Source organism: Daldinia childiae, assembly GCF_008694065.1.
Source record: "Daldinia childiae strain JS-1345 chromosome Unknown Scaffold9, whole genome shotgun sequence".
Lineage (NCBI taxonomy): Eukaryota > Fungi > Ascomycota > Sordariomycetes > Xylariales > Hypoxylaceae > Daldinia > Daldinia childiae.
In genome coordinates, this window is record NW_022984650.1 from 85526 (window position 1) to 195681 (window position 110156).

General features: G+C 43.6%; 21 protein-coding genes across 21 annotated transcripts; 10 read left to right on the plus strand and 11 right to left on the minus strand.

The window, feature by feature from the left end:
• Positions 1 to 8471: 8471 nt before the first annotated feature.
• On the minus strand, positions 8472 to 9161 carry GL218_07273 (uncharacterized protein; the record flags this gene model as incomplete). Its single annotated transcript, XM_033584022.1, has 1 exon — positions 8472 to 9161. One exon carries the CDS (start codon positions 9159 to 9161, stop codon positions 8472 to 8474), a length of 690 nt encoding a protein of 229 aa, XP_033432521.1.
• A 515-nt stretch (positions 9162 to 9676) lies between these two features.
• On the minus strand, positions 9677 to 10761 carry GL218_07274 (S-methyl-5'-thioadenosine phosphorylase; the record flags this gene model as incomplete). The annotated part of the gene is made up of 3 exons (XM_033584023.1): positions 9677 to 10080; positions 10139 to 10630; positions 10719 to 10761. 3 exons carry the CDS (start codon positions 10759 to 10761, stop codon positions 9677 to 9679), a joined length of 939 nt encoding a protein of 312 aa, XP_033432524.1.
• A 1921-nt stretch (positions 10762 to 12682) lies between these two features.
• Positions 12683 to 17664, plus strand: GL218_07275 (putative essential cytoplasmic protein; the record flags this gene model as incomplete). Its single annotated transcript, XM_033584024.1, has 7 exons — positions 12683 to 12763; positions 12816 to 12896; positions 12948 to 13594; positions 13697 to 13979; positions 14677 to 14939; positions 15007 to 15410; positions 15464 to 17664. The coding sequence occupies 7 exons, from the start codon at positions 12683 to 12685 to the stop codon at positions 17662 to 17664; spliced, it is 3960 nt and encodes a 1319-aa protein (XP_033432525.1).
• A 2723-nt stretch (positions 17665 to 20387) lies between these two features.
• Positions 20388 to 23393, plus strand: GL218_07276 (Chromatin structure-remodeling complex subunit rsc9; the record flags this gene model as incomplete). Its single annotated transcript, XM_033584025.1, has 2 exons — positions 20388 to 23222; positions 23349 to 23393. 2 exons carry the CDS (start codon positions 20388 to 20390, stop codon positions 23391 to 23393), a joined length of 2880 nt encoding a protein of 959 aa, XP_033432522.1.
• A 481-nt stretch (positions 23394 to 23874) lies between these two features.
• Positions 23875 to 27906, minus strand: GL218_07277 (Vigilin 1; the record flags this gene model as incomplete). The annotated part of the gene is made up of 4 exons (XM_033584026.1): positions 23875 to 24839; positions 24891 to 25858; positions 25913 to 27210; positions 27271 to 27906. The coding sequence occupies 4 exons, from the start codon at positions 27904 to 27906 to the stop codon at positions 23875 to 23877; spliced, it is 3867 nt and encodes a 1288-aa protein (XP_033432523.1).
• A 4778-nt stretch (positions 27907 to 32684) lies between these two features.
• On the plus strand, positions 32685 to 34948 carry GL218_07278 (Serine/threonine-protein kinase MST20; the record flags this gene model as incomplete). The annotated part of the gene is made up of 5 exons (XM_033584027.1): positions 32685 to 32969; positions 33040 to 33271; positions 33332 to 34396; positions 34461 to 34795; positions 34847 to 34948. 5 exons carry the CDS (start codon positions 32685 to 32687, stop codon positions 34946 to 34948), a joined length of 2019 nt encoding a protein of 672 aa, XP_033432519.1.
• Positions 34949 to 36999: 2051 nt separating this feature from the next.
• GL218_07279 (L-xylulose reductase) lies at positions 37000 to 38168 on the minus strand (the record flags this gene model as incomplete). Its single annotated transcript, XM_033584028.1, has 2 exons — positions 37000 to 37729; positions 37795 to 38168. 2 exons carry the CDS (start codon positions 38166 to 38168, stop codon positions 37000 to 37002), a joined length of 1104 nt encoding a protein of 367 aa, XP_033432520.1.
• A 7571-nt stretch (positions 38169 to 45739) lies between these two features.
• On the plus strand, positions 45740 to 47065 carry GL218_07280 (Lipase 2; the record flags this gene model as incomplete). The annotated part of the gene is made up of 2 exons (XM_033584029.1): positions 45740 to 45841; positions 45902 to 47065. 2 exons carry the CDS (start codon positions 45740 to 45742, stop codon positions 47063 to 47065), a joined length of 1266 nt encoding a protein of 421 aa, XP_033432413.1.
• A 1381-nt stretch (positions 47066 to 48446) lies between these two features.
• On the plus strand, positions 48447 to 55244 carry GL218_07281 (uncharacterized protein; the record flags this gene model as incomplete). Its single annotated transcript, XM_033584030.1, has 3 exons — positions 48447 to 49049; positions 49099 to 49186; positions 49243 to 55244. The coding sequence occupies 3 exons, from the start codon at positions 48447 to 48449 to the stop codon at positions 55242 to 55244; spliced, it is 6693 nt and encodes a 2230-aa protein (XP_033432412.1).
• An 893-nt stretch (positions 55245 to 56137) lies between these two features.
• GL218_07282 (Periplasmic beta-glucosidase) lies at positions 56138 to 58836 on the plus strand (the record flags this gene model as incomplete). Its single annotated transcript, XM_033584031.1, has 7 exons — positions 56138 to 56727; positions 56782 to 56854; positions 56905 to 57126; positions 57176 to 57268; positions 57328 to 57669; positions 57729 to 58358; positions 58459 to 58836. 7 exons carry the CDS (start codon positions 56138 to 56140, stop codon positions 58834 to 58836), a joined length of 2328 nt encoding a protein of 775 aa, XP_033432411.1.
• A 275-nt stretch (positions 58837 to 59111) lies between these two features.
• Positions 59112 to 61605, minus strand: GL218_07283 (Neutral ceramidase; the record flags this gene model as incomplete). The annotated part of the gene is made up of 5 exons (XM_033584032.1): positions 59112 to 60218; positions 60272 to 60440; positions 60497 to 60842; positions 60889 to 60904; positions 60958 to 61605. The coding sequence occupies 5 exons, from the start codon at positions 61603 to 61605 to the stop codon at positions 59112 to 59114; spliced, it is 2286 nt and encodes a 761-aa protein (XP_033432410.1).
• Positions 61606 to 63429: 1824 nt separating this feature from the next.
• Positions 63430 to 64667, minus strand: GL218_07284 (Glucosamine-6-phosphate isomerase 1; the record flags this gene model as incomplete). Its single annotated transcript, XM_033584033.1, has 4 exons — positions 63430 to 63741; positions 63796 to 64341; positions 64401 to 64433; positions 64488 to 64667. The coding sequence occupies 4 exons, from the start codon at positions 64665 to 64667 to the stop codon at positions 63430 to 63432; spliced, it is 1071 nt and encodes a 356-aa protein (XP_033432416.1).
• A 2491-nt stretch (positions 64668 to 67158) lies between these two features.
• Positions 67159 to 68925, plus strand: GL218_07285 (Hexokinase-1; the record flags this gene model as incomplete). Its single annotated transcript, XM_033584034.1, has 3 exons — positions 67159 to 67754; positions 67811 to 68383; positions 68448 to 68925. The coding sequence occupies 3 exons, from the start codon at positions 67159 to 67161 to the stop codon at positions 68923 to 68925; spliced, it is 1647 nt and encodes a 548-aa protein (XP_033432581.1).
• A 913-nt stretch (positions 68926 to 69838) lies between these two features.
• Positions 69839 to 71630, minus strand: GL218_07286 (Protein pacG; the record flags this gene model as incomplete). The annotated part of the gene is made up of 3 exons (XM_033584035.1): positions 69839 to 69956; positions 70023 to 71363; positions 71491 to 71630. The coding sequence occupies 3 exons, from the start codon at positions 71628 to 71630 to the stop codon at positions 69839 to 69841; spliced, it is 1599 nt and encodes a 532-aa protein (XP_033432415.1).
• A 1303-nt stretch (positions 71631 to 72933) lies between these two features.
• Positions 72934 to 76035, minus strand: GL218_07287 (Beta-hexosaminidase; the record flags this gene model as incomplete). The annotated part of the gene is made up of 6 exons (XM_033584036.1): positions 72934 to 72957; positions 73013 to 73099; positions 73154 to 74379; positions 74430 to 75695; positions 75773 to 75891; positions 75986 to 76035. The coding sequence occupies 6 exons, from the start codon at positions 76033 to 76035 to the stop codon at positions 72934 to 72936; spliced, it is 2772 nt and encodes a 923-aa protein (XP_033432414.1).
• A 1446-nt stretch (positions 76036 to 77481) lies between these two features.
• GL218_07288 (putative N-acetylglucosamine-6-phosphate deacetylase) lies at positions 77482 to 78859 on the plus strand (the record flags this gene model as incomplete). Its single annotated transcript, XM_033584037.1, has 2 exons — positions 77482 to 78548; positions 78610 to 78859. 2 exons carry the CDS (start codon positions 77482 to 77484, stop codon positions 78857 to 78859), a joined length of 1317 nt encoding a protein of 438 aa, XP_033432418.1.
• A 274-nt stretch (positions 78860 to 79133) lies between these two features.
• Positions 79134 to 82234, minus strand: GL218_07289 (ATP-dependent DNA helicase srs2; the record flags this gene model as incomplete). Its single annotated transcript, XM_033584038.1, has 2 exons — positions 79134 to 81028; positions 81094 to 82234. The coding sequence occupies 2 exons, from the start codon at positions 82232 to 82234 to the stop codon at positions 79134 to 79136; spliced, it is 3036 nt and encodes a 1011-aa protein (XP_033432417.1).
• Positions 82235 to 84503: 2269 nt separating this feature from the next.
• Positions 84504 to 86048, plus strand: GL218_07290 (uncharacterized protein; the record flags this gene model as incomplete). Its single annotated transcript, XM_033584039.1, has 1 exon — positions 84504 to 86048. The coding sequence occupies one exon, from the start codon at positions 84504 to 84506 to the stop codon at positions 86046 to 86048; it is 1545 nt and encodes a 514-aa protein (XP_033432672.1).
• A 1924-nt stretch (positions 86049 to 87972) lies between these two features.
• GL218_07291 (Sterol regulatory element-binding protein 1) lies at positions 87973 to 91234 on the plus strand (the record flags this gene model as incomplete). Its single annotated transcript, XM_033584040.1, has 3 exons — positions 87973 to 88788; positions 88845 to 90966; positions 91119 to 91234. The coding sequence occupies 3 exons, from the start codon at positions 87973 to 87975 to the stop codon at positions 91232 to 91234; spliced, it is 3054 nt and encodes a 1017-aa protein (XP_033432673.1).
• A 3752-nt stretch (positions 91235 to 94986) lies between these two features.
• GL218_07292 (uncharacterized protein) lies at positions 94987 to 95691 on the minus strand (the record flags this gene model as incomplete). The annotated part of the gene is made up of 3 exons (XM_033584041.1): positions 94987 to 95074; positions 95139 to 95588; positions 95666 to 95691. The coding sequence occupies 3 exons, from the start codon at positions 95689 to 95691 to the stop codon at positions 94987 to 94989; spliced, it is 564 nt and encodes a 187-aa protein (XP_033432674.1).
• A 1629-nt stretch (positions 95692 to 97320) lies between these two features.
• Positions 97321 to 98288, minus strand: GL218_07293 (uncharacterized protein; the record flags this gene model as incomplete). The annotated part of the gene is made up of 3 exons (XM_033584042.1): positions 97321 to 97440; positions 97499 to 98040; positions 98102 to 98288. The coding sequence occupies 3 exons, from the start codon at positions 98286 to 98288 to the stop codon at positions 97321 to 97323; spliced, it is 849 nt and encodes a 282-aa protein (XP_033432675.1).
• Between the last annotated feature and the right edge of the window lie 11868 nt (positions 98289 to 110156).

Genomic DNA, 110156 nt, shown 5'->3' on the forward strand with positions numbered 1-110156 from the left:
AACAAATTATATAAATTAATAAAAAATATTTTTGGTTAAAATATAATCTTTAAATTATTATTTAATTATATAATAATAAAATGGTAAATTATTAATATTTAAATAATTATTTATAAATAAAAAGTAATTTAAGTATTATTTATATTTGTAAATATTAAAAATATTAATATAAACATAATAAATATTTATATATTTAAAAAAATATTAAATAAATATAAAAAACAATTTAAAAGATTTATAATAAATAATTTTATTATTTTATTAAAATAATTATAATTAATATTATAATATATATTAATAAAAAAAATTTATTATGGTAAATATAATATTAATTATATAAAATATTTTATTAACTTTATATTAATAAATAAATTATTAATATAAAATTTTAATAAATTAAAAAAAATAAAATAAAAATAATTAATTATATTAGTATAAAAAGTTTTGGTATATAATATTAAAAAAGATGTAATTTCTTTAAATATATGCATATTTATATATATTATAATATAAATATAATAATTAATAATAATTTATAATTTTAAAATATTATTACGTTTAATTTTATATATTAAATAAATTTATAATTAAAATATTATTTTAATTAGATTATTATTTATATATTAATAATATGCGTTATTTTTTTTATAAAAAATATAATTTTTTTTTCCTTTTTTTTTTATTAATCTTTTATTAATTTTTAATATTTTATTAAGGTTTTAATAAATAAAATCTTTATTATATTAACTATTATTTTTATTATATTATATTTCTTTTTAATCTTAAACTTAAATCTCCTAAAAAATATTAAATTATTTATAATAAATAATTTATTTTTAATAAAAGAATTAAAATAATTTTTAAATAATAAGTATTTATATCTTTCTTTTTTTTCCCCTTTAATTTTATAAAAACCTCTTTTACTTCTTTTAAAGCTTTTTTTATTAAATAATAACTTTAATATTTAATAATATATAAAATAATAAAAGTATAATTTAAATTATAATTTAAAATATAAAATAAATTTAATATAAAAATAACCTGGTTTATTAATTTTGAAAAATAAATTTAAATTTTTTAAATTATTATTAAATAATTTATATATAATATTAGCAATTTTTTTACATAACGTATAAAATAAAATAAAAATTAATAAAAAATTATAATTTTTTTTTTAAATAGTTTTATTATTTATATTAATAAATAATTTATTAAAATAAGCCTTTATATTTATTATTAATTAATAAGGCCAAATTTATTATAATATTTTTTTAATATAAATCTTTAATAAAATATATTTTTTAATTATTATAAATTATTTTAAAAAGGTTTGAAATAAAAAAAATAATTATATAAGTAAAATATATAATATTTTCGAAAATAAATTTTTTTTTTAAATATATATTATATAATTAAAATTTATTAAATTTAATTTTATACCATATTTTTAACTGTTTTAAAAAAAAATAATAATCTTTTTTATAATATATTTTAACATTAATATTTTATAAATATATATTTAATTATAAAATAATATTTTAATATAAAATAAAATAAAATATAATATTATTAAAATTGGATAGTTATAATTTTCTATAATATTAAGGTTAAAAAATAAAATAAAAATAAATTAAATATAAAAATATTAAAAATTATGTTTAATAAATTATTATTATATTAACGTATTTTTGGGTTAAATTTTTTTTAAAAAAATAATAATTTATTATAATTGTTTATAAAATATTTTATAATATTTTATAATTACAATATATTTTATTTATTTTATTATAATAGTTTAAAAAATTAATAAATAAATTTTATATGTTAATTAATATTTATAAAAATCTTAAAAAAGTATAATAATATAATATTATTATTAATAGTAAAAATAGTAATAATAATAAATATAATATTAAATAATATTATATTAATTATAAATATTATTATAATAATAAAAAGAAAAAATATTATTTTTATTATAAATTGTTTAAATATTAAAAACGTTATTAATAAATATATAAAAAAAAATTATTAATTTATTAAATATTTAAAAAAAATATAAAGATATTAAGGTATAATAAAAGGTAAATAAAAGTTAAGTAAAAGAAAATTATTTAACCTTTTTAATTAAATATAAAAGTGTTAATAAATTTAATTTTAAAGGTTTTAATAAATTTATTAAAAAAAAAAATTTTGGTAAATAATATATAATTATAGCTTATTTTTATAATTAATTATTTTAATATTAATTTAATTTATAATTATTTATTTATAAAAAATAAAATAATAAAATTAACGTTAATATTATATTTATTTTTAATTAATATATAAAAAATATATTTTAAGGTATTATATTAAATATAAAAATAATATATATATTAATAATAAAATAAAGATAATATAAAATTTTTATAATTAAAAATCTAAAAAATTAATATAAAATAAAAATAATATAAAATTTTTATAATTAAAAATCTAAAAAATTAATATAAAATAAATATTAATTACGCTAATAAAATATAAATATATTTTGAAAATAATTTACTTTTAAAATTATTGGAAGTTATAATAATTAATATTTTATTTGGTAAGGTAGATTTTTATATAATAAAAACCGATATTTTATTCCTTTTTTTTATTAAAAATATAAATTGTTTTAAAATTTACTTTAATAATATTATTAATTAGTTAATTGGTAAAAATAATATAATAGTTAAAATTATATAAAAATGGAAATATTTTTAGTTTTACTTAAATAATAATATTTTTTTTTACCAAAACAAAATTATATTATTTATATATATATATTAATTATTTATTAATTAATAAATTTTTTAATTTTTTAATAAAATAAAATATAAAATAAATATTAAAATATTATTAAATTAATATTTATTTTAATCTTTTCGATATTATTAATTATAATATAGGTATTAATTTTAATAATAATAAATTTTATAATAAAATTTATTTTATAAATATTATTTATAACCAAATATTTATTAAAATATATTAATTTATTAGTAAGGTTAAAAAATATTATAACTTAATTTAAAAAATGTATAAAATTATTTTTAAAAAAATAAAAAGGTTAAAAGGAAGTTGTTTATAAATAATAATAAAAACGGTTAATAATATAATAAACTTTAATAAATTTATCCGTCGAAAACATTTTTTACGTTTAAATTTTTAAAATTATTATGGGAAATTGATAAAAAAATGATAAATAATTGATAAATAATTGATAAATAATTGATAAAAAATTAATAAATAATTTTTTAATAAATAATAAGAAATTGATAAACTAATAAAGAAAATAATTGGCTAAGATTTATTAAGATATTTAATCATTAATAGATTTTACCGTGTAAGCTTGCAAGCACGTAAAAACACTTGCGTAAGCTTGCGAATACATACGTTTTTTTAAATTTTATCTATATTATTTATATTTAACATTTATTTTAAAATTAATATAAATTTATTTTTTATATTATTATAGTTATAAAAAACTTAAATAATATAAAAAATTATAATTAAAATAAAGAAAATTAAAATATAAAAAACTATTTATAATATTTTAAATATATAAAATAAATTTAATATAATAAAAATATTGTTTATATTATTATTTATTAATAATAATATATTAATTTACCGCAAAAAAAATAAATAAAAAAAATTATATAAAATTATTATAATTATAAATAAAAATATAATAATTATATTAAATATTTTAAAAAAAACTTTTACGTTTTATAATATATATGTTAAATTATATATATAATTAAAAAAAACTTTAAAATTAAATTATTATTATTACTATCAAGATTTAATTTAACTAATTATAAAATTATTTTTAATAAAAATTTAAATATATTTTTTATAAATATAATATATTTAAATATAAAAAAGAAAATTAATTAAACTTTTATTTTAAAATTAAAATTAAATAAAAAAATAATTATTTTAAAAAAATTATATAAAGTTTTTAATATAAAAAAATTAAACGTTTTATTTTTTAATAATATTTTATAACTTAAAATATATAATAAAATAATTTATCAAAATATAATTATCTTTAAATTTTATATAATTTAAAAAATAAAAAATAAGAATATATTAATATTATATAAAAAATTTTAATTTATAATTTAAAAATATAAAAATTTTAATAAAAACTTTATTATAATATATATTTTTACAATTTAATATATTAATTAATATTTAATATTTACATTAATATTTATATTATAATAGTAAAATATAAAAATAATAATTTAAAATATTATAATAATATATATATAATCTAAAATTTTTATATAAAAAATAATATATATATATTTATTTTTAAAATTAAAAAAAAAGTATTTTAAAAAGATATTATTATAAATAATTAAATTTCTTTATAAATTAGCAGAATTAAATATATTATTATTAATTTTTAACCTATATTTATTAATTATAAATTTTAATTAATTATTTAAAATTATAAATTTTTAAATAAATAATATATTAAATATTAATATTATAAAATTTATAATCGAAAAAAATAAAATTTTTATAAAAATAAACATTAAAATAAAACCTTAAAAAATATTAAAGGTAAAAATAATTAAAAATTTTAATAAATTATAAATTATAATTAATAAAAAGATAATTATTATTATTTAAAAAAAATAAATTAAAAAATTAAAAATATTAAACCCAAAAATATTTAATATAATTAAACGTTTTATAAAATAATAAATAAAAAACGTATATATTATATTTATTTATTTTATAACGATATAATATATAAAATTTAGTTTAAAAAAAATAAAGGCGTTAAACATAAAAATTAAATAATAAATAAAATATAAAAATTAAAATTTTAATTTTATTAAGTTAAATTTATAAAATTTATAATTATATATTTTTATAAATAAATTATTTATTAATAATTAAAATTTAAATTTATAAATTAATTATATTATTATATTTAATAATAAAAAACTTATAAATTATAATAATAAAATATATATTATAAATAATATTATTTATTAATTATTTATTAAATATAAATAAATTATTTATAATATATTTATAAATAAAATTTATAATATAATATAAAGATTTAATATAAGTTATATTATTAATAATATAATTAATATTATTAATAATATAATTAATATAATTTTAAATTAAACAAGTTTTTTTAAATTCTTTTTTATTTTATATACCGATTTTTTCTTATTATATTAATATTTTATTTAAATAAATAATATTAACAAAAAAAAATTAATAATTAATTTTATAGTTTTATAATAATTATATAAAAATTAAAAGATTAATAATATTTATTAAATTTATAGTTAATATAATTTTATTAATATAATAATAAAAGTATTATTAAACAAAATTATATAAATATTTATAAAAAATAATCAAATTAATTTAAAATTGGAAAAATAAGTAAAAAAAAAAATTATTAAATAAATAAATTATTTAATTAATAAAGAATTTTGCAATTAATTAATTATAAAAAAAATAAATAATAATTATATAATAATTAAAGAAAAATTACGTTTTTTACATATTAGAAAAAGGGTATATATATATATAAATAAGGTATACTTTTGGTATATTTTTTTAAATGGTTTTTTTTTCTTAAATATTATAAATATATTTATTTCAATTAATTGTTATTTTATTAGTTATTACTTTATTTATTTGTTTTATTCTATGTACATATTTACTAATAATAATAATAATAAAGATATAATATTAATAGTTTATAAATTTTTTAATAAAAATAAAATTATTAAATATAAAAATTATTAAATATAAAAATTATTAAATATAAAAATTATTAAATATAAAAATTATTAATTTATAAAAATTTAATTTATTAAAAAAAAATCTTTTTTAATTAAAATAAATTATTTAATTAATAGATAATTAATTAAAGATTAATTATTTATTTTATTGTTTATAAATTAATTAATTTAATAAAATATATAATATAAATTTTTTAAATTATTAATAATAATTATTATTATATTTTTAAAAAATTAATTAATAATTAAATTGCGTTATATTTAAAAGATATTATTATAAAAAATATTTAATTATTAAAAATTATATAATAAAATATTTATATAATATTTAATTAAAAAAGTTTATAAATATTAATAATAAAAGTTTATATATTTTATATTTAAATATATGGAAATAATATTAATTATTATAAAAAATATTATTATTTAAATATATAATGTATATTAAATTATAACTTTTTTTTAAATAAAAAATAAAATTATTAAATTATAATTAATATTTTTTATAAAAAATAAATAATTATTATAAAAATAAATATATAATATTATATTTAAAATATTAAATTAAAACTTTACTATTTATTATTATTATAATTATTATAAATAAAAAAATTAATGAAAATATAATTTAAAATATAATTTAATAAATAAAATAAAAATAAAAATAAAATAAAATAATAATAAATAATAAAAATTTTATAAAATTTTAATAATAATTTTATTTTTAAATATAAATATTTTAAATATTTAAATGATATTTAATTATAATTTAAAAATATATACATGGTAAACGCAGCTTGTTATAACCAATTATTAACTTATATAATTAACTTTAAGCTTAGTTATAAATTTATTAACAAACCGGAGGTTTGTTAATATATTTATCTTAAAAAAATTAACTCATTATAATTTCATTAAAAAATGGCTTATTAATACAAGTTGTTTTTAATTGTTATTATTATTTTTATTTATTTATAATAAATATAATAAAATTTTATAATATATACATTTATAATTAAATAATTAATTAAATAGTAAATTAAATAAATTAAAAACAAATAATATCATAATATATAATAAATTTAAATTAAATTTAAATTAAAAAATATAATAAATAATTTTTTTAACATAAAATTTTATAATTTATAAATAATAATTATTGTGGAATGAAATAAAATGAATTAAATATAACAAGTAACAAATAGTTATATCCAATTAAAGGCCTTTTATCCCTACGGGATAAAAGGCCTGACTGGTATATATAAAAATAGTTAAAACTTTAATTTAAAATAATCAATCAAGGATTTTATTTTGCTTTTAATTATATAAAAAATTATTAAAGAAAATTAAATTTTAAAATAATTTATTTTATAAATAATAAATTTTTAACGTATATATTTAATAAATATAATTAAGTTGTTATAGTTTTTATAAAATTTGTTATTATTTAAAAAATAAAAAATAAAAATATATATTTATTGAAAATTATTATTATAATTTTTAAAAGGTTTTAATTTATATTTATTCTTTTAATTTATAATATATAATAAATATAATTTTATATTTAATATAAATAATAAAAAACTTTAATAAATTTTTAATAATATAAAAATTTATTTATATAATTTTAAAATAAATTATATATTTTTAATTATAAATATTAATTTATTTCTTATATTTTTAACTTTTTAATAAATTGTGTAATTTTTTTAAAAAAAAGTTTTATTATATATTAATTATATATAATTTTTAAATTATTTATTTAAAAATAGTTTATTTTTTATTTATTAATATAATATAATATTTAAACAAATAAAAAATAAAATTTAAAAAAACGCATACATTTATAAGTTCGCGTAAACGTTTTTACATATTTATAAACTTATATAATAAAATTTATTAAAAACTTTTATTAATTTTTTATTATTTATTAATCAATTATTTATTAATTATTTATTAACTTTTTATAATAATTTTTAAAAGTTTAAACGTAAAAAATATTTTTAATAAATAATAAATTATAAAATTAAATATATATATATATATATATATATATATATATTTAATTTTATAATTTATTATTTATTAAAAATATTTTTTACATTTAAATTTTTAAAAGTTATTATAAAAATTTAATAAATAATAAATTATAAAATTAAATATATATATATATATATATATATATATATAAATTTAAAATGTTTAATTTAAAATTAAATTACGTAAATTGTTTAATAAAACTAAATAATTACGTAACTTTTAACCGTAATATATTAAATTTTATTTTAAATCTTACTTATTTGTTAGCATAACCCAATAGGTACATCCGCCGGCGGTTCGGAAAATTCACCTAGCAAACAGCACCGTTTAAACAGTGTAATGTTGCAGTTAGTCATTTTCCTGAGGAACCCGTAATTGGGGCCTCATATGTGCTTTGGCATATTCTCTACCTTCTCCGGAATCAACCTCACGCAAGACTTTCTAATAGCGGTTAGGTTGATTGGTTAATTAATAATATTGTAAGAGCTAATACAAAAGCCATGTATGTATTTCTCACTATTTTACTCCGCATAGATTGAACTGCTAGAACTCTCCGTAATACTCCCCTTCCCCCCATTCCCCTTTTACCTGGCCGTTTTCTGGCCGTTTAGTAGCCTAATCAACTGTCAAGAGTTGTTCGTAGAAAGCCCCGACCTTGTTTTTGTTGTCGCGAAGATGGATCTCAAGAATCCAGTGCCGCTTATTTCCATCTTTGCCAGGATTGCTCATTCTTTGGTCGTTCCCCTTGGTAATATAAAGAGATATTCTGTCCCGGGGAATACGTTCATGTGGGAAAAGCCCGACTAGATGTCCAGCAAGTTTGGCGCCGAATTCCCAACCAGCGTTTCGAGCTTCTTCGCAGGCAATGCCATACAATTGATCGCCCGTCATATCTGGATTCTCCTGGTACCGAGATTTCACTATTTTCCAGACTGGGGCAAGAGAGTCGCGTAGACGTTTCTTATTGGGGTCATCGCCAAGCACGAAGGTACGTCCAAAGTCGGCCTCCCAGGCCTCAAATACTGGTCCTAGGTCGACATATAGGATGTCATCTTCTCCAATGATACGATCAGGTGGATTATCCTCAAATGGTAGAAGGGTGTTTGGTCCGCTTCTGACAACTCTTTTGTGCCAATGTGTTTTAACACCATGGCGTTCTGTCCCAAGTTTATGGATCTCATCGCTCAACGTCTTCTCGCTGATACCGGGTCGAATAAGCTTCTCCTCTATTTCCTCAAAAAGTTGGACTGCTTTGTTCTGGGCATCTAAAAGGTAAGCTGCTCGCTCACCTTCTATCACACTCATGATGTCGATTGTTATACAAAGCCGTGTTCTAAGGTTGCGGTACAAAAATAGGTAACTGAGGGGTAAGTTACGCCTGAAGTTTTCCAATATCTTTAATTGGCATTATGCATACCTGCATATAATACAAGTATGACCTACATTCTTCTATATCGATGCTCACATAATTTTATCTATTAGTACATGTATGTATGTTGATATAGTTATAACGTAATGTTAGGTACTTCATGTAACATAGCTCACATAACGTAATACCTTAGGTAAACCCTAACCTTGCATGCCTCTGCTGAGGAGCTGTGGTGGATACTTTTTACGATACTTCCATTTGCACCGATCTAGCTCTACATGGTGTTGAGGCATTGGCCTCGACGAAACTAGGCAACTAGGCAACTTACAATACAACCACAATGATAGCAGCGACGCCGCTATATCCGTCTCTATCGAGTAGTCTATGACAATAATCTATGTCTATGTGTTTTATCGCCCCTCTGCGCTTTCCATCACGTTTTGAGAAGCTATCACTCTTCTAAGAAGCCCGGGAATAGGTATTGGACTTTCTTCAATGCCTCGGGGTTCCGGCCCTCAGGCTTGGTGCAAAACATCACAGCACCCTTGCTGGCACCCTCCCAATGCTTGGCGGTAACCAAGTCGCTATTCTCGTGTTTGCACAGCTCGTCTAGCACGGCACCAACTAGCCGCCGCGCATTTTTGCTGTTAGTTTCCATATAGTGCATAACCATGGATACGTCGACATCTTCGGTAGTATGCCAGCAATCATAGTCTGTAGCCATGCAAATGACCTGGAGCGCCATCTCTGCCTCTCTCGCTAGCTTAGCTTCCGGCAGCAGCGACATGCTAATCACCGAACCCCCCCAAGAGCGGTACAGGTTCGATTCGGCTCGTGTCGAGAACTGAGGGCCCTCTGGTGATGGAGCACTATTAGTAAAGCATACTAGTTAATAGTTAATTTCAGTACCTACCCATACAGACGGCAGTTCCACTGCCGTGCAATACCACACCGTCACCCTGCATAGACTTTGCGCACTGGCGTACAATCTGAGCAATCTTGTCGTCGTAGGGATCGCCGAAGGGGACGTGGCCGACAAGCCCACCTTCGAAGAAGGTAGATGGACGAACGCCCTTAGTGCGGTCGATAACCTGGTCCGGCACAACGAAGTCCATAGGCTTGATCTCTTCGCGTAGGGAACCTACGGCAGAGAAGGCAACAACGCTGCGCACGCCAATTCGTCGCAGAGCTGCAATGTTGGCCCGGGCAGGAATCTCATGAGGCGCGTATTGGTGGTGAGCACCATGACGGGCTAGGAATGCGACAAGGACGCCGCTATGTTCGAGAATCAGGATGGGCGCGGATGGATACCCCCAAGGCGTTAATGGGTTAACACGGGCGATGGGCGTGTAACCGTCAATCTTGTAGAGTCCTGTTCCACCTATGACGGCGATATGGACAGGCCCTATAAGTATGAAGCCATCGTATTAGCTACCAACTCAAACGATAACTATCTGCAAAAAAGATAATAACAGAGATGAGGGCGGGGCAACTCGGGATATTCTCACGGTCGAAAGATTCAGGGAGATCAGACATTGTTTCGGTATGGTTTTTAGCGGTGAAGTATTTATTATTATTATTTTTTTCTTTCCTTTCGAGCCGCTTCAAAATGCCCTCAAATCAATATAGGGTTTTTTTATTTATTTATATATATCTTGTTTTTACCTCTATCGTAGTTGAATTGCGATATAAAATTTACGATAAGAGGATGCCCCCCTCCCCCTCTTTGTGGAGAAGGAGAATGTTAATACATGCACATGTACCTTAAACACGTACCTAGCTACCACGTGAGATCCACAGGCAGATGTTACAATTGAACCAAACTACTTCGTACAGTACAGTATGGATCTCATGTGTACATAGGAGGTACATAGTTTACCTACACCATCTGCATTCTAGCTATTTCATTATAATCTTATCAATTCCAATAGATTATAAACCTAATAAATCTCACATGCTTTTGATTTTTCATAATTTTTTAATTTTATGTCAATGATTCTTGAGAAGTTTGGATATGATTTATTATGAGGAAAAATACCCACCTTATACATATATGTTGACGCATCTTGTAATGTTTGCGTCAAATCACGACGCTCAAGTCGTAAGGCGTATCAACCCTCAAGGCATTTCAGGGTCCATGCGAGATGATCATTGGAGATGAATTGCCGGTATAAAATAATTATCACTATGCCGGCTAATGAGACCGACTAATAAAATTGCACGTGTGCCCGCTCCCATCCTGTATCAGTTCCATTTGGGGAAAATGTCGGTTAAGTGATGATATCTTAGTCTTAGGTATATAATATACCTGCTAGTGGCCATGGTGCTATGCTTTATGGCCGGAAGAAATGATGAGAGGGGTGTTTGGATGGGCACGAGCTATCAGTAGCAATGTCTTCCCATGGTGACCGTTAACTTTTCACTTCTTCAGCTACTCAGACATTGCTGCTCTCCTTTTTAGGCGGATGTGAGCTTTGCTAAGCTTACATTTCTCATAATGTATTTCAACACGTTACTAAGAGTGTGCTTTGTATTAGTGTTCTCGCAGCTCGGATCTGCTCAAACAATTGTTGTGGGTGGTCAAGTCATCAGTCAGTCAGATTACGATTCTATCACATCTGAATATGTATGATGAATATTTTCTAGGAGACTAACCTGATATAATTAACGCTTAAAGACGCCGACGAGTCGACCGTTTCTCCTGCTTTCGTGCCCGTTGATCCTTCATCCTCTAATGCGACAGCCGACCTCTTCCTCGGCGAAACCCATCAGCTTACTGACGCTGTCCTTGCAAACCTCACTGACCTAGGATTAACTAACATAGTCTTGTTTGGGTTTGCTGATCCTGCGACCGCCCCTAATCAGTCTATTATCGGACCTTGTAAAACCTTCCCCGGTGAATTTGTCGTTTTCCCTGGTCGTATTACGAACCGAGTATTCGACCTTCTCCTGGGCGGCAGCCTTATTCAGACCAAACCATTTGCTTCGCCGTGCTATAGCGACTATGGGAATCAAGATGCGGCAAAGTGTGCTGAGATTACGTCTCACTGGTCAGACAACTCTTACATTCAGTAAGTTAATTTACACATCCCCTTCCCGGTGCTGTACTCTAGGGTCAGAGCTAAAAGGACCAAGCACGAACGATCCAACTTCTATCAACGCAATCCTATTCGAAGGGACGTCATGTGTACCGCACACAGTAAACCCATTTGCGTTGAATTGTACCATTGGCGCATACCCGACGATGTCGGTTAATGTCACTACTGTCGCCCAAATCCAACTAGCTATCAACTTGGCGCGGAGCCTCAACTTGCGACTGGTTATTAAAAATACAGGGCATGACTATAGCGCAAAGAGTACGGGAGCTGGTGCTCTTTCTCTCTGGACTCATAACATGAAAGACATCCAATACTACGAGAGCTATGAAGAAGGGTTGTATAGAGGACCAGCTTTTAAGATGGCAGCTGGTGTCCAAGTATTTGAGGCATACGAGGCTGCGCATAAATACAACCTTACGATTGTTGGTGCAGAGGGGAAGGTAAGACGTCTACTAAATCCGCCATGGAGAGAGCTAACGATATCATACATAGACGGTCGGGCTTACAGGAGGGTATATTCTAGGTGGCGGCCACTCCCCTTTATCAAGTTTATATGGAATGGCAGCAGATCAGGTTGGTTTATTTTCAAGGGCATTGTAACCCTATTGGCTAAAATCATGACAGGTCCTCTCCATGGAAATAGTCACAGCCGACGGTCGTTTCGTCACAGCCAGTGAAACCTCAAATCCCGATCTCTTTTGGGCTCTTCGAGGTGGCGGTGGATCGACTTATGGGGTTGTTACATCCATGGTGATCAAGACGTTTCCTGAGATTCCAGTCTCAACAATGACATTCAGTCTATCTACAGGGGAAAATATATCTATGGATCAGTTCTGGCAGGCCTTTCGCGCTTACTTCGAAGGTTTTGCCAACTACACCGATGCCGGGAACTATGCTCATTTTGATCTGAACGCTACGAGCGGAAACTACGTCTGGAATATGGCACCTTGGTTCGCTCCAAACATGTCTAAATCAGAATTGGAGGTCCTTGCCGACCCCTTCTTCAAGGCTATTGGTAGAATCGGGATCGATCTAAAACCAGTTTATCAAGAATACACAAACTTCTATGACGCATGGAATATTAGCTTCCCTCTCGAACTTTGGGGTTCAAATCTTGCTAGATACGGTAGCCGGCTTTTCCCACGGGAAAATTGGGAGGATTCGACGAAACTGACATCTACTTTTGAGGCTATTCGTCACGTTGTAGACAATGGTGGTGTGGTATCAGCATACAACGTTGCTGCTGCCCCGAGGTCTGGGTATCCTGATAAGTATGTGAATCGAGATTATTCCTCCTGTTCCCCTTTGTACTTGTCCTGAGAATTACTATCTCCTTATTGGGCTGAAAAGTACAATTATTAACTTTGTTATAGTGCTGTTAATCCAGCCTGGCGCAAGACTGTGCTACATGCTATCGATATCGTAGCATGGACTCAAGATATGTATACAGAACTCATCACAATATGGAGTAACGTTTTGACATCTGACTGGGGATCGCTGTGGCGCTCGGTATCACCCGGTTCAGGAGCTTACCTTTCCGAATCAGACTATATCGAACCCGACTTCCAGCAGTCATTCTGGGGTAATAAATATGATCGGCTATACGAGCTCAAGAAGAAGCTGGATCCTTGGGATGTGTTTTATGCGCAGAACGCGGTAGGTTCAGAAGACTGGGAGATGTCGGATTGGATTTTTGGGAATTTGCCGTCCCAGAACAGTCGGCTGTGCCGAAAGGGGACGAATCCCTCGCAGCAAGGGGCGATGAGGATAGTTCATGGATAGTTCATGTAAAGGGGGGGAGGGTGTGAGCTAAAGACTTAGCCTAGTAGTTTGCCTTGAAGCTAATATATGACGTATGTATTGATATTTATAAAATACCTAAATGCAACATTAATCTGGTAATATTATGTTTATTTAGTGTTTCTCTTTGTGGTAGTTATATTATGTATAACTTAGGCTAGGTACCTTAAGACGTATTAGCCGTCTGGTTTCAAGTGAAGCTTTTAAGAAACATATCGGCGTATCGAATAAGTAGGAAAGAAACAATGATCCCTGCTGATTAATGTAGAATTCACTTAGACAAATACATGTATTTATAGAATATCGGCCCCACTTGATGCCACCCGCAAACCCGTTCCAAGCTCAGCATGCCGAACTTTTCATCCCAAATCACTAGGTTAGGTTATTGAACTTTTACACTTTAACGTCTTAATCACATACCTATGTAATTGTTACTCTTTTTAGTTTTTTTCAGCTGTCACAATCTGTTTTCTCTTAGGTATCTATCTATGGCGGGTCACCATATACGTTGTATTTTTTGACCTGCACCTTCAGGTTGCGCGTCATCGTCTAGGTTCTGAGAGCGCGGTCGTTTCGCCGGGGTTATAGAAATACTGTCATGGAATCATCTCCTTCTAGAATCATTAACCGGTTAGACCTCGACACCGCTAAGATGTGGAAAGACGACTCCATCGAGGAGCGCATCTTCTCGGCAGCTTTAATATGTTTAGAGGGCCATTACAACCAGTCCCCTGCAATGGGACCCCAATCTATCGCCAAAGTGACCAGTATTATCTCCAAAACATTGGAGAAGACGCATACCTTCAAGGACGTTAGGTAAGTGTCTCGACGAGGCAGCGAAAAAAAAAAAGCTATAAATATGTTACTAAGACTCTAGTCATAGGGAGGTCCTATCGAGAAACGTGCGGGTATGGATATGGCTACGTCGAGCTGTATCCGCTGCAATATGTGATCTCAATGAGAAGTCTCTTGGTGTACGATCGGAACCTTTTGTTCAAACGAAGTTCCTCGACATCACTACCCCAGAGGTTACCGCTTTGATTATCAAGAACTACGCGCCTCTAAAGGAGGCGTTGCAGATGCTCAATAAGCTCATGCATATTGCCCGAAATCTACTTGTCACTACTGATCCAGAGGTCCCTCAAGATTTGTCTGCAGCTATTCAGTTTGATCATGAAGTATATGAATCCATATGTCTTTGTGTCAACGTGACCAGCAAGGGAATTGATGGGGAAATGCCGGAAGATGAAGCCTCCAGGGCTAAGCTGAATGAGATCACCGAACTCTGTACGTGGAGCCCCTTGCCAGTAGGTATAATCTGTATGGTTAACCATTAGTAGGCAAAAAGGTCCTTGTGACATCCCTACAGCAAGCTCACAATTGGATTGCCAAGAATGACCGCAATAAGATGTTATTTTGGTACAAGGTATTAATTGAATCTCCAGACGCTGAGAGCAACCCAGGTCCAGAGGATCGACATGAGTCAGTGCTGGACTACCCAGCTCCTAGGAGTATTCATCTGCGAGACGAAATTTCGAACTGGCTAAAGAGATCGTCGCGAATGTGCGATGCTGCTATTGGTATTTGCAAGGAGTATTTCGATGTCCAGAGCGTCGAAAAGAAGGATCAATGGTTATCCCATGACGAGAATCTTTTAGCCTGGAATTACACCCCGCCTGAAACTTGGGCTTGGCAGCCGGATATATATGACGAGGCTGCTGAATTGGTTTCAACATGGAACCCCGAAGAAACAGACAAGTTTGAGCAGGATAAAGCATATGGCCGTGTATCGCACGAACTCGACAAGTGGTGGTACGGTGCACGTGTCCCCAACTCAAACGACTGGAGTCTGACAATGTACTCAACCGTTGACTCTGTTCCTCAGCGCATTAAGGAATGCGAGTCTAATCTCATGCAACGCTACGCAGCTGCTGAGCCTCAGGAGGACCCGAATGATACGACTGAGCATCATGTGGAAGAGGAACACAGTGCTGAGTGGCAAGGCCAGACGTCTCAGTCGGGCCAAGCCTTCGCCCCCGAGTACGACGAATATGAGGAAGAAGCTGATGACGACGATTCATATGGTGAAGGACCAATGACTGGGCTTCTGACTGAGGTGCCAAATATCCTTGACCCCAAACAGATAGAAGCGCTTCACATGATCGTCAAGTCTTGCATATTAGATTCAGCGGGTTCTGGGTTGACTATATTCCGCGAGAACTTGCAACAAACCCGTTGTCGCATATTTCTTGCCACTGATTGCGGTAGAAACCTCCTGAGGGAAATGCTTGTCTTTATAGCCGTATGGGAAAAGGATGAACAGTCTTTAATATTTCAGATTAGCAGCCAGATCGTGCAGGCGATCCACGAGAACTCCCTCATCCCCTACGCATGGATGGCGCTTCGAAGCCCCAAGGATATCATTTCGCCAGCACAAACAGTCCTACTTAGGCTTATTACCTATCTATTCCGCACAGCTTTGTTCCCCCCTAAGGATTATGATCCCTTCCCGGATACAAAAGCGGAAGATGTCGAAAAGATTCTCGCAAACGAGGATGTTCGTCTCGGAAAGATGCTTAACTATCTATATGGTCTCTTCCGCAGCCGTATCGTCCCAGAATGCGTCGCCTTGATGCAAATTCAGGGTGAAGTCCGCAAGAGCCGACTAGATCCTGCCGACTTCCCAGTTGATAACTGGGATCTGGAACGGGCCAAAGACGGCCTGGTACAATACCTTGATTTTCTTTACACGGTTGCAGATATTCATCCTCTTCGTCAACATCTCATCGACTACGAGGCTGTCTATGAGCTCCTTAAGTTGCTTGAGGGCCTTGATATCGGGGTGGAGAAAGCACCATTCCCAGGCACTCGACGAAACGAGCCTCCCACCACACCTTCTACTACCACATCAACACCCCAGGCGTCATCATCCAATAATCTGCCACCTCCTCCGCCTCCACCACCACCGATATCCGACCCGCCCCACGAGTTCCCCTGGTCTGGCATCAAAGGCCAAGTTCTGTCTATACTTGCCGCTCTCTTACAGCCACCACCTGGTCAATCATCGCCTGGCAATCCGACAGTGCAGCTCCAAATTTTACGTCATAACGGAATAGTAGCTTTGCTTAACTGCTGTTTGTACGACGACAACAACCGCTTCTGCCGTGAGCGCACACAGCTCTGTCTCAAGTGGCTTATGGACGGCTGCCCAGATGCGTCGGCATTCCTCCAGAGCCTCGTCAGCGCCAACCAAGGACAGCCAGTGGCGCGTCCACCCGCCGGCAGCAACTTAACACAGAGCGTTAGGATAGATGGCGTCCCCGGCGAGGTTAGGGTACAGGTGCGCAGCTCGAGCGCGCCCGCTGGAGAAGTCGGCGAGGTAATAGGGGATGGTGCGAATTTAAGGAGTAGGCTGGAGGAAAATAAGAGTCGCAGCGAGGAGCTTGTTAATGACCTCTTAGCGTTGACTGTTGTTGACGAGACTGGCAAGATGACTATTGCCCCCGATGGAGATGAGACGGAGGATGATGACTTCATGTGATCGGACTGAAAAGGGATAAAGGGTTTCAAGCATGAGGGTCATAATAGTGGCATGTGCGGATGGAATTATCATGAAAACCGTGGTTATTCTACGAGTTGCATCGGACGGGGAGTAAAAAATTTGATCGGTATTTGTAGTCGAAGAACGGATACTAGGAAAGCTAATTGTTGCGGTTATATGGCCTAGTCAAGCAGTTGAGCCACTTGAGTAGTGAGAAACTTTGTGTATGTGGGATATTCACTCAGCTCGCTAGCCCAAGAGGAGGAGTTTTGTAAGAGTTATATTATATGGTTCGCTTACTACACATTGTAATTAACATGTAATGAAAGAAGCTTAAGTGCCCTTCTGTGCGCATTGCCGCCTTTCAAAGCTATAGTTTGCAAAATCGATAGGCTGACAAGTATCTTTCTCCCCGGTTTCCACTCGGCCGAGCCATCTATTCATCCTGGTAGCTCATTTGGCAAGCAAACGTAGCTTTACTCCCTTACTATCCTCTCTCCCGTAGACGGCTATCTTAACCCTATTATATGCCATTTGGTAATATCCTAACCCTGTGACCCAGAGCACTTACATTATCTTGGCTATCTGCTCTAGTAACTCGACATCCCGTATGGCTAGGCCTAAGAGTAGTTCGTTCGTCAGGGTCTGTAAGATGTTGGTACCTTCTGAGTTGAGCTTTACGTCAATGAATTTGTCTATGCCAACTTTATTTTGAGTACGTAACAATTCCTCGATTCTTGAAAACTGAGTATCTATATTCTCATTGCAGCACACCCCCTCCTTCTCGTCGTTAGCAGTAGCGATGGCCTCACTGTGCGAGTGGACATCGTTAGCAGGTTTTCCTGATTCTGTCTGGATTCCACTTGAAACAACGACGTTGGAGGATATGCTACATTGAGTAGCTACACTAGTATATTGATTATATGCCGTATTCGAATTCCGATTGTTAACATCTAATCCTCGGGACGATACGTTAAAAATTCCAAGGGTATCGACATTAGTAGAAATATCGTACGGATTAGGCTTCGAAGCACCTGCTGCCGCCTTGGGTTTCGACAGTTCATTTGACACTAGCCTGGGGCTAGTATTATCTACTGCAGTGGTTAGATATTGTGCCGTAGTAATTTTAGCGTTAGATTCTTCGAGGGGGTGGTTGACTTCTTCCGTGGTGGTATAGCTGTTCTTGGAATTAGTTTCAAGAGTCTGAGCTGGTTGTGTGTCAAAGGTGTTCGCTAAGGGCAATTTCTTGGACGTCCTAGGAGCGCCAATTGTCTGAGATTGGGTTCGAATTACATTGAATCTGATCCTCTTTGAAGGATTGGATTTTTCGGCAATATGACTAGTCGTTCTCTTCTGGCCTCCTATAAACCCCGTTGTTCGTTGCTCAGATAGGACAACAGCTGGGATTAATTCTCGCCGGCTTCCTTCCGCCGTGCTATCGCTTAGTGGTAATATTTTTCGGGAACCACGGTTGGCGACGGGACGGGTGGTTTTAAGTGTTCCCTTTAAGAGCTCTGTATCCGCTAGGGTAGTGGCGTGTAAGGAGAGATCATTTTCAAGATTCTGAGCTACGCCATGTTGTGAGAATAGGATGGCATGAGGGGAGACAGATTTTTCAAGGCTATCCAAGTCCAAAGATGTGGCTGGTCTAGGTGGATGAGTGAAGCTACTATCGCTGTCACTACGGGTATGATGATTTAGGTAGACAGGGACTGAATAAGGCCGGTTTGACGATAGCTGCAATGATGGGATGGGCGTTTGATGTGATTCAACCCTATTCATAGTGGCCCTCTGCATTCGCAAGGGTATGGCTCGAGGACATCCTGGCGGAGGGTGGTATTCCTGAGACCATATTGGTTGAGGAAGGTAACCATAGGCTGCTGGAAGAGGAAAGGAATTTCGAGGATATCCGAGATGGGGCCTATATGAATTAGAAGATGGGATAGGTAGATCTTGATTAGGTATCGAGTGCCTTTGGTGACCTGGTTGCTGCATTGCGACTAAGGTAGAGAATTGATGTAGCTTCAATGTTCAATGGTTAGGTATTAATTAATAACCGCCTACATTAGATAAAATGCTTGTATGATATTGACGAGCACCTATGTGGGAAGGGGCATTAGTATGCAATGTGCATATCTCTTACTTAGGTACCTAATGTAATCTACCTATCTAGTACCTTACCTTACTCAGCTGGCCTTACTTACGTACAAGGTAGGTACACACTACACCTTCCCTGAGGCTATTCACGAAGGAACGATAAGAGGTATGTACATGTATTATGTACATATGTACATATGTACCTACATGTCCCCGGGCATTAGTGTAGTGCACTGACCAACGCGCATTTTTTTGGAGCAACACGACTCGGCCCCATCCAAACTATCAATCTTTCATTTTCGCGGTCGCGATTCCTACGTACTGTAATTCCTTGGCTTTGCGACTTGACTTCCTGCGCATCGCCAACCAAAATCCCTATAATCTCAACTTCTTAGTTTGCCGAACCGCAAACCGCAAACCGCAAGCCTACGTCCGGATATTCCTTGCTTTTACCGTTACCTACTTAACGCGCAATCGCAACACCTCAGCTTAAAATAAGCAAAGAGATAAAGTGTGTGATCGAGATCGATGCTCTAACTACTCTACGTCTATTGCGACTCCTTGAAATCCTACTCATGAGAATTACTACTACCGATTGCGACGGCCACGACCTGTGTTAGATCAAGATGGCCCCGAATCGTGGCCTTGGGAGCAAGGATATCTACATCCACGAAATCGATCGCACTCCAGAATATGTAGAGTTCATCCAGAAGCTCACGGCTTTCCATGAGAAACGTGGCACATCGTTCGAACCTGAACCCCGACTTCCTACCATGCACGGTCATGTAAATGTCGACCTATTGAAGCTATATAAGGCCGTCATCTCTAAGGGAGGCTATGACGAACTCAACAAAGTTCAGAAGTCTTGGGGTGGCCTTGCTGCTGAATTGGGCATGCATCATACAGATAGCAAAGGCACCGGTCAGCTCTCTTTTCAACTAAAACAAGATTTCTATCGTTACCTCGCTGCATATTGGATTTATGACCAGCACGGTAGGGAACCCCCGCCCAAGGAGATTTTAGAACAACAGTCGTGTGCTAGCAAGTTTGGTCCTGTCCTAACTCGTACTATCGAGAATTTCAAGCATTCTTCGAGCCGTTCCGGGATGGAAACTCCCAGTCGCGAAGAGCGCCAGAGCGAAAGCACTCCAGTTTCGGGAAATAGGGCTTCTGGTCGCCTACGTGAAGCTCCTCCCCAGCGAGTTCCTTTTCAACCTGAGACAGGACCGACCCGCCAGTCTAGACAAACATCCTCGCACCACGGCACCCCAACAGCCACCAATGCTGGTGCCATTAACACTGGCCATGCTCATGTCCAGCATCCTAATCACCATCTCCCCCAGCATCACAATCCCAACAACCCTCTTCACGTAATACAGGCTCAGCAGGCCGCCGTTCGTGGTGCCTCGAGTACATTTACCCCTACAAATCCCGAGATTGCCTCCCGCCTGGTAGATTTGTTCGAGCCGCGTCCTCCGATATCTGTTCCTCTTCGTCCCGTGAGCACCCCAGGAAACAATCCAGAGTTTGCCAAGCGACAGCGTCAGCTGCGGGCAGCTGTTGGTGCCCCTGATACTCAACTACCTGTTCGCCCAGCTATTCCAGGTATCGGTTTCGAGGGCCCCAACATCTACATGCGCTGCCTTCAAGCCCTTCGTTCAGGTATCCCTACTGAGCAATCATTTGCACTTAACCACCTCGTCAAGATCTCATTTGAACGCGGTGATAAGTACAAATTCGAGTCATTTCTTGGCTTGGCCGAGGGTCTTATCGAGAAGGCCCTCGAAGTCGGTAGTTTATTTTACCATATTGAATGGCAGGTTGCCTACTTCAACGACTCGGAGAATTCGGATGTAACGATTCTTGATGGGCTTAACGGTACAAGTGATATTCTTGAGCGGATTGCGAGACTCTCACCGAAACCGATTCTCGATTATATGCAGTCCGCCGAGTTTAGCGACAGCCTTCTTCGGATTACCGAAGCCGTTCTTACTATTCGTAATATGGTCATGCTGGTAGAAAATGCTATTTACATGGCGGATGTGTATCCCCTAAAAGATTTGCTCTGTATTCTTCTACATCTTCCAAATCTAGAGATGCTCGTTGAGATTAAGCATTTCGCACTGGACATCGCTGAACAGCTTACACCCTGGCTCATACTTGATTCCGAAGATCCGTTGTACCGAACGCTGTTGGCACAATTAGACTCGACGGACCGAGGCACGATTTTGACATCTCTCCGCGCCATCAGCCGGATATCGATGAACTTAGAAGCTACGAATAAGATGCAGAATGTCCCCTCCGTGGTCCTACAGAACATTATGAACTGGCTGCTGCTCAACGATGAGGAACTTATGGATGCATGCCTGGACTTCCTTTATCAGTATACAGCAGTGGTAGTTAATGTTGAGTCCCTACTCAAGGCTGTGAACATGGAGCACGTTGTACCTCATCTGGTCAGGCTCCTAGCTCATGGAGCGAAACGAGTTAAAGAGGACAGAGTTCTTGAACCAGAACGAAAAGCGCCGGCTTCCGAAGAAGTAGCTACGCTACCTCCGGATCTCCAGGAACGGCTAACGAACACAGACGAGCCTCAGAGATGCTATAATTGGCTTCAAAGTCTATTTGAGGAGGACAGCGAATCTCATATCACGCAGATCGCTATATGGCAAGCCTACCAGAACTCGTTTAGGGCGCTTGCGAGCAGCTCGAGGAATATGCTTAGTGCGGCTGATTTTATTAGGAATGTTAGCCATGTGTTTGTTAATGCTCGAGCACAGATTATTAGGCGGCAGCGAGCCGATCAATCGGATCTTTTTATAATCGAAGGTATCCGAGCACGAACGTTACCTATTAATCCCGAGACAAAGGAGGAATACTGTCCATGTCGGTGGATGATAGCCAAGGGCCCGTACCTCAAGAAGTGCAACCAGTTCTTCCTTGGTGGGGAGACGATGTGGCATCACGTCTTGACTACCCATCTAGGCGTTGTTATCAGTGAAGGGAGTAAGATTGAGGATAAAGAGATCAATGCATCTTGCGACTGGGAGGACTGCAAGAAGTATCAGAAACCTACTCAAATTAAACTATCAGGACTTGCACGTCATCTCAAGACTCATTTCCCTTCGGTGCAGAAGCGTTCATTCGCTGAAGGTCCAGAGTCAGTTGCAAAACGGCAACGCAAGGCATATATCACCCCGGCGAAGACCATGAGCCTTGCCTGGGAACAGACTATTGTCACTAGGGATGAGCGGAACCCTAAGGTGGAGCAGGCCGCTGGTATCCCGCTTAGTGCTGTGTTAGTACTGCGCAACATTGCCCGCAACGTAGTCAAGACAGAGTCGGAGGAGCAGCTGCTCAAAAAGCACGAGATGGGCGGTGAAGGCGGTGGTTGGAATGAGAAGCTCTTCCGCCCTGTCATGGCTCGCTTGTTCGAGGTTATGACGGAAAATAAGGCTTTGGTAAGTTCTTTACTCATTATTTTGTGCATATCTTAGGCTCGTCCCCATTACTTTGCTGTTGCCCCTTTCCTTCCTTCCCCACTCAACCTATCTACTTTTATTATGACTTTACTAACTCTTCATGAGGCCGATTATATTACATCGCTTTTACAGTTAGTACAGGACGACTAGGCGAACCAATAAAAAAAAGAAAATGGCTTAGGATTGCGGTTTAATTTGACAGGCAAGTCAGCCTCCTTACGTGTAGGAATAATACCCAGGCGTTTCAGAGTCGGTTGGTTGAAAGGGAAGGCGTTGTAGAATTCGTTTGCGAGTTCTTGGCGCTTCTGGAAGCACAAAGTAAAGATGTATCAACAATTAGCATACTGAGATATTCCTACGTGGTCGTCAAATCATGTCTGGAACATAATGAACATTGTCTTGTCAATTTTACGTCGCTTATAACCGCTAGAAATTTTCAAAATATCGCAGTCTAATGATCCTCATCTGTCATGCGAAATAACTTGTACTATTTTTATTTATACCTGCCTGTCCGATTTTGATTACAGTTTTATAGATAATTCAATCAGTCCCACTGAGCCCCTTCGACAGCACAGCTAGCCTGGCCATAGCCAATTCGGAAACCACTGGGTATACCACTTCGGGGAGACTTCTAATCTCGCCTTCCAGCCTGCCCCTCACGCACAGCCTGGAGGATAAGTTCCTTGGCCTTCTCACAACCATCTTTGGAACCCATGATCTCAATGGGCTCATCCCTGGCTTGGTCACGTGGAACATTGATCTTACATCCACTTTGTTTGCGAATTGAGTTGACCTTGGAACCGCCCTGACCAATGACATGGCGATATGTGGACGGGTCTGGTAGAACAAGGAAGCCGATAGTGTTATTCTTCTGGGCTTGTTCAAGTGCTGCCGTGATTACTTTCTTCGCTTTTTCAATATTATCCGGGCTGCCTCTTAATACCCACGGAATATCGCCATCTTCCGAGGAAGCAGTATCTATAACCGTCCAATGGTGTGCATCCGCGGCTGATTCTATATCGTCTGTGATCAGGGGGAGAGAACCAACATTTGCTCGTGTAGATGAGGGCTTAGGCTTCGCTGGTACAGCGTGACCGGCGTGATCCACTGTAACTTTATGGTCATTTCTAAGCTTACGGAAGAATTGTCCATTTTCTGAAATGGCATGATGATACTTCCGCGGGATCTGTATCGTCTCGCCTTGCTGCTCCTTGATGATCGATGATATGTGCTCCTTTGCTTTCTCGACGTTGGCAGGCTGGCCGATCAGCTTCACGCCAGTCAGACCGCTCCCTTGCCGAGGAATATCAATAGAGACATTAAATTGTGACTCGAGCTGGCGTTTGGTTTCACCACCTCTTCCAATTAATGATCGATGTTTTTCAACGGGTACTTCGACCGTCTCGGTTATCTGACTCTCGCGTTCCGATATCAGAGCCTGGATGCTAGCAATGATCTTGTCGACAACATCTTGTCGCCCTTCGATCTTGATGGCATTCCCATCCGTATCTTGCTTGGGAAATTGGATAGTTCGGGCCTGAAGTCGCCTATCTTCGGGGCCACCAGCTTTAATTACAATGTCACGGAGAGTAGAACCTATGTCAAGTTAGAATTTCGATCAAGAGCATGCTTGATAAGTATACATACCGCCAGGACCAATCAAGTTCTTGTGCCACTTTCTGTCGATTTCAACTGTCTTCGTGACCGTCTCGTCGAACACGACTTTCTTTTCCTCGATAATCTTTTTGGCTGCTGCGACTTGCGCCTTTGTACCCTTGATTTGGATCTCTACAATTGCATCTTCAACCTCGTTACGTTCGTTAGGGATGTCGATCTTTGCGCCTGTGATTTGGCGCAATTCATCCATACCGGCGCCGCCAGAGCCAATCAGTGACGGAAGCTGCTTTTGCTGGACTGTCACGGTAGTAGTGAACGAATTCTCTTTGAGGTATTGATACAGGGAGAAAATTTCGTCTCGTGCCTCATCTGCACCTTTTCTTGGGCCCCTGATTGTAACCTCGTCAGGGCCTTGTTGCCGCCGAGTCTTTCCAGCTTCACTTGCAACATCCGCAACAGATTCGTCGTCCTTGCCTGGTTTTGCAGTCTTGGGGAAGTTGATATGAACCGAGTACCGGTTCTGTAGACGATGAATTTGACTGCCCTGAGCACCAATCAACTCCCGGTGGTACTTGGGCTCAATTTTCAACGTGTGAACCGTTTCATCCGCCCATTGACGAGCAAGAGTCGTGATATGAGATTTGGCTCGCTCTGCCTTGGCTTTAGGACCCTTTAGCTCGACTTCTCCATTCTGAACCTGTATATCCACGTCAAATTTCTCCCGTAGCTCGTTGATATGACTACCGCCCTTGCCGATGAGGTGATTCGCGAATTTCTGTGGGAAGTCGAATTTCAGCGTAAACCCACGTTCTTTCTCGTCTTCCTTCTCCTGCTCAACGAAATCTGCCGCCTTCTTGGAAAGAGACTCTACACTAGAAGACGGTCCTCGCATAGTAACAGTTGTGCCCTTTACACTGACTCTAACAGGGATATCACCAGCGGCACGGGTTGTCGCATCTTGCTCTTTCTTAATAAACCTACGAAGCTTGTCCTGAAATCTGAGTTTATAGTTAGTAAAATACACACTAGAAGAATTTAGGGGAAGTACATACTTGATTGGGACTTCGAGAGTTGCTGTGCTGATTTGCTCCTGCTTGCCAAGAAGTTCGAGGATGTGTTTCCGAGCCTCCGATAACCTTTGCTGAAATTCTTTGAGTTCGGAGGGGGAGGGGGCCTTTTGGGGAACTTGGTACTGTTCTCTGGGTGTAGTTGACCCTTCATAGACTAGAAGTACTGGAAGGTCGCCTTCAGTTGCATCCGGCACGACTAGGTTGACGCCGAACTCATTCTGAACCTTGGGAGTGATGTCGCTCCGGAGATAAGAGTGGAAGAACGGGTCAACCGGAATCGTTGCCAATCGAGAAGGGGGATGGCTGTTTATAATTGAACTCATTTCTTTTTGAGCCTTAAGTGCGTTCTTGCCTTCTCTTGCATATAGCTCCCAAGGACTAACTATACCCTCAGAAAAAGGGGTATTGATGTGGATGTGATAGAGTTTCTCCAGTCGCTCAATCTCGTTTCTTTCACGAAGATAACGAGATATATCTCTCGAATATATCGGAGCACCACCTGAAGCGTGACTGTGGTGTTTTGCAACATCGAAAACAGATGTGTGCACTTGTGTTGCTAGATCCATTGCCTTTTCTAATCCTGCATTCACATCCTCAGCTCGACCAATGACTGTAACAGTATCAATACCAGGTGAACTAGGTAAGACCACAATGCAATTGGTATCGGCGAAGAAATCCTCTGTTGGGACACCTCGCTCGCCAATAATAAATTGGTGAGTACCCTGCCGAATTTCTACTTGGTCTAGGTGCAGCTGGTTCTGAAGCTCCTGGACCTGACGTTCTATAGCGGCCCTCGCGGATTGAACAGCGGCACGGTCACCGGCAAGTTGGATATAATTGTCATTCGTAGGGGGCGTAAAAGTAGGTTTTTGTCCTGTAGCAGGTGCCTGCGGAACAGAAGAAGCCCATGGTTGATGAGGTGGTACGCGAATTTGTATTCCGTGTTCCGCTTCCAAGGCCGTAGCGAGTCTATTATTAGGACCAGCAATGAAGGGGTAGAACTCGGCGGGGATAGACTTTAGCTTTGTGCTCACGTTCGCAGATCGTTCCCCAGCGATTTTATTAATAGCCTCACGAGCTAATGCGGCCGATAATGCGTTACCTTCGACGATTACATCAATAGTGGCATCCTCGTCGTCTTCCAAGCTTCCCACGCTATCATCAACTTTTGGCAATTGGATTCTAGCACCGGATTTCTCCTGGATCGATTTGATAGTGGATCCTTGTTTACCAATTATATGCGCCCTGGCTGACAGCGGGATCGGGACTTTGATGGAAGTCTACGTAGGAAAAGAACTTAGCCATGCTATAGAAAACTGGATAGATTAATACAAACTCACCTTAATTCCGATTTGTTGGACTAGATCCCGAAGAGCTTGCTGCGCCTTATCCTGTGGTCCGGTCGCCTCAAACTTCAGGTGCCCACTGGGGCCCGGAACTGACGAGATTACAGCACGAGATTTGCGATTGATATCCTTTATAATATCCTGTAGGGGGCGCTTGAGCTGGTTGCGAGGCATAACATACTGTGCCTCTAAGAGAAGAGTTTCGACATTGCGACCAGGTATTGAAACAGGCGGCGGAACTCCAGTGGGAGTAGAGACTCCCGAAGCTGGGGTGGAGGTTCGAGGGGTGCCATTGGCCGACCACGATGTCCCATTAGCCTTGCCGTTCGCACCGCCCCAGATTGGGGAAATATTAGCTTTCGACGCAGCCGTCTTAGGAACACCAAGTTCAGGGAAAGCCTCGTGCGACTGAGTATCGAGACGACCTGATTCTTGCGCAGGCTGCTTCCCAGCTGCTTTGGTAGATGGAGTCTGACCCCATGAAGATTTTTCGGGAGCATCGGCGGCCGAGGGAGACTTCAGTTCTTCATCGGGAACATCCTCAACAGTGACGTGATGGGAGTTCTCAGCATGCTGTTGAAGGAGCCTTGCTGCTGCGGAGCCTTCGATATTGCTAGTTTCGGATGCCATTTTATACGCTTACGGAGGCGAACGAAGTCTAACGAATAAGAGAGGATGGTCGACGGAAGGCGATAATTGTTACAGATATATAGATTCAGATAGCTAATGGCATCATGTTAATATCAAAATACAGGCGAGCAAAGTACACAATATGATTCATTGGAAGTAGTGTAGACTAGAAACCAAGATAAATAGATAGATAGATAGATATATACTCACTAATCTATATATATCAATAGGGTGACACCGGTGAAAGCTAAGATTCGAGAACCAGGATAAATGGTTCTAGAAGCAGGGAACACTTGGGCCAATTGGGAGAGTAACACGTAGTAGTAGTACCAGGACTGTAGACGACGAGGAGACGATAGAGATAGTTAAAATATAAGAGAGCTAGAACATGATGCAGAAGTCGGCGTATTCACGTTCTATATCTCAACGGAGTTATCTGACAGAGGAACAGTAGCTTAGACGGTTAGAGAAAATCCGCCGAAGGAGTTTGGATCAAGAGAGATTCGTCAAAAGGTGAGATGGATAGGTTTTGTATAGGTGATGCTATAACTAGACAAGAGTAGAGGGTGAGGTGGAAGTTTACTGGCCTAGGCTCTTGGCCAACAATTCAACTTTTTGATTTTTATTGATCCGAAGCAATGCCAGGTGGAAAGCAAGTGCAATCCATGCGCTTGCATGTATGGAAGTACTGTAGCACTTACAATTGTATTGAGAAGTACATTGGTAAGATGCTTGAAAAAAAAAAAAAAAAAAAAAAGCCAGCGAACTCAATGCACAGTCCCCTCTCCCCCACAGCCCCACATGCCCGTACCCCATTCATAGAGGTAACTTCCCCAATAGGTGGCACCTTCTTAAGATCATTTTTGTGCCATCTAGATTCAAGCCACAATCTATAAGCATCTTGTGTTTACTGCCACTTTTACCAATTGGATCCCAGCTCATCATCATCATGAAGGAATACGGCTAACAAAGTAGCATAGCTGCTCAGCTTTCTCAACAATATTTGCTTAGTCTCTGAGTACGAAAATTTATATGACAAGTCACATTTTAAATCAAAAAATATTTCGTAAGAACTACAGTGAATTTTGACCATCAAAATTCAACGCCACCAAATATATGATTGATAGCTCACAGGCACGTGAGGCCCTCGGAACTAACTACTTACATACATACCTACCTAGACATACTATGTACAAGTTCTTGAGCTGGTAAGTAGGTGGCACCACCATGACATGATTCCGGACGAACTCCGTAATTTAAGTCGGTGGTAGCTACAGCTACAGCTACAATCAATGACTCGCGTTGGAGAGAGAAAGCGTGAACTAGTAAGTATTGAAACTACTGAGCATTAAAGGCAGGCGACGAGTAGTAGCTTCTATGATAATCTATTCGTGATCCCAAATATCCTCAACTGGGATGAAACCTATGTCCATCCCAGCCAAGCCTAATTTTTCAAATATCAAGGATGCAAATTTTCGAATAAGCAATGTTTAGCATATATTAAGCTGCTATGTATATGAGCCACGTGTCGATGTAGGCACCCTTAGGTCTATTAACAATAGCTATGAACGACCCAGTATGCAACTCGCCGAGGCATGCGTATTGGCCGATATGCTCATTGATACCACAATAGTATTATATCAGTACCTGGCTCAGTTGACTATTCAACTGATCGGATCAAATCAACTGACGTCCAAATGGCAATTTGTCAAATACTAACTTCGACGTTTAGATTTTAGTGAATAACCTATCCTAATGTACTCAGTTCCAATATAAAGCTTTAGGGTATATCATTCATCATAAGAAGAACTTACTGTGAAGATAGTGTAGGTATTAGTTTGAAAGGTAAGACCGAAGCAGTAGAGACCCTGTGCTACAGATGAGAATCCCTACGCGAATTAATCATATTATACTTAACTCAGGTACCTAACAACGGTTCTGATTTTACAGCGATATTCGATCTTAAGATCCCCTAACAAATATGCCAACACTAGGTTTTCGAAAGTAGGCCAGACCCAATCAAGACTCCCCGGTTTAGTGTAACGCGTCTATTTAAAGATAATGACAGGCGGCTAAGAAATTCTGAATTGGAGTGGAGTTAGCACTCGGGCGTCAAATTGCGGCTGACAACCGTCCATCGGGATGAACATATCATCTAGTAATCAACGTCTGTTTCCTCGGGCTGTGTAATGCATCTTACCTAAAGCCCATGGACAGTTGCGTTCCGTCGACTTGGTAGGAGAATATGGGTACGCCTTTTGAAACCTCGGTTGTTATGACGAACACCGAGGTCGTCTTAGTATTTACATGTGGAACATATGGCAATCCAAACTTTAGCGGACCGGACATTCACATATTAAGGAGAGGTCCCCGTAACAAGTTCTGGAGAGCTTTAGTTATAATAATTGCGAGACGGCGGCTATGAATATGGCGGCCAGTAACCTTGGGTGGTTAGCCGACAGGTTTCGGATATCCCCCCACAGGCAATGCGTAATGTCGCCAAGTTAGAACCATGACGATACGATATCGATACTTTACGGAGTTGGAAGATTGAAATAAAAACAAGGACAAAGATAAAACAAAAATAATAGAGGCTAGCGACCTTGAATGGGTTGTCGTCAGATCCCATACACTCAGACGCTACATAGTACGAGCCAAGCGAGTCCGGCTCTTTCTTCAACGGGTCGGATACTTAGCTGCAGAAGAGTCCGCATACGACAACTGAAGCTCAGGTGGCAGGTTTCACTTGAAATAAAATAAACTAGGCGATTATTAGTATCGATCAACAGCCTAAGGCTACTAAAGCGTGTAACTAGTCAAGTAGCCGCAAATCAAGTAGTAGACGGGTACGTTCTTTTTGGATATTTCACACTCTTATATAAATTTTGGGTATTATGTGCTGTTCCTTGTAGGTGTTTAGTATTGCGAAAATGGCCATTCCCAATATATTAGCGACTTGTAGGAAAGGGTTAATAAATGGTGAATGTACGTATGGATTATGTGCTTGATATAGATACCTCCTCTCGAAGGTTTGGGATGGAAGTTGACATTATGAGCTTATATGTTGACATATAAATGTAGGTACATTATTTAGGTATTTGTATAGATCGCACTGTCCCGCACGTTGAAATACTACCCCACCAACTACCATTGGAAGTACATACGGTATGTATCTACATATGTGATGGCCCCAAAGATGTACCTATCGCAAATACTCGACCCTCCAATTAATTCGTTCGTTGTGTCCTTAATCTAGGTAGATATGTAAAAGGTACTTTCGTATTAATCGTGTAAAGCGACGTAAATGGTTTGGGGTACGGCAGCCACTTAGAAGGAAGTTCCCGTGTATAACCTTAGGTATCCACAGATATGATGTAGTGCTATAGGAAGTACATACAAGTAATGGTAATTTTATCTTGTTTCCTTCTATTTTCCCTCATGTCCATCTTCAACTTGCATTACTTCAAATATTCTCATGCCTACATATAGCTGCTATACACACACACCCCCTGCTAGTTCCGACCTTATCCATTCGTTAAAGAAATAATAGACTTGCTGTTTCATAGCAGCGTAAAAGTGAGAGAAGAAGGAGAAGAAGAGATTGGATCGATTACATACTTCAAAATATACACAGGTAAGGAACCTAAATAAGGATAGTAACTAAAAGAGGGAATTAAAAGAGGGAGAAAAAAAAAGAGAGAATAAGCCCTCGAATTACAAGCGAGGCCAAAGAATAGAGAACCAAAGGAAACAAACACATATCCCTATCACCTTACGTACCCCTCCCTCATCAATCATGTCGGGTGTTTTCTAGTCTCGTCAGCCATGGTTTCATCGCTCGACCCATTTACTATCAATTTTTAATTGTCACTAAAAAAAAATCACTACTACTACCCCCAAAAAATAAGCAAAAATTGAAAACTCTGTTTTCTTTCCCCCCCTTTAAACCCGTAACTACCTTTGAGGTAGAGATGGACAGCCACAGTACTAACGCCAATATCCACAGCAATCTGCAACAGCAGCAAGAGCAACAGCAACAACAGCAACGTCGTAACAGACTAACTAAGAAACCTCCTTCCTCCATTCATAACCATCACCATCACAGTCACAGCTATTCTCTCACCGCTGATGGTCGCTTTGACGCTCAATCCCTCAAGAGCAAACGGAGCTCCACGAGCCTGAGGCGAGCTCCAAGTGCTCCCCACAGAACTCCCGCTACTACAATTGTTAGCGTTGCTAATAACGTTGCTAACATTGCTAACGTTGGCATTAACAACGCGTCAAACTCCGCAGCATCGCCCCGTCTCCCACCACCTCCCACCACTACCGCTACCGCCGCCACCACCACTACCGTAAATAACAATACCAACAATTACACCACTTATTTCTCATCACCCTTACCGTCTCCTGCTCAATTTTTCCCCTCTGCCATTTCCTCACCTCACCATTTAGTCCCGTCTTTACAGTCGCAGTCGCCTTCTCGTAACGCATTTCCCTTCGCCGCCGACGGAGCCGCAATTGGGTCTGGAACTGGCATTGGCACAGGCACAGGAATAGGCATCGGTATCAGGTATTCGACGTCAGGTCAACGCCTGTCTGACCCCTATTTTCTCCAACCTCTTTCTTCCCAGACTCCCGAGGAATTTATCGGCGCGCCCTTTGACGGCAATTCTATCCTTAGTCATTTCGATACTGCCAAGTCACCCACGTATCAGTCTTCTTCCCAAACCCGACCGCAACCGCCCCCGCTATCGAATTCAACTCCCGACCCGCGTGTAATGAGCCCTCCCTTGCGACAGTCGGCTAGCTTCTCCGCCTTAGACGCCAACATGTCAGAGAAGTCCCATGGCGCACGTGTCAATGAGAACCCTGTTGTCCCCCCGAAACGATATTCCGATGAATCTAAAGATCTTAAGGGTCCCGGTGTCTTGAGAAAAAAGTCGGGCTTTTCCGGCCTCATGAGCACATTGGTGGGGTCGCCCAAGAAACCCGTCATATCGGCGCCAGAGAACCCCGTTCACGTTACCCATGTCGGCTACGATAGTTCCACCGGCCAATTCACGGTAAGTCTCGTTATAACTTCTTCTTCATCGCCTTGAACCCGGCTTCATGGCGTTGCTGACTTTTTGATAGGGCCTACCCAAAGAATGGCAACGCCTAATCAACGAGAGTGGTATTCCAGAGAATGCTCGAAGGGAAAATCCACAGATGATTGCGGATATCGTCACATTCTATAAGGAAACCACAGAGAAGCCGCACGAAGATCAGGTTCTGGAAAAGTTCCACGATGTGAGAGCTGCTGAGCTGCGCACCCAATCTGGTGGAATGGCAACATCCCCCGGCATGTATGCGTCAAACTATGCGGGTATGTCACCTATGATCAGTCCACCAGCAAGTCCGAGATTTCCAATCGTGAATAATGAAGGCACCTTCGAGAATCCCCGCGCCCCCCCTCCGGTACCCATACCTGGGAAGAGCCCAGTGCTGCACTCCATTAAGGATCACCCCAACTTGCAGCCCAGCCGACCCGCGCCGAAACCCCCTGTCTCTTTGCAGACCCGAGCTACACAGCAACTACCTTATGCCACTACCAAAGATTCGGGCATCGGTATGGCACAGGCCAGCGAAGATGGTCACTCGACAGGATCCCATGTTTCGCCACCGAAGGACGGCGTCCCTATGCTCCCCGAAGAGCACCGATCGAGATCGAACTCGCGAGTCAACGGGTCTCAACCCCACACACCTGTCGGCCAATCATCGCCGGCCGTTCAGGCGGCTTACCAGCACCAACTAATGCAGCAGCAGCAAGAACAGGCTATGGCACAGGCCCAGGCTGCTATGAAAGGTCAGCTCAGTAGGTCTGCGAGTACTAAGCAGTCACCCGCGCAGCCAATGGCTCCGAGCTCACAGCACCAAATGGGTCGCGTCCCTGAGGCTAATGGTACCGGTAATACGGCCTATGCAGCACGCGGGCCTCCAGCGCAGCAGTCACGTCCGCGCAACCGGCCGCGGCAAAGTACTAGCATAGACGTAGCAGCAGCGCTGAAACGTATCTGCTCCGAAGGCGACCCTCGCGAGTTATACCGTGGCTTTACTAAGATTGGTCAAGGTGCATCTGGTGGTGTCTATACCGGCCACGAGAGGGGATCGAATCGACTGGTAGCCATTAAGCAAATGAATTTAGAGCAGCAGCCAAAGAAAGACTTGATCATCAATGAAATCTTGGTTATGAAAGAAAGCTCACACCCGAATATTGTTAACTTCATAGATAGCTACCTATGCGGTGGCGAGCTTTGGGTCATCATGGAGTATATGGAAGGAGGTAGTTTGACTGATGTTGTCACTTTTAATATAATGACGGAAGGGCAGATCGCTTCAGTCTGTAGGGAAACCTTGAAAGGCCTCCAGCATTTGCACTCGAAAGGAGTTATACATAGAGACATCAAGTCTGATAATATTTTGTTGTCGTTGGATGGTAATATTAAGCTCAGTAAGTCAAACACTCCTCACTCTAAAGTTAGTCGACTAAAACCTAATTTTCCCCCCTTTCGTAGCCGATTTCGGATTTTGCGCGCAGATCAACGAAGCGCATAATAAGCGGACGACAATGGTTGGTACGCCGTACTGGATGGCACCGGAAGTGGTCACTAGAAAGGAGTACGGAAGGAAAGTCGACATCTGGTCTCTAGGTATTATGGCTATTGAAATGATAGAAGGGGAGCCGCCGTATCTTACAGAGTCGCCGCTTCGCGCTCTATGGTTAATCGCTACTAACGGCACACCGCAAATCAAAGATGAGCATAATTTATCTCCAGTATTCCGGGATTTCTTATATTTCGCCCTAAAGGTGGACCCGGAGAAGAGAGCGAGCGCACACGACTTACTTCGGGTATGTCTTCTAATTTTCAGGTTGGGATTCTAGAAAGCTAACCTAATATAGCACGAATTTATGAAGACTTGTGTCGACCTGTCGTCTTTATCACCACTCGTCAGGGCCGCAAGGGAAGCCCGGCTAGAAGAGAAGGCTAATAAGGGTCAATAAATGTATGTCGGTGATGCTGCAACGCTTTGAAGAAGTTGGAATAATTTGAGGTCGGTTGCGCTCGAGGTTTGAATAAGTGTTACTATCCTTCAATTCAAGGATACATCGAGCTGGTGACGGCCAAAACATCTCGCTACATCTGTACCTGTGTGGCTATGCTACGGCTTGGGCTTGGGTGGAGATTTGGAGAGATTAAAAAAAAATAAAAACAGCAACTGACGAAGGGGTCCGGAATCCTATGGAGGGCCGATCCTATACTTGTACATAGCGAGACGATACCACCCTTGAGACGGCCTTCATTGGATACTAGAGCAGAACTAGACGAAACGGACGTCCTCGAAGCAGATGATTTGAAATACCCCAATACCCCCAGTTCAAGACCCTCGTCACCTAAGAGTTCGCGACTCGTACCGGGCAGGTCGGATTATGGGGCTTAGCTCCGAAGTGAGGCTGAGATTTAGATATTTGAGTCCAACGATGGAATTAATTGGATATTGGAAGGTTAAAATTTATAAATCAAGATCTGCTGCAGATGTTCATGTCTTGTATTGGAAAAATATACCAGTTAGTTAAAGTCTGGCTTTTACTATTGTCTTTTATCTTTAACCCCCCATGTCTGGGGGGTCAAAGATGAATAGTTGTCTGTTGCAACATAGAACCGAGCATATGTAGGGCACTAAATAGGTCAACTTATCGAACTATATGTGTCACATTGTGCAAAGTACACAAGCACCTCTTCAGGAACTTAACATGACAAGAATCAATGCCGTTGTTTCTAGTTTGTTGAGGACGGCTAAGATATCGATTCAAACCACCTAGCTAGAAGAAATAAAGATGGTAACTAATTTCCCCTATAACGAGGGGGTTTTTGGTTTTTTTTTTGTAGATAACTAAGAAGACAACCTTCAATCTGTAGACTCAGGTACATAGGAGATAGATGAAGCTTAGATTTCACTAAATGACTCAAGCTTGGTCTCTAACCCGAGAGCAATGCATGAGCAATTTATCCAAATAAAAAATGAGTGCTATTAAGTTTGAGGGCATTGCTTGCTCCTAAGACAAGACCCCAAGTATATGAAATCCTTTTCACACTATCCTGGTCATGGTCGAGGAGTTCGCTTATGGATAATGACCCCTAGTCTGTATGTGCAATCCAAATATGCCTGTTTAAGTGATATAATTTCGTTAGATGAAGAAGCTTCAGTATTCAAACAAAAACACAAACACAAAAGTTCAAAATATTAGTCACAAAACAGAAGCAAACTCTGCTTCTATTCTATTTCGTGTGTACCGCTTGAAGCGGGTGTTAAAGAGATCAGTTCTGTTGTGCACCGTCCCATATCCCACAACCCCTCTGTATAGTCGGTCCGGGGAGTCCACCCGAGGGTAGTCTATCTCTAAGAGCTATTCTGATGATTTTTTTTTTTCGTCAGAAAAAAGGCAAAAAGTTCTTTTTTCCCCCTATGATAGTATTTGGTATCAGCCCCCCTTTCCCACTTTTTCTCCATGGCGTGTATAATAAAACTGACTCCAGATTTCCCCATGACGATTATGTAAAAAGTCAAGTCTATGCCGCGCATCATTCCATAAAATAACAAACCGTAAAAGAAAAGGTCACCAGCATTGCTAGGAACTATACCCATAGGTAAGATCCCCCCTAGAACCCAGCCGAAGCCCTTCTGACATATACATACGAAGGGTTTTCGGCTGGGCACGTAGGTGCAAGTGGATGGTGTGCGATGCGACCATTAAGACCGAACGAGCAAGTTGGTTGGCGAAAACGTGACTTGGCAAAGTCTGTCCAACATGCGTGCCTGAATGCGGTTGTTCAAGATGCATGGGGAAGACAGACTCAAAATGCCTCGACGCAACGTAACCCCCGCACCGAATGAGACAGAATTCGTCTACCTTCTAACTCCAAGTTTCCCACCCATTAGGGCATAACAAGCGGGCTCCGGCTAAACAGGACCAAAACCGCAATGTCTGCAAATACGCCACGCCGTATAGCTTGTCTCAACATACCAGGTCGAGACTATTTAGTTAATGCTGGCTTATAGGACAGTGTAACCACCGTCGATAGCGACGTTGGCGCCCGTCATGAAGCTGCTGGCATCGCTAGCAAGGAAGACGCAAAGGCCGTTAAGCTCGTCAACATTACCGAGGCGGGCCTGGGGAGTCAAAGAGCGCCAGATCTTCTTCTGGGCCTCAAGGGCGGGTACGCGGTTCAGCGCAGTGTCCATGTAACCGGGAGAGATGGAGTTAACACGGATGTTGTACTTGGCCCATTCGGCAGCCAGAGATTTGCCGAATTGAATAACACCGGCCTTAGATGCGTTGTAGCAAGATTGCTCCTGTGGATAGTTAACGATGCTACCGCTCATACTAGCAACAAGAACAATAGATCCAGGCTTGCCAGCAGCCATCATCGCGCGTCCGACCGACTGGCTCATCAAGAACGAACCAGTTAGGTTGATGTCGATTAGGCGTCGGAACATGGCCGGGTCGTAGGTCTCGGCCTTGATGTTGGAATCAGCGATACCGGCACTGTTGATCAAGACATCAGGGGCGCCGTAGGTCTCGACAACGGAGTCGACGGCAGCATTAATTGCGGCACCGTCACGGACGTCGACCTTGAAGAAGGAAACGGGGAGTTGGGTCTTCTGGTGTAGCTCAGCAGCAGCTTCGTCACCAAGTTCTTGGTTCGCATCGAAAATAACAAGAGCCTTAGCACCAGCCTCAGCACAAGCGCGAGCCATGTGATTTCCGAGACCCCGAGCACCTCTGTAACGATGCCTCGTTAGCAAAATCCATTTCAAAATAGCTTCATGTAGCAAAACTCAGCTTACCCAGTGATAATAACCACCTTGTCCATTATGCTCATCTTCTGCAGGGTGGGGGGCATTTGGCGGTAGACAGTCTTGGACAATGGGATGACCTCGGTGTCCTCGGGGGGAGGGAATGGCTTCGGTGTGGCATCGTCGCGGTTCACGGGGATGCTGAAGTGGTCGCTGGTCGAACCGGCAGCACCCGTCGAGTCTGGGGAGTAGACGGAAACTGGAACTTCGGTCTCGCGTACTACATCACTCCGCGATCGAATGGTTGACTGGCTGAAAGCTCGGTGAGCTGCGGGGAGAGATCTAGAGATACGGGCAGATGCACGGGCGGTGCTAAAGAGGGGAGCTGCGGCCCTGGTGAGACGGAGTGCTGAGCGACCAGACATTGTTGCAACTATATGTTTTTATGTGTATGATGTATGTATGTGTATGTGTATGTGTGTATGTGCGTAAGTATATAGATGGGATTATATCCAAGTTCAAGGTATGTTAGGAATTCTTGGAATAGGGATGTGGCGAGATGTAGGAAGTCTTTTAAAGTTGCTCTAGAAACTCTGGAGACAAGTGACAAAGCAGCAATTGACTTTTTTTTTTCCTCGTAAGTTAGAGAGGGGGCCTTAGGCAAACCGGTCAATTTATGGGAACCCCAGGGGGATTTTTCAATGGCAGAATAATCCGAAATCGGGGGAAGCTCCGCGAAAAAAAAAAAAAAAAAGACCAAAGTCCCAGTAAATTCTCGAGTGAAAACCCCCAAGTTCCAGGGTTTTGCGGCTTGTGTGTAAGATTCAAGGTCACAAGACGAGCTTTGTTAAATTGGAAGCTGGATGGGTTTCGTGAACTAATCCCGTAGTCGTGGTCACGAGCTGAAGCAAATATTTGTTTTTATGTTCCGTGCTCGAACTGGAGCTTCTACGGGTTCGTCTGACCGTCGGTCTAAGCCAGGGGGGGCTGGAGTTATGTAGGTAGTAAAGTAGTAAGTAGTAATAGTACCTAGTAGCAAGGTCTAGGTATGAGTGGGGAGAAAATAGAGGAGATATCAATAAATGTCTCGTAGTTGTCGAGAACTCAACAAGGGGGCACAGTAGAAAGGACTAAGATCGTAGCAGTATAGATCAAGAAGAGCTTCTACACAATAAGGATTAATGAAAAAGAAAAAAAATTATAGCAAGCCGAAGGCAATAAGTTGCAAGAAGTGTGGCCCTATTTCTACTTACTCGCTATCGCATTTCTTCCCTTCCCTCGTGAAAATGTGGACTTACTTTTTCTAACAGTTGTCAAGATTTACACATATCTTTCCCCTTTCCATTATACATGGCAGGTTGAACGAAAGGGTCCCGTCGAGTTTGGGTCAGCAGCTAGACGATAGACCGCCTCGCCCGTTCGCTCTGGACCCCGTTGATCTGAGTATTTAGCTTCGCTAACTCCGAGCAACGTAACGTGATGGGTTTGTACCTACGAAAATCAAGGTACATGAGCTACTACGTTTGTATATAAAAAGAGGGGGTGAAAAGTCACCGTTTCCGTTACGGAATAGTATTGCGATTGTATTTCTTAAGGAATGTACATACATATTACGCCATCCATCTCGGATGTACATGTATATATATAGGTTAGTTAGTATATATGCACGTATTATATTTAACTGGATCAAACACGGCGGAGGAGGGCAAGAAAAAAAAAAAAAAAAAAAAAAAAAAAAAGACTTGTGGCGGATAGCTGTGCGGGAACAGATAGACTAGAATTGAAAATCTTTCTTGGTTGTCATCGAATGTCAAGGGTAGCTTTTTGTTGGCCTGTCTCTGCCTGTAGTATTGCAGTAGCTCTGGACCCTAGCGGACCTAGCAAACTGCCAAGCTGCCAAGCAGACCAAGCAGCCCCAAGAAGCACCAAGTAAATGCCCAGTCCCCGCCAAGACTGCCCATAAAACCGACCCGACGGGGCCTTAAGTAGAAATAATGGGGGCTATGGGGCACTATGGGGTCCGGCATGCAGCCCGGGTGGGACTCAGGTCTCCATCTAACTCAGTAGCGCGACCTGTTTTCTATTTAGCTCTTTTTCGTAGAGTCTTCCACCCTTCTAAAGAAATTCTAAACTACCTACCTAACCTTATTCAATATCGTCAGATATCAATACCCAACACATGTACAGTAACACGAATGATGGAGAAGCCGTACAGAGATTTTACATCCGTACCATGGGTAGGTTACCTTTCTAGGAGTATTTTGAAACCGCCAGCAACGCCTCTGAGGGAACTCGGCGTGGGGGTAACTGCGGCTATCTCGTAGTAATGCTTACAGTTTGAAATACTTCCTAATCTCGTTAAAGCCTACATATAATTACTATCTCTATTCATACTTAAATATTTATCTACATATGTCAGTTATATCAGTTAGCTAGGCTAGCCTTTCATACTATGTATAGACTTGCTTTCCTAGTTTGGGAGTTTTAAATGCCGATAGCTAAACTGAACTTGGAAGGCTGAAGCAGGATTTTCTTCCAGGCAAGCGGGTACGTGATTAAACCACGCAACTCGCCAACGAGAAGTGCTCTAATATGATTGAAAATTTACTATGTTCGCGGGTATACCTACCTAATAAGTGACGTGGCCTTGAAGCACCTTCTTTTGAAAACCACCCAAGGATTTCAACGAGTGTCAGTGTGAAGAAGATACTTTAACATATAGGTATGTAAGCCTAGAAGTGTACATAAATACGAAGTTCTTAATAGTGTCCTAATAACAAATAACATCCTAGGTATATTCAATAAGCTAGAGCAATATATAAAACAAAAACTACACCGCCGAAAAGCTCACGATGCTAAAATGTAGTTGCTTAAAGTTAAACGACCGTACTTTCTGGGGTATCGAAACCCACGCGGAGATTATGCGCCAAATACGTAGGTACATAATTAGATTCGTGGGGTTAAAGTCACCCGCACCCGTCAGCCTCTAATGTTCAGGGGGGCTTACAAGAACAACAAGAGAAAAAAGACATCGTGAGAAATATCTAAATTAGCCTCTCGGGTTCTCGGTGGTCGTATTGAGATGAGACTAATCTCTCCTTAAAAAAATACACGTCCAGGTGACCAAATCCCCCACACATCCCAGGTCTTTAACTATCGAATAAGGCGCATTATTAAAAACAGTGCTGCGTACCTAAATGTTGAAAAAAAAAAAAATCCACTGCATAAGTCTATCACATTGTTGAGGCCAGGAAACATCGTGACTATGGAATTATTTATGTTTCGAAATTTCCTTATGAGAAACACTCCGTCATACTGCATGATATTGTCTTAACAACATCTTATAAATCAGACCATAAGTAGTATATGTATAGCGTATTTCGCACATGCGTGTTAGGCGCGCATACTTCCATACATCTATGTAACTAGTATATCCCTTAAGATGTCTACAGTATTAAACGGTATCATATTTATATAGTCGGTGAGCTTCCTGACTGTATTCTTACAACCAAAAAACTCCGATTTGCGGCTCTGTTCGTCACAACTGAACCATGCAGCCTCGCGGCCCCCCTTAGATTAGATCTACTACACGACGCACAGGCAAGACGCACGAATATTTTTCGCCCATCTCGGGATGTGCTCATTACGTACATACACGTTCGGTATGTATGGCGCACCCTACACTACTTAGAAATATATATACATAGGTAGTGTAACCGTGCTAGACATATATGTTGTAGCTTGTTGTGCCGCTGATGACCCATGAATGATCAGCATTGAAAAATCAGCAAGGTCTACCCGAATAGAAAAGGATTTGCTCACTCTGCATCTTTCTACCAAGGTACGTAGACGAGTAAGATATCCTTTTATGTACATACTGCCTTATGTAGGATGTCCACGCTAAATGACGCTGGGTGGTATGAATTGTGGCTACGTACCGAACAAATTAATTTGGAACGCTCCGTCGTGCTACCTAGTACGCCATAACGCATATGTAGTATGTACATGTATACAAGGTTTGTTCACCGTGGCATTAGATATCGTGGGTCCTCGCTACAGTTAGGGTCCTGGGACGAAGCTGGCAAAGAAAAAGCTAGCAAAGCTTCGCCCGGGGATCAATCTTATGGGGAAGCTAGGAGATACATACATAGGCAGTCAATAAAACCAAGCTACGGAATATGTACCATAGTATATCTAACAGGTACATGTATATATTTGACTACATAGGGATCTAGCCAGGGAGATTCACATACATATTTGAACCATTTGTAGGCGGTGTATGTATTGTGGTAATGTAGTGTACGTACGTAGTTGACCGAAGGAGGTGCTGCTGAACCGTCTATGTATACTACATAATATATTGCCTACATTCGGCACACATACATGGGCGAATTGTACCAGCGTTGACCTTGCAGACGCGATCATCCACGGATCACACGGAGAGCCGAACTGCCTATTACATATCCCGTCCGAGCTCGCAGAATTTGCCTGTGATCTTCTACCTATCTGACAATTGCTCTCCCATTTACCAGCAGACGTTACATACTTATCAAACAGACTAGATTTATGCCATTATTAGTTGAGTGTTTAAATACACGGAAAAGTGAAGGACATCGCGAGCAGAGAATGGCGGAAACGTGGGCAATCCAACACGTTTGACAGGGTGTGAGAGGACTTCACATGGCATTCCATTTCTCTCCTCAAACTCCCCACCCACCACAACTTTCTCTACAATACACACTCACATTGCGGTACAAATTGCGCCGCAAGCCTACTGATCTCTCGGATTCAGGGGTATCTCTACTAACCAGGCTAGCATGCAGCCTTTCGGTCTTAAGAGTTTTAGATAGTTGAGGTATTATTCCTTGATATTGCTATGTCCTTAGTATGTATATAGCTAGATCAAGCTGAAGTAGTTTTCAATGCTAGAAGGATCCTAGTTGATGAGATGATAGATCCAGCTTTATATTCTTAGGTAGACAACTAACCTAGTATAGTAGTGTAGCTATGTAGATTAGAAACACCGCGTTAGCTAGTTCACCACCGCCCGTCCGCCCCGTGCTAAACGCCTCGCAAGCGGACTGTCCTTGCATAGGCGAACCTCAGCAGCGCGCCGCCCGGTCCCGCCGCGTCCTATCGTCAGGGCAAGATCAGCGCATATTAAAAGCACCGTCCCGCTCCCGCTCTAAGTAGCCGCGAGCTGTCATCTAAAACCCCCGAATTGGCTCCGCCTCGGACTCCATACTGACGCAATGCATCCATCGGAGAATCGCCGGTATCAACTAATGCAGCATATAGTCGTACGTAAATACTAGGCCGCCAAGCTTGCTATCCTAGTATAGTATAAGCGACTTGATGGTAGCATGTCAGCGCCTAAAATTTCTATCCGCTATCGCCTAGCGACCGTAACTACCGGTTTGAAGTCGATTCATACGGCCTCCGTTATATCCGTAGTCGCGCTATAGAGTACCTAAGGTAGGTACTTACCACAATATCCCTACTCAAAAGCTTTTAACTGATCTGCTTGTCCCGAGGTATTAATTTTGGTATACGAGTAAAGCCAAAATGCGGTAAGCATGCTGACAGTGTTTGATGTCATACGAAGACATCTCTTCTTGTGCTCATTGGGCGTTCCATGTCGTATACCTACATACAGACCGGTGAACAACTTCCGTGTGGCGTATGTACTATCTTGCATTTATCTATGTTCTATCCCAAATAAGAGACGATGGCCGGTTCCCTAGGTTATACAGGCCTCAACATGGCGGACAACTGTAGGGCGTCTATTCCAGCCCCTTCTCATACTTCGACTTCAACCCGGGGCCTGAGATTGAAGCTCGAGACTCAGGACTCCAGTACCCCTACCAAATGTCTGAGACATGGCGAAGTGAGTCACTTTGTGGCCTCCCTCCTCCCTACGATATTGCCCCCAAAACTCGTTCCCCGGCGCTATGCACCATGCCTAAGCCACTCGATGCATCTCTTCGCTAGGTTTCATATTTATAACTTTAGCAGCAAGATAAGCAGATTTAACCACTTGATTTGCCCATTCCAAGTACCCGGGACACGTTAAGTTGGTTATATACGTAGGAAGGCTGGATACATTAACATCTTATGTGAACTCCCGCGAGGAAATTTGCAGACACCCCTAGATCTGTAGATCCGATGCTCGCAAACTTCACTACGTGCGTCATTTGGCATGTCATTGGATTCCTCGTTTGCCAATGAAACAGGCTCTCCCACAAAGGTCCTTTCTTATCTTATCAACCTGGATTGGAGAATATGGTATGAATTCTACTAACATTTTGTTAAGTTCGTTCGTAATGAAGCCCCGTTTTACGTAGTTTACTAAAATAGCATCTCAATAAGTTCTAGGTATTCAATCATAAACCTTTTCAACTATATGACTAATTTTCCTCGTATAAAAACTATCCTTTTTAAATAACCATATAATATAACCGTTTCGATAGTTGTATGAGGCGCCTAGGTCTCTTTCACAGCATCGAAGCAGAATAGACTTACCACCCCATAGCATAGAAGCATAAGTATGCATCTCCTAACTAGTAACTTGACTATCGGAACCCTGGTTTGGAGACTAAGTACGACATCTTATTTTTCTAATCCGATTGGACACAGGTTTGCCGCCATTAGCCAGGCATTGATCTTATTCGACAGTGAATGGCGGCTGAAAAGGTCAAATCGAGTTAAGTGTTAAGAATTCACATCAATGCGGCAGCCAATTCGAGCTGCGAACTCTTCCTGTCTATAGGATCACCATATAGCTACTGAACAAACTTGAAATGCGACACCTGCTTGGATATTCGTTATATTATATTCGCCCTCATCACGCCTAGAGTGCGATGCTGATTCGCCATTGTTAATTTCTTAGAGGGTTGCGATTTTAACTTATTTTAGGGATAGGATATGGCACACTCTGACTTCGGAGGGATCTCACACCGACGGAATAAACAATAGGTGAAATATAGCAAGCATTTTAATATCGATCACGACTGTAAGGCAGCTGTTCTTCCTGTTCTTTCCACATGAGATAATCGTGATGATCCTTGATAATATATCTGTGCTGTGTAGCTGCCGCCCTTTCTCTTCTACTGCTTCCCGCAGATGTCCTCTCGCTTAATATGTATACGTATATGCTTATGTGATTCTATCAGTCACTATGACCGCGATACGAATTTCCCTCCTTATTATCTCGTATTTTCTCTACCTTATTTTATTTGTGTCAGCCTCTCCTACCTTAGATAATAATAAGATCGGAGCACGAAGCTCACTACCTATTCTCAACCTCCCATACGCGTCGTATAGAGCAGCTAGATACGATAGCGTGAATGATATGTAAGTCGAAGCTGATATACACTACTTGAAGTAAACGAGGGGAAAAGGTAGAATGTCCTAATGGTGCAAGTCATAGATATACGTTCAAAAATATTCGATATGCGGCGTCACCAGTTGGTGATCTGCGCTGGGCCAAGCCGGCGCCTCCGTTGAACCAGTCCGGCATTCAAGACGGGAGCATCGGCCACTCATGTGTACAAGCGGCTCCAAACGGACTCAACCTACTCGGTGCTGGCAACCAGTTGTGAGTGCTCCCTGTAGTATATACTGAAGAGTACTAGAGAATAAATTCCCTAATACTACGAAAGTCTTGGGGGTATCCCACTTCCCGTATTCGCAGGCGGCAGCGAAGACTGCCTGTTTTTAGACATTTGGTACGTACATCTTATATGCGATATTTCACCAACGGGATGCTGATATAGCTCATAGTACGTTTGAATAGAAATATCAAAGCTGAAGCTCCTAGCCAATATACTTACTAGTAACAGATGTTCCTGGAAAGGCCTTGAAAGCATCCTCTGAAAAGTTACCTGTTGTGGTATTCGTATATGGCGGCGCGTATGTCTTTGGCAGTAAAGACTCGCTGCAACCAGAGCTGCCGTTCTACGACGGGACTGGTCTAATATCACAATCCGGTAACAACATGATATTCGTGGCAATGAATTATCGGGTAGGAGCTTTCGGCTTCCTCGCTGGAACTACTATGGAGAACGAAGGTACCCCAAATACTGGGCTCTGGGACCAGGTCAGTGCATATATGAGAACCCTGGAGCACCGTTGATTCTGACACGTTGTCGTGGGATAGAGAGCAGCTTTTCAATGGGTTAGGGACTACATTTCATTAGTAGGTGGAGACCCGGCACGGGTAACAGCTATGGGGCAATCCGCTGGAGGTGGAAGTATTATACATCACATTATCGGACAAGGTGGGAAGCTTGACCCTTTATTCTCCAAGGCTATATTGCTTTCCCCAGCTTTTGAGTATATGTGGGATCGCGCTGGTGTGGTTCAAAAGACATTTGAGGCATTTGCAAGAATGGCTGGTTGTGCCGGTCAAGGCGTTTCGTGCTTGAGGCGCGCTGACGCATACACTCTGGCTAATGCGAATACGCAGTTGATGAAGCAGCAGTATCCAGGCACCTTCGCAGTCGGTCCGACGCCTGATGGATCATACATACGACAGCTTCCCGTACTGGAGTTAAGGACTGGAAATTTCTGGAGCATGGAGTCACTCATCTTGTCGCATACTACTGCCGAGTCGAACGTATTTGTTAATGGCCTTGTACAGACGGATATCGGGTTTACATCGTTTGTCGGCGCCATATTTCCAAATTACACCCAGGCTACCGGAATCACGGATAGGATTGGTGCTTTCTACGCGGTCTCTGGGCAGTCAAAATACAGGTCGCAGACGGAACGAGTGCAGGCCCTCCTTCGCGATAGCAGCTTCACATGTAATATTCGTCATCTTACCGAAAGCTTTGGCGACTCCAAGGTCTGGAATATACAGTACGGGGTATCGCCTGGGTGGCATGGAACGGATCTTTTCCCCATCTTCAGCGCCAAGCTCGGAGGTAAAAGCTGGCTTGAGAACCTGGCGGCGTTGATGACACCTGGTATCGGATCGCTCCTTTCCGGCATCAGCGTAGCGTTGCAAAGCTACCTTACGAGCTACATTCTCACTGGTGATCCTAACACCAATCGCAAGATCTTCAATCTGCCACCGACGGTACAATGGAACCATCCAAATAGTCAGGCAGAGCAGATCTCAGGCGTGGTTAGCCTCGATGATTGGGGGTTTAGCACGGTACGAGATATCCAAGACGAGAAAACGGCGTGTGATTTCTGGAGGAATATAGCCGCAGCCGTGACTGGCTTGGGGGGATATTCGCCTCCTGGTGCAGTGGTACAGCAAAGTTTGGTTGATGTGAGGGATCCGAGTATGAAGTACAACGGGGGAAACCGATAGGAACATGGAATCGAAGTTGAATAAATGAAGAAGTGAAGGGTTCCCTACACGTGATGGGAATCGCATAGGAGTGTGCTGTTTGATTTACTTGGATAAAGTATGTACAGGCATAAATTATTGGAAATTACGGAAATTACTTGCATAGTACCCCTACCCATCAATTAGTTATGTGCTTGTGCTATATTTGGTTGTGGGGTTATGAGGAGCTTAGCTAAGTTGGGTACATAGATTATGTACCTCAACCAAGCTCCTATTATAGTTCGCGCGGACATTTTCTTAATTATGTGCATGCCATGGAATACAGATTTCATCTTCTCTAATTGATGTTTATTGGATACAGAATAAAAAGAGTCCCAGATCGCCACAACGCGTCTCGGAATAACCAGTACTAACATAAACGACATTTGCCTTATTTGTCACAAGTCGTTTCGGTGTCTCGCCGGACCGCTTAGGCTTGGCTCGCTTGTTTCGGGGGTTAGTTGCACTACATTCCATCGTATTCCTAGGCTTGACTGACATCTTCCATCTTTCATCTTCTTTGGTCATCGAAGCTTCTTTATATATAAATAGGCTTCTGTCGGGTATGTTGGAAAAAATAGGTGTGTCGTTTCCAGTAGTCCGGAAACAACCCGTCAAAACTCTCCACCAAACTCTGTAGACTTTATGCTTTTCTTCTCTAACTACCCGAAAATAAATTGACATTATTGCAGTGAAGCCACTCCTGCGACCAGGTTTATCGTTAACGAGATTCCTAATCGCCTCGTTTCTTTCGTCAGATGGCTCAGATTGGTTTAGGCCCTGCTCTAAAATAAAAGAACCCTGGCCAATTCCTATGTTGAGTGTAACGGTTCGGGTTTCAAATCTAACAACCCTTGACAAGGGGTTGTGATCCACCGTCGTCTTGGGGCGTTCAGCCTTGCGCTTTCGCCCAATTACTTATCTTGCCTTTCGTGAACTGGTGGAACCAATCGAAGAACCTCGAACATAACCCTGCAAGGTCCATGTTTGAGGATCACAGATACTAGTGTAGTCTACTATTGCGGAAGGCCAGGATCGTAGATTTGTTGCTGAAGATGGGTCGAGAATAACCCTCGCTCACCCTCGCCTACTGCCGCGTGCTAGCCACGCCCTTTACTTTCTGACTCCGGTCTTGTTCACGTTCTGTTTCTTACTCTCATTTTCGTGTCTTCGCGCCGACTATCATCAGTGTTGACCCTGGTGGCGTTGTAGTATACTCGTCCGCGTCAACTATCAGTGTCAATATGCATAATTCGCTTCTTGATTAATATTTTATAATATTTTTTTTTTCTTTTTGAAATACCCATTGAGTGGGTTATTCGTACATTCTTTTAAGCGAATACAGCTACACGCTGCCAAAGTCATGGCGACACCAGAAACAACACAGGCCTTATTGGCCGCCTTCTTTTTTGGTATATTATTTAACGCGGCGTCTGCGGGTTTGGTTTTGTATGCTGTAGGTCATGGTTCAGCAATCTTTCGGGACGGCCTGAGGCTGGTCCTCATACTGTTCCTGACTTCTTCTGCTGCGTGGGCTTTGGTCGAGTTTCTGGCTACCATCATCGAGCCGACTGCTGCGTCTATGTGCCAGGTTGCGGTAGTCTTCTCGTCCATTTTCGATCAGATGGCAAGGGTTTTCGTCGAACAGTACTTGGTATGGGCAGCGCGACCGGAGAAGAAATCAATACCGAATATAGTGTCGCAAGTTCTTCTTCTCGTTCGGTTCGGTGTCGGCATGGCATTTATCGGATTAACACGGAGTGATTTCAACCCTACCTGTGTGCCTATTTCCAGCGTCCCGCCCATTGCCATTACCGTCATCGTATTAGATGCCATTATCCTTGCTCTTATTGCTGTTCAAGTCTTATCGAATACCTCAACGAGCGGTGTTTCTGGTGATGGACAGGCTTCCTTCGGGAAAAGAAGTGTTACTTTGGTCACAGTTGGGTTGGCAATATGGATAGGGGTAAGTTCCGATATGTTGTTATATCTATTCAGATACTAATTGTCTATAGACGAGCGTAGTCCTTCTCCTCGGTGAGAGGGCAACAGATTTGGTACTAAGGACAACGCTACCTGCCGTTGGCCTAGCAATTTTAGTTGGTATGTGTTATAATGTATTTTTCTTTCGTCGTATCGTTAACAGTCTGAAGCATTAGTTACTGTGTTCTCAGGATCACTTGTTGCGCCTCGAGGTCCACCCCTGCGACGACCAGATTCTCCAACTACTCGGGATATTGGTAGAGATAGGGATTTATCGTCATCAGATTCCGCAGATTATCCCCCGTCCCGATACGAGGATGTCAAAGCTACAAATACAACAACTATAACAGCCTACGTTTCTCAAAATGGTGCTGCTGAAAATGGTGCGTTTGGCAACTCGAAGAAAAATACTAAGGGGAAGACATGGAATAAGGCCACAGCGGGCAAACTCGTAATCTCGAAACCGGTTCTTATCTCACAGGAAGGCATGGAAAACCCTCTTGACAGGATACCAACAGTCGATCTTGCTACGGCTGTTAGAGAGGAAAAAGAGAGGCGTGTCAAGTTACTGCAACACGAGCCAACTCTAATTGCGCAGCGGCCCGCCCCTCAGCCGCCTACTGCTCCGGGACGAGATGCGTCGCTTGCTAGGGAGCTAAGTTTGAAACGTAAAGAGGTTGGGTCATCGTCTTTAGCACAGCTGGAGAGAACCATCTCGACCAAGACGACTAAGACATCGGCGGGGTTATCTGTTGAAGCAAATGCATCTTCTACATCTTCAGAATTATCCCCCGGGACCGAACAGGTAAGGCGGAGATCTCCGAGGCACCCCCCGGCACCACCGATCCCAGCAACGTTCCAAGCGATTTTACCTGGTGAGCCGGTTCGTATACCCATTCCAAGGCCCCGAGACCCATCTCCATCGCCAAAGGAACCAGAGCCAGTAAAAACACCGCTCCAGCGACGTGCCACAACGGGACTTCCGTCGAACCCCAGGGCCCAAGCAATGAAACAAATCGCGAAGGATGCTGCAAACAGCCGGCACGAAACTGTAATGTTCATTAACAATATTGTCTATGACGATCCAAATGCCGTCACCAATATTGTCCAAGGGGCTTCAAAAACACCAATAACTTCCTTAGACTCTGGTGATTCGGTTGTCAATCGTCCGCGCCCGATTCCCAGAAAAGGAGACAATGATCGTCAAGTTTTCCCTGCCGAAGTCTCGCCAGCTCAGGGCCATAAACGGTCGAAATCAAGCGGCTCAATTATCGCTAGAAGGTCTATGCTGCGGTCTGTGCCCGGTAGCCCTTCCCAGCTGCCGCCCTTACCGCCGCCGCCCAAAAGCGCCGGTAATTTATCTCGCCTTCGGCCTATCCACACGAAGAGTATGTCACTCGACGAGAAAATGGACTTGCTATATCCCACACCGCTTAGCGCTCCTTCAGCACCAACCAGAAATAAGCAGAAGTCTATAGTGCCAGAGATGCCTCCTTTACCTGCGGCGTACGCGATGAGCACACAAAGACCCGATGTTGAGGGTGTTCCCGACCGCGAAGTTTATGATTCCATGCGGTTATCCAAGACAACTGACAAAAGTTCGACTCGAACTACTAGTATTCTTGGAATCGACGACATTCCACAGCAGGGCGTACAGAAGGCTGACAACTCTCATAATGTAGTTGAGGAGCTGGGCCAGTCCTGGCTGCCGGGAATATCAGCCGGAAAGGAAAGACGACTGTATCCGTCTCATGATAAGATGAATCGAAGGTCGTCGCCTGCTATGCCAACGGAGGGTCAATTTAATGGGCTATCCTCGAAGGACGAGAGCGAGGGGCGAGAGGGATATGCCAGTACTATCTGGGGCTCGGTACACTCTCCTATCGCTGCTGTTAATATCCAGCAATCGCGACAAAATGCTCATTCGACGTATATTCAGAAAGATACCCACAGCTCCGAAAAACAGAAGGAGCATGGCCACTCTACCAACGCCGTTAGTGGAGGTAGGGTTAGGGACTTTGTCGAAAACAACAAGGCTCTACCAAAGGTACCGACTATCAAGAAAGTTAACACGAATGGTTTCCATCGTCGGGTCGGCGATGAATGCCCAGCTTTCTCTACTCGAAAGGGCAAGGGACGTTTAAGAAAGATGCCCCCGCCGGCGCCTCTAATTCTGAACGGGAGAAGTAACAAAAGAACAATTCTAGTTCAGCCTGCGGAGCCTTCACCACTAGAGTCACCTGGAGCCGCGTATCAGATGATTCAGGCTCAGCTTCAACGTTTCGAGCAACCGAACCGGGATTCCGTGGATAGTGAGGTACAACGCCTGGCATTGCTAGAGAACCTGGAGCGCGAAATGGGTCAACTTCAAAACAAATGGCAGTCCGCACAGGACCTCCTTCAGCGCGATTCCATGTCGAGTATCAAGACTTCCCCGGCGAAGGATTCACGTCCTCCTTCGATTGTTGCCGAACGGAGAGCATCACGAAAAACGCCCATGCGAACCGGAATTACTCGATCTAAAGACGAAAGTAGTACGGGCACACCCTCGTCTCAGAGCTCCGGAACAAGTTCCGAAAACACTCGCTCTAGCCAGTGGCAAACCCGTCTCGCCGGTGCTCAGACAGAGGAAATAGAAGGCACACCCGACTTGATTATGAAACACAACAACCTCAACTTTCTATCTGTTTCTAAGGCTGCGCTAGGTAGTCCGAGCCCACCTGATACCGAAGAATCTGAATACGAGAGCGAGCTTCCTATGGGCATACAACCACTGGGCCCAATACTATCTGCAGCGGTGACCCAAATTCATGAATTATGGAAACCACAGTCGCCCGCTCAGCGCCTGGTTAGCACAGGTCTCTGGGCTGGGGTGGTAAAACAGCCTCAGACGATTATTGGAAATCTTAATCTCCCGAGCCTACCACTACGTTCGGTAAGCAGAAAGACCTGGGCCCCATTGGCTATAGAAAGCTCTCGACTATGGAAAAAGACCACCCAGAGCAATAATATGGCAATTTACAATGGCCTATGGAAGAAGTATACACCGTCACAGAATCTAGAATCTAGCCGTGCTGTTACTCGTCCGGTCACTGTTCGCCCGCCTAGGAGAAATAAGCGCGTGTCTCTCCTACCTGATATCCTAGAAAACCCCGTTCCCTTACCTGACAAGCAGGGAACTTTAGGTCTCTTTCAGTTTCCTTGGGGCGAGAAGAGTGAAAGTGCCAGCATTCAACTTCCACCACCTACTCGTATGTTCACGGCCATGCCAGGAACTATGACTACGGGGGCCCCAACCACGAATGCTTTCTCAAACACTAGGTCAAGTCAGCCGGACGCCGAAGAATTCACAACATCCTTCTTTGACGACTATGAAGCCGAGGAAGAAGGTGATAATTTTGATAACTTCGAAGATTTCGCAGGTAGCGATGGCGATGATTTTGACGAGAACACCTTGTGGGAGATTGCAAGCTTGCTTAGGACTGAGGTACCCTCGAGGGATAGCTTGCTCCTTCTTGCACAACAGGGTTCATCATCCGTCAATTCTCCTGGATTTGGCGACGACATTATTGATACGATCATGGATGACTATAATGATGATGGCATGGTCCTAGAGGATCCGATACCGATTGATCAATCCTGTATCTCGACTTCTGACCCTATTGCCTCTCAAACCCTACTGTGGACAGCCCAGCTGAAATCCTCTGAAACTCGTCATATCCCTGGTCTACCCCAACCAGATTCGGCAACCTGGGAGAGTTATATAACAAAACCCATAGTAAAGGCCAAGTCAAACCACCGTATTGAAAATGTCATGTCCATTGAAAGCATCCATCTATGGGAGCCGAGGGCCGAGGATATCGACCTCAACACTGGATTACTCTGGAGTGCGTGCAAATCGGCTCATATCCATTTGCAAGCAACGAAGGTGACTGTATCTACCCAATCAGCATCGCTATGGGTACTGCCTATTGCCGTTATGGATTCGGAAGCCCAGGGTCTGTTTGACGTCAGCCGCCCAAGGGAGGATTATCGGAGAACCTCAAACGAGCCTGCTGCACTTTTCATGAAGAAGAAGCCTCGCACAGTAGAAATGCCATTAGAGAAGCTGGTATCAAGAGTACTTTGGGCAGCCAATAGCCTTATGGTCCAATCACCACTACTATGGCAAGCCCCAGCTACGGTTGCCGTCTCTGAGCATGATGGTTTATTTAACACCAGCATAGTCAGATCCGACTATCGCAGGACTGCAAAAGAGCCCGCCGCTATTTCTATGGGGAAAACAACCTCCCGTGTGCTAGGGGGGCCGTTGGCAAGCCTCCAAACGAACGATCTTTGGACTAAGGAAAGTGTCTCGCAGCCTGCTCGTGGTGCTGAGCTATTCTTATTCAAGATGTCCACTATGAAAGCCTCCCAGCCAATTGAGAGTGAGGCCGTGCCTAAATTTCCGACAGTGTTGTTATGGGAGAAGCCGAAGACAAGCGCAGCGCCAGAGCACGATGGTATGTTTGATGTCAGTGCTATAAGATACGATTACCGGAGGACCTCCAGAGTCCCAGCTGCCATTGCGATGTCTAAGAAATCTCGTCCGAATAAAGAGCCCTTGCCGTCAATCATGACCACTGGTCTCTGGACTATAGAGGCCCCGGCCCCCATTGTTGAGCGTCCTGTACCTTCAAAGGTTTCATCGCCGAGCCGGACAAACCTATTGTGGGAACAGTCTAACTCATCAATCCTCATGTCAAATTACGAAGGTTTATTTGACGTGAACATTGTCAGGATAGATTATCGCAGGACCTCCAAGCTTCCGGCCGCGATCAGCATGACTCGAAGGAGTCACAAGATGGGAGAGTCACTTACGACTCTCATGAGCACGAGGCTCTGGGAGAAGTCGATCAAGTCAACTTACGCTTCTACCAAGACAATTTCTCTATGGAGTAAGCCCATCGCGTCAGCGCCCTTCACCTCCGGCCTGTTCCAGCTCGATCCCACTCGCAAGACCTACCGAACTACTTCCGCAGAACCTGTGGCACTTCAGATGAGTCGAAAGCCTCGCTTCACTAGCGCGCCTCTTCCGATAATTAAGTCTTCTCGTCTTTGGAGCAACAGTCAGATCACTTCGGTTGAACTGGACTGGATGATCATTTCATCCGTGCGACCCAGAAGTCCATCCGTCGCTTCTATATATACAGTGGACTCGTTACCCGTATCCCCCGTAACAGATTCATCATCAATTAAGACGAGTACCACAAAGGCATCATCAGCTAAAAGTACTGGCAGTATTTTGAGTAGCTGGTTTGGCAAGAAAAAGGCCTCAAAGACCCCTGAGATGCCTGAGTTACCCTACGAATTTACAGTAAAGAATTTAGATGAAGTACCCCAAAAGAAGCCAACACATACTCCCCTTCGCCAATTATACCGCCCCAGCGTCGCATATCGCGCGGACTGGGATAGCGCGCTACGAGAAGCCATAGTAGATAGCTACCCTGGTTCTATGGCCGCTTTGAGAGCTTCTTACCCTCAGAACTGGGATAGTGAGCTCCAAGCAGCTGTTAAGGCAAGCCACGTATCACCTAAAATTACTCGCAAAGCTGCATCCCCTCGGGACTGGTCTAATGCGCTTCATGTCGCGATCATTTCTTCCTACCCGGATATTAGGTTCTCGCGAGGCCAAACCTTACCGGCACAATGGAATGCTGCACTCCAAAAAGCTATTGCTCGAAGCGAAGCAGCTCGGCCCTCTCACCTCGATGTTGCTGTTCGACATCCCGTATTCATGGGCTCTATGGAAACGACAGCAGAGACGATCCACCCGGCGATTGGTCCGAAAACGTTGAAGCGGAAAGAAAGCACCAAGAAGCAGGCAAAGAGCCACACAGCTATCATTTCAACCCCCCTGCTATGGGAGAAGCTGGTGGAGGAAACAGATCCCACTACAAATAGTTTGTGGTCCTCCAAGCTCGTGACTAAGACGGCATCTTACTTTGAAGCCGGGCTCGACACAGTGCGTCACGATCTGCGAAAATTCAACAAGATTACTCAGAGGTCCGCGTTAGATATCGAGCCTAGCTTCAGCGAACAAAGTATGTGGAGGCGTGGCAGCAATAATAGTCAGGGAAGAGATTGGCTAGAGGATTCGACGAAGAAGCGCTTCACGCGCGTCGAGCTACGGTACTAAGGAAGAGTTTCGAAAGGGTTGGTGTCGAGGAACGTTACGTGGGAACCAGTATATACCCCTTCATACTGTACAACATCTAATAGCGGAGAGCCGCATCATACCATATCATATCATATCATATCATACCATTCTTTTATCATCTTTTACAGTCTTTACACTGCATTTTTAGCGTTTGGAGGCATGTATGTATCTAACGCAGCGTCACGCTTGACGAAGCCCATATGGCAAATTCGAAAAAGTTTTTATGTTCAATAGAGTCTTGTGAATAGATGCTATGCTAGTGCTTTTCGATTCTGTATTCTTACGAGTAAAGAGCGGGGATAAATTATAACTATCGGCATAATTACCAACGAGAGGAAATAAATATTTTACTAACTCGACGCAGCGGCTCATCGACGGTGGACTATCTGTTTACTTGGCTGATCTCGGCAACTTTCACCCACCAATAAGAAGGGGAGGCTATAACTATGTGTATTCCGTGCAAACTCCCCACTCCTATCTATCTCCAAACTGCTCCTTTCAAATAGTTACGAAAAAGCAAAGTTCGTATATGCAAATGATCAAATCTTTAGTAGCGCAGTGTCGTAGTTTAGTTAAGAATATAAGGGAGAAATTAAATATTTATATGTACAGGTAGTTATATATACTTTTAAACTAACAATTACTCGAGTTGAGAAATGGAGAATTTACACTACCGCCCACTGGGATTCGGAGATTGTCCTCCCGTTAGTCAAGGAGGTCCATGAGTTGACGTTCAATACGACTATAGCAGCCTGGGATAAGTATATAGTTGAGATATAAGTTATAATGCCATAATGAGCAATTCTTTGGTAGGTCTCAATATATTACTTATGCGTTGAGGTGTCTCGTTGAACACTGACTGACTTGCCAATATGTGGTCCGCCATCTCTCTTTGCCTTGTCTCCTTGACAGCAGTTGCGCTGGCTATCGCCAATAATGGAAATACGCCGCTCTATAAGGATCCATCGGCTGCAGTTGAGGATAGAGTGGGCGATTTACTGTCGCGGATGACAATTGAGGACAAGACAGCGCAATTAGTCCAGGGGGACTTGAGAAATTGGATCAACACCGGAGATGGTAGTGTAAACCAAACCGGTCTTGAATGGAGTATGAAAGCGAGATCTGGATCATTCTACGTTGGTATCGCCATAGCTTGGAAAATGCTCAGTGATGGCATTAGGACCGGCCAGGACTATCTCGTGCATAATACGACTCTCGGTATTCCTGCGTGGGTTCAATCCGAAGGCATTCATGGCTTCTTGATCCCGGATGCTACTATATTCAATTCACCCATCGCCCACGCATGTTCCTTCAACCCATCTCTAGTTGAGAAGATGGCAAGGGCTATTGCTCAAGAAGCTCGCGCCTTGGGGGTTAATCAAATATTTGGGCCTCTTGCTGACTTAGCTCGTGAGCTACGGTTTGGCCGTGTGGAGGAGACATTCGGAGAGGATGGTTATTTGTAAGTACGTGCGTGTATCAGTACCATTGGACATAATATTAAAACTTTTGTTAGAACTGGTGAACTCGCTTATGCCTACGTAAAGGGTCTTCAGTCCGGTAACGTCTCAGCTATGGTTAAGCATTTCGTAAGAACTCCTATCTTGAGTTTGTGAGTAGCAAAACCTGATATAGCCAGGCGGCGTTCGCAACACCAGAGCAAGGTATTAACTGTGCTCCCGTGCATGGGGGCGAAAGAGAGCTACGCACCACATACCTCCCCCCTTTCAAGCGATCGATCATCGACGCTGGTGCTTTGTCCGTTATGTCAGCTTACCACAGCTATGATGGAATCCCGGCTGTTGCCGATAGATATGCCCTTACCGATATCTTAAGGGGTGAATGGGGTTACAAGTATTTCGTGAGCAACTTATGGAGACTGCTCATACGATAAATTCTAATAGATCCAGGTTATGAGCGATGCAGGGGCCACGGACCGCCTTTGTAAAGATTTCAAGATGTGTAAATCCGATCCTATTGACTCTGAAGCTATAGTCAACTATGTAAGTTTCCCAACCACACTACTTGACCTGACCCGGAAATCGTTCTTAATATCTTCCAGGCACTTCCTGCGGGTAATGATGTTGAAATGGGCGGCGGATCCTTCAACTTCGAGAAAATCCCTGAAATGGTCAAGTCAGGAAAGCTGTCCACCGAAGTAGTAGACGAGGCCGTGTCTAGACAACTGCGTGCAAAATTCGAGGCTGGCTTATTCGAGAATCCCTTCCCCGGTGTCCCGGATGAAGATCAGTCTAAATACATCAATACCCCTGAGATAGTCGAGCTTGCAAGAGAGCTCGACGCAGAATCTATTGTTCTACTAGAAAATCATGGCAACGTCCTTCCTCTCAAGAAAGATGCAAATATTGCCGTTATAGGACCGATGGCTCACGGTTTCATGAATGTTAGTGGGATAAATCCCTTAAAAATAACGACGATGCAAGTACTAACAATTCTAATAAGTACGGTGACTATGTCCCCTATAAGGCCCAGTATAGAGGAGTTACACCGCTAGACGGCATCAAGGCAGCAAGTACGGGGAAAATCACGTATGCACAGGGTTGTGAGCGCTGGTCGAATGACCAATCTGGCTTTTCAGAAGCCGTGACCGCAGCGGAAGAGGCCGACGTAGCTGTTGTGGTAGTAGGCACATGGTCGCGCGACCAGGACGAGCTTTGGGGCAGACTAAACGCCACCACCGGCGAACATGTCGACGTCCATAATCTGAATCTCGTCGGCGCTATGCCACATTTAGTCAGAGCTATAATTGACACGGGAAAGCCCACTATCGTTGTCTTTAGTTCAGGAAAGCCCATCACCGAGCCTTGGATATCGGATGTAGCTTCGGCCTTGTTGCAGCAGTTCTATCCATCTGAGCAAGGAGGGCACGCTTTAGCGGACGTGCTCTTCGGCGATGTAAACCCGTCTGGGAAATTGTCCGTCTCATTCCCTTATGATATCGGAACCACGCCAATCTACTACGACTATCTGAACTCTGCGCGGGCGTATCCCGATCCCGGTTCTGTCTCCGAGGACGGTTCTATGAAGTTCGGCCACAACTACGCGCTTCAGAGCCCTCTACCGCTCTATGAGGTATTATATAACTCCCCGTTTCCATCTTCGTTTGTAGATTTTAATCATATAGTACTTTACTATCGAATGTTTATCGCTAACATGTCAAACACGAATTTAGTTTGGCTACGGCAAGTCCTACAGTACTTTCACATACTCCCACATGAGGCTCTCACAATCCACCGTGTCCCCAACAGACATTATCACGGTATCCATCGACATCACTAACAACTCGACGCGCGATGGCGCTGAGGTAGTTCAACTATATGTTCAGGACTTAGTGGCTAGTGTAGTGGTGCCTAACAAACAGCTTCGAGGCTTTTCCAAGGTCTTCGCACCGGCTGGTACTACCAAGGCGGTAGAAATTGACATTGCCGTTGCCGACCTGGGGCTCTGGGATATAAGTATGAAGTACGTTGTTGAGCCCGGCGAGTTTACTGTTTATGCTGGTAGCTCGAGCAACGACTTCAGGACCAAGGCTACGTTTACTGTTGTTTAGGTGAGTAAACAGGACGGTAGTTGACAGGACCACTAGCTTAAATATCATCTATAAAAGCTTACATGACCTCGGTGAGCTACTATTTCTCGACAATATACGAAATTTTGATCCTACGAGTAACAATTACATACTTCAACCACAATCAAAAGAGGCCAGGTTAGGTATCAATGTAGCATCAACAAGATGTATTCATGATTACCCTATAGCTTATTATACCTACATAACCAATGATTATAATTACTTTAACCAACTCCCTAGACAACATCCAGTTACCTTCACGTAAGTGTAAAAGTATTGCTCGTCCCATCAAAAGCCGTAATAGCCCCACCGATTAAAGCTTTGCTATCACCGTAATACTTTATCCTATACGTCCCCGCTTCAGCATCCGGTTCCGTCTCCCAGCTGACAGTAACCTCGCTGTACCCCAGCACAGTGTCGGTCCGCTTCCATGTATATACTAGAGACCAGTCCGAGTCGTCCCGAACTTGTGTCCAAGAGCCTCCATCCTGCTTCTCGACAGCCGTAAACGTGCCATCGAGTCGTAAGTTATTGCGCGGGTTCGCGCCGACGAAGGTCGCGTTAACGACAGCGCCGCGCGCATATTTCTCCGCGGGTTGCGAGATAACGTCGCCGAACGACTTGCCTAGCGGCGCGTTATCCTGCACGACGCCCGTGATGAAACTAATGCTACTGTTGCGGTTATCTGGTGGCGTCGGCCCAGGGTCTGGCGAGCTCGACGAGTCAGGGGCTAGGTACCGGATATTGCTAACGGTAAGATTTATATACGCGGGAAGCTCCCACTGGCCGAAAAGCGTGCTAGCTCCCTCGTAGCGTTGGATGCCATACTCCTCCGGCGTAGTTAGGTAATGCGCATAGGTGTTGGCAGGTCCGCCAAGTATAACCTTCGGCTCAGTATCTACGATGTCAGCAGCGGCAGCCTTGACAGCGGCGCGCCATCTACGTCCAGCCATGGTGGTCGCTTCGCCAGGACTTACGATTATGACGAATTGACCAACTCGAAGTAGCTGGACGTCGATGATATTGGGACTCCACGGGTATGGCTCGGACATCTCGCCTACATCGAGGAGGACAGGCTTGGGATTCTGACAAGCTTGCTGCTGGGGTGATGGCGCGCGGAGTAGACTCTTGATAACCTCCCAGACGGGGCTGGCACTCGGCTCACCGGAATCGCCCTGCGTAAAGTCAAAAGCGCCAGGGCCGTCCGACGTCCCGGCAGCGAAAGAATAACCTAGCGCAGCCGGACACGTCTGGACTTCAGTTCCGTTTTCTAGCTGGAATTTCCAAAAGCTCATGTCGTGGTAGAAGTGGAAAGCTTTAACCGTCGATCCAACAATAGAGGTGCCGGACGAACCGAACGAGTCCTAATACGAGATGAGCTGTGACTAGATATTGACGGAGTGGATATTCATCTTACATAGACCGACCTAGCACCATCGTATTGGCGCTTCCCGATCTCGTAGCAACTCGCAATCCCGAGATCAAGCTTATCAAAGAGAGGCCCTCGGCCGTGACAGTGTTGTGATTTACCGTCTGCGCAAGTGCTGTTCTCTAAGCTACACTGCTGACCTGATCCGTCATCACACCTGATAATACATGTTATTACCTCCTATTGCTTTGTTACGAGATAAGGCAGGCTTACCATGCGCCAAGTGTGTTAGGAGTTGTATCTCCGACATTCGCTTGAGAAAAGCCAGCGACAAAACCGCTAGCCGCTGAGTCTTCGCTTTCCATAGCTTTCTCGAACATAACTTCTGCTACTCCTTTGTTATCGCCAGCCACGTGGGTGCTATTTTGATAAATCGATGTTCCGTGGACAGGATACCACGTCAGAATACCGATGTTTTTGCCGTCAGACGCCCGCTGGAACTTAAGGACGGTCATTTCTTTATCAACATCGTCCTCATATTGAGCTCGTTCCTCGGCAGGGTTAGCTAAATATGCGTATATACTCCGACTAAGGTTACCATCTGTAATATTCACCGCCCCTATTGATATTATTAGAAGAGTCCTACGTAAGTATTTTATCCATACCGAAGTCGAGGTATCCCTAAGCATAAAATATTAGTACTAGATCTTAGTCTTACTTATTTCTTTGCCTACCTCAGTCAAAGATTCGTGGGCTCTCTTGATCGATAAGACAGCGCCATCAACAATGGCTTGGTAACTCTGCTTATCGAAGCCTAGACTGGTTACCTGCGGTAGCAGATAGTTAAACCACGCACCAGGTCCGGAATGAGCGTGCGTCCCTGTCACCGCGACGTTGCCCTTCCCATATACGGCGAAGTCATCACCAAGCGCAGCGAGGCCATCTAGAATACCGAAGCGCACAGCCGTATCACCAGATTGCGTGTCAAGAACCAAGTATGCGAATCGATCATCCGGATTATTAACATCTCCGATTATAAACGCTCGCGAATAGATACGCTGTCGGAGCCCGGTACCAGTCTGAGAGAGGTCGGCGTAACCCGCGAAGTTAATTTCTACCACAGGCCCAGTTATGTCGGCTTTCCCAACTCCAATCAGATATTTGTCTCCCTTTCCGTCTGCCCTAGCTTTGGATTCCCACGGAGTGTTCGTATCGGCCGCTTGTGAGTTTGCCGTATGCCGAAATTCGAAACTGTGCTGCCGTGGTGCAGAACCGAACTTTGTTGCGAGGAATGTCCCCAGGATAAAAATGGAAAATACGGAGAGAAAGGTTAGTACTGGCCTTCCTGATGCTCGGCGGCTAGAGGCATACGCTGGAGCCATGGTTGCGGATTTTGGTGTTTGACTGCTTCTATGGCCAACCGCTCCTATTTCCAAGCAACAAAATTCAACCTCATAACTCTTCCTATCTCGCTATTGCCGATCTAGTTGCTTTTATTCATCGACCAAAAAGGAAAGAGACACGAGATAGCTTGTAGAACATGTCTAGCCTCGGTTCCTTTCCCCGTCTAGGATGCAACGTCAACAGAGATAACTACGTAGATATGCGTACAAACAAGAAGACAGACCTGGGAACAGTCCAACCGTATTGAACAGCTTCCCAATGGAAACCTTGTAACGGGCCCTGCGTCTGCATCCGGCTACCGTAGATGCCGGGCAGATGAGGGATGAGGGCCATATACTGTGCTAGTGCATATATAAACAAGCGTGGTGTGTGACATCATGAGCTGAAATCGAGGGCAATGGGACATAATAAACAGGGACACACAACATCACATGCGCCCCAGGTAGTAATCATGAATGGTAGGACACGCGATTGGATCGGGTTTAATCTCAATAGCGGTCCCTAGGCCTTCCCGCCAAGCGAATATCTTCTACATGGATACCTAGTAGATAGGCAGGATAGGAGGATAAGGCAGGTCACTAACCTAGAGAAATGCGCGGGGTTAAACCAGGTATCAGTATGTATAATAAGTTAGACCATGGCATTTCCCATAGGCATCTACTAGTACTATTTCGAGATTCCCCTTGTTACATAGTTTCCTTGGCCAATGATGATCTACTCCCCAAAGGGTTCTGAAAGTAAATAAATTGTATCTGCAGGTCCCCCTCGCTTTGGTGGCCACTTATGTATGTATTGGGTATCTGAGCGGAGGCTATGTCAGCTCTCGTCTATGCCAATTTTAGCCATGTCAGAAGCAATCCTGTATTTTCCAATAAAGTAATAAAACATCGGACGCAACTTTACACAAGGCTTCGCCGAATGATTTATTATTGGATGGTTTTCATACTGAATATAGCTTACCATTGACGGTCTCGAAATAGGAAGCTCTGAAGCGCCACCTTGAAAGGGTTTTTTTTTTTTTTTTTTTTTTTTTTTTTTTTTTTTGTAGTAGTAGTACGTCTTCCAATACACCCATGGAGAAAGGTCATGGAGAAAGGTCATGGAGAAAATATACATAGTAGATAAGCTTTGCGGGGATTCTAACTACCCCAACATGAACACGTTCGTGGACATGTTCGTATGGCGGGGGGCTACGGGAGATCTACGCCCCCTTTTGTCTGGTATGACGAGTCGCGCACCCTATTAAATCGTCTGGTGACTCGTCGTTAATAAAATTATGAGACATATAAATACTTGCTTATACACCACCTTCACCTTCAATAGCTTCGGCTAAGCTGCAGATATGAATGTGTGTAAGTGTTGCGGGTGAACCACAGTACCTTAGTTACCTAGTTAACTGACATTCTGAAAGTAGGCAATGTAAAACACCAAGAAATATACTGATGAAGATTTTTGGAAGCTAACACAATAAAGATATATCTTTATTTGGGTATCTAACATCTAAAATAACGTATGCTATACATATATACATATCTGAGTCTTATGCTGTAAAACAATTACCGTAGAGGCAAGTATAGAAGCACCGCCTTAACAGGTAGAATCAAACTCAATCTACTTAACCTAATCATATCTGGTAAGTGGTCTAGCCTCTTCTACGTCGCATGTGTTGTTAATTATCTAGCGTAGCTCCTTGATTTATCCCAGCCCAATGATCCAATTTTCACGAAAAGATCATTCATTCAAGTCCAAATACTACAGTGTAATACCTTTACACGCCTACCGTTCTACTTAAAGACGTCAACTTACGCCCCGACGCTAGCTACTCGTTGCTGGTGCTCGGGTTGGGGTGTTAATCTTCTCGAAATATCGGGTATTCCGACACGATCTGCCATTCGGTCCGGTACAAGATCCGGAGACACTGATCGGATGGGGTACTCAGCAGCCGGTGTTGCAAGCAGGAGACGAGAGGTCATGGGTTGAGGTGCTAGAATGGTGGGGGACTGAACCTCTTCGATCACGGTCTTGGGAACTGGTCCCGGCCCTGTTCGAATGCTCGAGGGTAGAATTTGCTCGAATCCTTGTTGTCTTGCAACTTGCTCGATACTCTTGAAATACTACGGCGGCATTTAGCTAACGGGTTATAGATTGCATCTCTCGTGTATGCTTACCTTAACAGTCTTAACTTGTAATTCTAATGTGGCGTCCTCATCGCAAACTATCATGGGGTGAGGATGTAACTGGAGACTTGAAAGGGTCCACATGTGATTGACACCTTGCTCGATGCATTTTTGTAGAGCGAGAGCTTTGCGGGCGCCGAGGATAATGACGACAACCTCTCGGGCCTCGAGAACAGTCTGGACACCAACTGTTAAGGCCATCTTAGGGACCTTGGCGATATCATTGCCAAAGAAACGGGAATTAGCAAGAATAGTATCGTAGGCTAGTGTCTTGACACGAGTTCTCGAGGCTAAACTAGAGCCTGGTTCGTTGAAGGCAATGTGTCCATCTTCTCCGATTCCGCCCAAGAACAAGTCAATGCCTCCGACACGCTTGATTTTGGCCTCATACTCAACGCATTCTGCCTCTAGATTTGGAGCGTTACCGTTGAGGATGTTGACGTTATTTGGGTTCACGTTGACGTGAGAGAAGAAATGTTTCCACATGAATGAGTGGTAACTCTCTGGATGGTCTCGAGGAATACCGACGTACTCGTCCTATTTTGAGGACATTTAGCACATTAGATATTTGGGGAATGGATGAGGTTATTCCATACCATGTTGAAGGTAACAACATTTTCGAAGGAGATCTAACACCTTCTAGTCAGCCCCCGCTCGGATATCCTAAGCTAGAGATTACCTACGTTTCCGGCCTTGTACTGCTCGACTAATATCTTGTATACACCAAGAGGACTCGAACCTGTAGGGAGGCCAAGTACGAAGGGATGTGAAGGTGTGGGATTGAAGTGTCGGATTCTGTTCATGATGTAATTAGCTACATAGGAGCTAGCAGTGTCCGAGTCATCGCGGATGATAAGCCTCATTTTGAGAGATATTGAAACCGAAAAATTATGTTATAAGTGATGTGATAGCTAGTAAGAGCTGAAACTGGAGTAAGAAGACACAGTCGTAGTTTCTGCAAACCTTTCTAAGGAAATAGAAAGAGATGAAAGCCTTGAGTAGTACAGGTTTTACATTCATTATGAGCAACAGCCTCATAGTGGCAATGGCCCACGATGGGAAAAGCCTCAGCGGGATAGCATCGGACCCTACGGTCGGTGATGGAACGTTGGCCCGGATTGGTCCGTTCTCCACCGTGACGATAGCGAACTTGCGCTTGTGACTAGGGAGGCTCGTTGAACGTTGTAGTAACCTGTCCATCAACTGTTTTAGGTCATGTGGTGCTCCGGACCATCTGGTTGGTTGCTTCGGACACTGTGAGTCGCAAGTCCTGACCAACCATAAAGTCAATATCAGGTAGTTTGATAGACAAGATAATACATGATGGTTTACATGCTCCATCCCTGGAGATCTTGTCTTCGCATAGTGATCGCGAAGGGGGGGTAATGTAAGAAAGCATGATAATGCTGGTAAGCCGAAAAGCTACCAAAGAGGAAGTCTTTTTTGACGAGCCTCTGACACTTGAGCCAATGCAATTTTAACATCATGTTCTCGGGTAGTGGGGGCCACAAAGCCAAGCTAGGAGGGATTGGTCCCTATTCGTTCTCTTCAGCCTTAGGTCAACGGCATGGAGCGACGAATATGTATAACGTTTGTTTTCTTTTTTAATATTTTTCTATGAGAGCCGCAGGGCTAGATTAGGAAAAATCAAAATATCTGGCCTGGCCAAGCAGAGCACTACCGGGAATACAATTAATCTTTTCCCAGGACATTGTCGGCTAAGTTTGAAGGAATTGAAAAATAGATGAATCTAGGAGATGAATTTGCATGATTAGCTCGACGAAGATGGGAAACCCCTGTAAGGGTAGACCATTGGATGTCTCTCTCGAAGCCACACCCGTAGGTCTATACTAACCTACTATGTAAGTGCCTGCCTAAGTGTTCGAGTGCCTTATTCGTAGGCCTCAGAAATTTTCACACAGCAGTATAATGGAGATAATAGGGAGAAAGCTGTGTAAGTTAGACGGCTCGGTATCATGCAAGCGCCATGTGGCTCGTGCATGGGAGAGTGATCCCTGCTCCTTTAAATATGGATCATTAATTCACTAATTCACTAATTGGGAACTTGGACCTGGAAGGTTAGGAAAGTTCACAACAGAATTCTAGAGCCTACAACGTTACATCTAGAAACATTGACCCAAAATGGCAGATATGCACAATAACAACAGCCACCACCACCAAGGTGAGACAATGTGTACGGTTATGGTTCCTCCTCCTCCTCCTCTGTATCGTCTCCTTCTTGTCCTTCCTGATCTCGTCAGCTCATTGGTTGCACTGTTCGAGCCTAGACCCTGGTTATATTCCGTTCTGCGCTGAAGCATCCTACTTACTCTCTTACTATCGTTGTTCGTTGTTACCTATCACAGAAAAACCCACACCAGCCCAGCCATTCCTATCTATGTATGTACTACTTAGTATGGTATGTATGCAGTATGTTATGTGCCTGCGCGCTCGTTGCTTCGACTAGTATTATAGCTGCTACGTGAGTACCACCGAGCTAGGCAAGCAGAAGTAACCCGCAATATCACCAAGATCCCATAATATCACACCAGCATCTCAAAGTCACCTGCCCAGTCTAGGACACAGTGGCGCTGGATCTGCCTGCGGTCCACTTTCTTAGCATCCCGTCCCGCCCTATCCCATATCGCCGGGGCGTCTACTGCTACTATTATCGTCCTTAGTTATTGTCCATGTTTATGTTGTTGTTGTATCATTCTTCCTTTTCGTGTTGGGTGGTAGCAGGACCTGGGGCTTTCTTTACAAGCATACCTAGAGCTACGTTCAATCAGGGGGAGTGTGTGTGTGTGCGTGTTTTAAGGTTGAGTCCCTCTTAGCTCACTTCATATGTCTATCTCGACATACTACATACTCCCGTCTCGAGCGTAACCATTATTTCCTCGTATCAATCTCTGTTAAGGTTTAGCTGCCATTCGCTACTATTGTACCCGTTCGTTCGTGCTGTAACCCATTAGGTCTTACCAGAACCCCCCCCCCGTACTCTCAAACCCAGTGTCTTGGCTCTTTATTCTTTACTTTCTCCTGGGATCGTACATTACCAGATCCAACCAACGGGGTCACCTCGTTAACTTCGAATTTGACCGGCAGGTTTCATTTCTGCCGCTCTAGCCTTTTCCCGCCTATACGAGCCCTGACGCGGCCCTAAGGAAATATTTCACTCTCTTGTCTCTAATTGCCTGTTTCTACTGGAACATGACGAATGCTGCTTGAAGGCGAGACCGACATCTCGTCTTTGGATATCAGCTGCCTCTTTTTTTTCTTTCCCACCACGTCCGCCCATGTTACCTTCATGACATATATTTATCCCCAACTGGATCCGCAAACCCGTACGTTGTCATGCAGCCACTCACTTCTGCAATGACTACGTTGAAAAAATCGCTATTGGCGGCTCTGAAGTCGTTTCTGCGCGGGAGGTCCTTCTTACAGGCCCTCCTTGCGTTTTGGGTCAGCCCAAGGGCTTTGAAGGAACACAATGTCGACGGAAAGATATACCCGTCGAGGACTCTCGAGCAATTCTTAGAGGAGGCAGAGAAGCTCTTTTTAGGTCCCATTGATGGGGACGGACTAAGCAGGTATTCGTCAGACCTTAAACATCAGTTTCGGGAACGATTGCATACCCATGCGGAATGCATGCTTCCGTCGTTCAACCACCTCCTTCCGACTGGAAAAGAACGAGGCCAATATCTTGCTCTCGATGTCGGAGGTTCGACACTAAGGGTTGCGCTGGTGGAACTAAGGGGCCGTGAAACAACTGGGAGGGAGAGCGAGATTGTTCGGATGGTTAGCTTCAAGATTACACCAGAAGTTAAGAAGCTCGAGGGAATGAGTTTCTTCGACTGGATGGCAGCTCGGATCTACGAGGTAATCCAAAAAGATATCTCACATGATCAGGATGTAATACCAATGGGCCTCGCCTGGAGTTTCCCCGTAGAGTACGTATACCTTTTTTTAGTCTCGATATATATTAGTGCTAACAATTTGCTATAAGACAAGTATCAATGGGTGGTGGCCTTCTGCTTGGCATGGGTAAAGGTTTCTTAGCTACTAGTGGCCTACTTGGCCAGGACTTAGGCGAGATCATCAAATTCGCCTGCAAGAAGCGAGGCCTTAATGTTCAACTTGAAGCAATCGTAAACGACAGCACGGCGACGTTATTATCTCAGGCCTACATCTACGCCTCGACGCGGTTCGGCCTGATACTAGGAACTGGCACTAACATCGCAGTCCACCTGCCGGTGTCGGCGTTCAGCCGGTCTAAATACGGGAAACGCCCAGATGGTTGGTTCGAGTCTGCAAGCCACGTTATCGTGAACACGGAACTAGGAATGTTCGGGAAGGATATCCTACCCTTAACACGGTGGGACAAACTCCTGAGTGCTGCCCACCCGCGACCCGAATTTCAGCCACTCGAGCACTTACTTAGCGGTTACTACCTCGGAGAGATCTGTCGACTCGCTATAGTCGAAGCCGTCGAGACCGTCGGACTATTGGGTGGTCAGTTACCACCATCCCTAGAGAAGCCGTACTCCCTGGACACAGAGTTACTGTCAAAAATCGAAGAGTAAGTCCCACGTGACGAGCCTGGTCAACATAACATGCCAAGCCAAATTAACATATACACTTAGGGATACGTCACCTAGTCTCGACAAAGCCATATTACAATTTACAACACATCACCCCTCCACCACATTGCCTACCCTCTCCGACATAACTGCAATCCGCACCCTCGCAACATATATATCACGACGATCCGCCGCCCTCTTAGCCGCGTCCGTGTTCTCGCTCTGGGAGCTACGACACGAGACGGAAGCCGAACTCGCCACGGCATCCCCTAAACCCACACCCTCGAACGATAGCGCCGTAGCCCTACCGTCACCTTCCGTCGATGAGGAGTTGAAGGAGGTCGAGGTCAGCACAAAAGTAGCTTTCAATGGCTCCGTCATCGAGCACTACCCGCAGTATCGCGCTACGTGCCAACAATATATCGACGATTTAGTCTCGCATAGCGAGCACGTCGGGTCCGTGGACTTAGTCCCGACAGTCGAGAGTTCCATCATTGGAGCTGCGGTTGCGCTCGCGTGTGCCACGGCCGTCGAAACATAATAGTTGGAAATCCCAATGATAATACGAACGCCATCTATACTGTAAATATTGCATCTGCGTGTTTTTATTGTCATGTCCTGTTTTCTCTGAAAAGGCCTGTCTATGCATTTTCTCCGGGGAAGAAGCAAGAGCGGAAAGCACAGAGTGCTTGAACTGTCTAGTCATCACTAGGAGGATGGCATGTGGTGTTTGGGTTGGTCAAGCGAGCGATCAAGTAAATAAGCAAATGAGGTTTTGAGTCGGGTATACTAGAAGGCGTTTACGGCTGGCTACATAGCATAATTAAGAGAGATATCATCACCCGCAAACGAATCATGACGTATATTGGTTGGATGTATATTAGTTGATATGATATATGGCTAGCTATTTGAAGCGGCTAACAACTAGTAGCCCATTAAAACAATTAGTCACTATAAAATACTCAAAAGAACTAAACCTATATTCCTCCAAATTAATTTAGTCTAGACTAATTCAATATGACAACTAATATCTCTTTATTTTGTAAATCCCCACAGAAGCCTACGAACAAGGTAAACGTATGATATATATATCATCAAAGGGGTATATTGTTGAAGCTAATTTTGTATGCTCGGCTGGTATCCCTTAGAGAGCCAAAGAGCCAAAGAGCCAAAGAGGGCAGTAAATAAAACACGATGACTCCGGTAGTCCCCGCTATACTACATACACGTATTGAAGCATGGTATTTCGGAACGAATATACGCTCATAGTACAAATAAGGTAATCTCTCGAAACAAAAAAAACGCCCAGATGCGTCATGCCATAATCGTCAGAGCGCTTCGCTTGGTTACCCCGATTAGAATGCTGTTACTCACTCCAAACTGTTCTTTGCTAAATAATTTCTTTAGTTGTCCGTCTACATTCTTGCTCAAAGAGGGAGCAAATATTCGTTTGGTTATTCCGCCGAGAAATATCTCTTAGACTTATTCCTAATCTGTTGCGCTTTGATTTCTTGTGGCACCGCGATGTGGTGAACTATATGAGGCCGATATACGGTGTCCACTAGAGGTGTCCTGTATAGAACTGTTAACACTATTTGTCGGTGAAAGGAAGCAAGGCGGCTGGGCTGTGGTATTTACCAATCATCTACACTTAGCGGGAAATATTCGTATAATTCCTCCTCCTCTTCGATCGGGCTACCGGCAGCGCCATGGCTTGTGGACGTCCGGTGCAGCCTCGGGCTGGTGAGTGAGTCCGAGGTAGAGCGATTATTTGGGCTTCGTTCATCCTCGGATAGAGATAGATTGATCGGTACGGATGGAGCTGGTGGATTGTTTTTCGTATGACTGCCTAGCGCATGCATCTTACCCAATTCCTTGCCCCAAGACGGAACGGGAGGTCGGTTTATGTTTGGAGAGAGCGCTATCTTCTTGGCTGGATGTGCCTGGGAATTTGCTTGCCCACCATATGCAGGTGTTGAAGGGGTCCCCCAGGACGGCGTAGGCGTCGTATTACCTAGAGATGACGACGAATAGTTAGGTAATCCATGCGAAGAATCCGTCCGCTCTATCTTTAAGTTTGACGCCGTACTTGCGTCGCTATGAGTTCGGGCTCGATCCCCATTACTAGGAGCTTTTTTGTCTCCGGTTAGAGGTACGTCCTTTCTGCTATCGAAATTTCGCGGGCTGCGTCCTCGCACAATGACCGGACCGCTTTGGATTTCTGCAATTTTCATAAGCTCTCCACCTGTCTTCATCTTTCCTAAGAGGCTGATCTGAACCACATAATGCTGCTGTAGTCCTTTTCGTCGGCCATTGTTTGCCGTTGCGCTCTTGAATTGTAAGCGCTTCCAGGAGACCGGTATGCTGACCCGGTGACCGTCGACTTCCTGGCCGCCGGTCAGGTCGAGAGCAATCTTCGGCGGAGCGCTGGCCACTTTGGTTTCTTGCCCTTCGCCCAATGCTGGATTGCTACTTTTCCACGGGATAGAAATAATCTCGGTGGACTTCCCCTCAATGCTCTCCTTGGCAGATATCGAAGCGAAGAATTCTATAATAGGTATAGCACGGCCTTGCTCATTTACGACCTGCGTGCAGTGGCGCGGCATGGTTACCTGTCCCGAACACTGCCATAAGTTTCGTCGGTAACACGTCAGCTCTAGAGGCCGTCCGCTTGAGTCGCCGCCGAACACATCTTCGGCAACGAAGAACATGCCATATAGCTCCGCCGACATGGATACTTCGGAATATGCGCCTAGCGCATCATCTAGGGGAGTAGCTTTCGCGGCCGTCGCAGAGAAGCTAAGAAGCTTATCATCCGGCTGTTGCGGAGATGACCCTTCATCGTGGAAGTCCTCGGTATGCGGCGCGGCCTCGTATGGTTTCGAATAGTTAAAGGGGTCTTCGAACGTTGTGGAGAAGGTTTCGAAGTCGTAAGAGGGAGTAAAAGGTAAAGGAGGTAAATTTCCATTGACGTTTTCGCTACTTGGATCTTAGCATTGCTACTTACACGAACCGCTCATATCCTGGATTTATAACGACCATCGCCCACACGGACATATATATATCATCATAGCAGCGGTGAGATGTATCACTAGGTTTGACTTACAGCATCGACTCATCAAAGTTGAGATCAGGTTCGAAAGGCTCGATGCCTAGGCCGGACCCTGACATGGCATTTAATCCCATGGCGGCGTCTCCTGGACTGGCGCCTGACTGCAGCGCCGGCATGGAGTTGAAAGTTGCCATAGCATCGTAAAGGGCTAATACCCTTTGCGGCCGGAGGTTGTGCTTACGCTCGTGCTTATGCTGAGGCTGACGTAGACTTGATTACCGAATCGGACGGTGTTAAAAAGTGGGAGGACACGAGTAGCATTCACCGTCGCCGGAGTAAGTGGAGTGGTCGCAATGTCAAGGTGTAAAGTTATTAGCGACCTGATAGATGTTGTAGTTAGGACGTTAGAACAATGTACTTGTGATCCACGACGGAGAGAGCGCAACGGAGGTGGAGGCGCGAAACAGTCAATTAGGTGATAGCTTTGAGCCAAGAACCAAGGGGGTGGAGGTGGCTGGTCTGTTCACGACCAGGTTCAAATAAAAGCTATCCCGTTAGGTACAAGCACAAGCGTAAGCACGATACCTACAGCAAGCGGCTTGGTGCTTGGTGCTTGGTGCTTGGTGCTTGGTGCTTGGTGCCCCTGGTGTAGTACTGGACAAAGCTCTGGGGTAATAGACCGGATGATACTTAAATTGGGGCTCGATAGGGGTTTTCGGGATCTCTAATATTGTGAATATGGAATATGGAATAGTGCTAAACGTGCTAGACCGTTAAAGGTTTATCGGTGTTTCTCCTCAGTCTTGGAGAGTGGAGCGTTACGGACATAGATTCTGCAGATATAATTTCTACCTTCTGGAACGAGTTAAAAAGAATATTTGGGTGGGGTGACAAGACCGGCCCCCCCCCCCTGGCTTCTGGGGAGATATATCATCACATTGCCGAAAGACTTTATCTACCTAATCATCTGTCATTAATTACCTACCTCCAACCCAAACCCTCGGTGCTTTTTCTTGCATGTACATCCGTTCTTACATATTGGAGCTAGATCGCGTTGTAGTGCAGAGAATGTGTTATCGGCCTTGTTATCATTTCTTGTCTATTCGTCGTGAAGATCAAAGCTCAATTGGGGGGGAAATCCGGAGGGCGGTGCCTGTACATACATAGTTACGCCGCGGTTCTATTTTTAAACAGGGACGGCCGCAACGGAGACGGGGGCTCAAATTCAATATATCCAAATGTGTTTTAGGATTCGAAAAAGCTTTAGGAAACAATTCGTGATTGGATAAAAGGTACTCCCTAGGCCCCCAAACTCCGGCTTGCTCGCTTTGCATATAAAATCACAGGAGAGAGGCATGTTTCGCAGCTCTTATTAGAACAGAACGCATTATACGCATTACACACCGGATCCCCACCTACTTCTGCTTCTCTAGGTGGGAAGGGGTACCACAAGTGTTGGTAGCCCATACACCGGTTCTAAAAGAGTATTGGTTCAACTTAAGTCAGACCACTACATAAAATCTACCAGATTAGCAAGCGTGGTTTAAGATTCAAGTGGGATAGATTAGGTACTCACGTTTTCTGGCGAATTTGTAATCTCGTCGAACGTCTGTTGGACGTCAAAGCCCATGGCCGCAAGTGGCTCATACGCTTCATCGAGAACCTAGACATATTAGCTGTAATGGTCATACCTGATACAACTTTCAAGATTACTTACCCAACTGAGCATACTCTTTGCAGACTTGTGCGCCTTATTCTGTCTTACGCCCATAAATACTAGCCCTTGCAGGATTAACCTTGACTGGGCTGTAGAAGGCACTATTGGAGCGAGAATGCCACCAATATCTTCGCCGCTAGTCGAGTGAAGTGGAGGGATATATGTCGACAAGCGACTTCCTGCTGTACAGATGATAACTGTTCCTAACAGGTTATCCATTGAATTCTTGGCTCGGACTACTCCGCTTGTATTCGTTTCATGTAGTGCAAATCGATAAAGCTCCACGACCTCGGGTCCTGCGTGTGTTGCTACATGGTTTAACACCGACTCGGCGTTATCGAGTCCGTGTATTAAGTCAAAGCTAAGACTTGCTCGCTGGATGCTTTGTAAAAGGCCTTCTGGTGCTGTCCAAGCTCCGAGATCTTCGATGGCCATGTTCGTCAGTCGTTTCGGAAATTGTGTATCCCAACCGACGTTGTTAAACCAGCTCTTGTTACTCCCGCTTTCATCGACGGGTACTCCTGGAAACACTCCCGGAAATGTAAGCCCAAGTTGGAGTGTCTTCACACCTGGCTTCTGAAGTAACGCTCGCAAAGCACGACGATGTAGTGACCTGCCAATCGATACATTTCGTTTCGCCGGGTCGACGAAAAGAGCGCCAATGGCACCAACACCTTTCATGTAGTACGTGGCCACAAACCCGTACAATGTTTTTGTGCTGCTGTTCCGCACGACAAAGTGTGCCTCCTCAATGTGCGTATTAAACAATTCGAACGAATGGGCTCCTGCCGTGAGATACGGAAGACTCGGTGTACTAGAGCGAGCCAGAGTTCTTAGCAGCTCCTCCAAGGCAGAAGCATCTCGCTCGCGGTCGTAATTCTCAACAAGCCACTGTTGTCTTGTCTTGGAAACCTTCTTACTCTTCCTCATGGTTCCTGGCATCGACCCCTGGGGGATTATCTCTCCGTACAAGGCACGAACGAGAGAAGCCATGGCCGTTTCTGTAAAATCAAAGGTACAGACGTACGTACCGATGGATTTGTCCATTGCGAAATCATATGGAGAACTGACCGCAACCACTATGAGCGACTTCTTTTGGCCGGTCCCACGAAGCATATGGCACATCATTGCTACATGCTTTGTGAATCCAGTTTGGTACATATTCCGGTTAGCATCAGCTGTTACTATAATTATCGCCGATGCTCTGTTAATCAGGTTCTCGTGTACTGTGTATTTATTAGCTTAGTTCCAACGTCGAGGCGAAGATTCCTCTAACCTGGTCTGAGTCCATTCGCCGTATATGATGTGTGAAGAAGTTTGCCATTGCGTATACGAGCTATTGATCTACCCAATTCTCGAAAGACACCTTCTCCACTCATGATTGCTCCACGCTCCTGGTGAATCCATTTCTCGTGCAGGGAGGGAGCTTTGTTACCCTTTTCCAACATATTTTTAGTAGCTGCCGAAGCTGGCAGAGGCTTGACTAGTGGCGTTAGTAGTAAAAGTTCTTCATCCTGGAGTAAGCTCTGCGAAAGGGGAAGTAGATTGTCCTTGTCTCGTACGACTGCAATTGATTGATCGTAGGCCTTCCGAGAGAGTGCAAGATGTGTAGGATGTATCTTGGATAGTAACGACAATCCGGGCGGATTCAGTGCCTTCTGCCAAGACGTGCATACACTCTTCATCCGCAACACTCGCTTGAGGGAAGTATAGATCCGATCTTTCGATATAATACCGTTCTCAACGCCTAATTTTAGACCCGAGATGGCCTCTAGTTGTACGTCGTGTGCTCTGCATAGAAGCACCAGATCATTACCTGCTTCGACAGCCATTACAGTTCCCCCTTTTACTCCGTACTCTTGTATAAGCGACTGCATCTCAAGGCATTCTGAGATAGCGACGCCTTTGAATCCCAGCTCGTTTCTCAGGAGGTCGTCCACAACCTGGTCTGATAGGCAAGCATGCATGACATTCATTCCAGCACTCTGGATCCCGCATCCACCGACAAACATGGCGTCTAAACGTCCAGCACTTATAGCATTCCGAAACGGTATAAGAGCACTGAGGTTAAGTTCTTCCAGAGTTTGAGTGATGATAGGCATGTCTAAGCTAGAACCGAGGAAATCAATATTCCCGTAGGACGGGAAATGCTTCCCGCAGGTAGCTACGCCAGCATCCTTAAACCCGTTGATGACAGCAATACAAAACTGAGATGCCTCTTGAGGATCGTCCCCGGTGGCTCGAACGCCGAGGGGTTGGTGTCGAGCATTAGTCAAGACGTCTAAAACAGGTCCGAGAATAAGATTGACTCCGACGGCAGAAACTTCGGTTGCTGTAGCTCTTGCTACGCTGTAGGCCAGCTCTGTGCTCCCCGTAGCAGCGACGCCCATCGCGCTAGGGAACTGACAGATATAGTCTTCATCAAATAAACTATTAACGCCGCCATTTTCTTGATCAACAGCAATTAATAATGGTTGAGGGTGTCCTGCTTGGTGTGCTATTGTCTGAAGTTCTTGGACTAGAGAAGCAGTCTGCTCAGCAGCTATGTTGTATATAAGTCAGCATCCTCTTTATATAACACTCCATACGTATTAATATGGCTCTTATAGATGAAAGTACATTTGAGATTCTTAGCTGTCAATATGATTGAACCTAAATGGTGGTTCTCAATGAGATTCCTGATTTGAGGCGTTACTTCTGTGCCATCCCATCCCATGATCAACATTTGACCAATAGCCCTATAGGAGAGAATTAGCGAGGTGTTCTAGCCATGCAACCGGATCGCCCCGGCCGAAGCTTAGCCATGAGGCTCTTGGTGAAGAGGGAGTGTACCAATCGAGATTCTGCCATAGTGGGTCGAGTTCGCTTTCTGACTTAGTCATTTTGCGGTGGTATTGTTACAACTTGAACTTGATGCTATACTAGTCAAAGACACCCTGAACTAAAAAGATGTAAGCACGGAAGATAAGCACGGGGTTATCTCCATCCAACAACAACAACAACAAGTGTAACAAAGAGTGAGAAGACCAAAAGTCACAAGACGGGTTAGTGTTAAGCTGATGAGATTGGTGTATGTAGAGCGAGTATGTAGAGCCTCGGACAAAACACCCGATGTGGTGTGTAGCCCCTCGCGCGGTACGGCCGGATTGGCGAGAATGAGAAAGGAAGAGAAAAGAATTGACGATGATAGACTATAGATTACAAACTACCTACAGACCCATAAGATCCGCTATAATGAGAATGTGGTGTGTTACTGACAGCTTACAAGCTTACAGCTCACAGAGGTGGTGAGGTGGTAGTATAGAATTAAGATACAGAATAAGGCGGTAGCATGCATAAGCCGCGGATTTAGGGGCATATTCTCGATAAAACCCCCTGGAGCCGCTTGAAACGGATAAGTACCTGAGTACATGGTACCTAAATCTGGGGAGGGCTGGAAGGACCATTTTTAGGGAAACAGCGCTATCCCGCTTTAAATTTTAGTTGTTATTCTCACCTGTATGTGCCTAAAATATAATAAATACATAATCTCTTCATCCGGTGACTTTGACCTTATCGGGGCTTCTCTTTTCTAGACCTTTAGAAACCTTCCCACCACTTCGCAACGTTACCTTACACTAGGTACTACGGGAATCCTATGTAGGAATTTCAAGATCCATTTTTTTCTTGCCTCTTGCCTCTTGCTTCTTCACAATGGATGGTCACAGATAGATTGATCTACTGTAACAGTTGTAAGCTCAACCAAAGGATCCAACGATAAGTGACAACCGTCCACAAATGGTAACAGTGTATCGAGCATCTCACACAAGAGCCTCTCGTCAACTAGATTGCCACACCCTCTTAGAAACCAACCCCTCGGTCTAGAAACGCCTGGAGGTTGCTGACCAGTCTTTTTAGTCACATGTTCCTACCATTGGCCTGTAAATTGGCATCAGTCCATTCACAAAACTGGGTTTGACTGTCACAATCGCAAGACTGATGTCCGACCGGCTCCACTGGTCTAGGTATTGTGTAAGTGAAAGTAGGGGACCTCACCTGTCGTCGGCCCTGTTAGTGACACTGTTCTTGCCTTCCAGTTGGCCTCCCACTATACGCCGAGTTTTCGGACCCAACATCGGCAACCCTTCGGCGTAGACGGATATGCGTTGTGATATCATGAGTAAATAAATACATATGTATGGGTTATTTCCCATCTTCTAGCTTGTCTCATTTATGGAGATAATAATACTCGCTCGAGGGGCAATAGTCCTACTACTCGATAAGACATAACACAGAATATATCAAAGTGATATATATCCAATTTCTTCGCTTATCTTCCAATACTCATCATGCCTCACTCCCTACCCTCATCGCCTAAGTCGACACCAAGGGATGGCCGAAATGGCATCACCAAATTCACCAACTGCCGCATCTTGAAAGGTGATAAACTGCTAGATGAGGACCTATGGGTTAATTCCGTCACTGGAAAAATCATCAGAAGCCAAGCTGCTTTTTACGATGATTTTATCGTCCCAGATGAGGTTATTAACCTCCGTGGTCGTATCCTATCTCCTGGTATGATCGAGTGCCAGCTCAACGGAGCCTTCGGTTTCAACTTCTCAACCCTTCTCGAACCCGCCGTATACGCTAAGAAGGTCAAGGAGTTGAATAAACAGATGGTCAAAACGGGTGTCACATCGTATGTGCCTACAATTACAAGTCAACGGAGCGAACTATACCAGCGAGTTCTGCCGTATCTTGGACCATCAGGATATCGACAGATCGCAGAGGATGGAGCGGAATCTCTCGGTGCCCATTGCGAAGGCCCGTTCTTAAGTCCAACCAAAAATGGAGTTCACAATGTGGATGTAATACGAGAAGCCGAGACCTTTGCGGATCTGGAGGAATGTTATGGAGCAGAGAACCTTGATCACGAAGATGCATTCCGTCCCACGCCGATAAAGATGGTTACTGCTGCACCGGAGCGGGGGGAAATGACGAAACTCATCCCCGAACTCACAAAACGAGGCATCATCTACTCGATCGGACACTCGGAAGCCACATACGAACAGGCGTCGGCAGCCGTGGCAGCTGGCGCGACGATGATCACACACCTTTTCAACGCCATGCGACCCCTACACCACCGAAATCCCGGTATCTTCGGCGTCCTAGGCCTAGCAGAAAGCTTACCTCGCCCCTATTTTGGCATCATCGCTGACGGGGAGCACTTACATCCCACAACAATCAAGATTGCTTTCAACGCCCACCCCGACGGGTTCATCCTCGTCACCGACTCCATGCACCTGGTCGGCCTGCCGGATGGTGCTTATCAATGGACCAACGGCGAGAGCGCAAGTCATATCGTGAAGAAGGGCAATAAATTAATACTAGAGGGTACCGATAGAATTGCTGGAAGGTAACAATTAACTGCTATACTCCCAGATAAATGATGACGTGGCTAACAGGTAATTTACTAGTTCAATAACACTAATCGAATGTGTTTCCAACTTCCTCAGCTGGTCTGGCGCAACCATACCTCAAGCCCTAAAGGCTGTCACATCGACGCCGGCCGCTATGTTAGGCCTACAGGGTGTCAAGGGGTGTCTTGACGATGGCGCGGATGCGGACTTGGTGGTGCTGTCGGAGAAGCGAACAGAGAACCGCACTGACCTCATTGTCGACGAGGTATGGAAGTTTGGCACGAAGGTGTTTAGTCGTTCATTGTAAGAAACCGGAGAGAGGATGGCAGATAGGTATACCTGAAGAGATAAATTTGATGTATCTGAAGGTCACGGAGTCAGGTGGTATATTTATATCGGCATAGAATGTTGTTGTAACTGGTTTTACACGCTTGGTAGACAAGACTTGATATTACAATTTCTATTAGATGGGAACCCGTTATTGCAATACCCAGTCACCTTAATATATTGAGAAAATTAAAAAAATATTTTTGCTAATTTGCTATGCTGACTGTCTCTCTATGTTCTAATGATGTGTATATCTATGTTACGTTAGGTCGCTTGACAGTCAACTTGAAGGGCCTCTTCAAACGATCCATGGGGGTAATTCCATTTCGTCCTAGAGGTGCTGGTTTCTGAATACCACCACCTCTCCACCCAACGCTCGGCCCGTAGTTCACTGTTGTGGCGTGAAAGCTCTTCGCGGGACGCGTCTGCTCCTCCGCTGGCACCTCGTTTTCCTTTTCAGCGGGTTCTGGCTCATCTGCCGGTTGCGGTTTAGCTGGCGAGCTTGAGAAACAGGTATATTGTTTTGGCTTTGGCGGTGGTTCTTCCTTTATTATTTGATTATTCGTAGGAGGTCTACTTGATAATTTTGCGGAGCCTAGCTTGTGACTTGGTGGACAAGGCTCCGTGGTGGTATTTTGTTGTATCTGACGCAATCCCACGGCTGACGAGGCTATCTGAGATCCTGCGCGCTGCCCACTACCTCTGGAAAGGTGGTAAGGACGAGGGGGGTATCTTACGTGTTGGCTTGACTTCGAGGGCACGGCCATTAAGATATCATCAAGTTGCTTAGACTTGTCATGGTTCGTCACACCGTATCCGTAACCTATTAGACTCATTTGGGAAGGGGCTCGGTTTGCTGGAGGCCTTTTTGTTGCTGGCCCTTGAAGGGCCTTTCCGGGAATTTTGGTTGTCTTAGCTTCACCAACGCTCGCATAGTGAGCCCCAGCTGTCGTAAAACCTGGTTGCGGTGCTGAAGCTGGTACTGTAAATGAAGAAGATCTCTGCATTGTCGTCGCGTACGGAGCGGCCCAACCATCGATTGATTCCTCGGCGATCTGAGCACCTGTGTGATTGAGTTTCTGCCGTTTACGTTGGATATACCCGCGCCCGTTTTCAGAGGCATTAGAAGATTCCTGCGCCTGGCTCGGATCGACTGGGTAGAGATTATCTTCTATAGCTGTCATCATTGGTATGCCCTTGTAAATGGCACTTTCTGAGGGCAGTTCCCTTCTTAATATCCTAGCTATTTCCGACATGATTGGACGGTCAAGAGACGGTCCTTTCTTGAGGAAGGTCGAGGAAGGGAGATTTTCAACGAAAGGAGAGACCTGGAGGGTTTCTTTATTTCCGCCGGAAGAATATAAAGGGCAGCTAAGATATAGTAAAGCTTGGGCTCGGGTCATTGCTACATATAGTAGACGACGCTCCTCCTTGTCGTCATCGGACCGCATATGCGGTATAGATCCCTTATAGACTGCCGGGATGAAGACGACAGGCCACTCGAGGCCCTTTGCGGCATGTATTGTAGAAACTGTGACTTGATGCTTCCCATCATTGTCTTTATCATCGGTCTGTTTGTCGGAGGCTAGCGAAACATTCGCCAAGAATCGTGCTAGTGCGTCGTCGTCTGACGCCTGCTGGGTATCTTCAAGAACCGGAAGCATTTCTTCTTCTGGCCTATCCTGATTCATAAACTCCGCAGCGAGGCTCACAAATTCTTGAACATTTGCCCATCGCAACTCATACTCGGGTCCATGCGTCTCCTCCAGGTGCTTCTCAAATTGTAGGTCTTTGAGTAACTGGTTGATGATTTCAACTAAACTAACGGGAGTTCCTTCGCCCGGTTGCAACTTACTTTGCAAGTTAGTAATTAATTTAATAAGGTTGCCGCTGATATTTTGCTCTGCTTGTTTCCTAATGGTCGTCTTTGCTGTTCGTTCACCTCGACAATGTTTTCGCAGTAAGTCCCAGAGGCTTATAGAGTTGCGCTCGGCTTCTTCCAGAAGGGACCTGGCTGTTACATCGCCGATGCCTCGCTTTGGTACATTCATAATCCGCGCAAGAGCATCGTTGTTATCAGGCTGATAGATTACTCGTAAGTAATCTAAAATAGTTTTAATTTCAGCCCGGTCGTAGAACTTAAAACCTCCTAAAAGCTCGACGTTAGTAAGAAGAATAACGTAGACGTGTACACGCGATTGTTATAATACATACCGACCATCTTGTAAGCTATACCTTCCCTACCTAGAGCAGATTCTATGTGCCTAGATAACGAGGCAGACCGAAGTAAGATCGCGATATCATCAGAATTTATCATATTCCCAGACATTAACTTAATCCGCTTAATTTCCGAGACGATCCAATCTGCCTCTGCCGTAGAACTCTTCAGCATACGAAGAACTGGCCGGGTACCTTTGGCATGAATTGGCAATAAGGCTTTCTTATATCTTTCTTCATCTTGCTGAATGACACTCAAGGACACGTCGAGAATGGAGCTTGATGACCTGTAATTTTCCTCGAGAGATATCTCATCGGTACCGGGAAAGTCACGAAGTAGGCGATGGAGATTTCTTATTTCTGCCGATCGCCAACCGTAGATACTCTGATCCGGATCGCCAACTATTGTTATACATCGATTCTTCTGAGCAAAAAGCTTCATTAGATCATACTGCACTCCGTTCGTATCTTGATATTCGTCGATCAAGACCGTCTCGATATTACGGACGCAATCGGGGCATTTGCGAAGGAGCTCGACGCAACGGGTAAGAAGATCGTCGTAATCAAGCAGATTCGACCGTTCGAGGTAGGTCTGGTATTCTTGATAGCATTGCTCTAAGGCCTTAGATTCTATGCCATCGCCTTTTTTGGTCTTGCCGGCTTGCTCATCGGAAACTCCTTTAGCCTTGCGCTTGCTAATCCAACCACGTGCCATAGCAGGATCTATTTGAACATCGAACCTCTTGCAGATACGCTTGATAATGGCCCTAGAGTCTGAGTCATCTGCAATGCCAAACTTGGGATCCAGCCCAATACGTTGGCCATATGTAGCTAGATATCTGCGAGCAATACTGTGAAAGGTGCCCAATACAATCTTCTTTTCGCGACCATTTCCTAGCGCCTGACCGATGCGCATCCTCATCTCGTTAGAGGCCTTCACAGTAAAGGTCGCGACGATGACATCGCATGGTCGGATTCCGACATGGTCAATGAGCCAAACGACACGAGAGGTAAGAGTATGTGTCTTGCCGCTACCCGGACCAGCCAATATAGCAACTGTCGGTGCGCGGGAGCTAACAGCACGGGATTGTGCCTTATTCAGCGATTTGAATAAATCATTGCCCTCGGTACCCGGCATGGCTGGAGATACTCGCTCATCAGAACAATAAATTTGAAGTGCCAAGCATTTAATCAGTATGCAGATTATATACCTGGGCCTTAGTATTCTTAAATTTTAGGTCACGTCAACGTTAAGGCTATGTCGAGGTTAGCCAGGTTATATTAGATATACGAACGAACGCGTCTAAAGAGACGCAGACGCGACGGGCAGTTTTTGGTTGGGAATTAAAGCTTCTAGTTAAGGATTGACCCTATCATCTGCAGATCGCCAAGTCAGGTGATGTTAGCTACCTGATTATGTACATATGAACTGTATTATGTAATTATGTAATTACCATATAACTAAGAGTTATGTTAATACCTACATACATGTACCTAACTACCAGGTACCTTACCGCGCCGGGGGGGTCTTTAAAAATGCTTACAGCAATAATATCACCTTTTTGAAATCATTTTGGTCTGAATGTGTAAAGGAAATAATTTTTAGTTGAATATATGTCGATTTAATAAATATGTCAATGACCTGACATGGGGTTATATACATAATATTTTTGAACCTTAAAATCTTTATGTAATAAACATGGGTTTATATACATAACATGATTTTAATATGTAATCATTTCAAGTTGAAATCATTTTGAAAGTATGACATAATTTTAATGTGTAATTATTTCAAGTTAAAATTATGTTGATTATGTAACATGCTTAAGTAAGGCTTGAATAGTGCTTACGTAAGCCAAAAAGGGACTAAAAAGTTGAAAAAAGATGAAAAAATTGAAATTTTCGGTCGGGGTTGGCTGCCTTTATGAGGGCTCGAACGTATGACCTTAAAGTTAAGGTTTTATTTTTAAGGTTTTAGTACGAATCACCTAATCAAATGGGTGGCCAGGCCATTTGATTGAGTCATTCGAATGATTATGTAAAAATATTGGTTTTTTTTTTATATAACCTTTACTTGGGTACGTAAAAAAAAATTTGTGGGGGTAATTTTTGAAATGATTTCGAATTTTGAAATGATTTTACACCTCGAAATGATTGCATATTTTAAAATATTTATATATGCAATATTATTATATTATTATTTTATATAAAAAATACTTTTTATAATAATAATATGTTATATTTAAATATTATTTTACATATAATATCGTTATAGCCATTATTTTCAAAAATAAAAATATTTCATTTTTTTAATATATTTACTGACATATTTTTATCCTTGACATTATCGCTGTAATCATTTTAAAAGACCCCCCCCGCGCGCTAAGGTAGGTATACATAATATGCTCCATAAAATTAAAAGCTTAGACCCCAAATTGGCAAGTCTCCGTTCCCGATTCGAAGTTGTCCCGCTCTGCCCGCTGCTATTTTCTTCCCTTACATTGCCCTCCATCCATCAACAATTGCATCACCAACTAGTATCAAGGGGGAGGCAATTCTGTTTCTCGCTATCGGCCAATCATACCATCGACCCCAAGAAACATATTTCACCAAACAATTCCACCTTATAGCTACACATCGCTTCATTGTAACCTATGCCAATCACTTCACGGGACTATACCAAAATCGTGATACAAGAGGATTCCGTTCAAAGACTTAATAATGTCACAGATGTGACGAGACTAAAAGGGGATGGCTCTCACCTTTTATTACCATCTTTTAAGACTAGGTTGAGGCATATGGTTGCTATTTTATTCGTTCATGTTGATGTGCGTAGCATAGTCGGGGTTCAAACCTCGCAAACTTGTCGGTATAGATGAACCTAGTCTAGCCAATCGGCGGGAACAGAGGCAGAGTGACCTGCAGAAGCGCAAGGGGAAGGGTTGAAGGGTGGGGTTGGGTGATGTTGCTTGAATCCGCACCCAATCAACCGTGACGCTTAACTCGTCGGCGCTTAAGTCCCCTGTCGTTACGATGTTGTCCTCCAACCAGAATTGGAAGAACGGGATTTACCACTGCCTTCTACAGATATGAATATGGCAATCTGTCACCCTCACTGGGCGCTTTCTCTGGGGGCTATTATGCATGGAGCCAAGTGCTTGGAGGGGGGCTGACGAGTGAGAAGCCAGTTCACATCCAAAGCGCCTGTCTGCTCCTGTTAGCATCGTACATTTCGGCCCACTTCGACACACTGCCGAACATCACCAGCCGCTATATACCCTTTGTCCTCCCGACTCTGCGTCTTACCTTGTCGGATTTCCATCAGAATGTGTTTCGATAGATCCGCCAGGAGGTTTGACTAAGGAGTCGGGATATAGTATATCTCATGAAGATCTGGGTCACACACAATGCAACTAGGGCTTTATAGCACGCCGTCCTCGCTTCAGTTTGTCTTGCTTCTTCTTTTCCCGACGTTCGCTCCTTTTTGTTCTGCCTCTGTAATACAAGACCTCCAAAGCAACTATTTTGATCCGGCTCCAACGCCTGAAGACGGTCCTTCCCTCTCGGCTGGAGCCCTTCGAGATACATCTTACCTTCCCGCGCAAATTGGTGGCATAGTCGGATCATATGCCTTTTCGCTCGTTGTAGTCGCTGTCATTATACTTCTCTTGGCAAAGAAACGTCGTGAGCATCTTACAGCAGGAGAGGAAGACCTAGAAGGCCAGTTCCCATATCAATTCGCTTTTTTACCACCTGGGCAAGCTGGCGGCCAGCCTCAGTACGGTCTCGATCCGCCTAAATCGCCTGTCAAGAACTTTTCTTACCCAACACCACCAACACCGATAAGTGTGAGGAGCCCGACAAGTCCGACGAGCCCTTACATTGTTCCCTCACTTCATTCTACAAGTACACTTGGTGTAAATCCTTTAGTCGATCCGCGAGTCGTTGCAGCAGATCGCAAGATGGCGCAACAGCAGCTGGAAGAAATGTACAAGCTTGTACTAGAGCAAGAGGCTGCGAAAGAAGCAGGCGTTACTTTGGACCAGCTACCGGTACCGCTTCCCCAACAGCAGACTCCGAAGCAGGGTATCTTGAAGAGGAGCAAGAATAAGCCTGCGAGCCTTGATCTTGCACAGTCTGGAGCAGAAAAGCCCCAGTCCCGAGCATCTTCTATCCTCTCCGCTTTCAAATCGCCCCGAAAGAAGAATGTTAAAGGCATCAGTATCTCATCTCCGATTATGACGCCTATGTCAGGCACCTTTCCACGCCAGGAGGAGGAGGAATTGAGAGTAATTCCTCCCCGCTACTACGCACCGGCATCTCCACCCCCAGTTCCGACAGACCAGGCCCCATATGCGCGGGCAAGCAGGCAGCACGGACCAGTAGCGCCTATCACTCCACCGGATATCTCTCCAGAGAGTACGCAGAGCATTGACGAACGGTTAGGTCATCTGCGGAGCAACTCGCAATACACCGAGCCTGACCCGGTGTCGGCAGTTTCAGAACGGTCTACCGCGCCTCTCGTTGGTCTACCTTCATCACCGAAGCCAGGCGTTAACCGTTTCCCTTCTCTTCCAGCGTCCCCGAAACCCGGGGCGACGTTCCCAACTTCGCCCGGACCGGAACATCGATCCTTTTCGCGGCCAAATGCTCCCTCGGCCATCCGAACTGGCGGTACTCTTCCGCTACGAGCCTACGAGCCTTCTCTCAGTTCGCCTTCGGCACAGACAACCAAGCAAACAACGTTTGAAAGGAGTCTCCCCCTATCGCCTTCGGGGCTTAGGACACCGTGGACCGGCGCACCAGTGCCCTACTCACCATACCAACCATTCTCGCCCGTGGTTCCTATCACGCCATCGTTGGTTACTAAAGCGGACCGAAAGAGGATGAAACAGCTGCAGCCTAAGACACCAACAATGGAAATGGTTAAGGGTGATGACGAAGTGTGGTAGACATGTGCTTATGTGGGAGTTTAACGAAAGGTCTGGGTGGGTTGATAAGGACCTGAGTCTATCACCCTGGCGTCTTGGATGGATTCTTACGTTTTAAAATCTAATGAGTGATGTAGAGGGTCTTTACTTTCTGGTTTAAAGCAGTTGTTTATAGTTTTATATATACCACTTTTGAAATCGGAGGCGTTAATTCGCATTAGGGGTTCTAGCTGTGCATTTATTTCTCCTAGCCATATTATAAGTTATGCAACCCTGACTACCTAACATCTCCTTTACTTTATAATAATGTATGTGCATATAAATTCGCATAAGTACAAAAGAAATCAGCATAGGGGAAGAGAAGATAGGCTACTCTCACGGTGGGCCATGTTAGGATTTGGACTATTGTGAACCGAACAAGTACTATGTTCGTACTCATTACAAGCGTTGGCTTCTGTTGTAATTGTGATTGGTTGGAACCAACCTCGGGTAGGAATCAAACCTGGGCGATTGATTGACGGACCCAAGCGGTTCCTAAGCAGTTCCTAAGCGGTTCATTATCTCTGTGATGGCTTGCCTTGTTTTGCTAAGAACCTGATTCTCAAGTTGTACCAAACATTCGGACTATTAATCAATGCAATTAATATGATATAACATCGTGAGCAGCCACCCGTTGACAACAAGGTTAGGCTACTTTAAATACAGGTACCTTACAGGCGATTAGTACATGCGGGCAGTAGTGTAGCACAATTAGTACAATATCACAAAGGGCTGAAGGGACCATAATAAAGTAAGGTACCTAGACCTAGGTAGGTACGGACGTAATCTGTTACACAATATGTGTAGTGCAGGTAGCCGCTATACTTGAATAAGAGAACTAACCTAGGAACGAACCTAGGGAAAGTGGCTGAACCACTACGTACTTGGAGACTTATCAGTGGCTAGTGGCACATGGCCCAGAAATCCCCATAGTTCCCCACCAATAGTGAGGCCTAGACGGGTAAGCCGAAGATCTTCCAAAGCAGGTTCAGCCAGGTTAAGCCAGGTTAAGCCAGGTTCAAGGAAGGTAGGGCTCGTTAAGAGGTCTGAGCGTAACGATTGAGCCCGATCGATTTTACTTACATATGCTACATACGCTTATTCCATCAATCCGTCCGTCCATCGTATGATTCTCTCAAGCCTCCATCAAGAATTCCCCCGTTTTTACATTCTCGCAATTGGGTTTTTCGCGCTTTGTCGACGTTCCCGCCCTATCGGATTCTAAGATCTCGGAAAAAGCAAATCTCTAATCTCGCCGTGTGCGTGCGACAGGAGTTGCCCACCAACACTCGTTCGAGTCCAAGGTAATAAGATAATTAATAACGCCTTTACAAGTTACGGCAGAAGGGCAACGAAGGGCGTTAGTTTAGCAAAAACCGACGTCTACCCTCTAGACCTTACCAGACCTCGCGTACACTACCTAATAGCCTTGGGTAGATTATCCCCTCTCCGCCTTCTTAAAGTGCTGTTCCTTTTTTTTTTTAAACGGGGAGAGAGACTTGGCGTCGCAAAGCAAGCTTTTCCCGTCTTTTCCCATTCTGCATTTCCGCATTCTGCTTGTCCCATTTCAACCCCGAACAACAATCTTAGTCGAACAAATTCCCCTGTGTCTACAACATTTTATCGCCTTCCCCATCTAGGCTTATATACCCTCAAGATCGATTGCGTGAGCCAACCAACCGATCCGTTTTCATATTCATCCATCGGTGCCATACGCGCACTATACTATTCCAGGCCGTACGATCAGGTCATCCCAACGACAATACCCCTGGTCGTTCCCGCCATATGCAAACCCCCTCCTTTCGCTTGTCTTGACCTGGAAAAGAGCGGCTGAAAGACTTGCTGTGGTGCCTGCTGATGTCGAACCACACCTGCATCTCATGATCGTACCAGCACCAGTGCCACCATGACGGACCAGCAAGAGCCCTCTGACATCTTTGGTCTCGACGATCCAAACGGCCCGTATTACCAAGATGGCAATAATCCAAGTAATGGGGACGCGACGCTGACCGACTCCAATACCGGAAACCAGCAATTCTACAGTGAACCTAATTGGACCTTTCAAGACACTCCTCCTTATGACACTTACGACACTAATGCATTTTACCAAGACGAGTGGAATCTAGGTCAGCAGCCCGAACTGGACCATGGCCTCACTCCGCAGCCACCGCCGCCGCAGCAGCCCGCCGCAGTGGCCCCGTCTTCCATGACATCCGGTCCGTCGAATCCACTGCCGACCGTAGGCCCGGTAGTGACCACTACTACGCTACAGATTCGACCGAACGGCGCGGGTCCGAGAGGCCTTACCGAAGAGCAGCGCCAAAAACTGCAGAATATTGCTATGCCAACCCAACTTCACTATCGTTCCCCTAAGAGCGAAGCGAGTCCTGATTCAGCCGGCCCGATTTACAAGTCTTCTTCCATATCGTCGCCCGAGGATCAGAGCCTGTGCTCCAAGTCGAATAGTCGCAAGCGGAAGTCGTCAGTGGAACTTGACGACGACGATGATGACGATCTTGATAGCCACCAGCCAGTGAAAAAGACGGCTCACAACATGATTGAGAAGAGATACCGCACCAATCTCAATGATAAGATTGCAGCTCTGCGAGATAGTGTACCAAGTCTACGCATCATGTCAAAGAGCGCGAGGGGCGAGGACACGACCGAGGACAGAGAAGAGTTGCACGGCTTAACACCTGCACACAAACTTAATAAAGCTACGGTTTGTCTATACCGATCTTTTATGCACTGGATATTGTAACTAAACTTGACGCATAGGTCCTAAGCAAGGCTACCGAGTATATTAGGCATTTGGAAAAAAGGAATATTCGGCTCGTCGATGAGAACTCGGCCATGCAACAGCGAATAGCTGCCTTCGAGAAACTCTTTATGGCGGGTGCGATGAACGGCGCAGTCAGTCCCTTACAGCAAACGACGCCTTCTACGCCTATACAATACTCGCAAGAGCCTAATGGCTACGGTAACTCAACTATGGGCACATCGGGTCAGACTGACCCCCAGGGTATGATACAAGTACCTGAAGATATGAAGCGTATAATTGCCGCCCAGTTGGCGACGGGTCAGCCGTATCCAGTACCGCCAAGGCCGTTTGGTGGTAACCACAATCCCAATTTGATACGTCAGCAGCAAATCCAACAGCAACAACATCACATTCAAGCAAGAGGCTGGCAGAATGCTGGTCCTTACTTTGGAAAGTTGATGGTTGGCTCCCTAGCCGGATTGATGCTTCTGGAGGCCGTTCGGGAGAACGAGCAAAACAACGAGACGCCAGAGGGCCGTGGTCTCTTCGCCGTGCCCATACATCTTCTCAGTATACTTACATCGTCGTTGAATATTAACTTTATGGGTTATCATTTCCAAGGTGCGCAGGTATTATATTCTATCAGGGTTGCATTGCTGCTCTGTAGTATTTGGTGGGCTGTCTTCCCCTCGCTCATGGAACGTAGGCCACCAAGTGTGCAGGGTTCCAAACAGCAGAAACAAGCTTCCCTAAAAGCAGTACCATCTCTAGCATCTCCTATTCACGTGCGTCGTCAAGCATGGCTTACAGCCATCCAGACAGTCTGGGTCCCACGGCACAATTTCTTCCTCGAGGCTGCCGCGCTTGGTCTCAAGACAATGAAGCTAAGCCTAAGGAATCTCATCGGAATCCATGGTTATCAGATGCTAACAGGTCTTACGGAGGACGAAGAGCTTGCCCGTGTCAAGGCATGGGCAATCGCCCTAGATGCTCAACTAGCCGGAGGAGATGTCGAGATCAGCAAGAGCCGATTGACTCTAACCTTGCTCGCTTCGGGAACTCTCCCCACCACACCACTTCGATTGATGCTTAAGGCGCTCCACATTCGAGTTCTGTTGTGGGAGGTTGGTCTCTCTGGTATCCAGCTTGGTATCTTTAACACATTTGCATCTAAATTGGCTCGAGCAAAATGGAATGAGGCAAAACAATTACACAGACTCCTCACGCAGCTTCGCCGTGGCGGCCAGGAACAATCTGATGACGAGCTACCTGATCACCTAGCTGCCTTGCTTGAGCAAGATTGTGATATGGTCCTGAATCCAAATATCGTTCAAAGGGCACATAATCTCGCCTGGAACCGCCCAACCGACTACAACGCTATTGGAATCATTGACGGTATGGATACCGTAGTAGACGACTTAGCAGTCCGCTCGCCAATGGATGCTGTTGCAGCCTGGTGGTCAAACATGACGCTACAAGGTGCACTTACGAATAGTCTTCTAGCGCAAGAGGATGATGCGGACACAGTCCAGCAAGTCGAAGATGACGTGTCGCTAGCCATTAGAACCGCCCCGATTGGATCCATCGCCCAAAATCGTGCCTTAGTTACACGTGCGCTACTCTTTGAGGAGAAACGAAACATCAACATCATGGCTGCATTGCAAGCTATTGGGCCTGTAACCCCAATACTCTCATCGAGTAGTCCATTAGGCAGCCCTACCCGTACTGCGCCATCATCTCCCGCTCCTATTAAGGTTCTCCCGCCTTCGCTAGTCATGACCACTGAGATGCGCACTGCTCTCCTATGTGCCATGGCCATCGCCCATCTTCAAAAATTCTCTCCCCCTGAAGAGCCTGTGGATATCTATGGTGTAATCGATCAAATCCACCCTATCAGTGAAATGGGATTGCTCGGTTACACCGCTACTTTCAAATTAATGGACCGACTTGCCAGTCATGAATTTGCTGCAGAAGCTTGCGCTGATACGCTAGAGCGTCTTTCGGGCACACTGCGGATATGGACTGGGAAAGACTGTGGACTTGAGCCAGAAGTTCGGCGCCAGATGATTGAACGATGTTTGACCGTAACCCGTGGTGTTGTTGGGATGGGCATCGATACCGACACCGGCTATGGCAGCAGTGAGTATTTATCCTCCCTTGGTCACTATCCAGTCAGTCGTGGTTAGGACTACACAAAGCGTCTCCGATCTAAACCCAATCGACCAGATGCTAAGCCGCGTTCAGCTTGCATATTTACTTAGATCTAAAACAACAACTAACTCGGATTGCAGTGAGCGAAAGTGAGGACGACCATAACGTATCAGCCGATTTCTCAACCGACTTCTCAACCGACACTGATGTCGTAGCCAAGCAAAAGCCCGCCGCTATCGACTTGGACGTTGCGTAGAGTCTTGTGCGAACCTATTTCATTTTCTGTTCTAGCAATAGTTCCAAGAAAGCTTATCCCTATGAAAGTCTATTTATCTTAGTTCGAGCAGCGGAAGTCATGCATTAATGATGTTAACGATTATTGACCAGAAGTGGCCACTGTCACTTATATACTATACTAACATCACTACTTCATTATATATATCATTGGGTTATTTTGTCATCATGTGCGGGATCGGTGCAATTCATGAGGGGGACATGGTTCGGCCTCAAAAGCTTAGGGGCGTTATGGGAAAAGCGGAAATATGCTTACGGTCTTTAATGGTAGAATGGACAGACTAGGGACAAATATCGGCGCTCTTTGGAGATGGTAAAGAAGGGACAAGAAAAGGCTTAACAGCTTTTACTTATGCGTCTAAAACGCCTTTTGAAAGGGCAACAAATACCAAAATAGTATATAATTCATATAAGAGCTGTCAACTGTATTATATGTGTACCTATATTTCTGTTCCTAGCAAATCTAATATTCTCAGGCTTCGTCTGCAGCCTAAGCTAGATGCTATAGATGCCCACTTAGCAGATGTTAGGACAGATACACCATTATAAGAGCAAAAAGTTGATGATATAACATACTAAAAGCTACGCATACCCTGTTGAAGAGAAACGCCGATCTCTGCCTGTTGTGTTGTTGGTGATAGAAGGGGCTACATATGTACATAGCTAACTCATCACAGCGTGCCAATTCAAGTACTGACAGTCCAAACTCGGACTAAACTTGCCTCAGGCGAAGAGTGAGATTTATTTTTATTTTAGTATAGTATATATATCCCACGTAGATTCAATAAGTCTTTCGAGCAGCATGTAAAGGCCGCCAATTCTTCTTCTATAATAGCAGTTTCAACAATGCTACCCAAAGGTATTCTTAGTGCAAGCTACTGATTCCTCAACAGCCTTCTAGCCATGTGCCTCATGTATATAGAAGCGACTCATCGACTTTGCAGATTGATTGGTGTTTTATATATAATTTGCTTTCTACTTCCGCACGTAATTGTAATAAATGCTCCGGGTATACGAGCCGCTTCGTCTTGGTCGGCGGGCACGAAGGAAACCCCTTCATAGCCTCGGGAGCCCAGACGGGCAGGCACATTATCCGCTTTACTATTACTAAGGTACGTTAACGTCCTGCTCATCCATTTTCGTCTCTAGATCGCGGTACATACTGTAGGTATGTACAGGGACAGGGACAGGGACAAGACTATGTTGCCCTAGGTAGTTATCTATATGCAGAGGCTGGGGTCTGCGGCCAGAACTGTCCGGGAAACGTTCTTAATTTATGTATGTATGTATTGCTGACATCCCGGTGATCCGGAACGTGGAATCAGCTGTATTCGAGCCCTGTGCACTACTGCGAACAGCCGTGAAAAGGCTACTCGGAACCCCTTTCCGACATTCGAGTGATACCTGAGCGCCTCATAACCGTTTGGATGCCTATGAGAGAAGTAGGTACCTAAATACCCTGGTACCTAGGTATGTAGTAGATCGCCTCGACCTATCTACCTACGACCTGAGATGGTTTATCTGTTTCATGCTCTTTCAGAGTACCCCCCTCTCGCGAAACCCACGAACCCACTCTCCTCCTAACGAGGCGAAGGGGGTTGTATAATACGTATATGCTAATATATATGTTGGTATACATAGATGCGTGGGGGACACGAGGTTTCCCGTGGTCTTACTCAGCACCTTCAGTACCTATCGACATGGAACATGGATGAGGGGGTTGAACCATGGACAGGATAGGTTCGAGGAAAAAGCAGATCTATCTTATCTAATACCTACTGTACTTCGCGCGTAAGCCGGACCCAGGGAGCTGGCCCGCCCAATTCCAAAGCTGACGAAGCCGGTTCCAGATGAGAGTATTGCAAGGATTGAGTACTAACCCCTTAGTGATAACCTCTTCTCTATCTATTTTCCTTTTCCTTTTTCGAACCCCCTTTTTCTTCACCTGCTTGACCACGTCGATGCTGGTTGGATAGACGCCGCCTCGGCCCCAATTCTATAAGTATCGACCAAACGCAGTCGTAAGTAAGTAGGCGGTATGTACCGTACGTATATTATATTTCCATTCTATCCGCTCATAACATGCATGATCGGAAGAAGCATGCCGAAGGTTCGAGGCCTCGCATCCGCCAGCTACTTACGGGAATATACGTACATATTCTTTAGGCGCGATGGGAAACGACTGGGAGTCTAGATGGATATGCCTCGAATAGTGCTCTCGGCATTGATAGTTCGCTTGTAGACGGTCAAGCTAGTCAATGCGGCTTGCTCGATCGGCCACCTCCATCTCGACGAAACTCCTGACCCCAGCAGAACGGCCCACAGCTCAGTTGTCACTTTCCATGTGGATTTGACACGGTAAGAACCTTAGCTATGTACCCTTGGTGCAGGTAGGTATGCATGTAGACGTGCGTGTGTGGCAACCCGTGTGGACCAGGCTTTGCTCAATGTGAGCAAGCTTCCGTTCCTGGTCAGCCCAACAGTCTGCACCTAACGTTGGGTATCTGCCGGCGACGGCGCCGCCCCAGCTAATTGGTATGGAATTCCCGCCTGGACCCGTATACTATACTAGATGTTGGTAGGCGCCTAGTTGCGGCGTGATAATAAGGTAGATAGAATAGAGACACCGGAAATAGGGATATCTCAACGGAACAGCTGCTAAAGACATTATCAACAGGAACTAGGAGGTCGACAAAGAAATACCAACCCTCCTGAGGGTCATATGACGGTTCTCCAGACGCAAGACCATGCATTCAACAGTTCCCCAAGTCGCCGGTTTCTAATATGTCGTGTCACAGCAGCACTACCAAAGAATTATATGCTAACGGCCGGGGCGTCGAGTCTATACGGCTGTCGCCACTCCTAGAGGACCCTGCCACCGGGTGCGCACATTATCTTCATGCGGACACCTGCAGGATCTAGACTGAGAAGGGCTCTCCCTACCGAAAATAATGGGGTTTGGACATAGGGCTCAGGATATCCCGACTTTCTCCTGAGATCCGCGGACTATTTAGGGTTATAGAAAAATAGAAGGCGTCATTTTATCAATTCTGTAGTTAGCCTATGATGATAGCACGTCAGACACTCGACGAATCAGCGGTATTAAAAAGGTCCGCTGACAAAATGTGCAAATATTTCTGTAAGGCAATACACCCCACACTATCCTAACTACCGAAAAGGTAGGGAATTCCGCAGCTATAGCTGTTCAGGTATATGCCGTTAATATCCGTAATCCACGAGACGGAACTCGATACCGTTCTTCCAAGGATAACAAAAACATCAGTGGGCCACACTCACTTGTAGTTTTTGGATTAGCAGGACTTTGTTTTTCCTTTATCGTTTATGACTAGGTACCTAAGTATGGTTTGAGGAAAGGATCTTCTAGACTGGACAATAATGCGCCTGGATCTAGCTTGGACTAGCACATTAACCATCGTGAAGGACTCGAAGAAGTGATGCCCACTGGGGTCCCAGAGATGTACCTAACTATTCAGATTTACGTTTCATATTAATAATGCTCAAGGAATAGTCCCACGTTAACATAGACCGACTCAAAATATTTCTAGGGTCAGTCAGCATGCATTACTATTTTATCTAGAGATCTATCTAGACCCCTTGAGGTGAGCAGTACACTAAATCAACCTCTCAACTGGCTTCGCTCTTCGCTCTTCCATCTCACGGTAATTCAAGCTCCAAAAGTAGAGAAATCATGCCTTAATTCTCCTCCGGGGTTGCCTCTGGTCTAATAGTCACGATATAGTTGAGATCAAGCCTAAAGGGTCCCTCCTGTTCGCCAAAGAAGCTGTTGGGATAAGTTTTTAGCGATGCGAGACAAAGAAAAAATGGCGTATAGACACAAGACAAACCTTCGCATCATGATGCTTATCCGCTTGATATGATCCAGGCGCAAAGGGGCAGCATCTGGTTTCGGCTGTCCTCGATACGTGGGCTTGAAGTCGTCCCAAGAGGCCTCTACTTCCGACTCGTCGCCGGCCACGAAGTCGTATTCCCAGCTGACGGTGCTCTCCTCCCTACCATCCTCGCGATGAGACGGGATCTCGTCCTTAAGAACAAGCGTGTACTTCTTCCCGTCGCTCTTGGCTACGCCGATCCTCAGCCCCTTGTAATCAAGTAGGTCCCAAGACTGGGGGTCGACAGTCCGCTGCGAGGCAAACCCGGCGCCTCCAAGGGCGGTGATATCCAATTCTCCACTAAACGTGGCCACGGTCGAATCAGCAGAGCATACAAAGAGGCTATGGCTCTTGCCACCGCGGACCTGGTCGTCGGATGGGCACCAGGCGTGCTCGTTCCATAGCCTTTGATGAGTATCAGTACGATATGAGAAGGGGCAAAGGATATACAATATTTATGACTTCGAAGGGCCGTAACTTACTTATACCCGCCAAAGAGGTAAAACATAGCTATCAGATTTTTCTTTGTCCTTCCCTTTCCTTGGCGTTTATATAATACCTTACGTATAGGTATATAAAGAGAGATATATATGTATATATATATATGTATATAAGCTTCGAGCGATCCTCCCTTACTTAACTCAGCGGCCAAAGATTAGTTTGCTATCAACGTTGTTAGACCGAATCCAGAGCTTTCAGCGGTCAAGTCGCAACGGCAGCAGTCTTGGAATGGAGACGTGAGGTCAAACGGTGAAGATCGGTCATTGCATTGAGGCTCAGGAACAAGGTCAGTGCACACACGTAGTCTTGAGCTTAGAGGGACTTGTCTCATAACCTAATCTTGATCTGGGTAGTGGTTATACCAATGCGGCAAGGTTAGCACATCACGTAGCGTATATAGCGTATATCTAGTATCATTTCTTTTTTTTCCTTGGTTTTCTTCGGTGGTGGAGAAGCCGTTTGCGGTGTGTTTGCATGTTAAAGCTGGAATGAGTGCAGATGTAAATGAAAATATGATATAAAAAGACACCATTTTATGTAGTTCAAAAGGTATATAAATATAAAGACGCATACGTGAAACTCTCTTTAGATAGGTAGGTATATATTAAGTACTTATTTACCTAACTAACTAGTTAAGTAGTAACCAATACTTAGTATTATAATGTTTGCGAATACCCACCATATAGAGTTAATTAATAGCATAATTAAGATTACATAATCATATCAGGTCAATGTGTCAATACCATTTATTACAAAAAATAGAATAAAAATAAACTAAAGTCGGGTATCATTGCAATATAGTTATTCAACTTCTATCAATATCATTATCAAGTTTTTCAACCAGTATACGACAAAGGATTCAACACGTGACGGAAACCGGGCCCGAAAAAAAGGAACACGGACGTAGCAATGCGCGAGAACTCGAAACTCGCGTAAAGCTTTCGGAGCTAACTCCCTGCTCGGGTCACGAGCTGTACGATTACGTCGCACGACCGATTGGGGGGGAAGAGCGGGATGAAGGATGGTCGTAACCAAGTGGTAATTGTGCCGCGCATTGTCTGGGCGGATACGACATGAGAAAAAGGATCGGCCAGATTCGTCGCGTCTATTCGATAATTCGGTACCACTCCCATGCCATTTGTTAGTCTCATACATTTTAACCCATTCACGAGGCTTCTTGTTTACAGTCTGTCGCAAGTAGAATTGATATGTAAAATTAACTTTCGATTTTTGCTAGTATTCCGAGAGCGAAGCTAGAAACTCCATTTACTAAGTAATGGAGATATTGAAATGCCATAAGGATGATAAAATATTTGCATTCCCTACACAGTAAACTGGACATGTTCGTGCCAATCCTTGTTCCATTCGCTAATATCCTCGTTTCAGCTCGGGAGAGCCCTTTGTATGTATCATCTAAGGTCATGTCAAAATTCCGTCAAATAAACACCGCGCTGCACCTGGATATCCCTAAACCAACAATATGCACCACGGAGACGAGCCCTTCGTCTTCCATGTAAGATATCTCGCCCCGCCATGTCCGAGATAAAATATAATCCGTCCCTCCAAAGTCCCTATTCTCGGCCGTGCATTCGTGTCCTATCATACCTCAACACCCTAGCTAGCTATGAGCTATGAGCTATGAACGATGTTGCCCGAGGCCGGGAGACCCCGGCATTGAGAGAGGTGTTGTCGGGTAGTCATAACCGGACTCTGAACAGTTCGCCGAGTGTTCGTATGAGTGTGAAAGCGGTGGAGTCTAGCAACACCGATCAGCTACGAGGTTCTCGGCGGGAGTAAGCGCGCACAGGACTCACATGAGGGTTGGAGTGGTCGTACGAATTTTGGCCGTGGACATCCATTCCTGGTACGAAGCCGTAGTTCATGTACGGAGACATGGTCTCTTCTGGATATGTCGCTTCCCTCTTGATAGCATCATTGAAGTGTGTCATGGGAGGAAGCGTGCAGGGAACATTCGCAGCTATGTAGCTGGGATAGCCTTCGCCGGTTGTAATTGGGTGATGGTAAGGCTGAGCCGAGTTGTACGGGGGTAGAACCATCTCGTCGGGAGGAGGATAGGCCGAGTAGGGCATGAACGGCGGCGTGTGAGACCGCTCTCGGTCGTCATACGACTGGCTAAATATTATTTCGTCGTCATGGTTCATCGGAGGTGTAAATTGAGGCTGGACGGCCTTGTGCGGAGCTGCGGTGGGCTTCTGCACCTTAGAGGAACTCGTCTTCTTGGTATTCCGCGTGCTACCGGACTGCGACTGCTTGTCACTTCCCGTGGGAGAAGATGCATCGTCCGAGGTACCGGCGCGCCTCTCGAGGTCTTCCAGACGCCTCTTGAGCTTCTTGCCTAGAGAAACTGTTAGGTTACTCGGTTATTGGTAAAAGAAGTAAAGCTGGTCGCAACCTACGGTAGTTGCGCTGGGCAATTCGGTTCTGTATCCTCCTGCGTTCGGCAAGGTCCGATATCTTGGTCCAATCCTCATCAGGGTTGGCTGAGCTGGAGAAAGCACTGCTGGTCCCGTGTGCCGAGTACTGCCTCGGCGCCGGCGCGGGTGGATATGAGTATTGATGTTGCGACATGGCGTACATTGACATTGTGAAGAGTGTATCTATCAGTGGTCGACTTGATATTGCTATGACGATATCGAGTAAGTGACAGATATATAGTGAGATGAGACGGTTAAACGTCGACGGTAGTTCGTTATGATTACTTCAGAACTAAGTTGCTGTCGAACCGAGATGGTGGGACATATGAACTTTCTGAAGCGGGAGGAAGGAATCAAATATATAGAAGTAGCCCTTTCAGCCATGGTCCATGGAAGCTGCCTTCGAGATGGAGGATTGCAGCCCCCCCATGCTTCTATGACAAGGCCACAGCAACCCGAGTACCTGAAAGCCCAGATACATTTACATGTGTCTAGGTATGTACGTAGATACGTACATTTGTATATACGTAGCTACGTACTTCCCATGAACATGGGTCCAGCTTAGACAGGCATATGATTGCGAATGCACCTGATTGTGCGTCCGCCCTTTCAATACAACCTTGCCTGGAAGTTGGGGGGGTGTTGTAGTTTGCGCATCTGGGGCCAGTGCGAGGAGGGCAGAGCAGCGCCTCAATCTGAAGGAAGTAGCGGGCGATCCATGGGCTGGAGTACGGTAAAGACAATACTCGCACGAGTGAACAAGGGTTCAGGACAGGGGGGGAGGGGTTTTGGAGGGGGTTTGAATAAGAAAGGGCTTGGGGTATGTACTTAGGTAGTTTATAAAATATACATTATAAATACTTTGGTACGTCTATGATTATATATATAAAATGGAAGTTGTGACTGATGTACCTAGTAGCTGGCAGCAACCCTACCTGCATGGTCGCAGGGGTTTTTCGCAGCGCTCCTGGGCTTTACGATATGCATATACGCAGTATTTCTATGTAAGTAAAAGCATGACGGAGTTCCCTAATTTTGCCCGAATTTTGCTGCCTACATGTAGGGCAGAGCGCACAAAAGTACCTAACACAAGTACCTACCTAACCTATCTCGCGTCCAGCGCGCTTGAGTAAAAGCAGCGATGGCTTTCAATTCTCCACACCTACCGTAACCCGCCGACTCGTAGGGCTGGCTCTTTTAAGATATCGGCGCTATTAGGCTATTCGCTATATTCAGCAGTTGACGATGGATCTTACGAGCCAAACTAGCCGTTGTGGAGAAAACACTCCTTAAACTCTTAAGTCTCTATGTAAGGTTGAGCTCCGAAGTAATACGGCGGACACGGCGGACACGGCAGATACGGCTACTCCCATAGATTGAATCTAATGAATTATGATTTCTAATGCAGAGTGCAGAGAGCAGAATGAAAGGCCACTTACAAGGCTACCACCTAATAATTCTCTAGATTTACCTCTCAACTAAAGGGCAACGGGAAGCGGGAAGCTAGCTTTTTTTTTGGGAGCGAGCATGGCTTAACAGGGCTCAACCGGGCAGGGCAAGACAGGGTCCTTTTTTCTGGATCATGTCGCAGCCCAGCACGTTTCTGGAGTTTCATTGCGTACCTTGACCACTCGTAGGGGAGATTTACATGGAATAAGTCCTAAACCCGTGGCTATCGCTCAATGCTCGCCCTTCGCTCGACAGACATTACTACTTCAAGACCTTGCTACTTCGGTATTAGAATATGTGTCATCTAATAGCCGCACGCAAGGCGACGGCCTGGGTAATAATCCAAATTCAAAAGAAGAAGAAAAAAAATAGCCGACATCTTTGATAGATATACAGCATACAGCGCGCAGAATTCCCGGTCATAGGAATTATAAGCGAAGGCATTGCCAGAGCACATGACCTAGAATCCATGCATAGAGACTCTGACACCACTACCACTATCACTACCGCCATTTTTACTAAGGAACAAACTACAAGAAACCTGTAAGGCTGGGTTACCTTAGCTTAAAAGCTGAGCATCAGAACGACCAGGCAAGTCGGGAGAAAAGATAAGCTAAACCCCGTAGTTATCGAATCGTGCACGCGGGAAAAGAGAAGTCCTAGATAGGGAAGGATACGAAACATCCGTAAAATTCTCCAACCAAGGGAACGCACTAAGAATATACAATCCAATCTAGTGGCTAGTGATTTTAAAGTACCAATGACACGTACATACAATGCCCAGCCCTTCGAGTCCTTCGAGAAGGATGCATAGAAGGGGGGGCTTAGACAACACGGAAGCCTCCTCGGAAAGTCTTTCGTCTCTTCGGAATGACGCCAAGCGATTAGATCTAGGAATTCCAGAAGAACCATGCGTAAGACATATTTACGTAAAGCGGTAAAGTAATACGCGGTAAAGGGGTTGGATTTTAGTCTTCTGTCTTGGCCTCTCCTTGCCGTCCGACTTGTCGACATGAAAAAGGTGGAAGAAAAAAAAAAAAAAAAAAAAACAAGACCTCGATCTGATTCGCACGTGCTTTATAAAGCTTCTATTTTTAGCCCCGACCCATTACAAAGCCATTTCTCAACTTTTCATTGGTTACCAATTGCCGCCTCTTAGGGCTGCTGGTCAAAACTTCTCGAAATGTTCTTCGTTACCGGGACTGTTTAAAATAATTTCGCGTGCGTCTAGTCATTATCTAGAAGCAAGCTGATAAAAAGGTAAGCCCGATATACCGTAACTTCGCGGGAGAAAAGGATTCAGCCTTGATCCGACAGTCAATTTGCCCCCTTTAAGAAAGTAGGACCTTTTATTTATTTGGTTAGTTATTAAAAGCTTCTAACGCTTTCTCCTATAGGATTTTTCGGTAGGTTGATCGCGTACCCCACAAACCTCATGTTGACAAATCATTTAATCTGTTATCTAGACAAATCAGGTAAAAGGGTGAAATTTCCAAAAATAAGGAGTTATCTACTCGTGACTTAAAATTAATGCAATCGGTATATGTTGTTTGAGAGTTGTTTCTGCTCTGCCACGCACGGTGCTCTCTATATGTACTTACATATCAATATATATCAACCGGAGAGACCGGACGACCCGAAAGGGGTGGTGAGCAATGGCGAAGGAGTCATAAGAGGCTTGATCCAATACCTCCATAGTTACATATCTTTAAACAATAATCGATTTTTGCTCCAGTACCAAGATATGAGAATAAGTCCACCAATGAAAATATCTTCTTCCTATTGTTTCCTCAGCCTCATCCACCCAAAGTCCATGGATGATGCATGCATGTACCACATGGCTTGGACGACCTTTTTTTTTTCTCTACCGAAATTTTAAACGTCACCAATCCTCGAATACACATAGATAAGACTACATTATACATGTTAATTTTAATAACTAAGATCTTTTCCTCTTCAGCTTTTGTTTTACCCCTTAAACTCATCCTACGTGCTCTTTGGAATCATTTAACATAGAATCCGGCGAAGATCAAATAGGCCCGATGTATTTCTGTAGCCAGCCACAACGCTGGCGCCAGCCAACGCTCAGCCTTTATTCGTGAATGGTAACCGTTTTATTCCGCTATCATATCACCACGAGGGCGAATGATTTTTTTATGCGTCTAAAAATATATACGTATGTTTTCTTTAAACCATTGTCGTTGATAAAGCTAGATGTACGCATGACTGATTTTTAGTCACCTCTTTTTCTATTCTGAAAAAGGATTTTTTATGTTTTTTTTTTCTGGTTCTTGTACCAACATATATTACATATATTGGATGATATTGACTCAACGATAGGTCTTTTATGGCTACAATTCGCATTGTACCACCAACGGAGTCGAATTCGCAATAGCAGGGGGGTGTATGACTCGTACCCTCCGGGAATTTCTCACTTGCTATTCTTCCCCCTAATGATGTTGGGTGCTGACGCGAGAAGCTTGGAGTTCCATGGAGCCGGCAAATTGCGTGGGTATTGCTTACCCTAGGTAGGTACCCTTCCCACAGGCAAGCGGCACAACATAAGCCACCCACTATCTCGGGCTCGTCAACGTGCGAAGGTGTTTTAAGGTTCTCACTTGCCAAGAACCATTCCTCTGCGGAGGTTCTTTACAGCGGCGACACGTACATGTACAATGTGCGTCCCGCATACATGTAATAGCACATGTAATAGCAACGTTGACAGGAGGACAAATCAGGAGCCGGCCTCAGGTCACAGCCGTTACCAAGGATCTCAACGAAGAACGCCATGTGAGATCCAATCTAGACTACTTCCACCCGTTTTGGGACCAGTTGAATTCTTCCACAGATGTCGGTCATCTACCCAATTCAGGGGTTTCGTACTATCTTAGACGGGTATGGCTACCTAACCTAAGGTTATTTCCGCATCGCTGTCGTCAAGAAATCGCAGTCAGGCTAAGGCTACTGGAGTTCTAGATTTCGGTCGCGAGAGGCAATTCTCGTCTAGACGACGATCCTACCAATGTAGCTAAGCTCCTTATCTCAATAGCCGAACAAAAAACACCCCCTTTAATATTCGGGGCCGTAGTTACAGATAGAGGAGTGCTTCATGCGACTGGCTGACAATCTTAGTACACATGAGCACCCGGTTATCGTAGGACAGGCGGCTTAACCGAATAAGGAAATATGTTAGACAGCCCTATGTGCCTAGCTATGCAACTTCGTGCTTCGCATGTAAAGTCCTGAGGGATCGATACCGCTAACTCGTGCGATTAGACCATCCAAGCGCCCGAAATCTCCGGGAATAAGTCTATTCCCCCGCTTTAGAACCCACATCTCAGGATCGACACCACGCGTCTCCCCCAGAGTTGAGGAGCAGTTCGTCAGTAGGGTGGCGGAATGCGAAATGAGCATCCATAGTGCGATAGGGGCGTCCACGTTGATTACTGGGAAAAGCCAATTGCAGCTACCTAGTAAGTAGATAATAAGTCCGGCACATATGACATATTAGCAATATATTAGCACGAAGGGCGTGGTCAAGCTTCATAATCTTTGATTCCTATCTTTAGTAGTTACATAGTGCGAACAACCTCATTAGAGCAACTCGTTAAGACCTTCTAGACTCTGGCCTACGCTATTTCGAATTCTATCGAGGCGACATACGTTAGAGGTAGTTCTTTTGCAGATTATGAATGAAGTCCCGTTTGAGATGATCCCATGGCTAGAGAGTTGATAGGATCTCAACAAAACGGCCCCCATGTTTATTCTCCCCCAAGGTACGTACGTAGTAGATGTGCTGATGCACGCACGTTAGTGGCTTAGAGGACAAATCCTAAAGCAGGCAGCACACATACAATCCATGTCTCGTCGCGTGGCATGAAATTTCAAGTATCATAGTGAGAGAATTAAAAGGCTCACATATGCATAAACCCCTGTGTTTTCCATCTGCCTACCTTACCATCATAAAATAATTTACAAATTAGATGGTTTATGAGCTGAATTCCAAAACACTTAAGTCCTAGGACCATCACAGCTATTTCGGTAGTGGGCCGCAATTATACGGCGATGTTAATGAGGAATACGGACAGAACCACGATTCCCGGCAAGCTAAGCTTGCTCATGCGTGGGAAACGTGGATAGGAAGGACGTTGATAGGCAGGGTCGCATTTGCTATGATATGTGTTATGGTATGTACTATGGAATGCGGACTTAAAACCAAGCGAGAAGCCCTACGTCCGGCCAAGACCATCGTTTATATGCTGTGTATTTGTTATACCTATACTATATCCGCCGCATGGTTTACCCTAGAATATTATCGCACGGTCTTATAAACAATAATACACTATGTTAGGTACGAAGTACATTATCTACCTAAAGTATTTACATTAGGTATGAGGCGGCAGCAAGTTGGGCTAAATACGCTGTTTTAAGCAATCCCCCCCCTCCTCCCCCCCGCAAGCTGAAATAAGAGTAAAACGTCCAATCGTACCTAATTTGGCAACTTTTAGCTTTTTATTCCCGTCACCCCTACCCTAGCAACCCGCTACATGTATGTATATATGTACTAAACTTATCCTAATGTACTGTACTTTTTCATCTTCTTATCTCTTATCCAACAGAAACCAAACTAAAGACATAAAGAATACGACTATGAGATCCTCTAAATGTCTTGATGATGCTATGGCGTGGTATGCCATGGCTAGCCATGCGGTGCGTATGTCTTTACCATGGTGTAATTCTTGCGGGATACGAAGCAAAGGACAAGCAGATAGTTGACCGAAGTTAGTCACGCGGCCTACTGCATTTACTGTTGCGTTACTCTCGGCACCGGTCTTTAACACCAGCGGATCGCGCGGCGTCCGTGTTGTACGAACTACTTTATTTTACTACCTCGTCCTAACAACTAAACAACCCTCCGCATTCTTGTAAAGGATGGCTAAATTAATATTTGCATCTAACGGCACCGAATATCTAACAACATATGTCACCCTTCTGTTTCGGCAGTCTGGCACGAATTTGTATGGGTGCTGACTGAACCCGTGCCTATGGACTTGGGTCGCGCCAAGAATGCATCTTGCCAGAGAAACACCCTGGTTATCACACCACCAATACCAATATACGGGCTACTGGTTACGGGTTATGGGTTTGGCAATACATAAAGGTGGTTTAGGTACATAATGTAGCCAAATTTCCCACACCCCGATCCTTCAACTACATATGTATGTACGATATGCACACCCCTGTGTCTTTACATCTACATAACTACCTACCTTATACATACCAACTTACATACCTAGGTACCTCCCATAATTAGGTACACCTACTCCCAAGGCTTCCCAATCCCCAAACTTCTCCAGCCAGTTCATAGGGCTGAATGACATCCGCACTTTATTGCCGTCCCCTACTGTATGTAGGTATGTAGGTATGTATGTAAGTAAGCAGGTGCCAGGCACATCGCTTCTTTCATATGTAGAACTGGCAAAGTTACATTATACGCCGAGGACTTCCAAAAGGGATCCAAAAGGGATATCGGCCTTAGATATTCAAACCCCGAATATAGATCTAGACAACATACAACATATGGAGAGCCGCAATCACTAGCAATTAATCGACACGGACAAAAAAAAAGGGCTGTATCTGTATCGCAAGAAGTTACCTACGATGGCGTCAACCCCCCGTATTTCCGTATCTTCCTTTGCTATATCCCCCCTGCGGCGGTAGTAGCACTAAACAAGTGCTAAAACAGTAATGGCGGCGATAGCAGCCGAAAAGGAACGGCACTAGAACATTGTAGCGGTCTGACGATAAATTAACTGACGCACGAAATGCACGGAGCATACCCGTTGTGGTGTATCTTTTTATTACATAGCGTATTTAGGGATAGAAATGGTCAGATATGTTAATTCGCCATTAATAACGCTCGTAGGGCATCTTTGTGGGGATCAGTGATCAGTGATATGTAATTACCAAGCCTACCTAACCTAACTAGCTAGCCTATGTATTCTCTCTTTGCTTAGCAGCGGGTCTCGGTGTTGCCGCTTGCTCGCATAGCTGGTGTTGTCGTAGGGCTGAAGGCTAGGGCTAGTCTTCTGTTACGCTCCTATAAGATCGCAGCGTTTACTTCCCCTCTCTCTGACCTGACGGCTAAGGTAATAATACCCCGAATTAAGTTCTACATATCTACATACTTGGGTACAATTCCTCTTATTAGTCTATTCATCTCATACGCTACACGCTACACGCTACACGTTACACGCTACATACCTACATACGTACAATCAAGATAGCCTATGAGGCTGATGACGATACCGTAGTCTTTCGACCTAACTAGCGTTTACATAGTAATTGGTTTCAGTTTTACCCCTTGCTTGGTCATCTCGCTGTCGCCGTCTTCTATTTGTGGATATGCGCAACTTGAAAATATCAGCCGCAAATACATACATCCTCATTTCGCCTAGATATTTCTACCTACCTAGATAGAATGCAATAGAATAAACGGTGGTTTCCGGGTATTGGAGATTGCGACTATCATAATCGCATGTTTTGCATGTTTCTCCGAGCTTTGTCCAGAACTCCAGCCATACGCATAACAATTATCCGCGTGTTATTGCCAGTCGAGGCTCTTGAGTAGTACTGGAGTAGTACTGAAGTGGTACTGTTAATAAGCTCCTATGTGACACAAGATGCTCACGCCCTTCTAATCGGACTTGACCTATCCGCCATTCAGCTGTTAGGGTCTATCAGCAGTCCAATGAGAAATTGACAAAGCCCTTAGGTTGCAACCGTAGGTGTTAATTCGCTTTTTGAACTCGCCCGCCTACATGACAAATCCCGAAATATTAACAAATTCAGAAGCCGTCGGCCGACATTCGTATGATTTTTTATGACTTCATAGGGTCTATTGTTTCAAATCCGTCAATCTGTAAAAAGATTGATAAGGTCTTAAAAGCCCCTCGCAAAGTCTTGCCTTATGATCAACCTTAGTCCCGAGAATAGTTAGTGATACACGGGTACGGGCGCGCTAAGACAACTAAAATCGATGCACCGGCGTATCACTACATACATACCCATAACCTAGTACCTATGTACCTACCTAGGTAAATATTAAGGCACTTATGTACATGCGTACATTGCGAAATCGAGTCTACTTTGACGTCGGGGACGGCAATGAGCGGGTTTTCTCACTTCCACCGCTAAAGCCCCGCTGCGGCAAGCGGACTTGTGTTTAAGAGTTAACCTGGCTACTGCTTATGTTATATCCCCGATCTACCGCGGAGGTAGTAATAGATGTCATACTTGGCGAAATAGAAGGTGCTTACGTTAGTTTTGTATAGATATCGAGATAGCTATGATGCTTTAAAGCTTATAAACGCTATATATCAGATTAAGCCCTAATAAAAAAATAGTTACAGCTATTTGTTTTGTAAGCTCATCTTTTTGCACGCATTTATTAATGTATAATAGTGTATTCCGGATAGTTATACTTTTAAATACATACGTAGTTGATTAGTGATACATACTAGGGGCTATGCAAATACTTTCAAGACATAAAAATGAGGGCTAATTAACCTCGTAACAGACAGGTTTCGTTCTCCGTCACGGATGCCGCTGTAATGTACTACGAAGGGACCTTTGTAATGCAACTTCCATAGTCCATACGAAGCTACTTTTGGTGGTTCCACGAACCAGTAGCGTTCAATATATGGATGGGCATTCCAAAATGTATCATTGCTTGGGAAAGTGGGGTGCCTGGGGAGAAGGAGGTACATGCAAAGAGGTACATGTAAATGTTACGTGGGTTACGTGGGTAGTTCTGGTAGTGTGGGTAGGCGGGGGTTGCTAGTGGGCGGCGAAGCACAGATTGCACTGCATGAGACCCCGAGTCCACCGCTCATTACAAGGGTGTTTCGCTCTTTCTGCGAGCACTTGTATGGGAGACTGGCGGTCGGCCGATACAGCTCGCATGGTTGCCAGATGGTGCTTTCTAACACTTTAAACACTAAACGAGGGTCTACGCAGCATTTGCTGCCAATCTGCAGCCCAGAATGGCCATATCGAGTTTAAGTCAAATCCCGAATCTGCAACGCAACCACGTTGTCTGATGTTCGTCTAACTCATTTTCCTTCTTTTCTTCTTTCAATTAACTAATTGATCCTATCAAAACCCATTAAGCCACATACATACCTCTATGTATAGTTATCAACCTTACATCAATACAAATCACACAAATCACACACAAGATCGAGACCGCATCTAAATACTGCATCCCTAATCTCCATCAGTGACGCGCTTTAGCCTCAGGCGCAATGCGAGGCGCAATCTGTCACCCTAGGTATTTTATCTTCTTTATTCTTTTTTTTTCACAATACACCCCCCTTCTATTAAGTCTTTTTTTTTTTGAGCCTCCCCTCGGCCGACTTTGCCAACTCCATCGCATCCAATCCCCCTTTAGGTACCTACCTATCACTTACCTCTACTACCTTTACCAACCCGAGACAAAGCCAAGGCCAAGGCCCAACACCAAAAGCCTAGAATTTTTTGACTTGCGTAGTTGCGCATATCACCCTACATTTACAGCTCAGCACAACACAATACTTACCGCCATCTCAGCTGTCTGGCCATCCACCATCCACTATCTGTTGTCTCTCGTGACTCTGTACTCTTGCCCCCTTCACGTTTCGACGAATACTATTCTCTTATTTTGACCGGTCGTCTTGTCCACCGCCAGAGCTAACTCTTGTGGAGCTAGGGGCTTTTATCGCTTCCGCTCTTTCGTATCTCCATGCATCCCTCGACGTCATCGTCATGTTTCCTTTAGATGATCGTAGAACGTGGCTGGTGGACCTACTTGGCCGTTACGAATTTATCCTTGCTATGGTGCAGCGCTTGGCTGTCCACTATCATATTCTAGTTGTCGGTTAGAATAATTGCTAATCAATACGGCGTATACGATATCATCCACCCGCGCTTCACTAGATCGTAGTATAAGCGTATGTCGTACTCGGCCATACTGCGTGAACGACCAACGAAGCCGCATTTCGCACAAAGGGTTGCCAAGGCTTAGTTACCGGGCGCATTATATTCGTTTTATGTGAGTATACACATTCAATGTGATTGATTTGATAAATTATACGACCATTCTCTTGTTCCGGTTTACAAGTCGTGCAGCTAGGTATTACCAAGGTGTCCGTTACACAAACCTATGAGTTCACAAGAGATATTTGATATCTCGTCTTAATAGAGCTGAAGGGGCTTGAGTCTCTAGTCACGTAAGGCGCCTGCAGGTGATAAATGTAGGCGTCAGCTAGCAGTTCTATATGGTCGATCGCGGGGTTCTAGACCTCTTCTTATCTACGAGAACTACAGTGTATCAAATATACGATTTTACATTATTATTATTTGCCTCGGCGTCCCGGGCCTAATAGTCCTATCTGCCTATACTAGCAATGCATACATAGTCGGCGACTATAGAATGACTATAGAATGACTGGTTTATTCCATCATCGGGATCTCCCATTGTCGGCGTCTTTACATATTATTAGTACGGCGTTTGAAAGCCACATTCAAGATTAAACGTATCGGAAACGATCTCGACTCCCGATGCAAGCGTATGTTGTATATTAGATTAGGTAGTTTACACAACTTTCGTTTTGGTTGGTTCGCAGTTTACAGCTGTGACGGCGGGACGGGCGCGATATTATTCGCCCGTTAGTGTCACGATGAACATATTGAAATGCGATTTCCCGTCAGCTCGGACCGAACAGCATATCCGGAGGCGTCGGAACTCCGCCGGAAATATGAACGGATGAAATAGCTAAACGATAGCGAGCGCTGTTAGCTGTTGTATTTCAAAGAGGGAACACCATCCTTGACTCTCTACGACTACGACTACGACGACGACGACGACGACCATACCAGCGCGCCAGCAACAAATGGGCTGATCGCAAAAACTACCTTATTCGGTCGACGAGACTAGTAGGCGGCTTTGGCCTTCGTAAATTGTCTCGAGCCCTTCGGAGCTTGGGGGCTTGATACTAGGAATTCGGACATGTTCTTTAACAGGGTCTTCCTACTGACGATCACCATCTAGAAAGCGGAACGCACGCTTCCCTACTATCTACTAATTTGGCCCTGTCGTATCTTATATCCAATAGCGGTAGAATATCCCGCGATATATTCCTCAGCTACCGATTGTGCATATTCGAAATGCCAGTCTGCATATTCGGGACCGTTGTCAGAAGTCTTTATGTACAATAAGGGTATTCAGTAAGTGTCATCGGCGTGGAGTCGCGGACCGTACCCCTAGTTAAATCGCTAACCCTAGGCATTGACAAGGTTGGATACTTCATGTCGAGGATTATTGCCATGCTAGGACCATTATCCAATCTCCAAGTCTAACCGATCAGATCAACAACGTGGCATAGGAGCATACGAAACTAGCCTGGGTTAATTCCAGGTGGTTACCGGGATAATTTCATTCTTTGAAATACACTATTTCACTATTTCATCCCCCCAAACCCTTCCTTTTCCCCTGGCCATCGTGGGAGAAATCGCAAATTGCGCGTGCGGCACAGCACTGAAACCGACA